Below are 136879 nucleotides of genomic sequence, written 5' to 3'. Positions count from 1 at the left end.
CAATCTCACTCAGTGAATGTGTGGTAAGTATTTAAATTTAATGTCAGATATTGAAATTCGTCTGGAAATATTTTATTTATGACTCATTGTGAGCACGTTCGTCAAATTTAAATGTGCATACTTAATGTTATTTTTATTTTATTTTTCACATAAAATCATTCATATTTCATATACCTAACAATCAATGTACAAACTTTACAATGTTTATATTGCAATGTATTTGAATATGTTGCAATACTAATTAAACATATTAATAAAGTTTGTGAATGTGATTAATATTTCATTGAAATTTAAACAGAGAAGAAAAATGTTATCCGGAAATTTAAACATTTAATCATCATTCAAAAGTGATTACTTAATCCATTATAAAAGACTTAGGTTACCCAAAACATATCTAGCCGACGCTCATCGAATAATTGTCGGAATATCGAATGATTCTGCTATCGAATTAGAGCGTATCACTAGAAACCATGGCCCTGTCATTGATAATTACACCGAAACAGATTTACGCCGGCCCGATATTGCGACCGTATCGATGTGAAAATCTGGTTATGCTCTTATTATAGTGATGTGCTTTGTCAGTCCCGCACTGTGTTTGTATTGCATGTTTTAGGGGGCTATCGATGAAATTATTCAATAATTTCATTGGAGACAGTATGAGATGATGACATGATGACATCAACTGCCTCTATTCTCAAAATTCGAGTTATATACATAGATCATCGTAATTTTTAATCAGCGTGTGAATTATTATCAAACTAACAATAGCCCACAAACTTGTCCCATATTTAATCTAAATTAATAAAAAATATAAATGTAACTTAACATTTGACGATAAGTACTCAAACACAACTACACTGTAAAACAAGATTTAGATTAGATTTCAGCCATGATCGTCCCATTGCAGGGCAAAGGCCCTGTAAAACAAGTTCAATCAAAAACCCACTAGCTATAGAACGTCGTGACTACTTTGAGAGCAGGAAAATATGCGGGCAACGAAGTCCCGTCCGTTTGTCCGTGAGTCCCCTCTCTATCGTTTAATAACAGAGGTGCGCTTTGACACGACATGGGGGATGCATCCCGCTGCAATCCAATCCATCTGCCACTTATTACCTCGATTGATACACGGCCAGACAAATGGCACACGTGTGACTCGATATGTCGGAGTAGAGGGACGGCAGCGAAGGTTTATCATGTTTATTTTGTTGGTGCTCAAAGTACGATAAATGGCAAAAAGGAGTCGACTAGTATTTGGAATTAGGTTCTAAAAGGTTATTTACCCACGTATGTATGGAGAACGCCACCGAAGTAATAATAAGTAAGCAGCACCATGAGCATTACACCATTAGCTCCATAAAAGGTACAATCTTATTTAACAATCAACATAAAATTCCGTCATCTCCTCAGCGTTTTATGTGGAAAGTACTAAAAGAAATCCCTTTGAAGTTACGTGAAGCAATTACTTTATTTTCACATCGTCGCTTATAAAAATTTATTACATTACCATTAAGACTCTAATGGACGTCAATGAATTTTTAATTACAATAAAAATATCTGGACCACGGGAAGGTAACGATCGTTGAAAAAATACTCGTCCAACTTACTTTTGATAATATTCCGAGTTAAGTAAGTTTGCCAAGTTAATAACAATTTGTGCGCGAGATGAGTTCGTTTTCATTAGCTCGAGGAACTCTTAAAATCTTTGCTCTGTCCGTCGGTCCTAAAGACCGAATAAATATCTAACCCATTTGCAGGCTGCAGTGTAGATACATAGAGGGTTAATATTCTCCATTGTTTAAATATTATATTAGCTTGATGAGGCATGAAAATAAAATGAAAAGCTTTACAAAATACATTCGTATGTAAATGTGTGACAGCACGCAGCAATAATGATCATTTGTTTTTATAACCGACACGGGGCATGTCCGTCTGTTTTAAAAATTGAAAATTACAAAAAACGAAGGCAATGTACAAAGCATATGAAACTTTCAACATTTCCGACCAATTCGATGCACGTGATTGTAAATTGGAGTTAAAACGATAATAACCGGGCCTCCGGTTAACAATTATCCGGCTTGTGCGTGCCTAACTATTGTAGCAGGGCTACCACGACGCAACTGGCATAGGATTTATGTTGATAACCTGACAGGTTTTGTTCGTGTGTTAACACCTAGTATTAACTGCACCATGTGGTAGGAAAAACTTAATCTAAAAGTAAGTAATATACACAGACTTAGTCAGACCAAACCTACTACTTTAAACGTGTGATTGAACATATTATAATTTTATTGTAACTTTCGTGAGACATACTAAATTAATTACAAATCAATTACAAAGTCAAACAATTACGTGAGTAAGCCGATAACATAATAATTAATTGAACATATTGAAAAAAAATTCAAAATTTGTTTTCAAGCTCTCCAATCTAACATTCGATTGATATTGGGATGATCAAGTGGAATCTAGTAGCAATTTGCGACTACTTGACCAACGATTACAATAGTTTTGACAACCCTAACCCATTGAGCATTTATCAATTTTTAGTTTGCAACCGGTGTAAAAATGATACAAACGAATGTATCGCAGTTTAGTTTTGAATATTTGTGAATTCATTACAATATTGTTTGTTCGGAAAAATTGGACTAGTTTGTAGTTTATAGTTGTAGTAGGCTTTAGTTAAAATTATTTGATTATGCCTGGGGGTCTACACGTATATACAATATACATACTTACATCTATACATATAATAAAATCGTAGAAAAGTGCTGTCTGTACATTGAAAATAAAAATAAAAAAAATAGCAGGGGTTATTGTTATGTCGATGTCGAACCCAAAAATGTAATTAACTTTTTTTTGTCTGTTTGTCTGTTTGTCTGTTTGTCTGTTTGTCTGTTTGTCTGTTTGTCTGTTTGTCTGTTTGTCTGTTTGTCTGTTTGTCTGTTCGTCTGTGCGCGCTAATCTCAGAAACGGCTGATCCGAGTTGGATGCGGTTTTCACGAATATATTGTGGGATGCTTAAATTCACATTTAGTGTTTGTTTCATGTCAATCGGTTCATAAATAAAAAAGTTATGTCAAATTAAAGAATCACGTCGAACATTCTATGCTTATACCATTAATCTCCGCAACTATTTGACGGATTTGATTGAAATTTGGTACAGATATAGTTTAGAACCTTAGAAAGGACATAGATATATTTTTATTTCAAAAATCAAAAAATAAAAATAAGAAATAAATTATTTATAAATAATTCTATGTCGATCGTTACACGACTTCGGTTCATGTTATTGTTTTAATTTATCGAAAAAAGTAAATAAATAGTAAAAAGGTATGAAAAAAATAATAATATCAATATAATAAAACATTTAGTACAAAGAAAATGCTCTAACGGAGTATAGATAATTCTATGTCGATCGTTACACGACTTCGGTTCATGTTATTGTTTTAATTCATCGAAAAAAGTAAATAAATAGTAAAAAGGTATGAAAAAAATAATATCAATATAATTAAACTTTTAGTACAAAGAAAATGCCCGAACGGAGTATAAATAAATAATCCAAGTTGTCTTTATCCTCGATAGATGGCGTTGGGATCGAAATAGATCGCGCTATGGTTTCGTTACATTCATTTGGTTGGGTATCGGCCGAGCGCTTCGGTACTATCGTAGAAAAAGTGTATTATCAGTCGTATGATTATTTGTCTGTAGTGGTCCTGCTGTTTCGTATATTCTAAATTGGTTTCGTTGTATTTGTCAATTAATAAGTTTATTTGTTGGGTTTTCTGGTTTTTTGGTTAAACTATTTAACGTAGGTTTAGTTTGATATCGATTATTAGTAGTTACTGTAGTTAGTTTTTTTAATAAAATTGTAAGTCTAATTTATAAATTAATTAGATTAGATTTAAGTCGTTTCTTTTAAATTATTTAGTTTAAGCTTGGTTATTATAGCATAGAGGATAGGTTGTAATATAGTTTCTTTTTTAATTGTTATAAATTCGTAATTCGTAGCTTTCTTTAGTTTTAAGTTAGTTTAAGTCCGTTTTTAAACTATTTTTTCAATGCCCTAAGTGAGTATACATCTATTAAATTCAAACGCAGAGCTCATTATGTTGATTTTTGAAGAGTTCCCTGGAATATCTTCCACATCTCATTTTTGAAGAGATCCCGCGAGATCGGGAACTATGTGGTTAAAACCAAAAATTTGCCGGAAGTCACTATTCCACGCGAACGAAGTCGCGGGCAAAAGCTAGTACTTAATATCTTTGTTTGACATTCATTTACAATAAGGTTGATTAAATCTAATTTCGATGGATATCGATGTTAAACTTTGTTTCAATCAGCAATTTTAAGAAACATTATAAAGTATCACGCAAATCATAAATATTAACATTATAATAAATTACAGTTTGTGGAAACGAGATGTGAGAATGAAATAGAAAATCACAAGAAATTGCGGCGCGAGTTATGTTTTTCAGAGAAAGGCAATTTGCATAACACTTTGCGCTGAAATTGAGTGAGATTGAGCACAAATTATATTTTACAAGTATTTATTACTGATCCCCGACACCAAGTAATGTGCACCAAATTATATTTATTTCCATTTACGTTAATGTACGTGTTGGCAGATTACCCCGCGACGGGGAAATAGGGGAGTGTTACCCCATTGTTATAAATTATTGGGGGCGTACGTTTAAAGAGCAATTTTCCCCAAAATATCAAACAACAGTTTAGAGGCAACAAGCCTCATATTTTGAACGAAGAGATTGTGTTTTAATTTTGATTTGTTATTTATTTACTTGCTAGTTAAGATAAGACGTAGAGTTAAATAACTTTAATATAAAATATATTAGCTTTGACTGCACGGTTGGTGCGGTAGCTGGACAACCGTGGTAGTGGGTCCCCGCATGGAGCAACTTTTTGTGTGATTCACAAATTATTGTTTCGGATCTGGATGTCATGTATGTATGTCATGAACTTGTATGTTTGTAAACGCACACAGCGACACAGGAGAAAATCCTAGCATAGTTAAGAAAATACTAGACTGTTTTTTAAGAAAATATATTTTTTTAAGTAATAATCGGAAAAAGTGGTCTTCTTTTACAGCCGTACAAAGCTATATCATTACTAAAGTTTAACATAATTTAGTTTTAAATTAAAACACAACAGCGTTTAAAGAGATACCATCTTGTTGTGAATGCAAGTACAAGTACAAGGGGGGAGTTATTCTACAAATTACCAGATCTTTGTGAATATCTTCGGAAGCATCGACTTTTAATTAGTTTCTTATCGTTCTGTTGAATCGTAATTTTCTGTTTGTATTATACAGCAGACTTTTGAAGGTTATCGTTAATTCTCGCAAATTGTTCTCCGGCGAGTTTTCATTTGTTCAGTAAAGAGAGACATTTGGCTATTGTGACGTCACAGTATTATTTATTATTCGCCTATCTTACTATTATAAATGCAAAAGTTTGTGAGTGTAATATGTGTTTATGTGTATTATTTTGCAAAAGCTAGCTTATTTTGCAAAAGCGAGCTATTCGAGCAATATATAACTTGCCCCGTCGCGAATCTTTGAGAGAACTATTTAAAACTATAAACATTCTTACAGTGCCTTCTCAATTCATTTACGAAAATATTATGTACGTGAGAAAAAATCAACAATTGTTTGAAAAAAGAAGCGACAGACACAATTTTAATACGAGAGGTAAAAATAAGTTAGCTATACCGCAATTCCGATTGTCCAAAGTGCAGAAATCCTTCATGGGATTTTGTGTTAAGTGTTACAATAAACTACCAACCACCATACTGAATCTGAACGAGAAAAAATTTAAATCTTGTATAAAGCGTGAACTGTGTAAACAGGCATATTATAAACTGTCAGATTATATTGAAGATAAAAATGTGTGGCAGCATGTTGGTCCGGCTCCACTGGACACTCGCTCACACTAGACAATGCTCTAATACGATCACTAGTTACACTAGTTACACGTTGAATTAAAGTACTAATTTATTCCAATGTAGTCTAGGGATCCTGTGGCATCAAGCAGTTATTCATTTTTTATTTTTTTTATTTGAAAAATTAAATTAAAGATTATTTTTTATTTGTATAGAAGCATTATTTCAAAATTGTAAGTGTACATATGTGGGCACTATGTTTGAAACAACCCGCTTTTTTAATTTATATTCTTTACAAATTGGTTTTATTGTCCCATAGTTTTGACGTCGTATTGTAGTTACATTGTTCCTACATATATATACAATAGATAAATGATCAAATAATGTATCAGAGATATTGTAAAAAACATTTTTTGAAAAGAGTAACGATGGAGTTTCTTGCTCGTTCTTCTCCATTCGAAGCAACACTTTGGAACGAGCGCCTAGCTTCACTGACAGACAGACTGACGGACAATTTAATTTAATTTGACGTTTCAAAAGTGCCTAATTTAGGATTAATTGAAATAAATGCTTTGACTTTGACTTTGACTTTGACTATGTTTGTTACTGAATCACGTCGAAACGGTTAAAGGAATCGGGATGCAATTTGGAAAAGCGTTAGATTATGGTCTGGAATAACACATAGGACTTTTTATACCACGGGAACGCTGGTGAAGCCGCTGGTAGAAGCTAGTTTAGCATTAAGTTTCAAGTAAAATTATAGAGACAGGTAATGAGCTTAACATTAATGAGGGAAATGTGTTTCCTATTAGGAACATATTCATTTACGATAAGGACACTTCAACTTGTAATCTTTGTGAAACTAGACTATGTTAGAATTTGATCTTGACTAGATTATTGTAATGAGGACGTAAGACGAAATCTCACAAAATTCAGTTGCTTCACATGTCCACATGTCATGTACATTACATTGAATTTTCAAAGAATTGTAACAAATTGTCGATTTTGGTAATTAGCTTCACAGACATCGGAGTGAGCGGTCAGTGTTTAATATTTAGGCTGGAACGTTTGGCCTGCGAGGCCGGGCCGGGGCGCCGGGCGAGGTGGCTCAATTCGTCCGATACGCAGTTACTACCAAATTGTATTTGCGAGTTTGTGCACCCATTTCACGGTACTGTCTGCTAACGCGCGGACTTACTGAATGGTTGCAGCATTAGATACCCTTTTTTTTTTGAGGGGTAAAATCATCCAATGACTTCTTTCGCCTTAGGTGAGGCGAAAGGGAGTGTCAGACTCTTACTGACTAAAAACCACCCCGTTCCTACTCCTGCTTTTCAAACCGGAGCTCCGGTAAACCCGCTAGGTAGTCCGCAACTCCGGAGCATTAAATACCCTATGGTTGAATATTTCATTCAAAAGGTATTGGACTGACAAGCTGATCTTGTATTGTCAGAATACGGATCATAGGGTCCATTATGTATCTTCAATAATAAATCTGCAATGAAAACATTTTACATTATTTGCGAATTCTACGTAATGTAAGTCTTAATTAAAAACTAAAGAGTAAATAAAAAATATCGATGGAGCAAAATTTCATTAGGCGAGCGGTGAAAGAAAATATCGTCGTCTAAAGAAGCAAGAATTTTATTTAAAACCCACACAATTTATTAATTATTTTGTTTAATATTTCTGAAACTGCTTACTACGATATATTTTAAGTACTTTTTAGTTAAAAATTAACGGTTCTTTCTCAGCTCCTATAAAACGAGCACAGCGTTAAATAATCTTTAGATAAAAAGGAATCTTAGAGGCAATAACTCAGGTATAAAAATACCGAGGCAATCTTTTATCAGATTAAAAGAATTTCATAAATCAGTTCTCAACCAAAATGAACGAGAATTTATGATCATATTCTTTTACAAAATTGTTTTCTGGTAACATGATGGTCTACATTATTGGTTTAGTGCGAGATATAGCAAGCTTTACACTTTGGCTTGTAACCTTTGCTAACAATATTGTTCGGTTCTAGGTATTAAGTGATTATACCTACGCTTGTTTATATTATAAAGAAATAATATTTGAGATAGTAGAAAGAATTTAATACAACTTTATTGCACGTTTTATTTATGCAGAATAAATATTTCACAAATAAAAACAGTTGTCTAATTATGAGGTGAAAAATATATTTATTAATCTACGAAGTTTTAACGTTTTGATACGTGTCCACGTATCCATCGAGGGGATAAAAACCCTTCTATGACGTTACGAAGTAAAGTAGCAATCAAGCTAACAACTGCCATGAAGTCTGCACTTCTATCCAATGGTCCATACAAAGAAAAGAATAGAAAGGGTCCTAATAGTACATTTCCTTTCTTTGCAACTAGAGTGGGGCACAATCCGGGAACATTGACGGGACAGCTCGCGTCACAGTTATTAGTGTGTCAGGTCACGTGTACTGCCAGTGTAGTGTCGCCTCGCAACTATCCCGCGCAACTATCCCGGGCAACTATCCCGGTCAACTTTATCTGCCAATACAACTTTAACACAACTTATTTATATCGGTTCGATGATTTGTGACTTTATTTCTGCGAGCATTAGTGTTATAGCTATAGCTAAATATTGTTTAATTTAAGAAAAAAGTAAGTAAGTAAAGAATATCTGCTTTTAAATCGTAAATGAACAATTTTCACGATATCATTCTTTATGGATTGACATAAATATCATTATCTAGTTATCGGGAACAGAGTGAAACAACAAGCAAACAGAAATGGATGATAAACTCCGTCCTCCGTCGTTTATTGTGAATGCGTGGGCGGACAGCAGATAAAACATTTTAGATACGTTTTTAAGAAATCCTGACATTTTCGATAATTCCTTACAAAAAAAGATGTCTGACATTTTCATGTACCTTAGTATAAATATAGTTTTTTCATTTAAAATATACGGTAGAGTAACTGTACTAAACTGCAGAAGTAATATAGGTCTTTCATTTAATAATACCAAAACCAGCTAGGTCTGGTTCACAGTAACGTAGGTAGTAATGGTAGGAGGTTATAATTAACCGAAGTATCGACGCTCGCTGAAGTTTGGGCGCGCATAGGAAACGAGACACGGTTCCCGTCTGCTAGAGATATGTACAGTTTAACCTCAGTTATCGTGGGCCTGATCCTAATGAACGTGGCTACTGGATATACGGGGAAATATCGGAGCAGGAATGTATTGAAAAATAATGTTTAAATGTTATGTCTGTCAAAAAGTTCTTGGCACTCAACGTCACGACTTTTATCCCCGAAGGGGTAGGCAGAGGTGCACATTACGGCAGTTACGGCCGCTATACAATGTATGTACATCCACTTTTCACCATGTGTGTTTTAAGTCCCATGTAATAGAGGGTGAGCCTATTGTTCTTGGTTAAGTTCTTAGTGGCATGATTAAAATAATATTATTAAAGGTTTATTTTGATTACGTGCTACCCCACGCTCGGAATGTCTCATATATCGTGGGTGTACCTACAAGCATAAATCATATAATTTTACAAACACATGGCAATGGTCGAATATTTTTTTATTTTATAAAGTCCTTTAAGTGTTCCGAAGAAAAAATCATATAATACGATTATGTAGGAAGCGGGCGACAGGAGACATCTTCCGGATTACATTATAATATAGGTCGCTAGCAAACAACGTTACACACTGTATGCCGCTGTATTAATATCATTGATCTCAAGAACTAACAGGAAATCCCTCGGACATAAATAGAATATACTTTTTCATTTTTCTCTAAAAAAAGTTACTATGATCTTTTTGTTACTCAGTTTTGGTACCCTTTTATATCTTCAAAAGACGTTTTCTGTAGACTTATAGTCCCCAACAGCGCAGACGTCGTAAAATGAACTCTATAAACAAAAAAAGTGTGTCGTGAATAGTGTGGCACTAAAACGCAAATGACGTTAAAAGCGGAGTACGGTCCAATGTGTCGTGGCCCGTGGCCCGCGCCACTCATCCACTAACCTTGTACGAACTAAGTTTTTATAGCTTCCTCGTACCATGATCGGGATAAACAAAGTAGTAGGTTATGTAACAGATGAGCTTTAGATAGACCCGCTATATCTATTATATTAACCGAAAAAATATTGAGAGTTGTTCCAAGTTGACCCAAGTCACAGAAAATCAACGTGGCGATTGCTTACCATCAGGTGACCCGTCGGCTCGTTTGTCGGTTTATACTATAAAAAAAAAAAAAATATAAATATTTTAACCAGTAAGTCATTTAAACCAAACTTAAAATTAAAAAGAAACATACATTTTTATTCGCTTGCTTTACTTACCTTACCTACAAAAGAGCGTCGACGTCCACAATTGCCTCCAGTATGTATCACAAGTGTGTGAGAGCCGGAGGTAGGTACTACACTACCACACAGAGAGATAAGCCTACACCACGCACAGACACGTTTTCTATTAATTCTCACTTACGTGGATATTTACAAATATACTATATAAATGAAGATACCAACTAATTACGAAAAATATTACGGAAAAAAGATTAAGACATTGTTTGTAAATTAAACCGTAGAGTCGTCGGTTACGTCTTGACAAATTCCGACGTATCGACTTCAGATTCAGATGACAGAATTAACACAATTTAACAGTTTAGAAATAATCTTAAAGTTTAACTTCTTAACTGTGTACTTACAGTAACTATGATGACGCTAACGAGCAATTAACATAATGAAAATTTATGAAAATCTAATGAAGTAATCACAGTAAGTACAATATTAGCCTTCAATACCTTTTTAGAGGGTTCCATTTGATATTGGCTCGAAAAAATCTGGGTCAAGACATTCTCAGATAAATACGTAATCGAGTCGAAAGCCTCTCGGAAATCCTCTCCATCATCCATTTTAATTTTTAGCAGGTTTGCTCAGCTTTGGGAAGTTAGGCAGCAAACATTAAAGGAAATCGATACAGCCTGATTCTCAACTACCTATGTACTGTATTATCTTTACAAGAACATCAGATCGTCTTTTACACATTTATTGGTTACAAATGATTCAAACCTATTACTTACATTCATTCTTCAAAACATCATAACGTAACATTACTCTTTATAATTCCCGAAAAGGTAGACAGAAGTGCACAATGAGTTACGTAACATCCACTTTTCACTAGTTATGCTATGTAGCAATAATGTACTCAGAGTGAAAAGTCAAAGTCAAAATCAAAAATTATACCAGGAAGGCACTTTTGAACATCAAACAAAAAAGGAAATTTAAAAGTGTCAGACGCTTTCTGTAAATCTTCTAGTGAAGCTATTTGAGCCTATTTTCATAAACAGGGCCCAAATCCACATTCAGTCCTACTGCTATAAATTAATAGATTACAAAATAATAATCAATAATGTTCAATACTGACGGATTAAGTTTATTACGACAAATAGTTTGCTTGAAGTAATAGCTTCAATAGTAATATTTGTCGGTGTGTACCTCGCTTCAGTAGCTGAATGGCCTGAATACCTGTCACTCGCGCTGATTGGTTGACGGCTCGTTAAAGACTGCGTGATGTGGGATATAAAAATATAATACGGTGCGGTTGACTCTCAATGTAGTTCGTATTACTTGGATGTATGTTGGTAAAGTTAAATGTATTTTTTCTTATCTCGTGATGTTGAACTTGATCTTGTTTTTATCTCATATTGGATTAGATTATATCGATAGAGCTGTTCTGCAAAAAAAACTTTTTCTTTTTATTTAAGTTTTTCTATTATTTACTATCTTAGAATGACTTTGAAAAAGATATTAACATTTATCACTAAAAAATCTAAATTTTAAACTATTATGAACCGAAAAAAATATCTAAATTAGAAATCTAAGCAGCCCTTTCGTAACTGCTATCCACAATCTTAATCCCTGTGACCAGATACACAAGTCTAGGATGGCTATTAGCCGGCAGTAGTCAGCGGGCATTAAGGCAACAAACGGCACAAGTTGGCCATGTCGCGGGCAACGGAGCAACACGATGCAGTTTGTGTGGAATTAATCCTTGTTACTATACTTTGAGGCTTGCTTGCGATGGGTGACCATTGTTGCTTAATATTGGGGATCATTCCTTTGATGAACAAAATTTTATAGATATAGGTCATGGGGAATCTTTAGTGGTTGGTATATCTTCAGACTAGAACTAGCTATTAATATTTAATCACTTGAAAATGTGACAAAATAAACGTGGGTTATTATGTCATGATATTAAAAGACAAACAATTGTTTAAAGTCTACAATAAATGTCAAATACTTCGATAGAATAAGTCAGTTCTTTGTGTAACAGACCCGATAACGACAGAAAGAAATAAATTCATCATGCTAAGATCTTTTCATCTTATTTTGTTTTTATAAAAAAGCTACCTTTAAATTTCAATGAACACGAAGAAAAAATGAAACAGAACTGAAATACAAAACTCATAGTCACAAGAGTCTCAAAAGTAGCCGACCAATGGAATTGCAGTAAACCATAGTTAAGTAGTAGAGAGTTATTGCGCTATCTCCACATAAAAACTTACTGCTATCTTAGCTTAAACTTGCTTAAGATATTATTATGACCGTCTCAAGTATATTGCTGAGTAACGTCTGCAGATCTGTATTATTCTCTTATACTGGCATTCTCTGGAACATTTGGTCTGTATGCCGCGGAGTGATGTTGGAATAAAATGGAGTAATTGCTGGGTAATGATGATTGCTGCTCAACGCTGGGTTTCCATATGTTAAGGAACACGGGAACAGTGGAATTGTTCTGTTCAAAGATATATTTTTTTATTTCGTATTCTCTGTACTTGTTCTTCACGTCACATACGCATGTAAAATGTAAATCCTATTGTAAAAGTTCAATTTGTATTGACGAATATATTGCACATGTATTGTTCGTTGCACAAGTTCCACGGTAACAAATATTTCCATTTTACGCAGAAAGCGAAAAATACGTAGATGGATACCTTTTACGAAGCGATTCACTTTGTTTTAAACATTTTTTGGAACAAAGTGCTGTGTACTCGCTGAAAGACCGGCAACAGCTTTGTATTTTCCAACGAATACGAGTATGTTCTACCGACTAACCTTTAGCATGGCTATATGTAGTACGATATGTTGAGGCAATACTTTTCAGCTACTGCAAAATACACATTTCGTAACTTAAATATATTGAATTCACATGTTTAAAAAGAACACATATACATAGAATATCACATACTCATCTGCTCCAGTAGTACGAGTGGTACCTAATCCTACAAAAACGCGTAACATAATCCTGATCCAATTGACACGAGTCGGCATCTCGTCGGCCGCCCACACTGTTGACACTCGGCTACACAACATATACCAACATATACTATGTAACACAATACTGCACATTACGCCACTCGAACACTCGCCGACATATTTGCACAATACATGTAACACATTCCTTGTTTACATACATTTAGGTCATGGAAATAGGTACCAGATGATTGTTGTCTGCTTCTATGAAGATTTTGTTTATGGTATAATCCGGTAAATGAGGAGTCGGATCACCTGATGGTAAGCAATCACCGCCGCCCATGGACATCTGGAACACCAGAGGTGTCACAATGGCATTGCCGGCCTTTTGGGGGTTAAGAATTTACGGGTTGGGAAGATTGGGAATTTAAGTTATGAGTTCGCTGTTAACGATGCTCCCGACTGTTTTTTAATAAGCTGCAGTATGGTACCCAAAGATGTTTAAAGTATTGGGTGTCGTAAATACTAGCGTTGCGAGTAATGCTCTGTAACAACGGTAAGACTATTGCCAGTATCAGTTTTAAACATATTTATATAAAACATATACACATTAGAAAATGATCCTTATGGAAAAATACACGTTTAGCAATTATTAACCTAGTTTATTTATTATACTGTATTGTACCCAAATTGTGTTAACAAAATCGACACACGAACACGACACGTTAAGTGCAGCAATGCAGACCAAATAGAATGCCTAAATGAATGTTATTGACCCCACCCAATCGCAGCACGTCAGATTGATCAATTAGCTCTGTAATAGTCGCAACTATCAATCTGATACACAAAGGTGTCCCCTACACAATGCACACACAATACATACTGTGTATACACATTGACATCTCTATGAAGATTACGAGAACACCATGTATTACGATAATATGTACATGTGACGGCCATTGTTTCATGGTTCTCTAATAATGGCTACTTGACGTGAATACTGACATCCAGATGTAACTTGAACGGTTTTATTTTGTGGTCTTATTTGTAGAAAATGTTGGATTTATTCATTAGGAATAAGTAATAACAAAAACAGTCTTTATCTACAGATAGAGTAAAAAAAATCGAACATGATGTTATGACATATTTTGAAACCTAAAACCACAAACTGAAAACCTATAATATCTGCGTATATTTTAAAGAGAAATAAGTAAATTAACTAGCATACATGTTAGTATATTTCTAAGAATCCATCTTCATAAAAATATTTAATTTTACATTTGTGCTCATTTCAAACATGGCACAAAATATACAAGTTCGTAATTAAATAAGTTGGAGATATCATAAATACGAGAAAGAGTCTAGTATTCTGTATGTTTCATTTAGATTTTTCTGATAAAATAACTTACTCGCAAACTCTCATTCTTTATATTTATTGAAATAACTTTGTAAGTGAATTAACATTTTAGTTATATTTAGGACGTAAGTTACGCATTTATACAAAAAAATCAAAAATAAATCTCAGGAAAGTAAAAAGATAAACATCGCAGTAGAACACAAAACTTATAACACTCCGTCGATATAATCCGGCAGACTTTCCTGCACTTTGTCTTGCCATGAGATATCGCCCGCCCGACTAATATATGGGCGGTATTGTCAAGCTCGTACAATATGAATAACAAATATATTGAAATTGTTCGGCTAACGAAACAATGCGTGTTGCAGAATTCGTTTAAATAATGCACTGATGTATGGGCTGTACGCCATTGATTGAATGGTGGAGAATTAAATGGCGTGAAATGTTACAATTCACTTGGTACATGTACTATCGGTTGCGTGCTTTGGTTTGTGGAAATGTTTTTTGTATTATTTGTTGGTTGGAAATAGAAAAACCGTTTTTTTTTTTGTGAAAATCGTAATTGAGATGTTTGTATCGTGTTTATAAGCAGAATTTGACGGTGAAGCTACATTTTTCTTATACGTATTATATTTTGTTAAGATTAGAGGATGCTTTTCCTAGAATCTGTTTTGTGATTGATGATTTTTTCACTGTATTATAAAACTTAGCTCTACCAACTACACAAAGACTGTCTGCTGTACATTTTCGACGAAGCAGCTTCAGCAATACATTATTAAGTAATCAAAAAGTAATTTGAATCCAGAAGCTAAGCTGTTAAACTTAACTATCTAATTTCATCTGTTAATACTAATTTAATAACAACAAACTTTGGGCAGGCACTTAAAACCCGCTCGAGTTATTTGGTCTCAAATAGCATCAGAGCGTTGGTTTACATTTACTAACATTTTAATGTTAAATTAATTACGATACCTAAAAGTACTGGGAAATTTACTGGATACCTGAAACCGACACTTCATACACTTTTCAGTGCGTATTACAATTTTGGTAAAATTTAAAATAACTGAAGTACACATTCTCTGCGTTGTGTTAATGAAGTTAATGAAACCAAAATATTTAAATTACACTCGCATTCCATAGTAAGGATATCGTAGGAATTTTAAACATTCTGAATAATACCCACTATGAAAGGTACAAAAGTATTAAACTACATAATAACCTGGAGTGCGGTGTCTTTTATAACTATTTAACGAATACATTACCTACAATATTGTTTTGTAAACCGTCACAGTAATATACGTTTAATAATGAATTATATGCTTGTATTATAATCAAATTGCCTGATATTACTATCCCGGTTTTTATATTAAAATTTAGAACTTAACTTATAGGTTAGTACAACAAAATGTGTGTGGACAAATAGTGTATGCAAGTAATAAAATGCTAGTAACTGTCCATTTGTTTGTGGTTATAAAGTAGACCAAATTGAAACGCGACAGGCATAGCCGGGCCGCATGAAATATTTAGCGCGGATGAGCGGCGGACGGGGATAAAACATTGTCTGCTCATGTCCGAGCTGCATTGTTATTGCATATGGTTTTACAGTTTTTTCGACTAATAAAACATGGTGGATTACTTTGTGCGGATATTTTTTTCATAAAGAGCAAACGCGCATTTGTGGCTCGTGGCTTTTAACGCGATGGTAATTTAATATGTGTTGTTAAAATATACTGATGTGAGAATATTTTAATATCACTATGCATGTATATAAAAAATATTTGCCTGATTACAATGATAATTAAACCAACACATGCTTCATACATTTCAATATAACATGGCCCCTATATAATGACTTAATACCGCAGCAAAACTGAATAAGTAAAGAAGACTGCAGCGCCGTATTATGATATTACGAGGAACAGTTCCTTGCTCCGTCAGTAATACCATTACGGCAGACACACAGCACTCCTCAAGACACACGGCAAGGTACGGAGTACGGAGTATTTGCTCACTCACTCTGCGACTGAGTACATTAAGTAACCCAGTTTCACTCGCTTCCACCAACTTGGGCCAGAAGTTGTTCGAGACAAGCTGATACACTCACTATTTTTATTTCTCCTAGAGATTAGAGTCGAATCTACTTTTTAAGAAACAAGATTCTGTTCAATTTAGTTTTGTTTGCCGAAGCAAACTGAGTAAAAACTTGTACTTTGTTTGTAAGTATACAAGTTCGTTTATTACGTGAGATTTACTGACGCAGTTGTAGCGAAGTGTTAGTTAAATCGCGAATATAGCACTATTTATTTGTTGATGACTTCATTCAATGCATCGCTGTTACGTTCTACTGCGTGGTGTTACATTAGCTTTTCTTGGCAGTGTCAGGCGCTTATTGACTAAAAACCACCTCGGTCCTATTCCTGATTATCAAGCCGGAGCCCCGGTAACCGGCTAGACAGACCGCAGCTCTGGGTTGGCATCAGCCCTACTGGGTCCCATCTGTGGTGATCTGATGGCTCGTTTAGTCACGCGCAGTACGCAACGCGCCGTAAATACATACTTAGTAGATTTTCATCTGGCGAAGGATAAAAAAATTTAAAATCCATCAATATTTTAACTGTATTAAAATTGTTAAGAAATTGGTACCACAAAAGAACTGAAAGAACGTTAATATTTATAAATGAGTTTTCCCTCAAAACGAAATATAAATTTTCCATCACAAACTCGAGTCTAATTTGTAAACAACTAATACGTTTAATTTGGAATGCTCACAGCAAACAGTCGGTGGGCAGTGAGCCACTGTAATTTACTATTCAGTTGCCGCAAATTTACGGTAATAGCCGACAAAAAGTTATGATTAACGTCAACCTTTGCTCACAACAGTGGGGGGGCAACAGGCTCTAATTTGTGATCTCGCTTTACTAAGAAAGAGGTAGGACTGGCCGCATAATTCACAATTTTCAATGTTTTTCCTAAACGATCCTGCAGGGACTGCAATGTTTTATTCAAATGTTTAGTCTTTGCTCTTTCGTTTTGTTTTTTGACTTGGAAATTAACGGGTTAAGAGAGAACGACTTGAGATGATGGAAACTTTATTTATCTGGATGTACTGTATTTAAAGTCTTATCTTACCTCAAATTACAATTTTGCAACCCTTCATTACTCTACACACGTTTATTCAATAATTTATTCCATTATGAATACGGAACAAACTAATAAACATTGCAGGAGATCTCACCCGCATAGCATTAAAGGAATGGTTTTGGATTGTGGGAGCCGGGCCGCGGCCGGGCCGGGACGGGCCAATATTGAAATTTCCAAGATATCGCATCGCTACGTTGCACGACTTTACCTCGAGCCTACAGACAGTTGGGAGAGAAGTCTCCTTCAAAATGTTTCATTAGCAACAATCCAAAATATTTCCTACTTTCGTAAAGCTTTGTTAATTGACCCTTGTAACAACAAAACAATGATTTCTAAGAAATACTTTGCTTAATAATCGTTTGATATTACTCAATGATCATATAATAAGGTGAAATCGTTATACTACGTAGCTACATATTTACGCATTATTATGAAATGAAAATATAATATTTAAATAAGATCTAGAATATTATAAGATCATAAATCTATTTTAGCTTAAGAATATTTGGTGAGACGCACTGCATACGTAAGCGTCTGGGATTAAAGTCTCAAGTCGAATATTCCATTTACAGTTACGAAGTTATTTTACATTTTCATTTAAATCCATCACTCAATCATAGGAAAATTCACTTAGCCTTAACAGTGGCAAAACAAACATGTGATCAAATGAGTTCAGATGTTGAACGTAGCCTCGTTTGCAGAGCCCCACGTTCCGTACTTGTGTAGTTAATTTGCGCAGTCGAGCGTCAATGATTCAATTCTCAGGAGAGCATTACTGCCTTCGACAAGAATTGGACACTTAACACTCACTCGTACACGTTTTTCAATAAAAATACTCGTTACACGTGTATGTGATTTACTAAGCTTTTTGGAATTTCTCAAATCTGATGAACCGATCACTTGATTCTAAGTATATCGATATATCTTTTCCTGTAGTTTATCCGGGAATCTCTCAAACGTCTTAGCGAAATAGAATACAATATTAGGTATCTGAAAAAGGAATCCGTTATGTCACAGGTTTATAAAAAAGTGTAAGTAATAATATCAGGCTGTGCAGTTGGATATTGCCACAAACGCAGGGAAACTGATGGCATCAGCAAACAAACCAAACTTGCCATGGCTAACACAAATTCATTCCGGCGCGCACACATCAAATGAATCCGACTGCAATTTACGTCGCAGTCGCGGGCTAAATTGTACATTTCGCCAAATGCCCGCACCATAATCTCAGTTAATCCTGGCGAATAAATAAAACGAACGATTGATTGGCTCTCGAACAATGGCTATAACACAAAGGACTGGATGTAAAGCAAACAGAAATCAGTCCGTTTCATCTTGTTCGAGTATATTCTCAGGTGGAAATTTGTCTATAAACAAACCACAATAGCTGGGAGCGCCGACCCGCATACTAATGTACGAGGGAGCGGCTCCACTGCTGAGACGAATTATGATTTTGTATGTCTGATCTATGCTAATACGAGGGTTAGGTCCGTAAACACAGGCTCTTGTCAGAAAAATACCTACGTACGTAGTTACAAAGTTATTTTAGTGCCGAGAACCAAGTAAACAATTTAATGTACTTCGTTTATTTTGCTGAATTATTCAGAATGGTAGGCGGACTTCCAGTGTTTATATATGACCTGGTTACTGAGTAAACTTAATCGTTTTTTTTTATTTGTTTTTGTGTTATAGTATTTGTAATACATGTAAATTATACCTAACAAGAAAGAATACATAAAGATTAAAGCCTTTTTAAAATGAATAATAACACAACAATAAAACGGGTAAAATCAATAAAAACTTTCATTAATTTTACTGCAGCAATAATTTTATAATATTGGAGATTATAAATGAAACAAAAGATCGTGTGACAATGGACCGCGGTGACGGCGGCCGGGGGCGCGGAAGGGCCTGCACACAAAAATCCGGAAGGCCGCGGACTTTTGATTCAATTACAATAAATACCGTAATGATGGGACGTCCCTCCTGCCTCGGATACCGACAGATTGATGTGGATTTTTATAATGGGGTATTCTTTTCCCTTTTTCTCCTTATTTGGGATTGAATCTAAACAATTTTGTTTTCAGTAGGTACCAGTATTTTGTGAGGAAATCGAGTTGGTCTTTCACTGATTTTTCAAATGGCTTTTTCACTGTATCATGTTAACTACAAACATTCAGTATATCCGACATCCGACAAAAAAGTATTAAACTAGACAGATTACTAAAAGACCAGTTTGCAGACAATACTACAACATACGTTTTATTTGGAGTCAAGCTCCGTGATACGCAGTTGATTGATGATGTTTAGAGAGCACACACCGTGAACCAGCTAATGTTACAGTAAACAGCATCCGATAGTTTTTACATCGGAATTGTGAAACAATTTACAACTTTAACATTGCTTTAAGGGTAGCATCGTGTTGGCAAATTAAACGGTTAAATTGATACATACATTTAATGATTTTGAAACATTATGATAAATAAACGATACATCGATATTTGTTTTGTTAAAAAAGTAATACATATTGTTATAAACTTTAGTATAAACTAAACATATTGCTTATATCTTCCAAGTAAAATTTTACATAATAATGTTTTAATTACTGACCAAATATAGACACAAGTTGCCTGATATTGTAAACAAAATATAATATGTAAAGTTATGTTTATAACTCAACGATATTTCATGTAGGAAATACATTCAGGCACCTATTTATATTTACACAAACGTAATCGATCAACCATACATGGCTTACCACAATATACCGCAGTACGCAATAGTTGCTATACAATACGCCGTAGATTGATAGTGTTTGTCTAGCAACAGTCGACGTTCACGTTTGACTGACGTTCAACAAACTCTGTATACAGCGTATCATGGAACAGACTCGTTCATTCATTACGATAATCTAGGCTAATGTATTATACTAGTCTAGACTATAATAAGTCTGGGTACTAAAAAAACGATTCACTTAAAACCCACATAGATGCGTAGTGCGTAGTGTAATACGCCATTGATTGATGATGTTTGTTTCGCCGCGAAGCAGCTAATGTTCAGCAAACGCCGCGATCCTAGTTCAGACGGATTCAATATACCTACTGTTATTGTGATTTATGGTAATGTGAGGGTTCGCGAGGGGGACCAATTGTACGTAGCTTTTACCAGTGAAATACCTACATTGCTAGTATTTTTATTTCTTCTTCGTCTTGAATTACATTTATTTTATATTGTTAGTACAGTATAATTTTATGTTACGCGCACAAGTTACCGAGAAACGTGTTCAAATGGATATATTAAGTATGTACTCATCGGGGAAATAAAAAGTACTCTATACGAAGAAGGAGTTATTAGTCGTATAAATGCAGATATTACCTTCAGTGAGTGAGGTGAAAGCTGGATCAAGTGGTTTGTCTGTTTGTTGAGGTATTCAATGCACAGAGCTCGGGTTAAGTGGGGACCTCGATTGTTAAAGTTGGCGTTGGATGCTCACTAGTCAATTAGACTCAAGACTTCTCTTGGGTGAGATTCAGTCTCTATGAACACAATCAAGTGCTAATTTGTCAAAGAAATAGCTTCCACCAATCACAGATGCGGTGTCCCATTGAAACACCAACAAGATGAAGTAAATTTATGTTCTGTTTTTAAAAAGAATATCATTAATATTGCTCTTTAAACAAAGAAGGATGTACTAGTGTACAATATTGACGTCGACAATGTCGCTAAGCGGAAATTAAGAATATCTACATAGAGATTTTACTTGTTCTTATTTTTATGAGAAATAGCCTGTGAGCGCGACAGCAGACAGCCGGCGACACAAACGATTCTCTTAAAAATATTACTAGAAGTCACTGAGGAAGCTATTAACGCTATGAAAGGTAAAATAAAATTATGTTTAAGAACATTTTCAGGTGTAAAATCACATTTTGTTTTATACAAGGTCAAGGTACAAGGTAATTTTCATTTCTCTTTGATCAGGATAAACTCACAAAGTAGTGGATGTTTTAATATTATTCTAAGTAAACTCTACATATTTTGTGAAGTATGCAGCGTACCGTGAGCAATCTTTCGGGCCGCAAGCTATGTACAATATATGTATATGCAGCAAGCAATTATTGTTTGCAAATACTTGGCACTTGCCTCAAAAATCGTCATATTAAAAGCAAAACCTAAAATGCTCACATAAAAAGAAAATTGAAGTTTATTCTATAAATAAAATAATCTGTAAATAAAAATGGTCCAAATTAAGTTGAGTCAGTGGCTACTAGAATCGGCGCCATTGTGCCTAATCTCTCCATTCATCTGCCGCCACTCTCGCGGCCAGAAGACACATGTCACGGTGACGTCACACGTTCATACAACTTCCCTGCCTAATCTTACGTACACATGTAGCCTTCGACTCTTTAGTACCAATTAGACCTAGTTATATGGATAACGAATAGTGTATGATTGTGACTGACCAAACTAAAACTTAATTTACTTTTATAATTGTTACGACACATAGAAATTACAAATTGATTAATCAATTTATTTTAATTTTTAAGTACCAAGTAGAAAATCGTTAGTTAGCATGTCTAGGTAAATAAAATACAACATGACTTTATCTCCAATACGACACATTTACGAAACTAGACAGATTGTGGTCTTGTTCGGTAAAAGCAAAAAGGACCCAGGACACGTCCCTGTGGAACACCGAAACCTTTTTTTTAACATTCCTCGAAACCACAGGCCTTTGGAGGAATGCACCAAGTCAAAGGCGCATCGAGCGTAACGTCAAAAGGAAATACAGTATAATTCAAACTAGAAACACCGCTTTCTGAAAAGTGAAGAAATGGTCGCGCATGCGCGCTGCCGTACCCACAGCCTCCGTCCGACCGGCCCCGACAGAACAGTTGCCCCTAGATCGCCGCACCGAATCAAACCCGAGTGAACGTTGTAACCGTCTTCGCTCCCGCGTTCGAATTACGAAAACTTTTTGAAAAATGCGTCGTTCCAGAATTTGGAACGTTTTTTGAATTTGTTATTTTTCCGTTGGTTTATAATCTGTGGAGATGAGTTGGTTAATGAACTTTGTGATGAAGTGGTCACTGTTGGTTGTACTCGGAGTTTCAGTGTTGTTTCGATGTACGGATTCTGTCGGTAAGTTTTAAAACATTAATCTACCTAACAAATCAGTAGTAATTAACTTTTAAATTTACTAGCTATATCTAAAAGATCTCTATCGAAGTGTTCTCTACTATATACTAAAAACACCAAGTTCTTGTGTATTTAATTAATAAACATCCGTTTGTTTCGCCGGCAGCATATTTTTCACCGCCGAGGCTAATTAATTGCGAAACTTAATTTAAAGTTAACTAACTTATTTAGTCAGCAGTTGCTTCGTCTTTGTAGTGAATAAATAGCTAACTGCTACTTAATGAAGTAGCGAGACAGTTACAAAGTTCACGGAATTTTATTAAGTTTAATTCTTAATACACGTATTTAAAAAATGTGTTTTAAAAATTAATCTTGGCAACTTAATTTTTTTTTATATATTATTACAGTGGTATTTATAAGTAAATACTGTAGGATTAATTATTATTAGTTACTAAACATTTAATGGCATTATAATGATTGGTTGATATGTCATCGTAGAGTATTTAATGACTACGGTTAGTGTAATTATTATGGTCGATATAACTCGGTTATCATATTATTTTGATTACTTATACGGCATATAACGAATAGGTAATTGATAAGTTTAGAATATATTGAGATTAATTCAATGGTAACACATTACATTCACGGTTATTATACTATTCTGCTCCACCTGGTATTTGTAATTTGGGATTCATTCACAATGCACGAGTTGCTATTGTTAACCCGAATGTTGATTTCATTCAATTGTAAAGTATTGATTATATTTTTTGCAGTGGACATAAAATACTTACGTTTCATGGTCGTTTTAATAATTTGTTTAATAATACTCTCCTTTCATAAAATACGTTGACGTAATGGACCCGTTAAAATTTACTGTACTGTACTGTAACGTAATTTTGCGAGAGAAATATTTGTACAATTCTATGTTTATTTTAGCACTTACAATTTTGTAACAACGTTAATAAATCGTGATTAGAATAAACAAATTTGACTACCAAACTGCGAGGTTATGGGATGAATCCACGGGTTTATGATGAGGTATGAGGTAATCTAATTTCGAAAAATCAATAGATACATCTCTAATTCTATAATCCTTCGGTCTAATCCTTCGGTAAATGTCATGCGGGATTTCATACACTGTTCTATAAAAATTGTCTACATTTAATCTACAAATTGCACCGTTTTAATTCGTTTATTTGGTTTCAATACTAATATTCAGGTTTACCAATTTCAAAGTTTGCAATGGTAATACGAGGTTTCGACATTTACCCTGTATTGGTAATAGACTTACCCACTAGTACATGAAACTAATAATATTACCAACTAAAATGTATAACATGTGTTATACTCAGCAGTTGGTAATTCAGGGTCAAAATGATGATGCTGACTCCTTCATTACTATTGCAGTTACTGATACTCCACGGCTGAACTCGTTCAAACAAAATGGTTTACCACAAGATTCACGCTAGGTTGGCGTCTGAATGATCAGAGGTTTTAAAGATTCGTTTATCAGAGAGCGCTTCTGCCCGGTCTCTGTCAAATCAATGCGACGTTCCCTAATCAGTGATTTTGATACACCCACAAGAATAATTGTAGTAGTGGCAAATATATTCTACGATATAAGACTATTCATCACTACATTGCTTGCTAGAGAAGCAAGTTACCTATTTGCATTTGGATTTTTTGCAACGTCATCCCGGAGGTCCCATTAAACTACCGGGAGGATCATAGAGTGTTATACGTCCCTTGTGCACCATATACGGCTACTCATGGGTCCTATGGGATACGCGTGAAACTGTTTGGGCTCAATATGTAGTGCAAGTATAGGTTTGGTTTATAAAGGGAAGGTTTATACGTATTTCTTGGTTCTATTTGTATGTGCGATATAATGATATCAGCCCGACATATCTCTCACAGCTGAGAAAAAGTTATTTACTTCTCATACAGGAAAGGAATGAGGATTAATACGCCTACTCAAAGCGACTTAGCAACTTAAACATAACATTCCATTATAACTTAAGCTTATCTGTGTCTAAATAAGCATGAAGAGTATGTATAACTTGGAAAAGAAACATTACCACTTAACAGGTTTCAAACCAAACCCCCACGCTTGAGAAACAGCTAAAAAACCTCCGGCTCGTTTTTATTAACACTAAAATTATAATGCTATTTCTGTATAAAATTTCGTGAATATTTTTCCAACATGACCCGTGACATAAATATTAAAATGGCCGCCAATTTAAATTCAGAACACACTATAGCAACCCTTTTAATAACAACAAGGTATCCCAAAGGTTGTGAAGGTCATCGAAGTAATTACGATATCTAAAGTTGCCGAACTTTGGAGTTACAAAGTGATAAAGTGGATCGTCCTAATAACGGTCATTAATAGACTAACCCGATCGCTGACGTCATCATTAAACTGGAACTATTGTCAGCCACACGCTTGCAGTTACTGCTTGACATATTAGTGACTTGTCAAACTTATTGCCCGCAGGGGGCGCTCGCGTCGATCATTAATTAAATGTTCTGCGCTCGTCTTGTCGGTATAGCGCACAGAAGACGCCCATCAAATTGATACGTTCGATGTTACTGTATAATGTTGATTATATTCATGTGTGTGCGTAGATTATGTGCATGGGTGTGAGATGGATTTTCTACCAGGTTCTTTTACATTAACAGCCTGATCCATATTTTTCTTAATAATATTGTAGACTCTTCGAACTCAAATTCATGTTATACGAATTTATATACACAACTACAAGAAACTTACATAATCAATGTTTTGCAAACATTATTCATCATTATTGACATGCTTAGGCCAATGAGGAATATTTTCTTCATAATATAACAACGAATAGCTCATGTCGTTGAAGTCTTTTATATGTGTATCTCGTAATCAAAAGATTGTATGACCAGAAAATTAAAAAGAAAGCAGTAACTATACGTAACGTATATACGTACGTAATATGGTAACAACAAGTATAAATGAACAGCACAACACGAGGGTATCATCGACTCACCACTTATTAGCTCCGACCACAAAGTTGCTGATACTCAAATAAATAACCATTTCCGTGCAGAGCTGTGGCTCGGCAGACATTCGAGTTAATACCAGTTCAATACTGCGGCGGAGTTCGGCGGTCGAGTTAATAAATTGTTAATATGTTGCTCCTGGGACGCGGCGTGCAAGAAGCCAAGCCTTGCAAGTTCTGCTCCGGAACATTCCTCCGCCGCCAACTTAGTGCTCGAGTCTCGTGTGGATTGCGGTACGTTTGGGTTCTAATTAATTGTTTTACTATTATATTAATCTTTTTGTTTGCAACTGGAAATTCTTATTCTTTAACACATTGAACGCCATGGTGGTCACCAGGTGACCGTTAGCAGAGGATTTGCCTTAAAATTTTTTATTGGCAGTTAAAGACAATTTGTAATTTGACCAGTGTTTGTGTAAATGTACAATTATGTCATAAACATAATCTTTGTTTTATGGAGTAACTGTTTTATTTTCATTGTATTGTTTGTACAAATACCAATGCTTAAAGATGAGCTTTATTATTTTACTAGCGACCCGCCCCAGCTTTGCATGGGTGCAAGGGTATATTATGCATCTATTATACATATAAATATTCCTCTTGAATCACTATATCTATTAAAAAACACCGCATCAAAATCCGTTGCATAGTTTTAAAGATTTAAGAATACGAAGGGAAATAGGGATAGAAAATGCGACTTTGTTTTATACTATGTAGTGATTAATAAGACAAAGAGAACAAGAAATTGAATATTGAGACTAGTTTCTTAAGCTGAAATCTGTACGTATAAACACTGGTACTCCTTCTGTTACTAGGCTAAGCTTACCCGTCTGTAAGCCATGTCACACATTGTGTACAGTACACGTAGCAGAGATGTTCCAGGAATAACACGTGTCGTGTGTGTTAAATGTATTATCCACGTGGTTATTCATGAAGACATACAAGGTTCACTATTAATTGTAAAGCCTATACACCGATACACGTGAGGCAGAGGTGGGTTTGTTTATCTAAATTATTTGTGTCAATAGGACCAGTGGCGGAGAATACTCTGTGGACTACTGTTTTATTGTATACAAACACGTGTGTATATGTATAGTGAATACGTAAGATAATAAGAAAACAATATTTTTATAATTTTCATAAATATAATTATGTCGTGATAGAAATGTAAACTTTGTTTCCGTGAAAGTAAAATAATTCCATAAGTAGCCCGACAGAGCGAAGTTCTCGTTTAGAATTAGGAAAACTAATGTAATCAGCTTCGTTTATTGTATTAGGGAACATTAACAAGCTTGCCTTGTTCCGCACACTTCACACTAACAAAATCAGGCTCCTCCAATACAGCGAATACTCGATTTAATCAAAGAAAAATACATTTTCGAATCTCCAGTTTCTTTTGAAAGTCCCCATCGGTGTGGATCCCGGGTATAATTGGGTTCCATTGAAGTCGGGTCGGTTCTCGAGTACTGAAGCAATTAGGTATTAATTTGTTTAGGAGTACCGTCCGAATGAACAATTGATGTGGTTACTGGGAGCGCAGCCATATTGGATCGGCCCGTGTTGTATTGGATTAGGCGTAAGTACCCGTTACGTCATCATGTTCTCCTGGTATTTGATTGGCGGTAATAAGGGTAGGATCCGCGATGTGTTTGGAAATATGAGCAGCAAATTGCCATGAAAAGGAAGTTTGTAGGGTCGTTATGGAGCTGTCTGTCTGTTTGTTGATCAATCAATGCGATGTTATTTACCCGTTTGTGATGTGCTCGCCGTTTTTTGTGTTGGAAATACGTACTTACACATATATTTTATTCAAATGCTATACATGACACGTTTCTTATTTCAGTTAATTTTATTTATTACGGCAACGCACGTGTAATGCCTCTGGTAATTCGGCTGTACATGGGCGGCGGCAATTGCTTACCTTAAGAAAGATATCAAATATTTTATGAAAAGAAAAGGTTCTTCTAGATAATCATGTAATTATTAAACACTTAAGTCAGCTTATCAATATCGTAAACCTACAAGCCACCACACGCGTGATATAAAACCCTTATCGGTGAAAGATAATTCGACGACAATTTTAAAGCCCCCCCTTTAAACTTGACACTTATAGCCTCGACAAGCCGTATGAGTGGGTGCTGGTATTACATAACACGGGAGATAACGACATCGATAACCGCAGACGGGACGATGATACCTCGCATGATGGCGACCGACAACACAACAGTCGATACTACCAGTCTTACAGGGGTGCACTTTATATTGGGGCGATGATCAATTGATCACAAATGTAAATAAAAATAATTGTGTGTTTTTGAAATGAAGATGTCGTACATACATGTATACAAGAACATACTAAACACGCTTAAGTAAGTTCCGTACTAAAATTAGATAGGTAAATCCATTATATTATAATAATGCAATTTGTCCTCCTCCAATAAAGACTTTTTCTTTGATATTTAAATTACATACTTACCCAAAAATATATTATTATGGAAACAATCGAACAAAAACTGGTTAGGGAATGGGTCCCGGGATCCGAAACCGCGACAACCCGGGACTTTTGGGACAAGTCAAATAAAATAAGGTTTTGGTATCGGTAAAAGTCACCGCAACCCCCGAACGGTGCGTAATATAGACCGCAGCGATGACAGGGGGTTAAAAAGGGACTTTTAAACCCTTTGGTTTCTCAGTACAAAAGTTAAGAAGTACAAAAAAGTTTTGTTTAACAACGACGTATTTTACTTAACTGAAATTCTAAAATAGAATTGATTACCACTTTTGCTCAAAGGGATATTTGCGATTGGCGATGTTTTCGTTGTCTGAGTAAATAAACTTTGAAAGTACATAAAACTAGTAAGAAGTCACATTGTTACTTGTCAAGTTTCAAACCCGCATCATCATGTTTGACCATTGAGTACCCGTTAAGTTAAGATGACCATAGAACTTAACTTTTGTCTTATGATTACCGAACAATTAAGTTATGGTTGCCCGAATGTTAAACCACGAGTCCATGCCGTACTCAAATATACTTAATGATTACTTAAACTGTTCTTGAGTAAAGATTTTGTTCCAAATACATGTTCTAAGGACAGGATTAAGAAGCCATTAAATGATTGAGGATGGCAGTTACAGTTTTAATTCATAATATATGAAATCATTAATCCCTGAGCAAATATGGTTATTAATTCTCATTCCTTCTCCATGTCAGAAGAAGCTCCTACTTAGCAATGGAACCGTTATAGGTTGATGATGATATTGAGTGAGAGTACGGAGTTTATACTATACAAGACCATTACAATCGCGCGCGCCTCAAGGAGGCATCAGACCACCACAGATTAACCACAGACCCATTAGGGCTGATGTTTGATCCAGAGCTGCGGACTACCTAGCGGATTTACCGAGGCTCCGACTCGAAAAGCAGGAGTAGGAACGGGGTGGCTTTTAGTCAGTAAGAGTCTGACACTCCCTCTCGCATCGCCCAAGGCGAGAGAAGTCATTGGATGAGTTTCCCCTTTAAAAAAAGGCATTACAATGACTGTATTTATTAATTGGAACCACCATACCTATTAAATCAGTAAATACTCTACAGACAGAATCCAACACCGCTCTATGACATTACATACATTCACAATTTACCTATTATTCCCAAAGTTTAGCGCTAGTAATTATATATGTCGCGAGTCGCGAGTCGGAAACTTCTATACATTACATTAGTATCGACGCCGACGCGATTACTCAGCCGTGTTACCTTGTAATTAGAGATGTGTATACTTGCTTGTTTAGTGGATACTCTATGAAATTATAGTGGTTATTAGGTGAGTGATAAATAGGTGATAATTAATGTGAAAATTATGTATCAGCTTTTTCAAAATTATTATACAAAAGTTTGAATTAACACTGTTTTTATGACGACAATTCGTGGTACTCTAATTCATCTAATCAGAATTATAGCATTCTTACTATTAAATATTTAGTCGCGTTTTGTATGTAGTTTGAGCTCTTGTGATGAAATTAATTTATGCAATTATCGACCATATAATGTAAATAATTATGACCATTATGAATTAAACATAATAACATTTAAAATTCCACGGAAAACAACAATTATTTTACAATATTCGCATACCAACAATATTCCCATATAGTGTGAGAGAACCATGCTTCAGCTCGACCGAAGGCCCAATGAATCCCCTTCCCAATATCCCTAATCTCCGATTCCCCGACAACCCTTAAATTCCTAAGGCAGGCAACGCACTTGTAACTCCTATAGCCTTTCGGGTCCATGGGCGACGGCGATTGCTTACTATCAGGTCATCCATCTGCTGGTTCAACAGCTTATATCATAAATAAAATATTTACAACCTCCATATTATTATATTTGTATAAGATAATAACGATATGTATTTTATTTACTACTGCTGAGTGTATTATAGTGATAGTCTTTGTATTCATGTATGATATGTATATTGCACTTAATGTACATATTATATTCGAGCTGTCATAGTGATGTATGGTATCTTATTTTAAGTTACTTTCAAATATTTTTCTATGAGTGAATGACTTAGACGTTTTTTTATTTGACTTTTTCTAAGAAAAATGCAAATTAAGTAGGTTTACTTTCGAAGAAGATCAATCATCGTTTTAATGCAAGTCAGCATACAATTTATAATTCGCGAAATAACACTTATTATACCAACTTACTTATTTATAAGTAGCTACTAACGTAGCTGCCAAAAAATAGATCGACTTAGGATTTTAACTCCCAATCACCCAAACTATATTTGTTCTCGTTATGTATAAGTATATTTATAGACTCAGCTTAAAATCTTCCACTAATATGATTATTATTGTACAATAATCAACATTACAGGGCGTTTAATCAACGTTTAATCAACTGTTCACTATATTACTTGGAAATCGATGAACATACATACACACGTATGTGGTTGTATACATTACACATGACCTTAGGGCTTGTGTACACGATACGGCCGTAGCGTCGACGCACCGCCATTGTGTCCGTGCCGTTTTATTTTAACATACCAGTAGATAGTTTGTTAATAGTAGGTAACTACATTGCTAGCTGCTAAGAAACGATGAAACAAAAAAAGAACGACGTGTAGTGAAATCAAGCGGCTCAGGGGGCCTACTCCGGTTCTTGAATCCGAAGTTTCGTTTAATTTTCATACATTTTCTTGATTTACTAATAGAATTACTTAAAATAACGTTTTATTTTTAATTTCATATCAAAATCTATTTATTTTTCTTCATTTCATTCGTCCATTTTTGTTCACGAAAGTTCGCAGTAAATAGAATTGTAGTATGCAATCTGCGAAGTCTTTTCGTTCGCTGAATTAGAGTAGGCCTGCGTTGTGCCACGGTGGCATTGTGGTGACAAACGTATACACAGCATAAAGGCAAGGTGACGACGGTGCGGTAACGGTGCAGCGACCGTGGTATCATGTACACGCTCCCTTAAAGTTCGTTGTCCTTGCAAGTAGGAGATAATCGGTATCTAAACAAAAGCCGAGTGGATCAGTGAGTCGCGCTACTCGATGATATAATTAACGGCAGGTAATCTTGACATGTTCGCTCATTGCTCAATGGGCCGCGCTCCCTTACCGACTCGATTACACATCGAATTTATTATGTGCTGCCAACTTACTGTACACTGAATAATTATTAGTATATGCTGAACAAGGTTAAGCAAATATCCTCTTTTTTATAATTCGTAAATTATATATAAATATATTAATGAATTAATAGCTCAGCGTGAAATGTGATTTTTCGTTTAATATGTAAATTACAGAATAATAAGGACTCATATCACATCATCATCAACAACCTATAAGTGGCCACTGCTGACCAAAAGCCTATTCTCGTTTGGAGAAGGCTTGCTTAAGGAATATGTTACTACTTGAAATGTAAAAAAAAACTCAGGCCCTTACTGATACTAGCTACTTTAATAACAGCAATTTTATTTAAATGTAAAAGTAATTAGTTTTCATATAAAAAGTGAATTAACTATGAAAACTTAATATTGCGTGAGTAAAAAAAAAAATACTTCAACAAAATTTCATATTTCCACGAAGAAGGTTCCCATAAAGGGGTAATAATATTGAGTCACTACGAGTCCTTATTATTCTGTAATTTACATATTAAACGAAAAATCACATTTATTTCGCCGTGACGCTGAGCTATGTGTATTAATTGAGTATGAATTTATTATGTGGTCACTGGCAAAAGCAATTTTGTCAATTGTCACATATTATAGCGCGAAATGACGAATGAATAGCGTGTGGAAATGCGTCGGAGCGTGAAATATCATGCTGGTGTGTTTTACAAATATTTGGCTTCGAGTATTAAATACTTTATTGGTGTAACTGCGGTGTTGCTGGCTGACAATCGAATAACTATTATGGCGGTGTTTGCAGTATTGTGTCCAGGGCCGATTCATAACGTGTTGATGAAATTGTTTGGCTGCTCGATTTGTTTAAATACAATAGTGTGTAATATTGGTGTTTATTTAATGTCGATCGGAATGAATAACTAGGGAAATTGAAGTTAGTTTTACGTAGTCGATTTCTATTTTTATGTTACTAAAAATATATAACTCGCCATTAAAAAAAAAACAATATTTCTTTAGAAAATTAATGCCCATTTTCTCCAACTTCTAAGCTAAGGCCTATATAGGTGATATTTAAAAAAAGGGGTTAGTTTAGGTGCTAAGTCACACTATGTAATTTTCAGTTAAGTAGATGGTTGAGTCATGGTTGGTACAACCAAACAGCCATTGATTGCTATCTAAGACGCACTCAACACATTATAATACTAATCCAATTCAAGTCAACTCAATTGTATCCAAAACATACACAGACTGAGTACGACGACACAGATTACTGTAATAACAAACGTAGACAAAAACTGGAGAGCAACGAGTGAAGGTGTGACGTCACCGCGTCACTTTGATTTATTGCCACAGATTATGTCAGCTCACGCTTGTAAATTAAACGCGCGTTTCTGAAATATGACGAGAGTACCTTCAGTTTAAAAAAAACGTTGTAATCTAAGACGTCACGTGTTTTATTAACATGCAGTTTTATAAATAGCACACGTAGTACGAGTTGTAAGCACGTTTACGTTCAAATAGTAACTATTTAATCCTCAGAGATCATACAATCGTAAAATTATTTTAATTTTTAACGTTATTTCGCGACGTGCACTGCAAGCAATATTTTTTAAATAAATAACTCCACTCTGTTTGTATTCAGAAACAAACAATAATATCTACCATTTTATTTCGACGTGATCGTATTTCACAAAAAACTCAGTACTTTCAATGTTACTATTTCGGATTTATGTTTTTGAAAGAAAATCTCCCAAAAATAAAATGGAAATCCTTTGTAAAATGCGCACGTTCGTCTCCTAAAACAACTCGTAATACATTTACAAAGACTAATAAAATAAAGTACAAACTAGGCATAAAACGTATCGGCCCCATAATTCTTTGATGCGATTGCTTTAAATTCTGTCTGTACACAGCGCGCTAGGTCCACAATCCGGGTAAAAAGGACTGGGCTGGTCCATTGTACGGCAGTCCATTATTACGGGGCCTTATTGTGGCCTCGCGAGCCACAATGCCGCGATTATTGCTAATAATAAGATTTACCGACGAGTGCCTCTCTGGCCAGCCGGATTTTTTATACACTTTAGGTGCTTGACATTGGTTTGTAAAGGTTTTTCTTTACATAGTAAATGGATTTTGCGGGCGAGGTAGTCCACGTTAATTTGAAAATCCACTAAAAGGTTTTTATGTGGAGTTTGGTTGCTCGGGCCGGGCTTGTAGGCTTGATTGACGGGTTGCTTCATCTCACATTTCATTATGAAGTACTAAATCGAGTGTCAGCCGGTATGATTAATTGGTGAGCGTTTGCTATTCCACTGTCTTGTCAGGTCTGCCTTTGAGGGCCTGACTGCGGTTTACATGATTGACTATAACAGTCTCCTCGTGACACCTATCTTTCTAAGTAATGTTACTAAAATCAAATCAAAGTCACATGTCGAATAAAAACGACGAATATTACTGCTTAGATTTAGAAAGTACTTAAGTAATGCAATTTTTGAAAGATTAGATCTCTACAAACTATTGCTATTCTTTCTACAGAAACTAAGACATTTAAGTTGACACGCTGTAATTATTAGGAAGCAATCCCCTCCCCGTGTGATTCCCACATTTACCCCATAGCCTTTAACAAATTACTTTCACCTGAACGGATCTTAACAATAACACGCGGAAACGAAATACTTGTGTTATTGAAACAACAATAGCGAGGAGGAACGTCAAAGATCTTTTGTTGCTCATAGAGACGAAGAAATACAGAAATATGGGGGAAAATGTCCTATTATTATTGTATATTATTCGGAAATACGAATTATTAAATATGATCGCTGCAAGTTGTTCGGCTGAACGAGGAGTGACGGCCCGCGGCGCCGAGTTTGACTGCGACACATGTGAAAAGGACAACTAAGGGAAATATCTTTCACGCACGTTAGGGGAAATTCGAAAAGATAATATATTGTTACCCGTGCGACACGGTACATTTTATGACACTTTCATTTTGACGAGTCAGTCGTCGCGTCGGGGGAGCGGCGGACTTTCGTTTATTTTGCGCGTCGAACTTTTACTGAGTCAGCTTGTTTCTGACAAATATGTATTCATGATGATAATATAGATATAGACACGGAGCATGAAGAACTATATAAGATTACTTTCTTATTACACAAATGCTGCGTGAATATCTCACACGTATTGTAAAGAAATAAGCCACTATTTTACTACCAAACCTTGAATATGTATGACAAATAATTCAAACTACCATACATTAACTTACATCATAAACTTGACATCTGTCTAATAAGTGGAAGTCGAACCCGCAGCTGAGTTATTGGCATGTCCCGGCGGCGCTAATTGAAGGCGAAATTACGGCAAGAATTAATGACAGGCCTCACACGAGCCGCGCAACAATCCGTTTAACTTATCATTGTGGTGCGCCACCAAGTTTCGTGTGTAGCTGCTATACAAGGGACAAACTGATGGCGAATTCATTCATACTACTAAATTCTAATTATAAATAATTATGAATAAGAGAACCACTTAAAATGTTAAAAACTTTATGGGAATATTTTATTGTGAGTTGGATATTATTTTAATCAATTTAAACGATTTGATTGGCCTACATCTTTTATAGTGATAATATATATATGTAAATATATTTATATTAATAATTTTACTTATTTATAGATAAAATATTACATATTTTAAAATATTTAGCACTGTAAAACTCTTACAAATTAGTGTTTGTCTGTCGCCGACCTCTTACTTCATACGGCTACTGCGGTTTGTTCCGGGATTATAGTAACCATATTACACAGAAACTTAACATACATATACTATTATGTATATGTACCTACTGTTGTATAGTAATTGTACTTAGTCATCATATTTCGTGTCCTACTTTATAAATTCAACCTATTGTAACTGCTACTACTTTCAAGCTCCTTCATTTATGTAACCTACCAGTACACTCAACATATTTATTCTTTATATCATAGATTATCAATCTGGCATCAATTGTCTCTGCATGATTGGTCATGGAAGAAAGGTATGAAAATATATGTGTATGTATGTATGTATGGAAGATAGGATTAGTTATAATATTTTACCTTTCTTGTATAGATTGGTTATTTACCCCTGCTTTGCCAGAATGCAGATCCACATAAGACACAATGAGTTTTCTATTGTGTCCTATATACTCGTACATATACAAAGGGCAAAAGAGGGGTTAAACGCACACAATACACAATACTTATTAGCCAAAAATCACACTCACAATTAAACAAAAAACACAATTATAATTGGCCCAATGATTGCCAAGTCCTAACACCTACACGTATAAATACACAGTATTATGTTATTTATAATATTTGGCTCCTGCGCCTCACTTCCTCATGAACACGTGTCAGTTAAGAACGATCACCTGCCAGAGGAGCTCGGTTTCCTACTGAGATGGATTGATACGACGATACTGTGTGTATAGTAAACAGAAGGGTACGAGTATATAATACTTTCTGTAAATGAAGCTGCTTTGGAATGTTAATAGGTTTTTACAAACTGCTATGATTATCTTACAGGACAATATATTTTTAGGAAGCTAAAGCTTTATTTTAAGGGGGGAAAATCATCCAGTGACTTCTCCCGCCTTGGGCGAGGCGAGAGGAAGTGTCAGACTCTTACTAACTAAAAACCACGCATTCCTACTAGTAAATTGAACTGAGCCGGAGCCTGCTTTTTGAGCCGGAGCCCCGGCAAACCCGCTACGTAGTTCGCAGCTCTGGGAAGCTAAAGCTTAAAGGACGTTTTAAAGCTAATTTTATTCTTGAGTAAGTGTTTTAATTTTCATTAAGAAAAAGGTTTAGAATTTGTTACTTAGGCGAAGTAAAACCATTTGAAATTTAGATTTTCTATAATATTTTCATTGTAGGATAAACTCTACTGATGAGAATAAGGTCACACTATGTACCATAAACATAGGCAACAAAATGTATTAATAGCAGTTCCGTCTCACGTTAATTTCCCAAGCTAGTATTCCATAAACATATTGTGTCGTGTGTCATGTAGGCCGGTGCTGGGCAAGGCCTATATGTTAGAGAAGCCGACGGCACTGTCCTCAAACAGATTGCTGCCATATGTTACTTCTCCTGGACGCCAGCCATGCTGCCTTCCGTCACATTCATTATATTCTGCTTTTGTCTTCGATTGTATGTCGTGTTAAAGTGTCAAGTGGTGTTGTTAGTTATGTATGTTGATGTTGATTTAAAAAATATTAATATAGAGGTAGATTTTATATCTTAATCTAATTTTTCTATAATAATATCAAGTTTTCAAAGATACGGTCGGAAAATAAAATCTTAATAGTTTAGAATTTTTTGCGACGTTGTCAAATTAAAGCACTCTTTTAATCAATTCACGAAGATTCTGATACGAAAAATAATATCAACTAACAATACACAGTATATTAGTCTGTATAGTAATTGGCGAGCCCAGTAACACCGCTACCATCTTATGCCTTGGTCGTTACAAGACCGATAGCCCGTCACTCCGACCGCCTGACGGACGCTCGTGTCAAATGGATCGCAGCCATTGCTTCCTACCACCAGTTTATCGCATCGCCTACACACGGACAGACACATTTATCGTCCTCACTAATTAGGCCTAGGCAATATCCTCCGTGAGGCTAACGATCCATGTTGTCCTATTTTTATCTATAAAGTCTGTCTTATATTATTAGGACATCTCAAATAACAATGCCTTAAGCTATGACATATAGTTCAATGTTCGTTTAGTTACCTTTGTTTCTGTATCATGTTTTGGGAAACAAGACCATGATGAACTCAGATTTCAAGAAAATATAGTCCCGACACAAAACACCAAATCCGTCATTCATATGAAAACCATGAACTAGCTTATTACTATTTTATTCCGTCTTATATTCTGTGCGGATCTTAACGTGGATACTGAGACAACACATGTCTTTCATAAATAACGCGCGTTACAGCGACATAAAAGCGAACTACACTAAGCGCAACCAACCTCGGCTTTCCTTATGGCAGTATTTTCATAAAAAATGTAAGCGACAGCAGCGATTTTTCCGCTTAGAGCCAACATTCGTCACGCGTCAGCAGCGTATGAAGTCGCCGACCAAATAAACACAACTATTATTTGTCAAAGACCTGCGCCCCGTGGCCGCGTGCCCGCCTCAATATGGCCAGAAATGAAATAGTAAGGATGAAATGTAATATACATGTTTTAGTGGTTCGCCTTTATTTGGGAGCAGAATATAGTGGGGGATTTAACCTAATATACGTGTTTAGATTACGTACTGTATATTTGCTATTAAACTTTACGCAATTTGCATTATAATACTCATATTACATGTATGAAAAATTGTTTTGTCATGACAGGTAATTTATTAATGTATGATATGCATGGTTAAGACCATAAAATATACTGTCAAGAAAACAATATATCAGCTGGAATAAAATACATTTTCTTTACGCAAAATTTATTGAAATGAGAATAAAAAATACAGCATTTTATAAAAGCAGCAAGTCGAGATAAAAAAACGTATTTATATGTGTCTTGCTTAAAAATTGTTTCAGTAACAATTTGAAAGAATGTGTGAGCTAGTAAATCAGGCGTGTGCGTCGGTGGTCTATCTAACGCGTTCCTCGGGCGTACATAAAAACCGCGTTTTATCAAATGGTCGGGTCCCACCCTTTCTGTGTCGCCCGAATTACCAGCTATTCTCTGTTTGCACATAGTACGGGCTAAAGGGCACTAGATACGATAGTTTGGATTTGTTGCCTCTAACAAAGTACTTGTACTTGGAAATGTCCCAGTTTTACGAGGCAGTTTGTTATGTTATTGCGGTTTGATGGCTCGCTAATGTTTGAGGCTTTGCATTTTAAAAGACGTTTGGTTATCTCTACGACTCGGTTTAAAAGTAAATCGACGGATAAGTGTAGTTCGTGTCTAGTTATCACAGATACAGCCATGTGCTAATATGTACAGAATACAGAACTGTTTTGCAGAATAGTAGCCAAAAGACAAGTTAACAAATAACTTAAATACGATATAACTTAGCAATAAAACTTGAAGCATCTCGAAGGTATAACTCAGAATGTCGTCAAATCGTCTCACAGAAAGCTTAATGGGACGTCAGTAATAGCGGTAGCGTAACACGAGTGGATGATAAAACAGATGTGATCCACATCGACCCAATTAATTACTCAGTGCACCCGACTGCCGGCATGTCGGATCACACATCACAAAGTGCCCTATTACGGAGGGACTGTACCATACTCAGCTATAAACGAACAATTAACCGAGTAAATGGCTTCCATGTTAATGCTGAGCTCTCAACAATAAGCCTAAGAGCAGTTTACATCGGAGTAGTGTTGGTTTAGTCCGTCAGTTGAACGGGACAATTGTTGATACGCTGTAAATGGTATGTACTAGACTAAGTAAGGCTAAGAAACTACTAACAAGGTATTCAATATTTGATGAGGAACATTTAAAGAAAACAAATGTTCACAGGTACCACCCGATCTCCTTGAAATATAACATAAGGTATTTCTGTCGGAATATCAAACGTCCCGTGACCAGTCAGCTGTAAACGTTTCATATTTTAAGACAAAGCATTTTATCGAAAACGTGGAAATATTGGAATGGATGTCAAAAATCAGCAATTTAATTTGGCACCGAGTTCATCCGTTAATCGGGCTCCTCCCACACTTAATGTAATTTTCTTAAAATAAAAAGTATAATTTTGTGCGAAAACGTTCACACCTCGGGTTCCCCTCTTGTTTTTTCAAGCAAATGGTCCAGAACAATGCGGGGCCGCATTTCGTGGCCATCTTTTAAAACTTAATCGCTTGTCTCAGGCGTCGGGCCGCGACGTTCATCGTTTTCCGATATTCCGATTCGGTACACTTCGGCCAACTCCGGATATCTTCGTGTCAAGTTCGTAAAACTTCGCGCACTGTACCGTATTTCTGAAACTTTGATATCTTAAGAATATTCAGAATTAATTTTCTCAGTTCCCATCGTGCAAAGTGCTAAGACCTTTGGCAAATTAATTAAAAATATTTCAAGCTTATTAAAGTAAATTAAGTACGGGGAATAATTTGGTACAAGTTGGGGCCAGATCGGTGAGTTTTATGTAAATTTTGTAACATTTTACATTAAAGTCACCGGGAAGTATTATTACGAAACAATTACTTTGTAACATTATCATAATATTCGCTGTATTACGTGATATTCTTATAGAGGCGTATTTTTCTTTTGTGATAGAAATTTATTAAGGTAGGTCAGGATATTTAAAAGTAAAAAACAGATTCGAAGAAAAATCCATTTCCATAAAGACATAGTTTATTGAATTCTCCGAAGATCCTGTAGCGAAGTAGATGTACGCAAGTATCCCTGAAGAGGGCGCCGTACAGCGACTCCCATGGGACACGCCGTTAAACACTCATCCATTCTACTTGAAAGTTTCGTCACATCTGAACGAAAATCCTCACTACTTAAGACTCCATATCATTATTCTCATCTAAACCTTCTAGTTTCAAAGAGCTTAGTTATAAATCCGAAAGTTTCCGAACAATCCCGAATATGGCGGCTTGCGATTAAGCATCTCACACAATTAAGCTGACAATAGCGGGGCTTGATTAAAAGGAGAGAGATTAAAATGGCTTGGAGTCGTTTGATTTCCAGATTATGTTGATGAGTGCCGTTTGTTTGTCTGTCTACATAATAGATGAATGCTTATTGTCCGGAGTCACCAAGTGAACAATAATGGATTGACAGCGGATCATCTTTTATTCATCTCGCCGCCGAGTTGAGCTCGTGCCTCTTACGCTGATTTTTTAGATCGTTAAGAGTTTGTTTGATTTAAGGCTTGTTAAAAATTTAGGTGAGAGGCCCCGTTGTGAATTTTGTTTTTAGTTCTTTTGTTACGATAATTGGGTACTAGACGACTTTTGTGTTTTAATAAAATTGTGGGGCGAATTATTTTGGTTATGGTAATTATTAAAGTTATAATTAAGGTTTTATTATACGGTTGTAAAAAACAGATTAAGTAGATTATAATATTAGTTTATTAAAAAAAGCAACCGTCACGCCTTTTAACCTCGAAGAGGTAGGTAGAGGCACATTACGGCACGTAATGCCGCTATACAATGTACACTCACCTTCCACTATTTGTGTTATAAGTCCCATTTAATAGGGGTTGGGCCTGTTGCCATTTACTGGGCACAATTCCAGACTCCGTGTTAATACTGAATTTTTGAAATTTGAAAACTGAAAATAATACTTTGCCCGAACCGGGAATCGAACCTGAAACCTCTTGTCCGGCAGTCGCACTTGCGACCACTCGACCAACAAGGCAGTCTTACTATATATTAGTTTATTCTTACTATATAAAAACCGTTTTACACTTTGTTACAAACGCCATCTTTAGAATGCCTTGAAAGAGGTTTGAATGGAAGAGGTATTCCTCTGCCACATAAAATATCACGAGTGACTTCCATTACAATGATGCATGCTCTATATCCTCGCTGCACGTGTGCTCGGTAGCTCATGTTCAGGCATGCTATCGCCTCACAGGATATTACACGTTCGAATACCAACCGGTGCAATGATAGCCTCCTTTGCTTCAACACGTTCATACGACATACCTCTATATTCTATTCTATTAGTAGATGTAATCGTGTAATGTGTTTCAAGGAAAAGTTCTTTATAATAGTGTCGGTGTATTGTGTCAGCTGTAAGTTGATTTTTATATCTATATTTAAAAAGTATTTGCACATTTCTGAGGTTTAAGGGTGTAGTTAATGGGGATAAATCATTTAAACATACACATGTCTATAAATGAGTTAAAGTAATGTTTGAAGTTATACCCCGAATAAACTTACCATTCATTATTATGTTTTCAGCTTACTCACGTAATTATTTGACAAGAAACTCGACTAATTACAAGCCATGATAGGGGTTCATAATAATATTGTGTCACGGAAAACTGCTTATGAACTTGAGCCACTGTCATGGCTTGTAATTAGTCGAGTTTCTTGTCAAATAATTACGTGAGTAAGCCAAAAAACATAAATCATTAATTTAGTATGTCTCACGAATATTATAATATAAATCACCTTACCATTATTTAAATTGGGCGTGAATTAGTTTAAAATACATTAACACACAGTCATTACACGTGACCTTCCCATTTAATAGTGACATTTAGCATAACACCCACTTTCACAGTATAATTGCTATATAGTTAGTTCCACTTAACATTATCTGTCATCTGGCTTTAACTAGAACAATTTCATTAAGAGCTACTTAAGTGCCAACTTACATTAATTAATAAATGATTGTATACTCTATAAATAGGAAGAAAACAGACAACTTGACATTTTCAAAGGAAATGTCATAATGTTATTGTAGACTGTGGGTACTCATTTGTTATTACTACCCGCAAAGCTCTTAGTGATGCTCATTCAACCTCCGACAGGAAATATTTTATAATTTAAAAATCGTTATTTACTTATTTAAAAAAATAACTTTTGCTTCACCGTAAGATTTTCTACTGTGCCAAGTAGTACACGTTCACATCCAGACCCGAAACAACATTTTGTACATCACAGAAAGAGTTATTCCGTGCGGAAATCGAACTCGTTATACGTTGCGTGGCCGGTTGCCCAGTCACCACGTCAATCGTGCAGTGCAGTAATTAAAATATTAATAAACACAGGATTGAATTACATATGTGATAAAATAATTCGGTGAAATTCGGCGTTAATGCTGTGTATTGATATCCACGTTTGGTAACCGACAGGTGAAGCCATACAAAAAACATTGAATAATTACGAGACAAATAACCAAACAAAATAGAACTCTAACCCAACGAGTCAAGAGCCAAAAAGAATTGGTTAACAAGTTTACCCTAAAAGCATTGGCTACACTTGTAACTTGTTTCAACATGTTCTCTCGGCTCTCAGTAACTTGATTTACTTGAGCTTAACTATTAAATCTGACATATAGCAGTCCTCACAGCACAGAGTTCAGCTACATCGGATTAGTTTTCCTACGAACTAACTCTTAGCATTATACTTAGTGTTGGGTAAATAGCCGGCTACTTTGAGTTATTAGCGATTATAATCCATTAATAGCCATTAATAGCCTAGCAATGGATGATAACCCTGCTATTAATGTATAGTTAGAAAAATAAATGCTTTTTTTGTTTTATTGTAAAATCTGTGGGTGTAAACATAAATTGGGTGCGTGTACGCAGTGTGATTCAACATATTGTTATTGTTTTTATTTATTTTCACTATTTGTATATGAAAAAGTGTTAATAATAAAATAAATAGGTACACATTTTTCGGGAAATTCAGTTTTGTTAATTTAGAGATCCAATACTATAAAAAAGATAATTACTATTGACACATCGCTTTGTGATTTAACCATCTACCTAATTAGTTACTTGACTTAATAAAGCGAGCTAAATAGGTAGGTGTATTTTTACCTATAAAATAATTTTAACCGATACGTAAAAATGTAAGGTACATTAAGTAAGTTAGTTATTAGCTATTTTGAGTCGATAGTAGGTAACATGCATGCGCACTTCCGACGTTTGGCTCCTAAGTTGGAACGGACGGGGGCTGCACTTAAGCGGCTCCAGCCCAACCGCTGGGGGCCAAACGCCTCCTTTGTACGCGGGGATCGTGCGGTCCATGGCTCTACGGCGCCCCTGTGTGGGCGCCGAACCTGATGCGGCGCTCAGCTCGGGCGCTGCTCACGTCCCAGAGGTTGGCCATCCGGGTGATCGTGGATATCGCTTCTCCGGGGAGGCGGCGAACCTCCTTGCCGGAAATTAGGCGAAGGTGCTTGCGCGCGTTTTCTGTTTGCGCGCCGACGAGCTCCGGCGCGATCTCATGGCGGAATGGCAGCAACGACTGTCGCAACCGAGGGCTGGGCTCGCTGTCATTGCAGCGATAAGTCTCCTCTTTGAGGAGTGGCTTGAGAGGCACCACGGCGTCCTCACCTACCGCCTGACGCAGGTGCTTACCGGACATGGGAGTTTCGGTAGGTTCCTGTTTCTGATTGGGCGGGAGGAAACGCCCGGGTGTCATCACTGCGAGGACCGCCCGGAGGACACGGTGGAGCATACGGTGGCGGTTTGCCCTGCGTGGGCTGAGCACCGCCGTGTCCTCAGGGATGTGGTCGGTGACGGTGACCTCAAGCGTCCGGCATTGGTTCAGACCATGGTGCGGAGCGAGGGGGACTGGGATGCCGTCTCCTCCTTCGTCGGCGAGCAAGGGTAGCTCGCCGCCCGACCAGAACCAGACCCGTGCGTGCGGCGCATCGCGTTCCGCGCGCGTCTCAAAGAGCCATCAGACCACCACAGATGGGGCCCAGTAGGGGTGATGCCTGATCCGGAGTTGCGGACTACCTAGCGGGTTTACCGGAGCTCCGGTTCGAAATGCAGGAGTAGGAACGGGGTGATTTTTTGTCAGTAAGAGTCTTAAACTCCCTCTCGCCTCGGACTCGCCCATGAAGGGTTCCGTAGCAGCAATTAGATGACATAATATCAAAGTTATAAAATAACTTGGTTTTGCATAGTGTTTGTATGAACGACAAAGTTATATTTGCGGTTTTTGAAAATGTTTTATTTCTTAAAAACTAATAATGATATCTCGTTCAAACCAATTTTCGTTGGTAGTTTCCATTGAAATCTACAGCATATATTTTTTTTAGATTCCTCACTCTCTTATTTTAAAAGTTAGAGGGGGGGGGGACACTTTTTCCACTTTGGAGGTGTCTAACTTTCAAACGATTGATTTTGACTAAAAACGGTTTTAGAAACTTTAATGTCTTTTTTAAAGACCTATCCATAGACACCCATCACGGATATGTTAGGTGAAAAAAATTTTTTTAATCAGTTCCATGTATGGAGTGGTGAAATTATTAATTTTTAAATTTAATAATTTTTATTCAAAATTCGAATAGCGGTTATCCAAATACATCAACCTACAAAGTTTCAACTATGTAGGCCCAACAGTTTCGGAAATAAATGGCTGTGACATACGGACGGACAGACGGACAGACAGACAGACATGACGAATCTATAAGGGTTCCGTTTTTTGCCATTTGGCTACGGAACCCTAAAAAAGAAGTAACATGCATCCCCGCACCCACGCACCGCAGGAAAAATAACGTAGGTATATATCACACAACTGGAATTTGGAAAACAGACCGTCAAGTATAGATACGGAAAGTGATTTCCACATGGATTCGGAACCTTTCTATCCAACATCAGAAATCGATGAAATATCCTGTGACTGTAATGAACCTGGGGGCCTACTCCGGTTCTCGAATCTGAAGTTTCGTTTAATCTTCGGCCGTAGTTTTTATTGGTTTACTGATAGAATTACTTGAAATAACGTTTTATTTTTAATTTCATATCAAAACCTATTATTTATTTTCATTTCATTCGTTCATTTTGGTTCCCGAAAGTTCGCAATAAATAGAATTGTAGGACGAAATCTGCGAAGTTGCGGACGAAACTTCGCTTTTCGTTGAATTAGAGTAGGCCTGCAATAACAGGCCTACTTTTAAATTGCACATTTATTTACTACTACATTACTAAAAGAAATTGATGAAAATTCAGTCTAATCTGACAGTCCTAAGCCTGAAAACCATGAAGGGAAATTTTCAATCACTAAAATAACATTAATAGCAGGGTTATCAGCCAAAATTGGCTATTAATGGCTATTAACTGCTTTTAATCGATTATTAGCCAAATGATATTAACCGGATTATTATCATTGCCCATCACTAATTATACTAAGTGATTGTGTAACTTTGTAAGTCGGATGTACAACGCGTTGGACGTCCGAGCCTGTTTGTGTAAACTGGGAGGGAGGGGGAGTAGCCATTTTTATACAGAGGGCATTTTTATACGGTGCTAGGTTGATGGATGTGTTATAAGGTGGGAAAAGTATAATAGCAGTTTATGCGGGGAAAAATACAATCCAAATGTAGAAGAAGAATAAAGAAAAAGATTTTGATTGGATTAAGATTCCATCAAATTTTTCATTTTAAATTCTGTGAAATACTTGGTTTTCCAGTAGTTACTGTTGTCCTTATGAGACTCCTGTAATCATTGTTTTAATGTTTGTAACACTTTAGACGTAGTTTCATCATGTTTCCAGTATATATAATGTACGTACAACATTCTATAAACAATAAACTCACATTTACCTCAGAAAGAGCACAGATTTCGTTGGCAAATAAAACAAGTAAAAAGCAACGAGTCAGAACGAAGATATACGACAAACTAAAGAGTGCCCGAACTCCCCGAAGTATCTGTGATAAGATAAATAACCGACAACTTTAATGACAGACGCTTTTTGTTTCTTTACTTCTTTTGTTTTATTCTTTTTTTTGCTTTGTCGTTATAAGTTAAAGAATTATTTACTAATCGGTTCATCTCGCAACCTTCATCTTTGATCAATTACTTATTGATTCCAAAGAATATCCAAGGTTGTCAATTTAATATGTACACCATGTTATTGACAAACATTGTGAATCTGTATTATCAAGAAACAATATCCATAAGACAGGATAAATCACATTTGTAACCAGAACATCGTTACAATGTTTTCATTATAAAATAATCTCTTGCTTCCCTCAGCAAAATAATACATCGGATCTCGGATCTTGAGAAAGTTAATCAAAAAACAAACATAATCAAAGGCGGCTCCACCGTCTTATCGCGAAATCGATTCGATACCGGATTATGTTCTCATTATTGTGATTTCGTGTAATACGCCCGACAAAAACAGCGGAGGTCGATTTTTTTTAATTTTCCAGATTTATAAAACAAACTTCAAAGACGTAGGTGTATGTCAACAGCTAGTTAGTCTAGCCTTGTTTTTAGATATTAATTGAAAAAGCTTTATAGATAGTTTGGGTTGGTAGAAATATTAAAATATTTTTATTTTTCGTTCACCAAAGCGAGCCTCTGAAACGGAGTCTTCAAACAGCTGTAAACAGTAAAAATTCCCACCAATAATTTTATCAGTGATTGTATATAGTATAACTGGAAATAAACAAGACAAAGTAAATAAATACGACATTGTACACAGCCAATTAAAACGAGTAAGTTTATTCGATCCGATCAAGTGATAATCCGAATCCGATCCGGAATAAATCGTGATTAAGCCGGGCTAGAACAAAATCTCTAACTAAGAAGCCTTAGTCTTTGTCATCAAAAAGTTTTTGATGAGGCTTCGTTCGGATTAAAATATTTCCCTCGCCGGTTCATTAACCCTGCAAGTGAGGTTGTTACGAGAACTAATAAAGAGAGCCTTATATTAATTTCCGTCGACAGCCGGTCGCCGAGATTATCAAACAAAAGTAGATGTATTACACAAAGGGATTTACCGACGATCCTTCGTTTTAATGAAGCTTAGAAACCAGAAAACGATAGATTATGGGGACGAGAACGTTCCCAGTATAATAAGATACTCGTTAAGTTTTTTTTGTTGAAGGGAATCGAGGGTTTAAGGAAGGAGGCTGTTAACATGAGACAGATCTGTGTTGTTCACTGCTCTTGACATAATTGATTCAGCATTCATGTATTTAAATGACATGGAAATATATGTATAGTCGTAAATTGACGTGAGTTGAAGATGTAAAGGGGAGTATTAGACGGGAATAGCTCGAGTTAACAAGTGTGTGGGATTTCACCGCCATAATGTTTTACGCTGTTCATGAAAAGGACGTGAAAAGTTGCGAGATTGTTGTTATAAATGTTGGGCTCATGCACGGCGCCGGGTACGTGAACTGAAGTGTACCTAAATAGAGGCCCCTTCTATTTATTATAGTGATTTAGTACCAGTAGTAGCATATATGAAGTGGATAGGATTGATCTATACTAGTTACTTATTTTAACTTAAATTGGCGACACGTACGAGTACAGCTGAAGCTTTTTTTCGTCAAGGCTTAGATATGGGAAAATCATCTAATGACCTTATCTGCCTTGGGGGAAGTGAGAGGGATTATCAGAGCCTTACTGACTAAAAATCACCCCGTTCCTACTCCTGCTTTTCTAGCCGGAGCCCCAGTAACCAGCTAGATAGTTTATTTAGCTAGCCTCGTTTGTTTGTTCGGGTCAAATTTAGTTAATGTAATTCCCCCCTTCCTGACGACAGTTCCAACTGATATTTGGCACAAACTCTTAATCTTGATGACCATACACATTAACCGTTAAACATAAAAAAATATATCTTATCGTTGAACCAATCCTATATTACAGGCTCTTTTTTCAGTTGATGATATGATAAATGAAACAAACTCTAACACATTTCATTACCTAAATAATATTGGTTTATCTAAAAATAAAAAAAAGAACGTGATAGTTCACAATATGTGTAGCGTGTCAACAGAAGCAAATTTCATTGATACAAACGAATGTTGAGCTGTAACTAACTATTTGTATGCCGTGCACACATTGTATGATACGTGTGGGAATCAAACTGTGATTCGCCGCGCGGCCAATCACTCAGCCAGTGAACCAATTGAGTTTCGATATTGATCTATTGCTGTGACATTCAACAAATGTGATTGTGATGTGTACCGAGTGACTAGTGTTTTAGAAAAATATTTGTACTGTGCCGGCGTATAGTTTTTTGTATTTTAAATTGTAAAATATGGAAAAGGGAGTAGTTTGCTTGTGTAATAATCTATTTATTTTATTGCCCCACATCGTGTCATGGGTGCATTTACAAACTAACGAGTTTATATACATATGACACCCAGACCCGAAATAGCAATTTGTGGATTACACAAATAGTTACTTTCTGCAGGAATTGAACACGCTACACCCTAAAAGTGCCAAACTGAGCTGAACAAAAAAAATGTAAAAGCTATCACACTTATTTATGCAGTAGTGCGCCGCCGCGGCCGCGAGCTACCCGACCGAGGCGAGGTTAGTGCTTTATGGGATATTTTACAAAGAAGACCTTTTGTAAGCAACAATGGAAAGATAATTCTCTTTCTTTCCTCATGGCTTCCATCGATAGGAACCACATATAGACCCCATAAGTGTCGATGTCATTACATAGAGCTCAGTTTATCTGATGAGAGCAAATTTTTTTATCACATCCCTAGAACGTTTTATGGCAGCCCTCGATATTATCGGAAGGGGCTGGTGTGGTATTGCAGGGCACACTGCATGAGATAAGGGCTGTCGATGTGATATTAAACATTGAGTCTATGAGGGGCTTGAGAAACGATTTGATCGAGTGTAACTTTGAAGAAATCTGTGGTAATAATCTAAAATATTATTATGACGATATACATCGTAATTTTATATAACACACATGAGATATAAAAAAGGCGATCGTGTTTAAAATTGGAATATACGAGTAGGACGAATGTAGGCGTTTGTGTCATGAAATAAAATAAAAAGACTATCTTGAATGAATCGAACGCAGCCTCAGGCGATGTGCTAGTATGACACAAAATTGAATTGTTAGTTATATGGAACTTGCAATTCGCACTATTGACAGTTCCAGCGATTTAGGACTATCTATTCATTTTAAACAGAAATGTTTCAATATCCCAGATTCGAAATATTTTTGTTATTTGTAGTTTGTGGAATCACCTAATTAAAGCTCTAAGTGACGGGTTAGCGAAGGCGTGAATAGATGAAATTAATGCATATTAATAAAAAAAAGTAATGATATTTTGACACACAAGGACAAAAATATGGTCATGACAGCGAATTTATTAACTGATCCATAGCTATTCCTCGTCATACTCTTGATTATAAAATGGTAAACTATATAAAATATTTAATGCATATTTGAAAGTACCTTAGCTACAGTGGCCAACACGTCAACCTACCCGAAACTATTAATTTTGCCCATTGGATTTTCGACTTTACATCAAAATAGTAAAGTTAAAAATGACTTGTTGACTCACTGGCCACTAAACTTTCTTTGTGCAGTATGAAATATATCTGAGAGCAAATATTTCTCAAAGGAAACATTAAAGTATTGAATGTTGCTGCACCGTTACACACAGGAACATTGCTTACTATTGCTCTATTTATTTTACTTACTTTGATATTTAGTTTCTACAGACGAATGGTTTCGTTTACTCGCGGTCTAAGTATGGACTGACCTAATACGATAATAGGGATGATGACGGGGTATGAAAATTTTAAATCTATTTAGTCCGTCTAATATTTTAAAATAATCTAGAAGACAGACATTTTCTAAGTTATACGTATTTTATAAGATTATTTAGACACCACTGACAAACGGTAACGAAAAACATCGTGAGGAAACCTGGGCTTATAATTCCTAATTATAATCAATCTAATTATAATAAATTAAAAAATCAGTCATGATATAGTATAATACCTATCAACCCATCACATACAGTTCTCCAGAAACAGTACGAACCCCAGACTAGTGACCAATATAAGGTCTAAAAATATCCCTAAAATTGTACCCCATTATTCAAATTTGTAAATTGAAGTCTAACCATTTGGATATAATGTATCGATTCAAATCAATTCTAATCGAATTGTAAGTTTATTCGAAGTAGGTCAAGGGGTGAATTTCATAAAACATCGTTCTGCACTCAATACTTCGTTTTTCATTGTGAGGAGCTTTTGTTTAGACCACAATCAATATTCTATCGGATTACGATTTATTACTTACTCTATTTATATTATTGTAGAGCTTAATTTTGATTGAACATGAAAAAAAAAACATATTATTTTATACAAGTAGCAAAAAAGTCATTATTTTTAGTAAAAAAAAATATAACTATTAATATAAAATTCATCGTCCATTTTAACAGTACGATCATAGTAATATGTTAAAAAATACATAGGTACATTTTGTAAACAAAAATTGTTATTTCAATATCAACTTAAAATCGATTAGCCTAAAATTTAAATTATAGTGTCACTAAACCAGCAACTAACCTCCCAATCATCAAACAAACATTAGCTTTATAAACTCACAAATAAAATGTAAAACGTTTTTATGGTATAAACCAGTAAACGAGTAGACGATGATCTTCTGATGGTAAGCAATCGTCGCCGTCGAGTGACACCTGAAACACCAGAAGCTTTACAAGTGCGTTGTCGGTCTTTTGAGGTAAGCAATTTAAGGGTTGTTGGGCAATCGGTGACTGGGAAGATTGAGAAGGGAGGGGGGGAGGTAATTGGGCCTCCGGTACCCTCACTTATACAACGCAAGCTTTATTTCACGTTGGTTTTCTGTGAGGCCGTGGTATTACTCCGGTTAAGCTGGCCCATTTGTGCCGAAGCATGGTAAGCTCTATTACACTTGAAATAAAACACAATTTTTATCCCGACGAAATATAATAAAAATATCTAGTAGATACAATATTATGTTTCCAAAAGTAACTCACCATTGTAAGGTAAGTCGAGTCTTTACTATATACGCCATTATGTGACCGTTAGATGTCTATAACAGGCAATTTGTAGATTGCTTACTTTGATAACTGATACTGAATCGTAACACTGAATAAATAAAAGCGATTTCAATTTGTACTAGAACTAATAACTCTATATTATAATGCCCAGTAATATTACTGACTGAGTTCTGCGTATGAGTTGTCTGTTTATTATTTATTTTTATTTCTATTGTTATTTGAATATAAACTTTTAAAATTGGTGTGTTGACTGAAGTTCTTTTTTATAAACCGTTTTTGCTTGGATACGTTTTTTTTATTTTTGTGTATTATTTATGTGCAACTTTTTTATAAAAAAATGGAGAGTGAGATGAAATGGCCCTAAATGGAATTCAATTAATATATCTACTTTAAGTAGTATACATAACTAGGGTTTCAGATATCACAAGATAAAATACAAAAGATATGATCTTTATTTTAGCCAACCTAATTTTAATTCCATATATAACTCATCTATTTAATATCTAAGATTTATTGTAGAAATACGTCACAAACAATAACTTACTACAAACACACAAAATGATTTCATTCTTGATCAAAGATACATTAATAGTTTGTTGTAGCCTCGAGCGGAACCTTAATAGTCTGGTCCCTTGTTTCTCAAGACCCACCAGTTTAAACAGACAAACGTGGGCGCTGTACCTTCCAGCCGACCCCTTTACAGAAAAGGGGCGTGACGTTATACGAAGATACAAGTACATTAATAAAATAATAACAGAGAGGGTTTATTCAGGATGTAATAACAGGTATAATAGTGCTGAGTAAACTCCAGTATATTATGAACATGTAAAAACAATATGGCCGACAATAATGTTCTAAGTATCATTGATATATTTGATATAATACTCGTTTGTGTGTATTTACTAACGTTCGTTAAATATTTGCACTCGTTCTCATTTTATTTGACAGCAGTATTAGCGATCGTTGTTTTAACAGGATGGTACTGTGTTTATTGTTTTACTAATATTACGAAGAAGAAAGATGTTTTTATTGTTTGTTTATTTTTATGGAGTCTGGTTTATATATTTGCGAAGCTGCTGGACCGATTTGATGATTAAAAAATATTATTCTTCAAGGACTAAATGAAAGGAGTTTTTTGATAGCAATTTTTTTAGTGAAATTGCTTATGTTTCTATTAAATAAATATACATTTTAAGCCACACAACATGCATTAGACAGATTATACTAAGAATCATTAAAATCAAAACAGTTTTAGAGTGCGTCAAAGTAATACATAATTACGTGTAATGTAACCAATCTGACTTTGTATCAATTAGCAAAATGTAATTAAATCATAATAACACGTATCAGTATATCAGGTTAAATAAATCCATCAAAACTTGTGTCGGCGGTAACCGCATTAACCGCTCATGGTGGTTTATTAAACATTCAAGCACTTTAATAAAACGCAGCGCAATGAAAGCAGGCGGGCAGCCGCGACTCGTAACCGACGCTTCACTTAATATACCGGGAAATATCAGCATACAAGTTTATTAACAAATAAAAATAATGAATTTGACATCTTTATAATTTTATCATAGAGTGCCCTCTAAGTATGGATTTTTTTTAAAAACGTATTTTTTTTCGATATTGCATATAGCAGGTATATTAATCTTATTTAAAAGAAAGTCAAATACAATTTGAACTATATTCCAAGATACGTAGTTACCATCACTATGTTTATTTTTTAGTCTCCAAAATTCGTCACTCAAAAATATTTCTTTACATTTAAAGTTTAGGTCCCGTATTATCAAAGAACGAACTAAACCATTTTACTCTAGATCATGCTCTTTATAACGTATTCGGATTACTTCTATAGACTACGGACGACTATCTGTGCTACGCCTGATCTACACACAAAGCCGGTATTTGCTACGAACCAAGTCTATTTGCTACGCCGCTACGCTGCTACGCGGTACATCACGTGCTACGGAGAATAGTTCGTGCTACACAAAGTGGACTGATATATCTACTGACACTATTCACCTAGATTTGTATCGAAAAGCTCTTATTGAGATCTTATCTACAATTAAGAACAAAAGCGACACAACAAATATTACGGGCATCTTAAATGATTCCAGCAAAATTTTGAATTCATTTGACGCAACTAAACCTTAGAAAATTATATTTTAAAGCTATAAAGTAAATACACAGTGAAAATCCCTATTACCCGCCTACTTTAACATGAATTAATTGAAAGACTTAATGATTTCAATGACAAATTGGCGGACTCAATTCATAGCAATTCAGTGGGGACTAATGAGTCATTGTGTACGGAATTAAAGTCAAATGTATTATACTCGTGTGGTGGGTGGATAATTGAATTGCTCCAATTGCCTCCACCTGCAGCCAGGGTTGGTGGTGGACGAGCTGATGTTCACAGAACTTATTTTGTATTTCTTGAAAGTTCTTCTTCTTCTTCTTGAAAGCGTAATCTTAGTTTAGACATTTATTAAGAGATCAAGACACAAGATTTTTTGAGATGGTTGTTTTTTTATTACTTAGTTGCTTCTGATATACATTAAATCTGTATACGGATTGTCGTTGAAATTGTAAAACTGTATTTTGTTAGTAACAGATCATGCGTAGGTCCTACAACTATATGTTTATTAGCTTGCTTAGGGTCATTTCGTTGCGTATAAGATTTCACCTGAAATAAAAATAAAAAAGTATCTTACTCTGGATTAAAAGTTCGAGGCAGCCCTAACAGCAGCGACCACGCTGCAGAGGTTTTAAACAAAAGGTAAATTATTTAAACGCCCGTGTAAATCACTATTAGTGGGTCTTGTGAGAGAATAGTCGGTTTCTTTACAATACTGAATAGAACCTCCCGCCCGGATAATTGTAAAAACCTTGCGTTTTTCACTGGATTGTAGCCAGGGATTTTTGAAAAGATTTTAGTGTAATTTTCGTACCTATGGATTTTATATTATTTCCGTATAATGCATACACAAATAAAAAATGCCTCTTGCAAAGGCCTTTTCTCTCATAGAGAAGGTTTGAGCATTAATCACCACGCTTGTTCAATGGTCGAGTAGGGATCACAGACCGAAACAGGAAGCAGGGCAGACCTACCGCTAGGTGGACCGACGACATCGCCAGAGTCGCGAAAATGCAGGTGGCGAACTGTTATTTGGCGTGGAGGACTATGGGGGAAGCCTTTGTATAGCAGTGGACGTCTTACGGCTGTTGGCTAATGATAGTTAATACTTATTTCTGTTTATGCGATCACAATGATATTGGTAGTTTTATGTTAAGTGAATAAAAATAATAATAATTTATTATTGAAAGCTATGCATCAAATAAAACGACTCTAGTTTATCTCCCCTCAGTTGGGTAACACGAATAAATATTTTCCTTGAAAAGGTCATCACAGTTTATTTACCCCTTTCAAGATATGAGCATGGAAGAATATTCAGAGTGGAAATAGCAAAGAAAAATCAGTTTTCATTCCACTGCAGCGCGTGGCTATATATAAGGAGTTGATGTGTTTCGGCGGCTGCCAAGTCTGCAGTCTTCCTCGCATACAGGGGGCATTAGCAAAGTATGTTATGAATGATTCGCAGTATGCTAGTGTGTGTGTGTGTGTTACTCGTATATAGGGTGAATTATTATGTGGAGGAAATATATTAAGCTACGCGTCGTTGTTTTTATTTGGATAGATAGTATTTTCCGTTTTGTATTTTTCTTAGGTTTGATTTATTTCGAGTAGTGTAATATAGCCGTCAGAGTTTATAGTAAAAAATACTATAAATTCTGACGGCTATATTAAACTCAAAATAAAATGTCTTCGTACGTAAATGGAAAGGTGTTGTTTTCCCTAATACGCTTTTCCGCAAACTTTTAATTAAACGATCCGAGATCACAACAATTACACTTGTAGATCAAGTAGGAGGATCTCATTACAAATTAAATAATAATATAGCGGGAAATTCAGATATCGTATTAAAGTTTTTAGTAGCTCAATTGAATAAATGAAATGATACGATAAAATGTGATACCGACACCTCTCGGAAATGTATATGAAAATGGTTTAAGAGGATTATCGTTAACAAACAGACCCAATTTATTTTATTACATTGCATAAAATACTTCAAATAATACGATATATAAATAAAGGCCTTTCTTACATTAAAACAGTAAAATTATAATTAACAAATTCATTTATGAAAATTTCTCATTCACCGAATTATTATTGGCCAACACTTCCCTATTTTCTTTCAAGTTTTACTATCGCACAGACAGTTATTCTGTGTTATAAAGGCTATTTTATGATACAATATAAATTGAGGCGTAAAAAATGGAAATAAATTTTACGTCACTATTTCTGCTTGTAAAGAATACCTAAATGTTGCTCCTTTTACCTACGGTGGTTTTCGTAGTGCTGGAAAAATGTTCTTCAATATACATGGTCCTGTATAATATACATATACGTTAGCTCGTGTTTACCATTTCGCTATCGGTTTCCAGGGAAAAGTTGGAGTGGGTTTCTACATTATATTAAAATAAAAGTTTTATTCCGATATCAACTTTTCATATTTCAAAAATTCAGTTTTATGAAACAACTTGGATTGTGTTCTAAACATCGAGCGTCGAGTTTCTGAAATATTTGTAGTGAAATATTTCTGCTCGTACTGTAAATAAATAAATACTGCGATGTAGTTTACATCTCCGCAGTAGCTATTTGATATTTATATCATGGCGTCTGCAGACGGCGTGAATGTTGACTCTATTGCGGCATTTGAACATACGACTTTTCCTTTATTGCGTAATCGCTGCGTGCGACGTATCAATAAACACTTCACAGTGGAACAGCAACTAGTCTCTCGGAATGCATTACAGTGTTTGAACATACCTACATCTTCAGAAATTAATATTTCAAACAGGTACAAAACGTCAAACTAGGAAGATATTAAAACGAATAATTTACACGCTAAAAAGCCTGGCAATTCAACATTGCAGAACCATCGTAAGCGACTTCATTAAAGGCCCCTAAAACTTTGTCAGGTACAAAGTCTACAACGAATCCACGTTTTATCCATGTACTGACAGTACACAAATCACGCCAGACACACGCACAGCGCAACCTCAATCATACGTATGTACGCAGCTATTTGACGGATGGCATAAATTAACCTTTGTCTGACTTTATGACAACCATATTTTTGTTTACGAATAATTTAGAAGGACCACTCGAATCTCTTTCCACGTAACCCCTGTACAATGTCAGTATTTGTACGTTTCAACTGAATATTTTCACGTGAAAAGGTCTGCGTTTGATTGCTGTTGAGATTAATATAAGAGTAGCTCTGATTTTTTGAATAACATTTTGTAAAAAAGTATCAGAAAGCTTGACGTTTGATGTTGGTACCCTATATCTATATTTTTAGCTATAACTTTGCTTTAAAATTGACATCGACGATTGATGTTTGTGAAAGCCTTTTGAATGTCTATTACATTTAGAATTCCCTGGAATCCCTGTGATATTCATTTGAATACATATTTTTCTTTGTTCGAGTATTTTGTTACACGAAGAAATATTTATGAGCCGGACCGAGGCGAGCTATTACTATACGGAGAATCCGTATATCAATGCAAAGCCACGAAGTAAGGAGAGAGAGAGAGATAGAGAATAAAATAGAAACAGAAAAAAAGAAGACCTATTTTACAGTTTACGATGTTAGTCTAGGACATTTTCAAACCTTCAGGCGTCAGTTAGTTATTTTACTATTATTTGAGAAAACTGCGTACCCCACTAAACAATACTCTTGAAACTTCTAAAAACCGGTTTATTACACAATGTACAAGGCATTAACAACAATTCATTCCGCAATTACTTAGAGCCGGTACATCTCCAATAAGTAAAGGTTCAGCCTCCACCCGTCCGTTGGCACTACAAACGATTGCTTGGCTCACTGACTCTTATTTATGTGCCAAGGACCTAGATTCGAATCAAGTTGATGAATACAATTATTCCTTGTTGCCAAGTATTTTAAAATTAAACTCGATTGTGCTGTGTTCTGTTTGAGAATAATACTTTGAATTGCTTTAACTAATTAAAATTGTAGTTTAGTGCCGCTGTGATTAAATAAAGGCGAGGGATTGGTTTTTTAATTTATTTACAACATTGTTACACGGCGTCTGGAGGAGATTGTTCTGTTTTAAACGGTTTTACTGAAGAAATCTTCATTATTGTTTGAACGTAAACAAACTTACGACTGATTTTCTTTTAGACTAATGGAAAAACAAAAAAATGTTTTTGATAAATATTTTGTATCAGTGTACGGTAGGTACTGTTTATATAAGGTTTTGTAACATATTCTAGGTGAGGTTATATTCGTAAATCTACATTATACGAAAGCTATTTGTAAATATGTCGTTATATTCATACTATTTATATTTCTTCGGAAAACTCTAAATATTTCTATACTTCATTGAATTTTCCTAAGCTTGACTTACGGCTATTTAAAACGTACATTTACGTTGTACGTTTTTAGCGTAACTTCATTATAAATGTAAGTACCATTAGCTTTGGGTTAAACAGATTTTAGAGGATAAACAGAAATATTTTTCAAGAAATGGATTATAAGTCTACGGTCGTAATATTTTAAAATAGCGAAGTAAAATTTTTACACGGAAAGTAGGTTTATGTTTTTAACTAATAAAAATATATGAAGATAATATATTATACGTATTAGTATAAAAAGACAAAGATCAAATTCCATAGAAATATCCAAAGCGAATAAATTGAATTCCATTTTGCATATCTAACAATTTTCAACAATTGAGGTCTTTGCAGAATGGTCCTTATGTCACTATCCGATGAATCAAATGTGATTTACTACGTGAAACATCTTGATTTAATAAAACTATGAACTTTGAAACTTGAATCTAGATTTGTATCGCTGTGCAATAAGAGTCGAGAATATATCGTAATCTAATTTTATTATAACTTTCGTGAGACATACTTAATTAATTATTATGTGATCGACTTACTCACGTAACTGTTTGACGAACTCGACCAGTTTCAAGCCATGATAGAGGCTCATATTCATGAGCTGAAACTAGTCGAGTTCCTCGTCAAACAATTGATTACGTGAGAAAGCCGATAACATAATAATTTTAACATCGTAATCTGTTTAATTAAAGATTAGTTACAAGAGTCGAGCAGTATTTAAAATTAAGCCACTGTAAATCATTGTAACAATTGGTCCGTCTGAATTGTAATAATGTATTTACTTAATTAGTCTCCCACAGTAACCTATATGTAAATATACTACAATACTGTTAAAATGAATCCTCTTACCAGCTCGTCATATCATAAGCGATCATTTAACAATTTCCGAATACCATCCGTCCATTTAATTTCACGCAAACAAATAAACAAGCCGAAAAATATTAACAAGCTTATCAATCAATTTGTAATGAAATTTCCTCTCGTCTGTCGGAAGAGGTAATATTCTTCATCAATTAATTTCCCTTTTAATATTGTGATGTGATGTGATGTGATGAGTCATGGAATAAAAGTCGACCCATGTCACATGAGTACTGTAAATGATGGTTTTACAATTTGACTGATGTTTTGCAACAAACATTTAGGTGAAATTGTATGTGTAACGTATGATGATGTGGATTTCTGAAGAATGATTGTGCCTTGTTTGTTGCAAGTCAAGAAATATGTGGATTTATTATTATTATACCTTCTTGGTATTGAATGCTGAATTGTCCAGGAAATGTAACATTCATTTGCATTGTTACTGGAACAGCTAACCCGAGATCACGTTACACATCAATGTTTACAATTTCGTACAAACACGAGCCCCGACCATTTCCCTAAATTAGCATCGGGTTAACATCCAAACTAATCCGAATACATCTTAAACAGTTTCACCTCGCTCTGTCATCTCTCGACACGATTTCCATAAAGCAGGTAAGACATCTCAGAAACTAATCTTGACCCGATTCTGCGAAGTTATTTCAAATTGTAACTAAGTAATTTCCATTTACGAGTCGTCCTAATTAAAACGGATAGCCTTTAGGGACACGCCAGCTAAAACTACGGAGTACGAAACCTTGAGGGTTACCTTCGAATCAATTCTAATAATCGTGCCTTGTTAGAAATTTCCTAATTGTAAGGGACGTTGGAAATTAATGCTGTTGTGGGCATTAAATGGCTGTTCTTTACTTCTTTGTTGGGGGTTTTTCTGTTCGGAATCTATTGGAGTTGTTGTGCTCAGCAGCTGAGGATGCGGTCGGTAATTTATTACTGCATTGCATTTGTTTTTGGAAGAATAGTCTCTGTGTACGGTAGTTGTTCTAATAATTTTTAATTTGATAATAAAATGTGCCTACTGATTTTGTAATATCATGGTCATGAACTTAACAAAATGTTAGACACCAACTAACATGCATAAATGTAGCTTAACATTTTTACTGTATGTAAATTCAAATTCAATTCATACATTTGGTAATATGAGAAAATTATTAAGTTATTTATTTAGTAATATTTATTCGTACCTAACATAAAAAATAACCTGTCTATCTTCATTCTTTAACTAAATGCAACGAGATGGTAATAATATTAAATGAACTACATTATTAGCTGGAAATGTACAGAAATAAACATAGTATTTGGGGCAGTGAGGCAGTGAGCCATGTTGATTCAGTTTGCAGTACAATGGCACGGTAAAGTTTAGCTTTCAATTGTTTACAGGTGTTATAAACACCTGTTTACGATAGAACACAACTTGTTGGACTCGCCCAGCGAGACGTAGGGTTAAGCCTGTTTAGCTCGCTCCCATTGTTAGCAATTTCAGATTTACAACTTTGTTTGAAAGCAATAGATGTTATTTAGATGGTTTGTTTTCAATGAGAAAGTGATTGAAGTAGTACTACATACATGTTGTTGTGATAGTATAACACTTTTTTGTTATTTGTAATGTGCAAAGATTTATATGGAAAAGTAGAAAAAAAAGTTGAGTAGGTTTGTTACAGTCGCATGAAAATGGTACATATTTATTTAACTTTTAAAAATGCACATATCAACTCATATTTAAACGACTGTTTCTAGTTTTAAAGCAAAACAAAAAAAACCTTCATAACAAAAAACTCTTAACAGTGACGATGTAAAAAACAAAATCACAACATTTATCTATATTTTCTTGAAAACTCAGAGAAAAACGCAACTCGGCTACATTCCCGCATCCCTTTCGACGCTGAGCGAAGCGATTACGCACTTTCATCCAAACAAGCTTACTCAGAGTTAAAAGCCAATTTATCAGCGCGTCTCAAATTGTGCATTATCATTTATACTCGTCCCGTGTACTAGTGTGCGTCGAACACTCTCATACGTACATGTAACATTCATGTCGGAATATGTATTCTACTTTTAAAATGTGCGTGTGAGTGAATGTGTGTGTGAGTGTCTGGATGTGTTGATGTATGAGTGTAGAATAATGTTAATGTTCGCGTCGTGTGATGTGGTCGGGTACATTACACGTGAAATGTATCGATGTTGTGTTCAGTAGGAGCGTTTGATGGCTTTTCATCAAATTAGAATATTGGAGCGATGCCTTTTAAGTTTTTCGAGATTTATTCATGTTCTAAGATTCACTAACATTTACTTACCAAGGTTGAGTGTTTCGTAGAAGTATTAATAATCATTATTTTATCTAAATACAGAATATGTTCTACTAGTTCTAATTAGGCTACATTTATGTTTGTTTTGGCAATGTTTACAATTACTTGAGAGTTGTACTAGCATCTCGATAACTGGAGCAGAGTAAGAGATGTATTGCGTAGGCCGTAACGATACATTTGTTTACATGTACCCTAAATAGACTAGACTGTAAGTAGCTACCAATATAGACAACTTTATATGTAAACTTACTTTGTAAATAATTACAAAGTTATATTAGGTTTCTATTTCTTGCAGGCGGCTATTCATAATTTAGAGGTTTATATTATCGGTGCCAAGTTTATAAGTAACGTCTTGAATTAATATCAACCGTCTTGTTTATAAATAGAACAACTCGTTATAGATTTAGTTTCTCGAATGGCCAGGAATGTGGTTAATATTGAGTCTTGGGTTTGGATTCCCTGTAATTAATACCAAAATTTAATGATCCTTGAAATTCTGTTATAGAATAATTGCGACGAGAACCAGAGAGAATCTGATTTGGTACTTAGATTTTTTTTTAAGAGTAGTAACGATAGAGTTTATTGCTCGTTTTTGTCTATTCGAAGCTATACTTTGAAAGAAGCACCTAGCTTCAGATCAGCTGCCAGATAGGATGACGGACAATTTGATATGACGTTTCAAAAGTGCCTAATTTAGGATTAATCGAAACATTGACATTGACTTTATCTGTACAAACTCTAAAAACTGCAAAATGGATTAAGATACAGAGAAAACTTCCTCCAAGTCACCACTAACACAACAAACCAAATAGCAAAAGATCAAGTAATCAATAAGAGTGGGAAAAGTGGAGGAAAAACAAACATGGTTGATATGAGAGCTACGTGCGTTGTTTGATCACGTCCCGATAAAACGCGAGCAACTTTCAAAAAGGAAGCAACATCAGTTTCAAGGACGCGAACCACTTGTCATCACACCCGCGGGGGATACAGAAATATTATTTGTCTTTGTAACGGCCGAACCGATCTATATCTTATCTATGTGATTTTTATCAAAATAGGGTTTTTGAGGGTCGGCCTTATTTTGATTGGGTCATATTTCATATTTGTGTACTAGGTTCTGTCTGTCACTTGACGCATGTGTTTGTTGGAAATTAGGTAGAATCGATGTCACAAAGAACAAATACATAACTTTGTCTATTTTCGTACAAAATTGAAGGTACAGTAGGATGCGCGACTACTCACGAGGAAGAGTCTCTGAGACTCGAAACTAGTAGAGCTATTTTCATTAAATTCACTTGAATAAACGATTCATTTTAATTAATAAAGAATGTCTCACGGTAGTTATTATAAAAAAATGTATTGAATGTATTATCCACCATCCGTTCTAAAGTTACATACAAATATACCTTTACTTTTAAATTAAGACTTATATGTGCAACAGTTGTGTGTAGTTGCTATATATATTATTCTACACTTCTTATATTAGATTAATCAGAAACTCATGAAGATAAAGATTGTCTTCATAAGCGCGATCCGTGGTTTTGTCTACATGCAAAGGATTTTCTTAGTAGTTGCATGCGCATAACTAATGCGGATTAGTTCAGCAGTATTACCAATCATGTCTAATAAGCTGTATCACATGAATACATAACGTAGACATAAAAAATAATATTACTTGGACACTTGGACGAAAAATTTATTTTAAATTCTTAATATATATATTTTCTGAAACAAGTATTATCCTAATTGGTAACGTGTGCCAGAAACACTAGTGGCTCCATTTCTTTGCTCACGCGTGATACAATCTAAAAATATTATTCAAAAATATTTTTAGGTGTTTTCTATTTTAAGTTAAAACACGCGTATAATGTTTTAATTCATCAAAATTGGTTGCTCTTCCATCTCAGTTTTAAGTTAAATACATCCAAATTAAGCGTGGGCGGTGCCTGCCTGTGTACCTGCACCCACGAGGGATACAGGGTGATATTATTTTAGGCTCCAGCATATTTTTGTTTGAATGAACCAAATCTGTTTAATGTGGAAATTCCCTGATTTAAGTACAAATCACAGACCCAACCTTCATTTAAATATTTTTTTAAATAGGAACATTTCTCGTTCCTCTTTCATGGGAAAGAAATTTGTTTTTACCTTTCTGTAAGGATACTAAGAAAGGGAACGGATTTATTTATTAAAGTCTATAATTAAAATAAGGTTTTAAAATAGATAATAGAGTTTCTAGGAAGGTCTTCTAAGTCCTGTGTATAGAATTAAATCCGTTTTCATTGAAAATATCCCTGTTTATACATTGGACAATTTTAAAATACTGAAGATTCCTGGTAAAATGCTAGTTTTACATTAACATTATATTCATAGAATTAACATCTAATGCCGATAAGTTTGTATAAGTACTGATTAGCAAAGATAGAATCTTTCCTCTCCCTTTTGTTCTCCTTTGATAAAAACGTGTCGTATAAAAGTCACGCAAGTAACTTAAGATTTCTTTTAGTAAATGTTCGAGGAAAGTTTTCTTAAAAATATATAGAGGAGTATTTTTGGCTCCCATCGGAGTTGGGTAAAAAGGGGTTAGCCATTTGTGCCGGGGTCATGATTGACTTGTAATAGTCTGAGAGGCTGACCCAAATAGTGATGTGACAGACAAGCTTATTCTTCCAATGTTATTATAGAGAGCAGGAAAACAGAACGTTATATTGCGGACGGAATGTGATTTCTTTGGACACACGTTGACATTTAAATTATCAAGTTGTATTGTTTTATAATACTTTGTAAAACATAAAATAGCAGAAATTTAAAAAAACGTAATATTAATTTTAGTTTGTCGATTTGTGCATTGAGTGCACCTATAGTCTTAAAATCAAACATCAAAATAGTACTCTATTAAATATTTTAAAAATTATACAACCAGGGTGAGGATGCTTACTCTTAAAACTAATCTCATTGTCACTGGAATTTTAATCCAATAAGGTATCAATAATTATTCAATGTCGATGTGTTTAAACATTTAATCAAAACTTCACCACAATTTAAAACAACACGCCGTATATAACAAAAGATCGTAACTCCATACAATCGCACCTAGAGCCGGCCTCTAAGTAAAGTCGAAAGTTTTCCTACACCCTGTGAATTAGTTCTGATTAAATTCGTTGGACCCTTGCTACGTGTATATAAGGGAATTACGAGTAGTTATGTATACTCCGGCCGGTATTAGGGAATAGGAATTGTAGCAAGTTAGGTTAGTTTGAAGGGTCGCGCCGCTAGTTTCGGGTTACCTGCCGTATTTTACTTATTTAACTGCTTAACTAAACGTGAAATTTATTTTAGTAATCAGTCTCTCTTATAATTCTGTTAAATCTATGTAACTGTAAAGGTTTATGATAGTGGGTATGTGCGAGTATTTGTGTGTAGGTTCAGTTTATTAATAGTTTCGTTTTCAGTCTGACGTGTTTTGGTTTTTATATACTCATTGATTATATTAATTTATTACAGATTTGCAAGATATATTCGTGATATTAATACGCACTTTCCATCCGAAGGTTCAACATATTTTTTAAAATTAAATCAGTCATAATTGCTCATACTTACTTTAAAAATTACGTGAATGAGATTAGTCAGAAACAGTTACATAAAAATATTCTATTTATAGACATTTAAAAGGTTGACTAACGCTCAAAATTGATGGAACCATTTACTCTAAATAAAACGCTAGTAAATAGACCATCACAAAACTGCCATTTATATGATAAACTAAAGCACCTGAATGTACACAAAGGGGTAGCGCCTAACTCGAGCCTACTCCAGCCTACTCCTAGCAAATCCCACTGCCGTTGAAAAATTACACGTACTTAGTGGACCCGTTCCTATTTTAGTAAAGTTGTTGCTACAGCAGTTTAGTAAGCCGGGATTACAGGTTGACTAATGTCCACGGATTTAATGTGAATAATGAAGTACTACGCTAGTAATAATTAAATTTCTTACTTAGACTAACTCTGTAATTACGTACAAGATGTGACGGGGCTACATTATTACATTTTGTTATAACTTTGTACAGTTTTTTAGTTGGACTACTTTTACTTTGAAATTTTGAAATGTTTTTGTGAAATTTCTAGGTAGTCGTGAATAGTATAGTGATCATTTTCATAACCAGTCAGACACTTCATTTAATAAGGTTTAGGGGTTTAATAATATTGGATATGAGGCCAAATAAAAGTCATCTAATCTAATCCGAATCAATTTTGAATCAAAGTTATTTTATTTGCTTAGAAACAGAGCAAAAAAGAGTAATACATACAAGAATTCAAATTGTAATAATCACTAAAAAAGACACAATATAAACATCAAATTAACCCAACAGTCAGTATACAAACATAAGATACAAAACCCACCAAAAATCGAATAGAAAATTTGTCCCGAGTGTACATCTCAACCAGTTACCTACGTTGTGAGTCTTCCGATATTTTGTACCTTTACTTTCGTTCCGTGGGACGGTCCCGGTGGACTGTCCCGGCGGACTGTCCCGGTGGGCTGCTTCCGTCATAACTGTATCTACAAGTTCCCTCCCACGAGACGCTTGCCAACCGACATTTTGTTTTTACTCTCCTGTCGAACTTATTATAAATTAATGTAGTGCCCCGATGTTTTGTTATAAAACAAGAAATAAAATATTGACAGTTGCTGGCAAGGGTTGTCTATTGTTGTGTGTATTTTTCTTTTTCGGTTTATTTTTGGGCGGACGATAACGGTACATTAACTTTTATAAATGTTTTATAGAAAAATGGAAATGTTGCTTAGAATTGTTATATCCGAGATAGTGTAAATTATTGAGAAACTGTCAATGTCTAAACCATTTTCCTTCAAACTATTACGGCTCATATGCTTTGGTGATGGTGAGAGGTAGTAACTACTCCTCCACAAGTAAAAGCTCTTAAATACCTATTTACTGCTATAGTTATTTTTTAATACTAACAATGTCAATGTTTCCTTGTTTCAGATCTGCCACGGTTCGTGGGGGCGGGCTCCAACGTCACCGTGGCAGTCGGCAGAGATGCAGCCCTCACATGTAGAGTTGATAATTTACAATCTTTTAAGGTAAGTTTTAAGATATAAATAGGCATCGACTGAAATGATACCACGGTCTTATTTATCTGTATTTCGTTGTCTGAGTGAGATTATCGTAGGCTTAATTACCCCAAGCTTCCCAATCCCCGATTTCCCAACAACTCTTAAGTTCCTAACACTCAAAAGGCAACGCATCTGTTACGCACTTGCAACGGCGGCAATCTAACCATCAGGTGATATCAGGTGTCCATGGTCGTTTACTAGCACTAATTTTCCTTCATACAAAAACCGTAACATTTACCACAGAATTAATCAGTTGACATCACACTGAATCAGAAAGAATCAGAAGCCTAAACAACGACAAACAAAGAAAATGATATAAGATACGGGACGAGTGGGTCCTCAGTAGCGTCCATTAGTTTCTCGCTCACTTACCTCCTTATCATTCGTCTGGTCGCAGAGATACGGCCCGGTGCTCACCGGAGCTTAGAAAAGTGTTCCGCGTTCCGCCTCGCAGGCCAGACTATTATAGGCGTAGGACAATTTCTGGGACCATGTGCTTCTCTGGAAATAGAAGTTAAGTCTAGGGTTTCTTGAGTATTTTATTTTCAGTGCTGAATGTGGTTTTTGGAATTAATTTCAACGGTGGTTGGATTTGGCTTGTAATTTTTGTGAGTCATTAATTGTGATTGTAATTTACGGTTTCTTTAGGTTTATTTCGTCATCATTTCATACGTAATGTTTCAATGTCATTGTATTTTTAACGTTGCCCCACGCTTGTTCTCCTGTGTCGTGGGTGCATTAACAAACATAATCGTATATGTTCACAAATACATCATACCAGTCATGTTGTGTCAAATTAAGTCAGTTGCTTCGTGCGGGAATCGAACCCGCTACACGTTACATAGTAACCGGTTGCCCAGCCATAAACCGTGCAGTCACGTGTCGTGCCAATTGCATAGAAAGTTTAAAGAACATCCATATAATAGCTTGCCGTGCTTATAAAATTAAATAGGATTATTTACTTCAATTACCAAAACCTATCTCCATATTTCTAATCAAATAACATCAACATTAAACCCATGATTTCATTTTCCTGTTTAGTCTACACACAAAAATTGTGCCAGTTATGTTGACTCAATGGTTTCTTTTAATTATATTTCCCCGTGCCTTCTTTATCAAGGGCTGTTCGTGTGAATAAGTCACCTTGCTGAATCAGTAAGGGTCGGCAGAACCCCACAATTAGTGGGACAAGCCTCTTCGCTATCTTAATTACTTCTCGTGTTTTTTCCACCATAATTATCTTGCTCGTATCTGCCCTATAATCGCAAAATTAGCCTGTTTTCTTTGGATTATATTTAATCACATTAATAATATATATGTCTTCTTTTATGTAATCTCATATTATAAATGTGAAAGTTCGTTTGGTTGTTTGTACTTCAATCATGTAGAAATGATTGAACGGATTTTTATGAAATTTGTATACAGATAGGGTATAAGCTGACTTATGTAACTTAGGATACCTTTTTATCTCACGGGAACGCAGGCAAAGCTGCTGGCAGAAATTAGTTTCTTATATAAGCTGGCTGGCTGGTTTTGCAAATGCGTCTATTGACTTAAAGTAAAGCAATTTCAGGTACAAAATCATAGCAAATGTTGGGAAGTTGTTAATTACTTATGTATTACTTGTCGTATATATTTAGTTACTCTCACCAAGTGATATAAATGTAATTTCTTTATGTATACTACTGTTAACCTACTATTTTGATACATGATGATAAGGTAAAAATATGTAGATACAAGTTATAAATGAGAAGTTACACGTGTTAGTTTGCTCTGTACGTAAAACATCATAAGGTCTAAATCTATTTGCCATTACATAGTAAATAGCATCTATATACAATACATAGTAATAAGTTCCCCACGAGTAATAATTACATTACGGTAAAACATCAAAACTTATCCAAACGCTCGTCTCTTTGTTTTGTTTCTTAATTACATTTTTTTTTTTAGTTCCAAACTTCAGTTACTTTTATATTTCACAGCCAAAGTTTCCCTGTTCGAGGTGTTGTAAAACTTTCTTTGAATCAACTAATTTTATTTTATTAATATTTAATTAGTGTCGGGAGATTTTCAAAAGACCTTGTTCACTTTCAATTTCGTATTGAGAAAATAATAATATTATTATTGTTCCATTTTTAGATTTGTCACAAGGAATGGGGAACTCTTCGTCCGTTGCGACATTTGACAGCCTTAACTTGATCAATTTCTTTAATGTTTCAGATAAAAACGTTTGCGACGTTTTTGTTATGATTCCTGTAAAGAATGTCTTTGAGGAAAATATGTATAAATGCCACGTTTCCTTTTCCCAGCATCTTTGATTCTTATATTTAATTTTATGTTTTGTATCGACTACGTTTTGCTTTGGTGACACAGAATTTATTCGTTCGTTCTTCGCTCACACGTTACTTCGTTGATTTATATCTTTCTGCTCTAGTGGTCATGATATTTATTTTGATTCGAATCTAATTACTCATGTGAACAAATTAACGAGAATAGAGTATCTACTACGAAAAATACTTTCAAAGAAAAAAAATCTCTGATAACCAATGCTGTCGTCAGGCAGTGTCTTGCATTCATCTCATTCTTCATGAATACTAACAGATTTGCTCGACCAGGTGGCGTGGCTCCGAGTAGACACGCAGACAATCCTCACAATAGCTGCTCACGTCATCACCAAGAACCACCGTGTCAGTGTCAGCCACGGAGACGGTGCCTGGACCCTCACTCTCAAAGAGATCGGGCCATCTGATGGAGGCAGATACATGTGCCAGGTCAACACGGAGCCTATGATGAGCCAGACACATCAACTACAGGTTGTAGGTAAGATAGTAAATGATGTATCAATAACCATTACTGTTATGTACCGAGAGAAACTGAGCAAACAACTAAAATTGGATGTTCTGATACACAGCACGTAAAGTTACCTAGCATCTTTAAGCGATTTTCGACTTTACTACTTAAAAAATAGAGTTAAGAATCTGTTAAATCAGTTTGCCTAATTGGCATACCTAGATATGCTGCTACCAAATCAAAGCAAACATATAGTACAACTATTATTAACTGTTCAAACACATTCATCAAGTACCTGTTTGAATGTGTGTAGTTTGAGAGAAATCAATTAAGGTCACGACGCATAACTTAAGGGCTTTCAAAAGCAATCTTAGTAAGTATTCAAATATTTACTATCTTCAGTTTATCTCTCGGCAGCACAGATCAATTAAGTAGTAAACATTAATCGCAGCCTGCTACAATATTTAGAGGCTGTGGGCTTTGTATAATGATATATTATTATTGGGTTATAAGAGGGGATGCTGTCCCTAATTCAATATTAATTCCGGAGAAACAATATTATTATAAACGCGTTAGTATTACTGCTAATGCTTCTATTGTATGAATCTTTTATCGAGTAATAGTTATGTGTGCCTAATGGACCATTAACAGAGGAGACAGATAATAAGTACCTACGTACTTTGTATAAAACAAATGAAGATTTCATTTCTACAATATTGACATAGAATTTTAAACTCTATTTCCACATGTGTAAATAACATTTTTCTTGTCTAACAGTGCCACCAGACATCGACGATGACGCGAGTAGTAGCGAGGTGCTGGTGAAAGAAGGTGACAACGCGGCCCTGAGGTGTGTTGCTTCGGGCGTCCCGCCGCCAAACATTGCCTGGAGGAGAGAAGACTCCAGGCACTTCAAGATCAACAACCAAACTCTAGGTAAGCAAAGGAAAAGAAAGATTTTACTTTAGGGGGACTGTGAGAGTTTTTTTATTTTACAGAAATCATAGAAATGAGTCCGAGAATACAGATTCATTATACAGGTCATTAAAGACCATTTTTACTACCCTTTGTATTCCACTATCAACTCTTCTGGGAAATAACAAGCGTGACGTTATGCCGTCAAAATAAACACGACATTTCTCCTCCCAACTAACAATTTGAATAAAAGTCTCGTTAAAGGACAATTTTGACGCGGAATTTAAAATGTGCTCTGTAATTTCGGGTGAAAATAAAAGCGAACAAAACTAATTTTAGTTTTCTACTTCGCCTTCCGTCGGAGTTACGTTTTTCAATTACCACATCGTTACGCCCCCGCGTCGTCGTCAGAAACAACTGTTGACCGTAAAAATAATTGGGGGAGCGGCAATTCCGAAGAAAACATCCCAACAATGTGCAGATTTTAGAAAACAGGTACAATACAAACAACATCGTATGCATAAACGGAGCAGTAAAAGCAAATTTTGCAGATCCCTTAATGCCGTTCCCACAACGAGTACAAACAATTGTTTTATATCAAGTTGAAGCCAGAAATAACCTTTATCTGTTATTCACACTACCGCACAGAGGACCGCAAGCATTATATAGCGGCAGTGTGCAAAAACTGTCACAGTATGCACACAGCCAGTCACCACCAGAACTAACTGTTATACAAAGGGAAAGTTTCGCGTCCGCGGGCCGCGGCTATAAATTCAATGTAAGCGCGCTTATTTGCATTGTGTGCTCAAACGAACGTTGTTATAAAATTGTGCTGAGTATCGCTCGGCCTGTGGCAACCCCAACTTTACTAAGTTCCAAATGAATTCCTAACTCATTACTGTCCCGAGTTAAATTTTGTGTCTATGCTCAATAAGTGCTAATTTACTTTCTTGTTCAAAGTTCTAAACATTTGAATTTCGTTCGTCAACAACTTGTTATTAATAGTGAGGGGCTTTAGAGTTCAAAATAGCTTGAAACGTTGAAATACCTTTCCTTTGTAACTGTCATGTCAAATAACAAAGTACACAAAAGGAAGGGAAGTATATCAGATATACCTTGTGCTAATACTGATGTATTTACCAGGAAATTACTTTCTCCAAATAAGATAGACAATGGTCCCATATCGGCAGATCAGTGATCGCATCGCGAGGATAGAAGGAAGATGAAGTACCACTGAGCTCACGGGGCTTAGGGGCTCACCCTTTGATGTAACTCGTAGACAAAGTACAAATAACTATTTGAGGAAACATTTACAATTGAATTTACAAATATTATACAACTTTTTGAACAACTAAATAGACTGACCCAAAGACCTTTAAACAACTTAGTCTTTGTGAATTAAGCAATATTTTCTTCACAATCGAAGCTTCAATTTTCTTCAATCTTATTTAGGTACAAGTAGATAAAAGTTTAACAAAGCAATTTTTCAACCATTAAATTCCACTTAGTATTAATATAATACAATTTTAAATTGAAAGGTAGATTTTATCATCGACTTATTTGAATAATAGTGAGTTAGGTACCAACCTATATTTTCTTGGAATTTTTACTCAGATAATTTTGTATTCAATAGTTATTCATTCTACAGACAGGCATAGGATTATTGGCTCTAGTGATACATATCGATATCATACACACATGTTCGACAAACAAACAAACATCGTGCTACTATTGAGATATCGAAATTGAAATGTAGTAACGTAATCAGAATCACGAAACCAAACGTATACCCGAGAATATCCAATCTTGCATTGGTAAGATTGCATTGCAAGTTAGTAGGCTGAGGCTCACTATTCAATCCGCCTTGAGCAAGCGACTGGTGATCAATGCTGATTCCTTATCCGCTGAAAATCTCTTACTTCAATTACTTTTATGTGATATGGAACCATTAGGTCTACTGTCCATAACGAGTCATTTGACCATTACATGCGCCGTGCAAAAAACGATAGGTGGATGATGAGTGAATGATGCTATTGTTTCTTAGTAAGATGCAAGTATTTGTCATTTATAGATCATATTAATAATATTGGTAAAGGATGCATGCATTCTTAAAATAGCGCGTCGTGCACAATAAGCTTAACTTGTCCAACCAACGTGTCCAACGAGTCCGGTAGCACTTTCTAACAGACAATTTTGTTCACAGTGTCAAAATGGACAGGCCAGTGGTTGAACCTAACTGGCGTGGAACGTGTGCTGTCAGGAGCGTACCTGTGCATCGCCACAAATGGAGTGCCTCCTTCAGTCAGCAAGAGGATCCTGATTAATGTGATATGTGAGTCTCCACGAAAATTAATTACATCATTTATAACCGCCGCAATTAAGAGTAGCCCTGAGGCTGTCACTGCGAGCCCTGTAAGATGACGCGCTCCATCGTGCCTCGGATTATGTTGAATAATGAGTTTTTATTCGCTGCGTAGGAAGGTCTTTTCAATTCGGAACAATCATTGAGCTTTTGCTTGGTAATCGGTAGTTGATAAATTAATCAAAACAGTAAACTGAAGAAGAATATGTCTTCAATACTTCCTCAAAAACTGTGACGATTTATCAAGATTTCGATACATCATTAAGTACATATATCACAGTATACCTATATTACATTTTACCCATTAAACTCGATCGTAACTTTAAACTTTGTTGGTCAAAATTCCCGACCGCGGTTCAATGTTCATTAATAACGCAAACTTTTAAGATAGGTACCTAAGAAGTAGTGGTTACTCCTTACAAACGAATTCCAAGAGAGATTGAGTTTAAAATTATTTTACCAATTTAGCATAATAGTTCCCCCATTAACTCAACACGGTGCTTAATTAATATTACCGAAAATTAACAAAATTACTACAGTTTTACAAACTAGATAATTTTGTGGTTTAGTCCATAAAAACAAAGGGTTTCTTCTTAAATATTTTTCTAAAAATCTTGTAGTTAGTTTTAGTAATTAGATTACAACCATTTAATATTTTTTTAGGGACGGGAGCTTAATTGGAGGATTTCTTGGAAGGGTTCATTGCACCATTTTGTACATGGATTAGAATATTCCGGGACATTTTTTTATCAACTCTTTCTGTTTGTAGTTGCTCCGTCGGTATGGGCGGGAAGGGTAGCGATACGAGCGCCCTCTGGCGGCTCCGTCACTCTCCAGTGCACTGCTGAAGCGTACCCGGTGCCTCAGGTCCACTGGACTCTGAATGGAGAACAGCGGCTTGTGAATGGTAAGTCTTGAGAAAATGCTTAATTTGAATCATGTTAGTTTTATGTTAGCTTTACTGTTTTATTCTTATTTGACTGCAAGAAGATATGCAATTTAAACTTTTCGAAAACAAGCTAAATGTTAAATAAAATAATTGGTCAGCGTATGATTAAAAAAAATATAGGGTCACTCACTAATCTTTTCGTTTATACTACAAAAACTATGTGTGAGCTGTAGTGGTGGGTGTGAACAGTGGTGAGCTGTAACATAATTTACAATATTGTGTACCAGGTAAAGTATTGCTGGGCCATTTTCGATTTTTCGAAAATTTCTCAGTAGTAGCACGGAGTTTAAAATTGTGTTCAGTATATTGCGATAGGCTTACCCTTATTACATGAGACTTATTACACAAATGATATGACGAATAGTGGGTGAATATCGTGCAGTGCACCTCGGCTACCTAGCGGGTTTACCGGGGCTCAACCCTTTCGGGGATAAAAGGCATGACCTATCACAATATAATTCAAGATTTAAAATGTCCACTCCCTTTTTAAACTGCAGAAATAATTTACTACTATTAGCAAAACCTCTTTTACTTCACACAAGATATCCGCTAACCTTTTCCTTCGCCTCAGGGAAAACTTTATTCCCACACAATAATATGAAAGTTAAAACAAATTGCTAAGCTGAAAGCATTAAAAAAGTAAGAAAGAAAGAAAATAAATAAAAAGTTTAATAAAAAACAATAGAAAGTGACTTTCTATATAATTACTGTGTTTTGTTCTAGTTCACGGTTTGCTGAGAAAGGATACATAATTACGTATTGTTAATTAGATCGTTACAGTAAAACTTGGCAACGAATTACTAGCTTATGAAGCTGCTGGTTGGTTGAACGAAACTAAACCTAATTTTATGGTACAATGGCCTCTATAAAATATTACTATCTAACTCTAAAGTACTTGTAATTAAGAGAGCTTTATTATAATAATCTTAATTAAGAATAATATTTCGAATTCTTCTGTTATCTATTGATAATGAATAGTATATAAAGCAAGTAATTGTGTTATCTCTAAGTAACGTCTATAAATCTCGACGCTGGCAACTTAATTCTCATCCCAATCTCATTAAGTTCGGGACAATGTGAATAATATTATACAAACACAATATAAATCCAAGCAGCCGTCACTACAAAGGGAAAATCGGCAAAGAAACTAACAAAAATAACTAGGCACAAAGTGAAATAGATTGCCGTACATAGTTAAAGGAACATTCAATTAGGGTTCATGAAACTTCAAAGCAAATACAAAAGAGCTATTCTATCTTTATGTAGTTGTTCAAAGCCAACAAATAAACGAAATATCCGTCAAGGATAATAAACGACAGTCTTCTAAGTAATCATGCCTTCACAAAACATCGCACAAAGTTTTTAATTACAATTATTATTTAAGATTCCAGTTTATTACTCTTTGATGTATCACTTAATGAGAGCTCCAGAGTTTTGGAAGTTTGCCACTGAAGAATTATGACTCGACTGTAATTATTTTTCTTATGAAGGCGCTTTATTGTGTAAACTTTTATATGGTACTTCGTTAAAGTGAAGTGATAATCGCGAAATTGAACGTAATTGTACTTTAAAAACATTATTACCTACGTTTTGTTTTTAATATTTGTGTAACGTAAAGACGTGTGCACAATAACTGAACTTAACTTCTTCTTTTTATAAAATAAAAGAGAAATATAATAATATAATTTTACAAAATGGATTAGGAACCGCAAACCGAGTTTGCAAACAAAGAAATAAAAACAAAATGCGAGACAACCGCAGAATACCAACAATAGCACAAACTTTGCCGCAGACAATAAATTATTTTAAGTTTGTTCTCAATTATTTTATCAATGGAAATATTTTATTATTGAAATCGCACTGTAGTTAAAAATAAATGTTCTGGAAATATATTTTTATTGTTGTGTATTTATTTTAACCTGAATGATTTTAATTCAATATTTTTATGTGAAAACATTTCTTCTGAAGGTCATTACAAAAAAAAGGGTATAGGGAAACCTAACTTGGGAAATTGAACTTTATAGAACAAAACAATAAAGTTCAAAATCATTTAAGCAAACACAGATTGGAGTACATAATATTATAGTAATGAGAACTAGAATAATTAAAGTACGTACTAATGTTCTTGTAATTTCCTTAGGTACAAAACACAGGCTGAGTATGACGACCAGAGGGTACCGCCACACTGTGAGCCTGATGGTGATGGAGATGTCCAGGGAAGACGCGGGGGCGTACCGGTGTCATGTGGAGAACAGCCAGGGCAGAGCACAGGCTGAACTGTTCTTACATAGTAAGTATTTGTGAATTGTTTAAACTTGAAATTAATAAACATCTTACAAGTGACGTAAAATGTATCAAGTTAGTAGTATTATTCCGCCAAATATAATTATGTAATATCGAGAGATATAATTATATTTTGCTTGTAATTAATATCTGTGTATTTTTTAAAAAAACAATGTTATTCTATAGATATGTTTATTGTAGCAAATTTCAACTCTTAGTGAAGAATTTTGAATATTATATACAATTTCTAAAGTAAATTTTGCAAGACTTATAATTTTTCAGATTGATTTCGCATTGATTGACCAAAAGTAATATATTTTTATTAAAATTTTCTATTGCAAAGATATTTTCATACAATTACATTCACTCTACACGCAACGCACTCAATCATTACGTGAACGTCTACACACTTAAATTTCATTTCAGAAAAACATATTTAAAATCTATTGAAAAGATGATCTCTGCTATTTCTATTACTTAACCAGAACAATATTAAGATATTTTCCCAAATCTACGTTATTCAGTAGCGCATTCAAAAGTGCAGACAGAGGTAAGACGTTGCGTCCTAACGGGCTTTCAGTCTACTTCACTTAGTCGGAATTTTGTGCATCGTAAGCGGTCGGATTGAATTTAAACTTGCTTGGCTCTCGTTTCGGATTTAAGAACATTCTTACTTGTTTCTGTGTTAAGCTTCTTATGTTTCCAAGACACTGTTTGTAGACAAGATCAGAATGGAATTATCATGGACTGGATTGCATTTTTATTGGTGGAATATTCGATCGTTAGTCGAGACATCTTAAGAGTCTAACCAAAGTCTAAGTCAAAATTATTTATTTCAAATAGACCGCGACGGCACTTTTGAACGTCAAAACAAATATTACAATATAAAAGAAAGCTAAATGTCTGTCTGTCGGTCAGTCCTTTAGTGAAGCTATTTGCTCGTTACAAAGTGTAGATTCTTATAGAGAAGAATGAGTAAGAAACTCCATAGGTTACGTCCACCCAAGGCGGGAGAAGTCACCAGATGATTTACCCCACACAAAAAAATAATTAAAATAAGTTACGGCCAAGAATGTCCATAGGCTACGTCCAATGGATCGTCATGCTATTTCAGATAATTAATAGTTTAGATTCTAGATCGTACCCGATGTTAGTCAGTACGGGTTTGTGTAAAGTATACTATGAAATGAATGTTTGTGCAGTGTTGACGACAACGACGACGACCACGACGACAACCACGACCACTACAACAACTACCACCACCACCACGTTACCGCCGCCGACAACAACGCTGCTACCATGTGAGTATGGTTTAACAACGGATATATACCAATATTACTCTTAGCAAGTTCTAGAAGTTAGACGGCAATCGCTGTATTAAGCTTCTGTAAACTTAGTACGAGTTCACATTACGTTTAATGAAATCAAACGAAACCGCGCTCGGCACTCTGATTGGCCGGCGCGAATGAACCAATCAATCAAAGCACCGAAATGACGCACTAAGTGTACTGAGCTCTATACCACAGTGTAGCGTTCGTTTGTGTCTGGTGGTACCAAGGCCCCAATATATTTTCTTCGTATTATTGATATAACTTTATTGTTAAGTTTTCAGTTTTTATAATTTTTTCCAAGTAAATAATTATTGAGTTCTCTAGGTTGATGTTCACAAATGTTAACATAATGATAGCCACTTAGATAATGATGTATAAGTCAACATTTGTTAGCACAGTGCTCGTAAAATCAACTACGTTGAATAAAATATCACCAAGTTGAAAAATATTGATTTAGTCCCCAAGAGCAATTACCAAATTGGCGAGGCAGCGCTAAAACCTTAAAAGCTAGTATTCGCAGTTGAATCTAAATCAATTTATCATCATTCAGCATAATTGATACAAATTACTGCAATACTAATAACAGTTATTCTAATTTAAACTCTTTTATGAATAAAATATAACTCAAAGTCACTTTAATTGTTTACAAATTGAGATATTATGAAGCTATGTTAAGTATTTCGAAGTTGGAGTACTTAGAGGCTCGACAGATAGTACCTTAGACAAAAGCCGAAAATAATAACTTTTCGTGGAAGTTTGGCAGTTCGTTATAGTTTCCATCCATTTTTAAGGACGGAAGATGAAATATTTTAAATGCTTGAAGTATCAAGTTTCCCAATTAACTATGGACTATGGAAAAATATAAAGAAGGATTTCGGTTTAACAAAGGAATCTGAAAATAAGTGGGTATTATTGTCAAAATACTTAATGTTCTTGCTGTTGATTGGAATCGTTTGTTATGTAGATGACACAGAAAGACATTTGGAGCAGCTACATCGCGGAGTGCTGGAAGATCCAGGTCTCGACAACCCGTACATTGTTCTCAGCCAACACCAAATGCAGAACCTTGGTAAATATATTACATACACCTCAAGTCTATCTACCATGCATATCTATCTTAATATTTCTATTATATCAATCATTTAGCTCATTATGATTATCTTTGTCATGTTCGAAATAAATAAAGCGAAATTTACATACAAAAGCAAAAGGAAAACTATGTAACATTTAAATATTATAATTGTTACCAAAATATTTCTTTTCTAAATCAAAGTCCCATTTTTACTGTAGGCCTCAAAAGTTTTAAAAGCATAATCGGATAACACGAAACTTTCAATGTTAATTTAAGTGAACGATTTTCAAACAATGTTTTTCCCAAGTGTGATAATTTTGTGCCTACTTATCGGCTTTTCGTCCTGGCTGTCCTTCAGCCAGTAGTAAATACGTACTTCGTATGCGAGCCTTGTGTCTACATTGTGTCAACTAATTTGGTTTTCTCTATCAATATTGTCTATCGCCTATATATTTGGTTGGGAGAATAATGGGATGGTACTGACAGGGTTTGTGTCCTCAGAAATGGTGACGACGATGTGACCTCCGGCGGGGGCGCGCGGCCAGTGGCGCGACGGCTGGCCGCCGCTGCACGACCGTGCGGGCCCCTGCACAGCGAGCGGGACCTTCCTCGCCCTCGCCCTCGCCATAGTGCTCCAAGCGTGACATTGAACAAACCAGTGATAAAACAAAAGGTTGTTGAAACGGCTTTCACCATTCAATATCGTTTGTGACGTAACGTTACCCAGTATGACTACTACCCACGAAACTATGACTTTGTACATTGTAATTGTAATATTTAATTAAACAACGACTGCTGATCACAATTTTGTATTGTTTACTGTATATATTTTAGGGTCGATTATTATAGACGTGGCTGTAAATAATTTTGCACGAAGATAGTCATATCAATTTATAGGACACGATTATAAATAAAGTATTGTTAGAAGCGTCAGATGTTATCAGTATCAAGATGTCTGACTTGTGCAGATGTTACTGGTTCCTTTCCAAGTTTATGTAGAATTCTTAAAGTTTATTTTGTAAGTGAAGATTATGAGTGATGTAATGTATATGTGGCTCCATTTATAAAGTTGTGAACTGGAAGCAATCCGCTTAGCAACAAAATATTTCAAGTGGGTTTGACATTTTTAAATAATAATATTAATTTGCACAGTCTAGAGTTTGAAACCATTTACTTAAGAGTGCTTTCGTTTCTTTTATTGTGACAGCGATAGCCAATCTACATTTACACGCAGAAATGTCAAGGTTCACCGTTTAAGTTTCACCCACTTTCCTAGGCACGTCCCTCACAGCGCCCTCGGCAACCAACTAGAAATATTCTTTTAAAGGACCGTTTTCATTTTCACCAAAATGATTATCTTATTTTTACGTCACTCTGTAATATCTCCAGACGTGATTTGGCATGTTGCGTGATGGATGGTCCCAAACCCTTTCTAAGTTCAGAATAACATCTTTCGTTTCCTTATTTTAAGGAAATTACAGTGTCCAAGAATAATACATCCATCTTTTGGGAAAAAAGGAAGATTTTCTCTTTTTATAAATAACCCCTGAGATTGGTGTACACACCTATTTGTAAATTCCTATGTAAGTATAATGTAAAGAATTAAATTGTATTGAAATGTTCCGTTGTAAAATATAAAAGTTTGGGAATTGTGAGGCTGTTTTATTTGCTTAAGAGCGCAAAAAGTATCTCATGTGTTATTATAGAATATAATCTACCCCTATTCCAAACCTCATCTCGATCACTTCAGCCGTTTTGACGTGATTGAGTAACCAACATACACAACAACACAAAAACAAACAAACTTTTGCTTTAATATTATTAGTAATTTACTCATTCCATAAATCACTTTTACGAACATAATCTCCACTAAATAAAACGAATTGGATTGTTTAAAACAGCCCACGAATCCGCCATTTTGATTACACAGTCATGAGGTCGAACTTACGTGTGCCAATTTGAATGAGAAGTGGAGTCTCAACAAGTGCATTCACGGTAATAGGCTCGCTCCGATCGGATGAAGGATTTCCTTTATACGGAATCTGAAATGGAGAAAGGAACTCAAAGCTCAGAGGAAATAAAATTACCATATTATAATATTTATAATAATTATACCATTTAATCTAAATCCTTTTTAGTCAAGTGGCTGCAAGTGTAACTGATGAGCAAGGAGTCTGGATTTGGTAAAGTAACATGAGTCGTGTAAATATTTTTTTAAATATACAAGTTCACATACACGTGACGCCCAGACCCGAAACAACAATCTGGATCATACAAAGAGTTGCTCCGTGCGGGAATCGAACGCGCTACACGTTGCGCGGCAACCGGTTGCCTAGCCACCACACCAACCGTGCAGTCACATTGTAATATGTGCTACAACTTTAAGAAGTAATATAACCACAACATTATGCATGTAAAGTATTTCTACGAACATAATTTATACTTGTACTTATTTCATAACACATACTACAGTTCGTTTTGCACCTTTCACAAAATAATTGTATAAAGTAATAAGTTGTTCTTGTCCCCGGCAACCTGCTGTGAAACGAAACCACTGGAAAACCGGAATCGCAAACATGGCGGCAGCTGAGTAAATACTACTTACACTACGAAAACGTTAAAATATTTTCATGAAAAGCTTTCATTTTATTTTCATTCGTACGGAGTCTTATGTTAATTGGTTATTGTTCTCATTCCGTTCGTCCAATGAATTATTATTCAGTTGTTATTCTATTAAAAGACCACAAAGTATTCCTTTATTCATTATTTTGATTGTCATCTGTACATTAAAGGTACGCGTCCACAGGCCCGCATCGTATGTAACGGATTTTAGTTTCTCTTGTATGGAAGCTCATACAACTGCGTCCATCGTACGCACCGCATCATCGGCAATGCCTACATGCGATGCGTACCGATGACGTCATACGGAATGCGTGCGATGCGTACGACGCGGGCCTGTGGACGCTTACCTTAAATGTTTAAAATGTATTGTATCTTATAAATTAAATGCATATTTTATATAACTCGCATTTACGCAATACTCAATTATCCGCCCCACTCTTAGGTAAGCACGGCCCCCCAATAAAGAACTTCCACCAGTACAAATTACATCTACTCGGACGTGATTCATAGAGCAGATTGGGAGGCTCCCTATTTCCCTAATCTCCATCTTTTACTTAGCCTACTCCAGCCTCGTTTCGAATTACAATACTAGAATTAACAGTTTATAAATCTGCAAAGCTTGCGATGATTGCTTTTGTATTACGTTTTAGCTGGCTTTGTGATTCATTGTCTCTGTTCAAATCTGCGGAATCGGAGCTAATTTTGTTCCTCGGATTGGAGTAGTATAAAGTTTCGGTTTCAGGGAGAATTGTTATATTCCGTCTGGGTTTTAAATGGTAATGAACATTTTTTGGAGTATTCTTTACTTTAGACTTTTCGCTTTTGTTTTTATGAGTCCCAACTTACGTGCTTGTAATAAAGTACCCAATGTTGTGACACAAGAAATATTAAGTATGTAAATTCATCTAATTTGTTGTCTGTTATCTCGGCAACACCAACATGATTACGTTACTTCTCATCGTACTTTTTCCTCCACAATCTCCCGAGATGCTCACGGAAACCATTTGATCCGCAAATCTGTGACTTTAAATCTAAACTTCCAACTGTGCTATTGCCTGTCCCATAACCGAATAAACGTCCCGCGCGCGTCTCCTAATTAATCTCCTGGGTGGTTTGCATTTTGTACGAAACTCTAGGTGGTAACATCGCGCATAAAATTACAATAAAACAGAGTTATCTGGCGTAATGGCCGCCGCTCTTATTTATAGCACCTGCGTCGATAAATTCAAAGATGTTGGATTCATGGATGTGTTGCTTTTATAGCTTTATTTTCATGCTTGACTTGGTGAAGTGGAAGTAATGGCGGCGTGCGTATGGGCTTGAATGTTTAAGTGAAAACAGTACGTGTGTCAACATCAAGAGGATTTATTGTCGGGACTCTGTCATATACCGGCGGGTGACTGCGTCTTTATGTTCGAACCACTGATTACATCAGCGAAAAGAGGAATGGATATACACTTTATATCTGACACACTTAACATTATATCCTATCAGACACACAATATCATTGTTTTAGTTATTCAAATCCATATTTATTTTTACCTCTCATATCTATCTTTCGCAATCAATAAGTTTCAACATGACATGTAATATATGACGCTTCTACCGCCCGAGTGCACCGAAAACACGAAGTTTCTATTTAGCCGTGTCAACAAAATGAATAATTAAGCGGCTCCCGTTCAAAGTTCAGCGCCAAGTCGTGAATGCAATTAGTAGATGAGTGTTGACACAGGTAATATATCATGGAGAACCGTTCACACTGTACACGTGAAGTATAATTGTGTAGGTTTACGAAGATCTCACAGGTATATATAGGGCACATTTTTGCTTGTACTTTAGCTGTTTATAAATACGAAGAATGAAAGAATTTACGTTAATAAATAAATAATTTACCTTAATCAAAAATAGGCATTAAAGCTAAAAAAATATTTTGACCTAGTTGATTTTTCTTTTTAAACAAGTCCAAAGGTTCGAGTTATATTTTTATACTCCTTTGTCATATATTTCTAAAGAACAAATGAAGTGATGTTTTTAAACAATTGACTTTTTGGACTGCGACCCTTGTGACGCAGGCACACTAAAGAGAAACATTCTTTAAAAAAGAAAAAAAAGTAAGTTGGACAGGTGTCCCGCATTTAAATTCGGTCAGCTGAATATTTTTACATAATGCATGAGAAAACACGTCAAATGGTTTCTGCTTCAGACGTGATTCAAAGAAACATTTTAATGTTTTACTAAAAATGAAAGCAATATTACGAGATTTTTTAGTTTCGAAACGATTACATGAGAGCAGACGAATAGTAATAACATGTTTTGTGTAATAACAAATTGAGATTGAACAAAAATAAGGGTCGAGTTACTGTTTTTCATTTATTAATATCGGCTGATAGAGGATCAATATATTATTATAAGTACAAGGTACTTCGGAAGGTTGTACTAATATAAATTGTCAAGGAGACGTTCTTATGGGAGTAAGGTGACGTAAAGTGTAAGAAATTAAACAATATTTACTTTAATAAGTAATATATGTTCTATTGTGACAGTTCTAAATGACATTTGAGTATGTGCGTGTTTCTGTGTGTGTGTTTGTACAAAACAGTTATTCGAAACGAAAAGCGTTGTCAACTAAAATGTTAGCGTGACCAAACAAAGCTTTAGTAGTGCCCCATTGCTTTTACCTGAATTACGTGCAAAATAAATTACATTTAGCTAAGTATAAAACGTCTGATAAAAGATAACATTGTTACAGCGTCCATTATCTCGTCTTTGTCTCTGAGTAAGTACTACAGTAATTACTTGTTATAGCCACTAAATAAAATATTACTCACAATGTACCTTGTCTTGGTAAGTAGGCACAGTCGCACATCAACCTACTCCATTTGGTCACAGTTGTCAATTTACAACTCTATTGCAAAAGGATAAGGTTGATAATTTAAATAGGATAGAGCTTCATGTTCTTCTGCGCCTACTTATATCAACTTTTTAATTTAAAAAATGATTTTATATTAGAAATGTAGAAAGCAAAACATAATGAAAGTATCTTGAAGTAATTTAAAACCACTAAATACGATATAAGGCCTGCGAATGGAAACTCGAATCGATATTCAATATAATGCTTTTGAAATTGAATACAATTGAATCGATAAGTATCCCGGGCGGTATCATTACACTGAATGCTCATTATTTTATATTTTACCGTTTCATTGAACATGGAAATTGCTTGGGACAATTACTTATTATGTACAGTAGAACGAATAAAGGCTCATATCATTATAATATTTCCACGGTATTTATTATTACTATTTTTAATGTATTTGTTTCATTATAGTTAAAAATATGGTAGTGCAAAAAAATTGAACATCAACAATATCTTTTCAATACCTATGTTAAGTGTAATATCATAGTATACAAACGTGTGATTTGAGAAAAAAACAACACAGCTGATTAATTTTTGTTTAGAAGGAATTCCAATGGAGACTAACCAGGCTCTTTTATTATACGGAGCTGCAGAATACCTAGCGGGCTCACAGGGGCTCCGGCTCGAAAAGCAGAAGTAGGAACGGGGTGGTTTTTAGTCAGTAAGAGTCTGACACTCTCTCCCGCCTCGCCCAAGGCGGGAGAAGTCATTGGATGATTTACCCCCTCAAGTCAGTCTCTTTTACTGCCTGTAGCTAGTCTAGTGTATAACAAAATAGCTTAGTGATCGAGGACAACATATATACGTGACATAAAGTATAATCTCAGTTCATAGTCCTCACACATAACATGTCATGTCCTTCCTAGAAATGTCTTACTCAAGTGATCCAAAAGAGGTTTTATGTTCCAAATACAACGTTCAATTGACTTCTCTCTTTACTCGTGTACATGAAGTAGAGTGTAACTATGACCGGGATATTCAACCCGGATAAACGCTACTTTATGTCCGGGTACTCGCTTTTTTTCTTTTTCTTACACCAGATCCGCTTTTTCTTTATAAGGTTTGCAACATTGCTGTTTTATGCTGTAGGCCGCCGGTTAAGTCTTTTTCCAGTTAAAGTATAGAACCTTAAGTTATGATAACTTTTAAAAAAAGTGATAGAACAAATGACGCAATGGGTAAAGTATTGGTAATTTATATATGAAGTATATTTTTTTTTCGATTGGGTGTATTGTATATTTGTTCTGATAAGGTGAACTTTTTCCGAACTTCGAGTTGGTCACTATTCTATATTACAAGTGTTTTACCAAGTATTTCTACAATCTTGAGGCAGTGGTCAGGCAATGGCTCTTGAGTCCATTAGGTAGTTATTCATAAATGACTTTGTTTTCACTGTCGACACTATGGTAGAAATTCCCAAACAAAAATATATTTCTTAGGTAATTGTACTAATTTGTTGACCAACATAAATCCTACTTACATTAGTAGTGTTAGCAAAAACCTAGTTGTTATCCTGAGAGTAACAGAATAATACGACGTTTGAAATACTTGGAGCCTTTGTTTAACATGAACATGTACTGCGGCTGTGTACTCTAGATTACCGAGAGCCTCAGTACTTGGCCGACCTTTTATTTATCCGATTAGTATTTTGCTTTCCAGGTATTTCTGTATTTGTCCTTTACGAATATATTTCCCAGTAAACAAAGCAAGTGCGGTTTCGACGTTTTTCAATGGCCGTATTTTTTTTCAACCCTTCAATCTATTCAAAGTTGCTGATAGGATCCCAAATTGGATCAACGTTTTCTATGGCTATGTTTGCAGAGCTATTGGTTTTTGCACTGGGAAATCGGGGTAAAATAATCGCTGCACACATTCAATGCTTTATTTTGACCAGTACGTGTGTGGCTCCATTAATTGGACGGGGGCGAAAGTTTCGACTTTTATAAACACAAATTGCTTTAAAATATATTGGTTCTACAAATATCCGGCTAAAAGTAATAACTTATACATATGTTTTGATGTTTTATTTAAAGTAATACATAATACGATTCGTTTTAAAATAGTATATCAATTTTTAGTAGCAGCATATAAAATGTAGGTTTTCACAGATCTTCCAAAACAAAACAGAAATTATGAAACAGCTCAACGCAGTGTTTTTAATAAAACGCCAAATTCTGTTCAGAAGGGAATACAGGCGTCCCACAGAAGTAATATCGATTTACATGTAGATACTGCAGAGTAAGTCCCAAGTGAGGCAAAAAGTCGGAGAACACCTACGTAGGTAGTGGCCGGCGAGGTAATCAAACGGTGCCCTAATTAAGGGCCATGTAGCGTCGCCCGCGGCCATGTCGTGTTTAGCCAGATGGACAATGTGACAATTTTATCAAATGCCCTTTTAACGTGAGCGGAGCACCTATCTAAATACATTACCAACAGTTCTGTACGTGCTAATGAAATGGTGATGTCCCAAAAAGTTTTACAGATAGATGTTATACTGTTTTTGCGAGGGTTTGAAACGAAATTGAAATGAGAGAAGGTTTTTTGATTATATTTTTTACTTGAACAATTTTATGTTCTTTAAAAAAGAAAGTAGAAACACCGAGGTTTGAAAGCGTATCGATTACTTACTTAAGTAATTAGAGGATTACCTACTTTACTGCTAAAGGATTCGCTAGTATAATCTACAAAAGTTAGTATTTTAAGAAGGGTTTTTTAATCACACTACGAGGGATGCCTGCGGGCTGCGGTTTGCTTCAGATTTTAAAGCTCGCCATAATCTTAGTGGAAAATTACTCAGCAAACAGGAATTAGGTTAAGTAATTAACACCGTGTCTGTAATGCCCGCTAATGTACACTACACAGCATTATCTAGTATCTACTGGTTTCGTAATTACAATCCAGCCGAGTGTAATGGATATTCGAATGAATTTCTTTCCAGGAACATGGATGACGTTTGAGATTTTTAATTAAAACAATTAAGCACTCTTTTTCCTTAGGGACCGTAAATACGTCAGAAGCCTAGCAATAGTGCCACTGGCTTACAATAGAGAATATCATAGACAAAGAATAACAACATCCTTAAGAACGTTGATTAGATTTTCGTAGAAATCTCCTTTGAGTGCCTCTCACAAATCCCTGCTATACTCGTATATCATACAGTCCGTTCTCCTATTGCGTCCCTTGTCAATTCGATAGAGATTACCGAATTAAATTAAAAAAAGATTCCCTTTTTAATGTTCGACACGCAAAAAGATAAATCAATATACACAAAAAAATAACCTAACAAACGGAATCAAAGCTCATTTTTACAAAGCAATTATGAAAAACAAGCGAACGAGTCGATTGACGACAAAGGGCAAATTAAATCGACATTCTGTCGAATTCAACTCTTGGACGGAATTCTGATGCCTCACCTATGACCTTTTCATGGAATTTGAGGGTTGAGTTGACCCTCTTTGTGACGCTTTAGTTAACTTTTGTTATTGAAATTGACATTTCCATATTGATCCTGCCTCGAACGATGGCTACTTGGATTTTTAAAGTGACGGAGTTGACTGAAAAAGGAGAGACCGATTTCAATTGATTATTTATTTTCTAAAGGTAAAGTATAAATATCTTCGTTTTAGTAAAATGTATTTGCATTTTAAGATGTCAATTAGCTACGTGTTTGTTCATATATTTAAAGTACGTACTCTATTTACGAGTAATGAGATCAGTGTTGCGGCACACATTATGTCACAGCAAGATAAAAATAATGTATGAAGGTTTTCTTGCGAAAAAATGTATTTCATGTGTAAAATCTCATTTTTATAAAAGAGTAAATTTTGTTTCAATCTTTTTTTAAGACATTGGAAACTTATTTGCATTATAAATCTTGTTTGAAGACGAAAATAACTACCTACGCACACCAAACTAATTGAATGGCTATAAAAAAAACACTAAACAATAAAGCCAATCACTTTTATTGAAAAGACTAATCAAGCACAAATACAAAAATAGCAAGTACACGAGAAATCCTTTAGAGCCCCACTTTCAACGATCAAAGAAATAATTAAATCAAAAACAGTCCTTCACGAATCTCAAATAATCAGGACAGTGATCCAAGCTCCGAACTTCTAGGTATACCCGGCTACACATCACGCTAATCAAAACCAGTATAAACCGACCGTTGAGTCTGTAGACAGATCAAATCAAGAGAGGCCATGATAAAGTGGATTTTTATAGTTTGCTGTATACCTTTATATACTTATATATATCACAACAATGATGTCGATACCGGGGTCCAAGGTTCGCCGAGGCGTTGTGAAAAGGTGTCTTTGATCTTACTATTAGTTTAGGATCACCCAATTACCGATCACAGTGCAGGTAATGTAAGTGATCTGTTTCCAGAATTAATAATGGACAGTGAGAAGGCTAGCTTAAGTTGTTGACTGAGAGAATCGTTTTGTTTTCATTGGCTAATTCGTTAATGGCGCGTCGAATATATTTAAGCGGCCATTTTGTTTCTAATTACCGTGACCGTTTTTATTTTGATATCTTTATTATTTTATACATCGTCACGCCTTCTATCCCCGAAGGGGTAGGCAGAGGTATACACCCACTTTTCACAATTTATACTGCAAGTCTCATGTAATAGGGGGTGAGCCTATTGCCATATACTGGGTTCATTTCCAGACTCTGAGCTACTACTGAGAAATTTTCGAACCCGACCAGAGCCGAGACCTCTTGCCCGGTAGTTGCACTTACGATCGCTCGGCCAATGAGGCAGTCAGTTATTTTGACTTAAAAATATTAAAATATGAAACAAATCAAAGGTATAAATTCAATCATTAATGTGGCAAGTAGCAATTACTGGCGATTTTGTAGATAATGTTGTCAAAATAAAAATGGACACGGTAATTAGAAACGTCAAAACAAGAAACGTTAAACCGGAGAATTGCCGTAAGATGGTAAAATGAGGCTGTGATCTTTTGTAAAGATAAAAACGGGACACGTTTCCAGCCATTTCGTGGAATACTTAACAAAACCAAAAAATAGATGAAGGAATATTTAAACAGTTTTGGGAAATTAATACCAAATTGTTAACGTTACATTAGTTTCCTATCCAGTGAAACAATATTGGTTAGAAAAAACCGCGCAATTTTCATGGAAACACCTAAAAAGAGAAAATTCTGCGTATCTATTATAGTTGGAGTGTAAGCCTGTGCTATACGATATGAAAATATTGTCACTGTTGCCAAACATATTTTCCTTCAATGTTCTGCGCGATAAAATATAAAAACCGAGTTTAGGATTATTTTATTCACTTTGGTATCGTAAAAAGGCTCGAAATAATAAAATTTGTAATAAACTTGCAATGATAAGTTTATTTCTTCGGTATGTAATGTGGAACATAAACTATTTTACATATAATCAGCTGAAGTACGTGTCTCCAATCTCTTCGATATCCAAATTGGGAATATATTGAATATAGTAAAACAATAAATAATCGTCTTAGTAGAAAATCGAATAGTAAATTGTATTACGTCTGTGTGAAGATTAGAATCGAATAGACTATAATGCATCTAGAAATATGCCATATGTAATTGCCAATATTATTCATAGCTCCATGTAGATATTATATTCTCTACATATAGTCTTCTTTTTGAAGAATGAAGAACGCCTAATACTAGTTCTCTCCCATTGATTTCACACCTTATTTTATCTTATACGACTATTTCATCTTTACATAAAACATAACATAATTTCCAAGCAATTACCAAATTGTGTATCCATTAAGAATTTATGTAGGTATGTCGGAGGGTTGACGTTCATATGTCTATGAGTAAAGGGTGCTATCAATATTCAGTGAGGCATAACAAATCAAACAGCTGTAGTACCTGCGTGTGACGGTACGCGAGTGTTTAAAGCAAACAAATCTTCACTTAATGACGTGACGGCGACGGCGACGGTGAACAATGTGTGCCACATAAACGTACGCCGTTTGTTTTAAAGCACCGTTTTAGTTTTGTCTTCGTAGGCGCGTCATGTAATGCGTGAGGTAAACAGAAGATCAAGTTAGATTTTTTTTTTAAGTACCTATTGATTTTCATTTTTTGTGCAGGTTACTGAAAAGTTATTAGTAGGTATTCAAGTGGGGTTTTGAAGATGAATAAATAACCGTATTGAATACAAAACTTCAAACCCAAATTACTCATAAAGTGTGGTTTCACAGCACAGTTCATATAAATTTAAGTGGCAAGGTCAAAATGTCAGAGGCCCCTATAATTTAACAGACCGAATAAATTCTCATAACTATCAACAAACTTAAAACATAATTTTCAAACCTTAATTACTTGACTCTCTGTAACCCTGGGACTACATCCTCAAATTTAATGTCACCAATCCGCATGAGCTACGGGTCCCTAAAAAGGGACCGAAATATGTCGTTTGCGTTTATGTGGAGAATTTTGCGAGAGGATTTTAAAGACCCTTTAATATGTAGCCCAGGTGATAGTGGTTGTATCGGCGCTAATTTATAGGTGCGCCCATTAATTTTGAACGCATGAATATTTCAAATTTACGCCTGTTACACCGGGTAGCGGTTAATGCGTTTTACGTCCTGTTAATTTGGTCGAGGGATTTTGTTGGAATTTTCTTTGGTGAGCACAATGTTTGTTGGGGCACCAAACTGTATTATGTGTGTCCAATAAATCAGTAAAATTAATACGCCAACGATATTAATATTGATCAACTCATAAGAAGTCCACTCATTATACCTTATACCCATCGAACTATTATCTGTTATTTCGTGTAAACTAACATAATATTATGAAAATCAATGTAGAACAAAAATAAACAGAATGGACAGTCTGAATAGTAAAGCTACTCACTAAAGTCAATCACGAGAGTCCAAAATTAATTAAACTAACGAGAAGCGACTGAGTACTAATTCGGGTGAAATTGATTTTCGAGAACTAAAATTCAACGTGAAATTGTATGAAACAACAATGTGCAGTGACGAGCCTGATGCCAGCTGAGAATGAAACAACATAATGGAAACGTGCATCAAATGTACGGATCACTCTGATTAACAGCTTATCGTAATCTATAGTGGTGTGATCTGGAGCCCTAGTACGAGTTTACTTTACGTTTAACAAGATCGAAACGAGAGCGCGTTCGACGCTGTAATTGGTGGGTTTATTGGAGCCGGTCAATCAATCGGCGCCGAAAGCGCGAAAGTAAACTCATACTAAGGCTGATCGTTAAGTCTAGCCGTTTATTTTAGATAAAGTATTGGTATGGGTTTATTTAAGACAAAAAGGTGGTGATGCAGGTACAAGCAGGCATCTCATGCGGATTTGGTAGGTATCCAATCACCACCAATGCGGCTTGGCGATTTCAAATTTATTATTAGAAATTGTAATCTCAGGTTTCCTCACGATGTTTCTCAGGTGTCTAAATAATCTTAGAAAGAACAAGTCATGGTATATTTCTAACCCGCACCCTCATGCATAAGAAACGGGCGTTTTAAACCACCGGGCCACCAAGACATTATGTTTCATATCTCAACGAATTTTCACACAAATCTGTGATTCCAGACAGATCTAATTGAGAAAAGTGTATCACCGTGAAACTACGCATTGGAAGTAAAATAAATACGTAAGTGAGATTTAGAAGAGATTCAGGAGCACACATCAACACGCTCTACATATTTAATCACGCAGCGCCCTCACCGAGTACTTAGCACTAGACCTGCTTGTTAGTTTGTCTTGTATGTTTACCTAGCTGTTTCTTGTGTCTGTTATAATGATTCAAGATAGATGCTATTAATACGAGAGATAACAAGACAACAACGTTTTTGAAACAAAAAATGGTTTACTCTCGTAAATTAATGGAGAAAGATCTATTAGTTTCAAGTTACAGAGGTACTCTTTATCATGAGCATCAAGTGCAGACACGGCGACTTTGCGTAGCCTTTTGGTAAGACGATGCGTTGGCGATGGTGGCGTTGCGCGCCCGTCGCGCCCTCTGCCGGCAAATACGTGTTCATCATGACTCAACAAATAGTAAACGTTAAAAAATATGTATTTCTGTGAGATAAAATCTCAACCAGAGAAATATATTTTAAAGCAAATGAACAAACATGAGTCACACAATCAGATTAATAACGATTACAGTAACAAACATACATACAAACAATAAATTACACTTAAACAGATAAAACAGCAACTCAAAACTAGTAAGCGCTAGCACACACGTTGCTACTAATCCAATACATTAAACGTCGCAGGTAGCGTCTAAACACGAAGCGCGAACCGATACGTTCTCGGACATTAATTCTGAACGTGACTCGAATGCCGACTCGATTTAATTGCTCCAGGATAACAAGTTGCCAAGTCGCGCTGTGTGCGCTCGATTGTACGAATTTGACGTGTTTCGACTGTGTGCAAAGTGTCGATGAATGAACCGAATGGAAAGTCAAACTGCACAATTTTTTGGTTAGAACTAAAATGAACGCGAATAGCTGTGCGATGAATATTATGGTTACTGAAACGAATGTTCCATCATAAAAGGAAGGTTTCAATTCTTCATAACGAACACATGAAAGAAGTAACGTTTCATCCAATCGATTCATTTAACTTCAATAGTATTAAATACCTTGTTTTTTCCTTAAACAACCCTTTTGGGAAAAATCCCATGTTACCACACGTACCGGAGCGAAACACGTCCAACTATCCAAATAACATGGCCGGCGGCGCTCGGCGTGACAATTCGTTTCTTACGAAACTTTCTACGTGGGAACTTCACAGCAATTTTCATTTAATGTCAGCTGCTATTTGGGACCTCACAATAGCGGTGGTGGTGCTTCCGGTACGTTTTTTGTTATAGCCTGAAATACACGCTACTTCCGGCCGGACATGACGCAAGGTTTTGTCTCTGGAACAATTCCACCCTTAATGACAATATTAGCTGCGTCCAGGGGAGGTTTCGGGGGACACAACATGTTAATCATATTATTTTGTTTTCAGCTCCGTACACATTTTGTACAAATTTTGAACGTGAACAAATAAAACGCTGATGGTAATATTCAGAGCATTCTGTGTGCGGCAAACAACATAAAGGTGTTATGGGATGGCGCTTACCATTACAAGAGGGGATAAAATATTAGCAATTCATATTTGTAATTAAAACGAATTCTTCTTTTGCTGTTGATTTTGGCAATAAAACTGAAAAATCATTCTTAAAAACACATTTCACTCTCAAATATCAGAAATAATCCTCTAAACCTATTCACACAAAATCCTCAATCAACTAAAACGCTATTACGTAATAGATATTTGGTTGGCGTCACATGAAATCAAAATCCCGCAGCGGAATAATTAGCGAGGCTGCAATTAATTTCAGTGAAATAACTCGCGATGGCCGTATATTAATGCGTGGTCACTTAAAGCTATCGGTGGTCGGTTGCGATTCGAATCGAGCGAATTATGTTCGGGTTTAGCGATTAGCAATAAATTGTGGGTAATGTGGTTCGTAGTTATCTCGTGTTTGTTTTATATTTGTATTATTTTGTGTTCTAGGAAAGATTGGATAACCTCAACGGTCTAGCGGTCGGGTTTCTAGGTCTTTATGTAAGAAATAGTTTACGGCTGATCTATTTTTAAATTCACTCAAACTAGGTTTAAAAATTTGCTAGATAGGAATATTGTGACTAATAAAAAGCCCGAAAAAAGTGGGCGAATTATCTGTCAGTAAGTAAGTATCTGATTACCCTTTCATGGAATTATTTTATCCGTGGAAAAATATTATACTAGAAATAAATACTATATTATAATGTACACTGTACTGCTACCAAAACGAACGTACAGTTTTATTATAAGTTACAATCCACGCTGTAGTGAGTAAGTGTGTCAACTCCATGGGATACCATTAGGCCTCTATAAATCCCAAGTACCAAACTCGAGGACTACTTACAAAAACTTTGCCCTCATTCAAAACTAGCGAAGTTCCCGCTGTTAGGTGTCCCACAAAGAAATATTTCCCCCAGCAAACAGATTCCATTCATGTCATTCTATTTGTCTTTTTTTCCATCATTCCAAAGTTTTCTCATCAAAAAAAGTTATTTGGTTACCAGTCGCTTCATGAATATAGAATTACTATTATAATTACTTCAGTCGCCTTTAGATTTCTTCAAGTGGAAAATAAAAAATGTGTTTTTATGTCGAGCTGACGTGCAAACAAAAGTACTTGGACATCGTTATTTATCTTCGGTGACATTCGTTCCAATACGCGCCGATACACGTCACCGTGTGCTTACATTTGGTTTTGTTTCTTTTTCTGTATCAATATCTTTTCAAGTATTTAAAATAAAGTCACACCTGCCATACCCCAGTAGTAGATTTAGGAATTCAAAAGAAGGTTATGGATACTTTAGTAATCTTTGTTATTTCATTGAAACACTACATTCTGAATAATATTTCGAAGAGGACGTCTCGTGTAAACATAAATGTAATAAACCTAACATTACTACCACATCCATAAAGCAATAAGATCAAAAGCAAGTCGATTAATAATGAAGCAAGAGATTATGACTACTACTTATTGAAACGATACAGAATAAAGAAAGTGAGGCGACATTAAATATTAATACACGAACGCCACTCAAATCCTATAACGGTATTACCGACATTAATACAAAATTAATCTCCTGTTGATATAGCTTTGAGCTCTTCTAATCCTCAAGGGGAGAACATTAGCGATAGAAAACCGAGATATTTATTGGATCATTATTACGTGGCTGATGTGCCGCGTCTTGGGAGCGCTTAGTTTGTAGCCAGGAAGCCGATGACACGTCCACACAAAAATAATATCTGATACAATTTCAGTGTCAAAGGAAACGACTTGATAGTTCCACGATATTGAGCTAACATCTAAAGCATTCACTAGTCATTTAGGTTCAAAATCCAATGGTCACACGACGTTGTTTACACTTCGTAAAAAGAAATATGTAAATTCTTAACTCATAAATAAAACTTTGTCTAGAGGTAATTTATCCATCAAAATTTCTTTTGACCTCAGAAATTAATAAACCAACCCAGTCATCTACTTGGGAAACAATTTTATTTTTTACTTTTACTTATAATGACTTGGAATGGAAAACATGGGAGTGACCCACTTCGTTACTGGCGGATCGTTGGTTCGAAGTAACGAGGTGTCGGGAATGTGTGGGCCTTCCGTCCTCGCATGTTTGTTCATCAACGTTTAATAGTTCCAGTTTATAAATATAAGCTTTTCACTCGGGTATTCCATTGTGAAACGGACTGTGTAAGCTGCGAGTACGGACAGAACAGCTTTATTTCTGCCATGTATAGCGCGACGGATAAAATAGTATGATTTCATCGTGGAAGGGACGTTTTTGTCAGGTAACGTTTTCATTGTGTTTTGTGTCGAATAATAATATGGTTTATTTGGCAAGAACAGTATTTCAGTACAATATTGTCTATTTATGTTTAAGTATAAGTTAGTACATGATGTACCAAACTAGTTGCTCATATGGGTAAGGTTATTGATATTCGTGAGTTTCGTATTTCTTTCTTGTTTTTAATATGACTCGGTTGTATGCCAACTGGCAAAAGGCAGTGTTTATTGTGAAACAGGGACTTTGTATGAAACATTTTTTCAATGTTATTTTTGTATCAAAATAGTTCACATCCAATTACTTCCCTATATTTACTGAGCTCCACGTAAACAGGAGCTGGCTCGCTCAACACAAAAAAGGTAATTAAGCTTCGACCAATTAAACCAACGAATTCAGTTGCATCAAGTTTAAATAGTGCAACATAAACTATACATACTATATAATAGAGTTTATTTTTAAATGATAAACGTTTGAAGGATCGCCAGTAGTCTGAATCTCGGTAATGAAGTTTTCCAAAGTGGTTTGAAAGTTTTTTAATTTCCCGGTGAGTGAGATTTGAAATCCGCGGAAAACGGTTTTTCCTATTTGGATGTAGATTGTAGATGGCCAGGAATTCAAACTAATTTCGCTTTTCTATTTAGATATTTCTTCGGTTAATTGGAATAGTTTCAATGATTAGCGAAGTTTCTCGAGTCTTAGAGAGTTTGAAGTCTGATTTGAAAGTTTTTAATGAATAGGTAATATTGAAATGTTACTTTAAGCTATTTTTAACACGGGCTAGTTTATTGGCTTTATTATCAATATCTAAAGAATAAAAAGAGCCTGATTGAGTAATAAACTCATATTTTATTTTATAACTGTTAAAATTTTCAATAAAAATTTATTTTTCCTTCCCACGCATTGGACTGAAATAAATAAAAAAATCTATTGAATTTAACATAAAGAACCACAAGATTCAAGAGTGATCAGAAATTGTACCTTTTTTTGAGGGGGAAATCATCCATTGACTTCTTAGACGAAGCGAGAGTCAGTGTCAGACTCTTACTGACTAAAAACCACCCCTCCCTACCCCTGTTTTTGGGCCGGAGCCCCGGTAAACCCGCTAGATAATCCACAGCTCCTAAAAATATGGTGCAAATCGTACCTATGACTATCATTCGTCCCCTGTATTCGTCCCCTGTCTGACTATCATTAGCCCAAAGACAAACAATACTTAATATTTTATTGATGGAAAATACTTATTGAATAGGTACTACAAGATTTTTTTGTAGCAACCCATCGTTGTTAGTTGAACACGAAGAATGGCGACTGTGAAAGAGATTCTCGAAGTATTGTTACATTGTGCAGCATCATCAGCGTTATTAATGATAACCATGACCTTGCTACATGAAATGTCTCTTTGATTCTAGATTTCATGTTATTCCTTAAGCTGAATTCAGTACATACGAATATACCTACTCACTTTCTTAGCTGTTTTTGTGACAAAGCAAACAAAGCAATAAAAAAATAACTGTATTGGCTTTTAAATATTGGTCAGCTAGTTATTTGTAACAAGAAAAAAATATCAGTAAAAATGAAATCACGCAAATTAGGTGTCGATTTATTTAATTTATACCGCCGAGAGTTCTACACACTCTAACATGGCCGAATAAACTCATTAACACTTTGGAGCCTAAAGCTGTGAATAACATAAAAATAAATATGTATCGTGTGCTCATAAAATCCTTTGTAAAAATACGTCGGTTTGTAATAACAGAACGTTTCTATACATAAAAGTTAAAATAACAAAGGGAGGGGCCGACACAACACTGTATTTGTTCTCGCCCTGGGCGCCCGGCGCGTGGAGCGAGGCCGCTGTGCGCGCGATAAGCGAATGTATTAACAAACGATTAACATGGAAAATTGCAAAACATATTTTATACTAGGTTACTGTACTCGTCGTTTTTGTGAAGGCCTCGGTAACATTAATAGTGTCTAGATAGTGTTGTAGGCAATATTAGGCTCTACGTCTCTAGATTACCATTTAAATGTTTGCTGAACGATAGTCTGGAAAACTCGATGCAGGATCGATCAACTAGTGCTTCAGCACGATTTCTTTATAAAGACTATTCAGATTATATGAAGAATGGTGCCATATTTGTATAATGAAATGTCAAATAAATGATTGATTAGACCAAGTGGAGATTATTTCAATCAAATGTGAATACTAACACATGACGTAAGAATTACTTTATTAATAAAACATTATATTTTCTTTCTTAACATAATATTTAAGCCCTTTTAATCCAAACAGGTAAGGAAAGGTGTACTTACAGAGTACTAAAGTGTACCTATTTTTCGCCAGTTACATTATTAGTCCCATGTAATAAGGGATGAACCTTTTTCCATAAACCGGGCACGTAACGTCTCCGCGTGACTTAGAATTTGTAATCGAAAAACCTAATAACATTTTGACCTACTTAGACTTAACTTGCTTTTGCTAAACTAGTGAAAGTATCAAAATCTAAGGATTTATTTTCCAAGGGCAGTAAAAATTACGTTCGACAGACACTAATGACAAATAGTGCAGTGCTTACGTAAGCCAACTATCATTATTCATATCATTAATTAAGATTCACTCTATAATATTTAAGAAACTCCATCAACTTGTAATTAATAAAAATATTATAATAAATTCGTGTTACTCCGCGAACACAAAGACCAAGTTCCAAAATAATTATTATGATGGACTTAGGCCAAGATAAATGCACGCAGCTTTGGCTTCGTCACGGGCGCACATTTGCCAAAACGATGCTTTCAAACGGGACATTGTTACCCGAGCGGCGTCACATTATGTTACGATAAACCCGTAGAATATTTACTAAAGCCATCATTTTCCAACGATGGTGAGCTTATTGTTAAAATTATAATTATGTAAATTAATTCTAAGTGTGTAAAATTGCATTAATAAATTGGTTTTTAAATCAGTATGTTTGTATTCGTAAAATCATTAGGCAAGAGACAGATACCGCAGACGATCATAGATGTTAAAAATCATCATTATTAACCAGATTGAAAAGATTCTTAAATTGGTGTGGGAGAGCCATGCTTTGGCATGATAGGCCAGCTCAACAGGAGCGATACTCCGGCCCCACAGAAAACCAACGTGAAACAACGCTTGCGTTATGTGAATGAGGTTACCGGAGGCCCAATAAATACTATTTATCAATTCTCTCATTAGGTATTGCCATAATATGAATCAGTTTCAGACACTTCTGCAAGATACACAAAAACTAAAAAAAAGAAAACACAAACCGTTTATATACCAAATTAAATGCAATACTACCTAAAGTTGTACTTTAAAATAAAATAAACTGAAAAACGACCTTTGATATGTTACTACACGTCGAGAGCACAACAGTGCAAGTATGTAGTAAAGATAAATCCAATACAGTCTGTAAAGGCACGTCAGCCGCACGTACTCACGCGTGCCGCTGAAATGACTGGAACACGTAAATGAGGGAAGTTTTGACACATTCGCCGCCGTCCGTGTTCCCATACTAACTTGGAAACAGTCACGTCGAGCCGTAAAATTATTTTCCTGCATATTAATTGCGAAAAATAGATGGATGTTATTTTCTGTGCTGTCTATAAATAAGTAAATGCTGTTTACCTTTTTTCTACAATAAGATTTTCTCCTGTGTCGTGGGTGTTTTTACAACAAGTTCACATACACATGAAACCCAGACCCAAAACCACAATTTTCGGATTATACACAAATAGTTGCTCCATGTGGGAACCGAATCCAATACACGTTACGTGGCTGTTATTTTTCCAGCCACCGCGCCAACCGTGCAGTCGACCGTTTTGTGTCTAAAACGTTCTGGAAAATAGACTATACTCACTTATATTGAATTATAATTACAATATAAATAAAAAGATACTTCCAAGCTAAAAAATCTTTATCGTAAAATTTTACAATTAACATAGCATAAACAAGACTAACCTACAGTACTTACTGTCGTAGTAAGATACATTCAATGATTACTTAATTTATTCCTTAGTAACGATTTTCTTTGGAAAACAATTGCTAAGGACTGGGTTAACTAACCATTAGAGTGTGACAATTACAAGTAAAGCACGATGCTTAAGCTAATATGAAAATACAAACTTAAATAAAATGTCTATAAATAGCGCAGAGCAACACGTGTGGACTCAAAAGGATTCATATTTAATTCACAATGTCAAAGTTTAATGCTTTATAACAGAGGTCGAAATATTAATTGGTAATTAAGATGAATTTGTTTCACATTCTGAATTGAACGGCTTATTATAAAGAGTAAAGAGTAGCTCTTTTAAAAAATAACCGTTGAACATTCATGACTCTCGGGAACGCATGACGGGTGAAAAACTTTTTGAATAATTATTCATTTTATACTTTATTATAAGGTACTGTAAGGTGAATTTAAATAATATGCATGAGTTTATTTAGTTTATTAGTAATGTGGCTAAACGTAGCTAGAGGGTTAGTTTGTAAAACGTAATAAAAACGTAAGGTTTTGGTATTGATAGCCCTCTGTTAATTTATAAAAACAATTTCAAAACCTTATTAAAGTCTACGTCTAGGGTTATCTAGTTCTTTTTTTTTATTAATTTTTTTTATCATGATATTCATTACAGGGACAAAAAGGGTAAAATATTTTTCAAAAACACGCAACCATGGGCCAGAAAATATCTGAAAAAATATGTTTTAACTTAATATCGTTGCAATAATGTCGTAACAAAGAGGAACAATATCGTTCTGTTTGGCAACACACAGGATAAGAAGCTCAGTCAACATATTAGAACAAGAAATCACTCAACAGTCAGCCGGTGACAAATGACTCGCAGCAACATGTTTACGACGCACAATACATCGAAACTTTTACAACACTCCAAGTAATATTTATTTTCCATTCTCGACATTCCAAAAAAGGTAATCTGTCGTTGTAAAAGATCTGAAGAAAGGAACTTTAATCTGGCCGAAGGCGGCGGGCGCACGTCCCACTGTCAAATAAATAAGATTCCGCGCCGGTAATTTAACGTGCTCTAACGTCAAACGTGAACGATTACGTTTCGGTTTTTGTTTGCAGATGGCGCGAGTTGGGAGTTTTGAGAGGGTGATTGATAAGTAACCTTTCTTTGAACGAGCAATATCAATGAAATGTACTTTGAAACTATTCCATATAAATGATAGATATCATTTGATTTTTTATCGGTTTTAAGATGATCTTAATAATTTTCACTATCACATTAATTTCAGAATGAATAAGTATAAAAGTAATAAATCTCCGTACATTAAATACCATCTCTTACACATCTTCTTCACTACTATCATTTTAATGGTGTTAACTACCAACAACTACGTACCCCCATCATCCCCTTTAACTTGCACCACGTACACCCATGTCTTGAAACGGAAACCGTTGTCATTATTCTCAATCCGTCGTGACCCACGTACATCAATCGCCACTGTTGAGACTAGACGATAATAAGTAGCCGCTAACCAGCCCAACCAGATCCTTACTAACCTTCACAGACTGTTTATTTTTGTACTTGAATGGGGCCAAGCTTGTAATGATAATAAGGCTCCATTATAATAAGACACGTGTACCATATTAGGTGATGGTAGTAAAGGAGAGCCTAGCTACTATACCCAGTTTGAATGGAGCGATTCGAGAGGATTATTCTGTTATAGGATATATTATTGAATACCAATGGGGATAAGTGACGTCATATTGCTATATTTTGTCATTTAAATGAGGATTTGTCATTAATTAATGACGTCATAATTTTAAGGAAGCCTCAAAACGCTACTTGCTTAGAAAGCTGAGGTAATTATTGACTAAGCTTGTTTGCTACTGATAGTCGTATAAAAAGTATTCGCGTTATAAAAATAGATGTACAAAATACCTCATTTCATCAGCCCTTTGCTAAATTGTACCTTAGTTTAATATAACTGCAATTTAAAGAGCCACTTTCATTTACGCACATCTGAATCCTAAAACGGTTTGGGCCCAAGCAATACGAAGTTTGTGGCGGGACCCTTTGTCAAAGTTTAGGGGATCTCATTGTGTCTGTCAAACGTGTGCGTTTGAGAGGCGTGACATAATATCATTCAAACTGTTACCTTCTCAACGTATTTTGATGTTAATAAGGTATTTACGAGATAACTAACGGTCGAGGAATTTTATTGTAAAGATTTGAAAATAGGAATTGCTATTTGAGAAGATTTAAATTTCGATTAATACCAGGTTACACAAAGTATGTTTGACGGTGTTCTATTTTTGAAACAGTCATATGTACCATTTTTTTTTTTGTAATGAATGAGGCCTCATTGATTGTTTTATTTCACGTATTATGTATTCCTTTTAATCTTTAAAGAATGATAATGAAAGAACACTAAAGTACCTAATTACTTCAAGCAAAATTCTTAGAAAGTGTTCCAGAATCTGTCTAAACAATCAGATTAACATTTAGTTCTTCAAAGTTACGTCTGCAAATTGTGTGGAGGCAAGCTGACGGAATATTAACGGGGAACGGCTACGGTTATGGGTTGGCAACCTGACAATCTGGGCACTGTATGAACCATAAACCCAACGAATTAATGTGTCTGGTAGCTACGTGAAAGAAACATCATTGTAGTATACGAAGACATTGAATGCTGGCTGGTAATTTAGATGTAACATTTAATGAATTTCGAAATTCTGAATTGCACAATACCAGTCTGATTAAATTATATTGGCTCAATTACTAGCACAATGGGACTGTGATATACCTCTGACAATTCTTTTGCAGGCGTTTTTAAACTTTTTATGGAATAGAATGCAAACGAGCAGACGGATCACCTGATTGTAAGCGATCAGCGCCACTCATGAACAACCGCAAGACCAGAGGAGTCACATGCACATGTGAAATTGCCCGCATTTGAAAAAGAAATACGCTCTTTTCTTACAGGTACACGGAACCGATACACGGTTCGGAAATACCACCGATGACAGCAGAGAAACGCACGTTTGTGGCCTGCTTGCCATCTATATGACGTTTTGTATTGTATATTTTATATATTTATAAAAAATAACTTAAAAATACACAAAAAATTGTAGAATGTATTTTTTCTACAAATAATTTGCATTATCTTTTAATACAAGAAAATATTCACGTGTAAAAGAGCTATAAAGTTATTTACAACTTCAACATTTTAACATTCTACTAAAATACAATGTTTCCGTACCAACTTGTACAAAGTAGCTTCAGCTTTATTATTCGTGGTGCTGCTTATTAACTATTTTATTTTGACAGGGATTTAACGAATCAAAAATAATAATTATACAGATTTATAGTCTAACCAAAGCCTTTAACTGCCATCAGAAAACTGTTGAAGGCAAATCCTCCACTAACGTAGGTCACCGGTGACCTAAGTGACAGTTAATGTGTTAAAGAAAAAAAATATATTTATGATTACTTTTCTCAGTGTGGTGAGTACAGGCCCCAATGACTTGAAAATCGGCCAGGAAAAAAATATTTATTAATTCCGTTATGATTTATTAAAAAATTGAGTAGATCTATACTTTATGTAGCTTTGAGTCACCCAGTGTCAGCACTCTCGCATAATCAACGGAAAATAAAAAGATTCCGAACCCTTCGTAAATTAATTATGCGACGGTACTCCGATTTGTCCCTTCCATTTTAAGGGCTGCCATGATTTTATAAAAATGGACCAAAAAGAATTTTGTATCGTATGAAAAACGTGATATCGAAAATTTGACAGACTGCCAGTGGTTTGGTACAAAGGAATTTTTAATTCAACGTTTTTTTTACAGTTAGTTACATAGCGTAGCACGAAATAGAATTTTGGTTCAGGTTTTTATTGAATTTCGTATGAAAATAGCTAGTGACGAGGAAACTACACGGGCTTACCTGAAATATTGACACAATCCCAGTCATATAAATATTACATATACAAGCATATATACACAGAACTACCAAATTATTGGCAAATACAACTTAAAATCCTAGATGGGGCAGAGGGCGTCCACAGAGGTCCTTCATTCCGAGCGGTCTTGTTGAGCTTCTCGCTTCAACTCGCTCTACGTCATTTCGAAGCCCGCCGCTTCTGCTACCATTGGCAAATATAATGTACAATTAATATTATGCGTTATATAATTGTATCTCTAATAATCTGGAGAAATTAAAGTCAGATGTATAATTGTACTTCTAAAGTTTCTAACACTTGTATATGACATACTCATAAACAAAGTCCGAAGATTCGCAGACATAGAAGATGATGCAATCAATATTTCTGTAAGTATATTCTTCTGAACACTCTTCCTTCAATAGTCGCAGTATGGCGACTTTTCACGCACACAATAACTCAGTACTACCGACTACGAACATTTCGATAGCACTCAGCTAGAGAAAATGGTTATAAAAGAAAATATAAGTGTGTGTAACGCGAGGTTGTCCTTAGCCAAACGTATCACGAAGTGGTTAGGGGTTGGTTCTGATAATATATGCTTCCATCATTCAAAATTGATCCTAGATAAAGTTTGCTGTGATTTATGTCAACGAACTTAAATTGTTTGAGCTTGATTCGATAATTATTTTTCAGCGAAATATTTAGTTGTTTTGAAAAATCTACGAATTGGCAATCGGACGCATCACACTCACACACATCCAATCGAAGCCAGGCCCAGGATTAACAGCTTTATGTGAATTTTATATGGCACTGGCTGGCTCTAGATAGAAATAGACAGAATTTTCGCTGTCATGATCAATATATTTGCAACAAAACAATTAAATCCCCTAAATTCACACACGTAATAGCTTATGACACAAGATTTAAGTCCGAGAATAAAAAAAAACAAGTTCAATGAACTAGTCGGTACATTTTTCCCAAGTTGTAGTAGTGAGACGGTACCTTAGCATTCCGCGGCGCAGCTCGTGATTGCCAAGATCAAGGGAATTGCTTAGTAATTCCCTTGCAATATTCTGCTCTAATACCGTACTGTGAGGAACATAAGGATTCGGTCTAATGTAAAGATATTTTTCCCCGTTGAACATAAAATTGTAACAGTAAATGGGAATGTTTTTAGTTTTCATTTGAGATATATTGCACTTGGTATTAAGATTTTGTTTTTGTTACGTAAAATTAATCTTTATATATAAGTAAGTGTGTACATGAACTTCTCTTAAACGAGTGGACCGATTTTGATGAATTTTTTTGTGTTTGTTCACAGGGGATCTGAGAATGGTTTAGATTCACAATTTTGTCCGCTGGACAATATTTTTTTAATTAGTTTTTAATTATTAGTAGTTGTTGATTTTGGAATGTTTTACATTGGATCCGACAGACGACGCTACCATCGCAGTGTCAAATATTAATGACGTTAGATATTGTCATAACATTTGAATAACAATTTTCATCAAAAAGGTCCAGAATGTTTTAGCTTATTAAAAAAAGTTTAAAATTTTCAAATTAAAGACGTGTAGACAGGACAACGTCTGTCGGGTCCGCTAGTTTTATATAAAATATATACTTTGCTGTTGAAGTAATGAGCATAACGAGCATGTTTTAGATTGAGAAAATATAGTTAATTTATTTAAAAGTTCACATTAATTACGTAGCATCTTTATTTTGAAACAAAAAAAAAAGTGTAATAATAGCTTTCCGCCTTCGCACCACGTCAATAATTTTTCTCACCTTTAAATCTTCACTTCCAAAATTAGCCAAATCGCTGCAGCCTTTTTCGAGTTTTAGCAAGACTAATGAACAGCAATTAATTTTTATATGCAAGAGAAGATAAAACTAAATCTGACTAGCTATCAGGGGACAAAAAGCCAGATTTCATGCAAAAGTTAAATTAAATATTATCATTAAAATGAATGCCTTTAGTTTTTAAGAGACAAAGTAAGCAAATAACGTACCTATACATTTTAGTTAGTAAGGCCAACTTTTCGTATAGATAATATGTTGTACCTTTGGGCTTATGATGACGCTAAAGCCTTTCACACCTTGGAAATTTTCTGTTCGGTTTGGCCTAATAGTCTATAGGGAATATTCGCGAAAGAGTGTTAGCTCTTCTGCTAAGATAGCGGAGATCGCGTAGGTGGGTACATAGCAAATAGTAAGTGTATTTGGAAACAAAGCAACCTTTTTATAATAATACTGAAATACTTTATATTGCTCTTGTAAATAGAGTCGATAATACAACCGTTTTTAAGTAACATTACCTATGTCAAGTGTAATTCCCTAGTGATTTGGGTAAAGGTGTGTAAATTACGAGAATTATTTAGAAAAGAAATGCTACGTAGTAGAAGTATATTTTTAAGAATATAAAGGTTAAAAGGAGCCAAGGTAAACTTTATATTTCATACTCACGTTTGCAATCAATGTAGGAGTAAAATTAAATAACACAACCAGACAACCGGCCGCCGTGCTACGTGTAGCGGGTTCGATTTCTGCACGGAGCAACTATTTTTTTTATACGCCAAATTTGTTTTGGGTCTGGGTGTCATGTGTATGTGAACATGTATGTAAACGTACCCAAGTCACAGGAGAAAATAATATAGAGAAGCAACGTTTAAAAAAAATAGTACATTATATTATACCAAATTCTATTTTGGTCTCTCTACTTTGATAAGATATGTGTGTATCGTTCTCACCTTGTGACTAATACGTTAATGTCGTACTAAAATTATTTTACAAAGTCAGTAAGCAGATATACATAAATAAAGTTTTACAATAAACCTACTGTCCCAGTTCATATATTTTGTAGAATTTCCCACGGGATCTCTTAGCCTTTGAACCGTCGTCAAAGAGTTCAGTTTGTTACCAGTTAATGTTCTGTTAACGACTTAACAACAAAGTAACTATTAGTTAAAGTTAACTGGCAATTCTTGCGAAACTTTAAATTAATAGTCAAGTATTTAGTGGAAGAGATTTGGGTAAGCGAAGGTGATAAGTGAATATTTAGTTAGCTGATTAATTGAGTGCTTTAGTTTATTGATACACGCTCTACTTGATCAATAAACTAAAGTTTTACTCTAGATTTTATTGGCAGTGAATATATGGAAATATATTAGGTATAGATTAAAGTAATAATCTTTTGGTACAGATTAGGCCGGCTAGACTGGAGTGATACCACAGTCTTCCAGAAAACCGACGTGAAATAACGTGAGTGATGAGTGTATGAGTGAAGTGAGGTTGTCCGAGGCCCAATTATTCCCCTTCCCAATCCTCCCAATTCTCCTCAACAATCTTTAAATTCCCAAAAGGTCAGCGACGCACTTGTTATGCCTCTGGCTTTTCGGGTGTCCATGGGCGACGGCTATTGGCTACTAGGTGATCCGTGCGGTGGTTAACCGGCTATCAGGTGATCCATGCGCTCCCGCTCGTTTACCGGCTTACAACATAATAAAACATACAGATAATTCAAACACTATAATATTTTCTGAGTACTTGGCTAGTCTAAAAAAGACTTATCACTTTAATTGACCTCAATCTTAATACTAATCATTGTTATTTCTTGGGTACAAAATGCAACTTAATCATGTTTATTGATATTGATTGTCGGAAAATTGCCAGCTTCTATCGAGACTTTGTCCAATTAACAACAATGTAATTGTTTTGTGCCAATACAAATAAATTGACCTTTGGAACAAAGTGGAAGCGACCTAAATACTCTAATATTTACAATTGTGTACAAAGTTTGGACTAATTCTGTCTGGAATTACTGCGAAGGTTTAATTATGTAGTACATTTTCTTGTGTTCGCTTGAAACGTATCAATATCAATGCAATAAAGCCAATTTTACTCTAGGGTAAATATCCTGCAACTCTTATCGCCAGCGACGTTGAGTTAAGTAGCGAGATGTTGCCGGACTGTGGTCGACGTGCCTGGCAACATCAACGTTGCTGTAGCCACATGTCGCGCGGTGTTGCCATATACAAATGTCACGCGAAATCAGCCGGCTTTGCTTGATATGACGCCCATGCGACATTTATCCCTTAGTGTATCCTTGGCCTTAATTGTCTATATAATATAAACATGTGGTTGATAGTAGGATATCCTATTGACAACACAAAGCCAAGCTATTTGTCAACTAATTAGAATCAATTACTCATAACACATAGTTCCACTAATTACATGTTATTTGTTCCTCGTGTGAAACAATATTAGATGTGGTGAAGTAGTCTGATTGCTACAATCATGGTAGATAGGCGGTAGTATATCATAGATCATTACGGTCGGATATTACAAATATTTTTATTTACTTTAAATTGACCAGCAATGAGTAAAAAAAACGTCTGAGGTCATAATCTCTAACTATGAAATGTTTCATATATCAACACCATTTGCTTTTCATGGAACACAATGTAACATCTTCTGTTTCCCGAATACTTAACAAACAATGTAACACCAACCTTGTAGGAGTAAAGCCGTGTGCTACATCGACAGTTTTATAAAAATGACTGACAGTTTTTCGCCTGGCCAATCCTTAAATCGCACTGGCAACCCGATGCTCGGCAAGAGCAGCTACTACTACTCTTTTGTATATTTAGAAAGAAGGAAATATAAAATAACCGAAATTCACTCAACATTTTTAAGATTATAATAAAACCCCAGTGGTCTATTTCCGCGGTAGTTTTTGTACTTTTAATAGTAAATCCTCGTAGCTTCCACACATTTTTCACGAGTGTGTGTCGTCGCTTTTCATTCGAGATTATGAAATTCTGGAGTGCTTATGAAACTTGTTTTGCAGTATGCGTCTCTTGAGGGCTTTACGTTTGAGTCTACGTGAAGATGTCGACTGCGTACAATTTAATTAATGTGCTGCGCTGATATCTAGTTGGGTTTTAAGGAAAATATTTTTGTTTTGATATTTAAGATTATTTTGTATGTTATAATGAGAACGTTGTGGCTTTACTTTAAATGTGAGTATTATGTACATCACGATAAGTAAATTTATAGTTCAAAAAGTAAACATACTTTTTTTTTTTTTTTTTTTTTAGGGTGGAAAATCATCCAATGACTTCTCCCGCCTTGGGCGAGGCGAGAGGGAGTGTCAGACTCTTACTGACTAAAAACCACCCCGTTCCTACTCCTGCCCGTCGAGCCGGAGCCCCGGTAAACCCGCTAGGTTGTCCGCAGCTCCGGATTAGGCATCAGCCCTACTGGGCCCCATCTGTGGTGGTCTGATGGCTCTTTGAGGCGCGCGCAGAACGCGACGCGCCACACGCACGGGTCTGGTTCTGGTCGGGCGGCGAGCTACCCTTGCTCGTCGTCCGCAGACCCGCACTTACGGTGGCCGGAGATCGTCGCGCGATCCCCGACGCCCGGAGTGTCTCTCGCGACGGCTGGGGCGTGAAGAGGTTCGTTCTCTCACGCGCCCCGCCTCCTCCTTAGCTAGCATGACTGCTTCGCAGAAGGAGGAGACGGCATCCCAGTCCCCCTCGCTCCGCACCATGGCTTGTATCAGTGCCGGACGCGAGAGGGTGCCGTCGCCGACCACATCCCTGAGGACTTGGCGGTGCTCAGCCCACGCAGGGCACACCGCCACTGTATGTTCTACGTGTCCTCCGGGCGGTCCTCGCAGTGATGACACCCGGGCGTTTCCTCCCGCCCAATAAGGAACAGGAACCTACCGAAACTCCCATGTCCGGTAAGCACCTGCGTCAGGCGGTAGGTGAGGACGCCGTGGCGCCTCTCTAGCCACTCCTCAAAGAAAAGTAAACATACTGGATACGGGATACAGACTTCGGGCTACGGGCTACGGGCTACGGGCTACGGGCTACGGGCTACGGGCTACGGGCTACGGGCTACGGGCTACGGGCTACGGGCTACGGGCTACGGGCTACGGGCTACGGGCTACGAGCTACTGGCTATGGGCTACGAGCTTCCATCTAGGGACTAAGAGCTACGAGTTTCGAGCGACAGACTACGAACCTCAAATTATGGACATTACATTATTGAAAAGATTCCTAACTTAATACTTCGTGTCATTATTATCACAACGTAGTCAATTTCAGACAGCAGCATTAAGGAACCCGCGTCTGCTGCACCTTCACCGCATTATGCAATAAATCCACTAACTTCCTGAACTAACTCGCGGCTGAATATTCAGAATTCAGTGTTATAGAAGAAAACTCCAACTCTACAGCAAAGTTCCAGCTCTTTGTAATGAAAACTTAATTTGTTAGGTGACTAAGTGCGGACTTAATGTTCATAGTGAAAAATGTTGGTCTTGCTCGTGTCGCAGTATCACAGACTTTGGTGAACTTTGTACATTGAGTTTAATTTATTATTTATAACAATAGCTAATTAAATATTAACCAATTTCGAGAGTTTATTCTAAAAAAATAAGTATTCATCATTGTAGCAGTAATAGAATAGAAGCAACTAAATTAAATACGTCTAGTACTTAATATCACGGAGAACTTTTATGAGCCCTAACTGTAATAAAGCATCGCACACACTCTAGACACGAGACAGTAATATTTGTGTCACACTCACAAACACTAGAACACAACTCATGTCATATCTCCTCACATACGAGCTGCGTATGACTTCTTGTATTGCCGACGAGTATATTAGAAAATAAAAGTAATTTATCTAGATACGAATGTTGGCACTAAAAGTCAAAACGATGAAATAGAATTTACTCGTATAAAAGTAGGTTTTAAATACCAATGTACATAATACCCCTTTAATTAGGTAAATATTGCTTTCAACGATATGGCCGCTCTTGTACCCTTTTTATTCTTTGTGAATTGTGTAAATATAAAACTGCTAACTTGCTTGATGTACAATAAAGTTTATATCTATCTACTTATTTGTCTGTCTGTCTGTCGTGGTGGTTCGGAGGTTTAAGACGCCCGATTCTCATACATGAGATTGCAGATTCGAAACTTATTATTCATCATTTATCATTTATGATAAACTACTAATTAGTCTCTCCTTCCTCTGTCACTTTATAAGAGTAACAAACGCCAAGGCACAAAATGCATCATTTATTTGTTAAACAGCTTCAAACTTTTAGGAATTGGATTCTAACATAAGCTTACAAAAAGATAACAGCCTTGTGGGGTTTATTTACTGACTTATAACTTTCGACGATACAGAGCGATCAACGTGGAACAATATTGATATTGCCCACGGATATGTACCTACTGCGAACCATACATTTATCTAAGTGAAATGTCTAGGTAATTGTTTTCGAGACAAAGCTAAAGAAAATACATACCTTATATTGAAATAGGAGATATTCAAAGACAATTGTGTCCTTTTAGCTAGTAATTTGCTAATTAACAATCAGAAGCCTCTAGACTAAAATTGTTCAAATATAATTCAGACACACTATAAGTAACTAACGCTCTAATTAGTAAATAGCTCCTAGCTACAAGTAATTACTGATATTCGATTCTTCAACCTTTAGCTAAACAATCAAGACAAACTTGTCCGTTCCTAGCCTAGCCAGATAATAATAATCGTCTGCCGTGGTCTTATTAAAAATCTCCAGTTTCTAATTATACCTCAATTTAAATGTTAATAAGACTTAATTACCAAAGTAAATGGTGGTATCGTTGTACATACAATTTTGTATAATTTAGGGAAATACTATATTTTAATTGCCGTTATACTAACCTAGAAGGGAAAATTGTTACTTGACAGTAATAGCAACTGAAAACGTTAGGCCATACATACAAAATGTTTTAGGCAATTTATTCAGTCCGTATATCGGGGTTTAGCATCTTAAACACAATTCACACACATAACGATAAAGTAAAACATTCGCGTGTACGTGACTAGAGACAAGTTCTCCATATCTCGAAACTTCAAAGCAATACGCAGGTTTATATCTTTACATAGCTCCCTCGGAGATTCAACTCCAACTTTCATTTACTTCTCAAGCGTCAGTGTAAAACTTATCCAGGGCTCGAAGACTTGCAAAGCATAACTCGTGCAAGTATGCGACTGTGACACCTTCTCTAACTCCTCATATTGAGCGCCGGCTGAAGAATTGGCGGAATTTCATTTGTTAGTTTTCCTGTAACTGAAATAGTTTTCAAGTGCTCAGATTGGATTTCGCTGAGTTTTGTAACTGAATTGCAGCTGAAAGCGAAGATTTGTTTTTACGGAAAAGATTTAATGGAAAGAGTTTATTGTGTGTATTTTATTCATTTGAATGGTTGCCTTATAGCAAGCGTGGTCCAATGTTAGTTACATCGTCACTTCAGAGTCATTTAAGTTAAGATACTATCAAATATTACTTTCATGAATTAATTATTGTAATTAGTTTGTTTTAATTTATAGCAGATTTGAAAACTTATTTACCAGAAGTGTTTTATTTTCACAAAATACTAAACATCACGTGCTGAATGGAAAATAGCACGTAATACAGTTCCTAAGCACTGTCACCCGCTGGGAAATCTTTTGTTCGGCCACAGGTTGGGAACAAAGAATTTTCACTAAATATCACATCAGCAAGAAACAGGTAAATAAAAAAGTGAATATGAAGTTTTATAAACCCTAATATCAATAAAGTATAACGAACTAAATTTCAACTATTACTTATTTTTTAATAATGCTAACAATAAGTTAGCGTAGTAATAAGAGTTTAATACAAGTACACTAATATAATTCTCAGTAATTTATGAATGTAACCGAGACTCCAATAAGGCATGAATAAAGAAATACACACACAGACAGAAATCAGTGAATTAAAATGCGCACACATTGGAACGCCGGCCATTGTTAAAACAATTTGTGTGGGTAGTGGCGGAGTGGAAAGAAAATACAAGGCATGTTAATGTTAAGTGAGTGTATTCAGAGTTAGCCCTTGTATATGTTTGGGTAGGCTTTTCAGCATATTCGTTCACTGAGTGAAATATCACTACAACGTTAGTGACAGAGGTTAGCAATATTTTTCGCTCGTCGCCCGTGTGTCTGCGTCGCCTATAAACTTTACTTATCTCTGGTGTCGCATGTGAACAATTTTATTACATATTTTGCTACGTACAAGTTTGCTTGTGATTTATAACGACAAATCTTTCAGATTCAGCCAAATTGCGGCACTGATCGGTACGTTGACTCGTTGTAACTGGTTGAGACAACTCTGCAAGTGATGAATGGCAGGACTTAATGTCGTAGTTTTATATTCCTTTGTGATATTTGCAAAATATGCGAGGATTAGTTTTTTATGAATAAAAACTACACAATATTTTTATTATGTAAATTCCAGATAGGTATTTTTAGTCTACCAATTTTCGGTACAAATTATTATTCATTAAACTTTTACTTTATTAATATTTTGTTTGGCGAACTAGGTCGAAACTACATTTGCATATTTTTCATATATTTATTATAAACAAGCCTCAGTGACGTTTTCGCAGAAACTATCAATATTCAATCCTGTTACAGATAGGAGCTAGTCTGCTATGTATATCTTATCACACCGCAGCTGAACAAACTGTTCGTCTAGAATTGAATCCACAACAAGAAACTATGCTCTGTGTATGAGACTTTGAGTCACATAGCAAAAAGATTCAGTATTCCCACTGTTACTGATATCAATATTATCACGTTCAAAGGCGATTTTGCTTTCCTAAATACTGCATGACAAAAAAAAGAAACAATTAAATAACGTTATATTACAATATCAAAATGGTTATTGAACTTGTCAAGACTACTGCATCTTTATACAACTCAAATTCATTAAACCTTCTGAGATATTATGTGACGTAGTCGGGCTGAGGATCCAATCTCGTGGCGGATTTCCATCGTTGTTCCGTACATCCGCGCTCATTCGCGGATCTATCGCGGCTCTAACACGATTACTTGTGCGTACAATATGGCCGGTGCTTAACGAACTTTGAAACATGTACGATGTGCATACAACTCACTTATCGAACTAATTCCAGAATAAACCTTTAACGTACAAAGCTCCACAGTTTAAATTAACATCGAGTTTGTTTGCACCGAGTTTTTAACCCTGTTGACGTGACTTTATAACTTTAAATTAACAAAACGTTGCCATTTTCTATTTTGTATGAATCGCAGTTGATTACTTCGGGCACAACATCTGAGTTTAATGTAATATGTTCGCTTGAATACAAATTTTGTTAATGCATATAATCTGCATTATAAAGTGGCATGAAAAACATTATGTTTTAAATTCATACTCTGTTTATTTATAAACTTAATAACTTTAAAATTACTAAAGCTACAGGACCGGCTTGTTAGTTGAGTGGCAAACAAAGAGGTCTCGGGTTCACTTCCTAGGCAAATTATTATCTATTGGATATTTTCCTCATATTTTTACTTGTATTTTTTACGTTTTGTTACCTTTGTCCGACGATATATTTACATCTAAACCAAGAAGGAAAAACTAACTAATATAATAAAAGAAAAAGCTTACTATTTACAAAGCATTGTTAAAATCCGCCCAAATTGACATCAATATGGAATCAATGTGCCAGCCTTCTGGATACTGGCTTATATACGTTCATTGCCACGTTATATGGCAATACTAAGCTCTGACCGAAGAACAGACCAGCGCAGCCCTCTGGTGACTTTCAATTGACAAATAAAACTAAATGAAATAATCTAGTAAAGGTATTAAAACTAAACAGATTATTCGCTTAAGTTATGATAGAATAAAAACTATGACTAGTAACTTTAATTCTGAAATAGATTAACTTAGATTGAAAGTTCTGGTTACTGTTTGTTTGGTTTAAGTTTTCGTTTATATAATAACTTAGAACTGTATTTATTGTTTGAATGGAATTGAGATATACACGTGCCGCCACTATTAATCAGATTCGAAATAGTTATATATCACCTGCAACCAGGGAGCAACCTGGTTTGATTTAAAGTCCAGAAGATTTACTGCCGTACTCAGAGACATTTAAAATTACTTAAACTATTTCTTTGTAACGATTCTGTTCTGAAAATAATTGTTAAGGACTGGGTTAAGTAACCATTGAATACCTGTGTCTCCTCTGGTGTTGCGGGTGTCCATTGGCGGCGCTGGTCGCTTACCATCACGTGAACAGTATGCTTGTTTGTCACATATTCGACATAAAAAATACTCTGAGTGTGGCGGTAAATTTAATAATGACCTACATGGAGATACAACTGTGTTTAGCTAAAAATTTAATTTAAAAAAGTCCGCCCAAATTCCATTTAGCACGAATTTCGTTTTGAACCTGTGGTTAGGGATTCCTAACCGCTTATCCATCAAAATGTGTAGGTCGGCACTTAATTGGTCTTAAAAATAATTTTAAGTGAATTACTCAGTTTGTTTGATTCGACCCCTAAACTGACCTTAGAACAAAGTTCGCGAAAAACCGATAAGCATTTAATTCCCCTCATTTAAATTCGTTTGTTTTCTTGTGGTTATTGGAAACTCTCAAGTTTTACAAAGTAAACGGACAACGAATAGATCTTTACTCTTTAGCATAAAACAATCAAAGCTATTGTATTTATATTCCATTTTATTTGCCACGAATCAAAGTATTGATTTCATTGGAAATTTATTTCTGTCTTTAGTATTGTTCACTTTGCTCTTTGAAAATTTGAATGGTTAATAAGATTTGTGGTTTAACCCAAAGTTACTTAATATATAATAATATATTTTTTATTCATTATCTTTTACTAAAAATATATTTATGTAGGTGTACTCAATTATCTGTCTATCACGTAATTGTACTTCAGTAGATCCTATTGTTTGATATTTGCCTCAGATCATAACATGGACGATAGGACTATGAACTGCGACAAGTGGGTGTAAAGAGTAAAAGGAGTTACGGGTATAATAAGTTTATTCCTTAGGGTATCGTGGGCGTAACGTACATACATAACGATTTTACTTATAATTATGTACATATGTTTTTACTTTTAAAAACATAAAACCTCTAAAAACTGCATTGAAAACATTATCTTGGAATCATGCGGCTTCAGTATAAAACTACAAACATTACCACAAAAGAATATTTACACAAAAATAACGAAAATCTCTTCATTAAACCCTAAGCTCTTTTAGCAACAATGTAAGGCTTTCACGGAGAACAAAGGGTATCAGAATGTTATCAGTAATTGATCGTCACACGTCTCTACTAATGCAACACTGACATTTTTATCTCAAGCTAATGGATCGAACCTTTTTCCAACTTTTCTTCGGAACTTAACCTTGGGAATAAAGTCCTCAGTACTTTTGGGACAAAAAATAAGTCAATTGTGACAGTAAGCAGAAAATTGGGCAGAAGGTTTAATTGGTTTTTCATTATACTTGGTTAAAAGACATGGAGCAAATATTGGCATACTATTTTTTATTTGTAAGAGGTATATAATATTTGTAGTAATTGACGTTTTATAGTTTCTGCCTACCCCTATGAGGGACGGGTGTGAGGTTGTGTATGTTTTATTTAAATTCAATGTCGAATGTTCTGGCTTTGTAAACACTTTTCCATCAAGGAACCAGTCATAAAAAATCATGGTTATTAATTAGGTATTTTATTTTTGAATTTATTAAATAGTTTCAAAAGATTAACTACTTGGAAGTTTCGTGTTTTGTTACGTGTTAATTACATTGTTACAACTTTAACATATTTCACAACAGCCCTTGGAATCAAATTTTCACGCAAAGTTATAGAGTAAATCCAATATATTCTAGTCCCATGTGATTTGAAGCAATGTAATTACATCAAATTCAAATCTGATTAGTTTGATATTATTCAATTATAAATGGATCATCTTTAAAGAGTTAAGCTGTTTAAGCTTTTATTGAACTTCGTGTAGCTTCGACTTTCTGTAAATTATTATTTTGTATGAGTATTTTTGGAAGACTCTTTTTCCTAGGTAAAGTGGTCACGAATATTTGATTAAGGGTTTGATTTCCAGGTCAAACAAAGTTGAATCAGGCCTCATTACATAATAATATGTAACTGATTAAAAGCTGGAGTTCGTTTAGGGCTGATTTTTTCAACACTAGAAAATTTTAATTAGAGCTCTACTTGTAAATGTTTCCATGCTAAAAAACTGTCAAATAAAAAATGTATTGTATACATAAGAATAATAATTATCTGTTTATTGAAAAATTAACCTTTAATAAGAGTTGCATCAGTGCACCTCGAACTACCCCTTTGGTGACTCAAAGGATTGACATTTATTTTGAAATGTGGTTGGTTTCACTATATTCTGCTATTATTATTCCAAGTCATGTTCTGTAGATAAAGCAAAAACTGTATCAAAAATACATATTCTTGTATGTGAAGTGGTGTGATGTTTGTATAATATCAACGCTTCGAGCTTTGCCTTGAATATTGTAGTGGGTATACTTTTTTCAGCTATTTTTGTATTTTAACACTAGTTTTTACCAACGACTTCATTCACGTTATGGGGACAAAATGTACTCGTATTGTTCTAGGTAAAACAATGTATCTATGTTTCTGTTCAGAATTTTTAGTTAGATTTTTTTATATTTGTTGTGAGTGGCACTTCTGTACATTTTATTTCACACTGTCATTTCATTTCATTGATTAAGTTCTGGACTTTGATGAAATTTTTTGGTGAATAAATACATAATGACCACTCTTACGATTACGATTAATAATTGATATATAAAATGATTACGATTATAAGATGATTACGATTATAATTAATAATTCACATAAAAAATAGATATCACATACTGCTATAATAAAGGTATAAATTAGAGTTTGGACATAATATTTGTATTTTCTTCTTTCTCTAGTTCTTTCTATTCTTTTGTTCTTTTAAGGATACAATGGAATTAAATAGTTTTTCTATTTAATCTCGTATCAGTAACTTACATAATTATTATCTTCGAATCTTCATACATGCCAATATGATCAATGTATGACCCTACTCCCTCGGGCCCAATGATGTATTCATTTACAATTTATCATTTATTTCGTCTAATTAGGGCCGCCGCGGGCTACTCTCACTAATTAGAGCTTGTAGGTTTGTTTGTACTGAGGAATGGAAGCTAGTCAACGTAATTACTATTTCCAGTAGTTTTGTCTAAGGACTATTGCTGTTGTTTACTGAGAAAACAATGTAACATCATATTTATAGATTTTCCTAAAACCGAAATATAAAACAATCATATTATTGGTACAATAACTTTCGTAAGACATACTAAATTGATTATTATGTTTTTCGGCTAACTATTTGACGAGGAACTTCGACTAGTTTCAAACCGTTCCAGAGAGTCGTTATCATGAGCAACACATGATGTGGCGACTATCGTGCTGTTCCTTGTCAAATATGTATGTACGTGAGTAAGCCGATAAATTATATAAATTAATCCATTTTCTTATTAGTAAAAATCATTACATTCCTATCCGTCAATTTTTGTATGAAAATCAAGTGCCTATATTATGATACGCATCTGAAAAATGAAACAAAGACCTCGTACCCAACTACATAAACATTTATTACAAAACTTTATAACAACATTACAGTACCGTTCACCTTGTGACCCCGAACTCATTTATTTTACTTATTCCACAGAAACAAACGTCGTGTTTCAAGATAAAAAATGCATACAATTTTTAACTGTGCCACACTGAAACAATTCTTTCCTCTATTCCAAGTACAAACCATTAAAAAGATTATTTTCCTACAAGTACACAGTTTTATGTCCAATGGAACGGCGCTCTAATGGAAATTAGAAAGCATCATCTTCAAATTACTCAGAGTAATTGGACCAGCGTAAAATAATTTGAACACAAATTAGGTGTACCGCCTTTATAAGTAAATAACTCGTGTTTTATGAGCCGCCAGTCCTGTTGTATATAAATAAATGATTAGCTCATGAATTAGGGAAATAGAGAAATTATTTTGTGGATCTGCTAATCGTTTTCGGTTTTGAATTCATTTTGATAATGCTGTGGAGGCCATGTTGAATTTAATAACAGCTTTAGTCAGAATATCTTTGAGCAAAATACATCTATCACAGTCAAAAATTATAATAATATTAATGTCATGTTGGTGTGGACCAATAAATTTTATATTACTTATTACTTTATTATTACTTTCAACTATCACAGGTGTACCTTACCTTACCACTACCAATATTAATAAATCGATTTTGATAGAAAAATTATTCGCATAACATTTTTACATTGTTCGTCAAAATTTACGAATTATGCTAATCGTTCAATTTCCATAATATTTATTTTATGAGATTGGGTACCTGTTCCATATTTTCCTTGAGGTAACTAGGTTAGTAGGAACCACCACGTGAAAGTATATAGGTTACAATAAGTTACCGCGTATATAAATATCACGGGCACAGCGCTATCGTCCACAAAAAACGGTGAGAACTATTATATTCCCAGTTGGAAATATAATTATTATATTCTTAGTTGGGAATCAAATAGTTATTATAGTCTTAGTTGGGAATATAATAATTAAGAATAAAATGGCAATTGTTTAAATCGCTTTAATATTATCACAAATAAAACTAGCCATAACCATTTTTACACAAAATTAATTATTGCGACTACATCCCTGTGTCCCAGAGAGCACATTCTTACTTAAACATCTGATTACATTTCAACGTGTAAAAGGTTCAAGCAGATAACATCTTGTACTTTTTTCGTCGTAACTTTAAAACTGCTGCAAATTCACGTGAAAGCCCTAGCGACTTGTATCTTAAGAAATATCTTAATTAAGTAGGACAGAAGTTAACTTAATTTGGCCCGACTTCGTCCCAAAAAATCACATTATTAATGAATACCTCGTTAATTCTGTGCAGATACATTATACTTTTTAATACGCTTTAAAGCCAGTTTGTAAAAATAAACTTTGTATTCTGTTTAACGTCAGCAACACACTTGTAACTCATCGGTTGTTGTGGGTGTCCAGTCCATGAGCGGTACCGTGCTTTTTTATGAGATAAATCGGTTAACGAACAGACTGATCACCTGATGATTAGCAATACGTGCTGCCCTAGACACCCGAAACATCAGAGGCGTTACAAGTGCGTTACCGGACCGGCCAACGAGACACAACGCAAGCGTGGTTTCACGTCGGTTTTCTGTGGTTTACCATCAACTGCAATCACCGATTGTTTATCCCATAAGAATGATAAAGCAAATTCGTAGTGAGAGTTAAAATTTATAACGTAAATATAAATTGTAAAGAAATCTTCATCAGCTTTTCACCTAAGCTAGAGAATCCAGAGCTAACAATAGCGATCTATCAAAATTGACACAGAATTAATGTAGAATGTTCACAAAACGTTTGTCAATTATCTTTGTAATCGCGTTCATTTGAGTTGATGACGTCACGCGTAATTATGTCGCCCCAATTATATGAGCCGCGCTTCAATTATAGTATTACGTTTTCAAATGGCGTAATTTATTATTATAAGCATTTAATTAGGCGAGATAAGCGAATCCATTTATATGCACGACGATAAATATGTTAATTATTAAAGAATGCTTTCATGTGACAAAATTATTTAATTTTGCTAACCTATTTTTTGTGTGGGATAAGTCGCAGATGATAAATAATAATGGCATAATAATTTGGTAAAATGAAAATTAAAGCTATCTAAAGAAAAGCCGCGTATAATTTTTCACCACTTTTATAAAAGACACCAAGTTTTTCTTCAGTGTGACTGAAACAAATTAGTTCTCACTATAAATCAGATTTAAAGTCGATCCAATAATTTCTCAAAGACCGTGAACTACAAAAACTTATCTTGATCTTAATAGAAGTCAAGTCAAAATTAATAAATGAAGTTGTAGGTCAAATGTACAAGAATATTTGATTAATGCGAGAGTCGTTGCGTGCACATGACTGCGTCATTACTGGGCATGATCACCGATACATTGAACAACTTGTTCTAACTTTAATTAGCTTTTCTTTGTAAAGGTGAGTACAGAGTATCATGTATAAACTAGCTGATGCCCGCAGCTTCGCTCGCATGGACTATGGATTTTATGACTTTATTTTCTAAAATTCATGTAGCCTAAGTAATTCAGCTACCTGCCAATAAAAGTCCGGTCAAAATCGGTGCAGCCATCGAGTGATCCGTCTCCTTGCTAGTCATCCTATATAATAAAAAGCATATATGTGGATGTGTTAAAACACAAGTTGTATAACTCATTACTTAATCTGTACGCACCTTAATAAAGTAATATTCAAAGGTCTAGTGCACATAGTTTAGGTTCGCAGCTTGATAACCTTTTGATGCTCCACTGACGGAGCCAATCTCTCGGAATGACTTTATGGAATTTACCATTTTCTTATTTCCAGTAATTTTAGTTTCTAGATTAATATTGCTAAGAGTTAATTTGTTGCTTAGTTTCGTAAGTCAGATGAATTTCATTTTGATTGAATTAAAAGATAAGAAAGACAAAGAATTTTATTGTTGTAGTGGACAAAAGTTTCTAATATTAAAGATTCATAATTTTAGTAGTACTTGTTGGCAAAATAAAATGCCATCTAACTTTCCAACCAGTTAAAATAGTGGTAACAAAAGTGACGACTTAAATGATAATATATGTTGTCAAATAAAACAAATTAGCAGGTACTAAATAAGTCACAATGTTACCCTTTACATTGTATACTTTAATATTATACCCGTGCATGTAATTGCAATAAAACACAAGAACAATAACGACCAATTTTCTCTGACAACTCTTTCACAACCCAGTTCCAACCACTTTACCATTTTCCTGTACAAAATATTTTACCTGCACACGATTCTGGTATCTGCAGCGGCCCAATATATCTCCTTCGTAACCGGCTAGGTACAGTATCATTTAATTCGGGACTACTAATACATATTCAGTGCGGAAACCGTGGAAGCACCGACTAACGCTAATTTATCACCAGGGAACAAAATAAGTGTGAAAAGAAGAAATTGCTACTAGTTCTCTTAAATCACATTGCTTTTCATACTATGGTACAGAGTAGAGGTACTGTGAGACTTTCTAATTAAGCATTTTTTTGAGTTATTGATGTTTGTAAATTGTTTGCATGGTCATCTGTTATGGGTATAGTTTTATTTGTCTCATTTTTTCAATTTTATTAGAGTTGGCTCTAAGTCTTAACAATATTCGACTGAATGTTACTATTATATAAAATAAAATATTTTGTACTACGTTCAACGTTTTTAACCGATTTAAACCTCTTAACCTGTAGTAAGTCACCTGGCGAAACAGTGACCTATTAAAAAGTAACAATATAAAGTCTTATTCAAATTATTCCTAGACATAGTCAAAGCTTTATTTTGTCTACACAACATTTTGTAATATTGTTTCCTTACACAATTTACTTTAGCTCAAGATTGCAAATGAAGATGATGACAGATTTACCGGCCAGTACAAAAACAACGCTTGAGGCGAACTAATTTAAGTTGGGAAGGTCAATTCTCACAAATATATTTATTATACGAAGCCAAGGTGAAACAATTGTGAACAACAGAAGACCTAAAACATAAGTTCTGTGGCAAACGATTTATTACAAAACTAATTTACAATTTTTCCTTGGACCTAAACAATTATATTATTGAAGTTTTGAAGTCTAGACTCGGATAATTACACCTCAGTCACAATTTTGTACTTTATTCCTTTGTTATAAATTTGTTTTCAGGTAAACAAATACAATTTTTGTTTCAACTATTAACTTGTTATTGTTTGAAAGTGTTTCGTAAACTTTATTTTAGAAGATTGTTTACATTAATTTATTTTTAAAGAAATCTTGATTTACTTGGTATTACTTACAACGTATAAAGTGTTCACAGTCAGCAAAGGATTCGTACAATCTAGCTAGAGTTTAAAGACTCGGGTCTTTGACTGCTGTAGAAAGCATTGTTGGTTATTTCTACAAAATCTACGTTTCTCGAGAACTTGTACTGTTAACTCAGATTACTAACGTGAATTTCGTTTCAACATGAAATGATTTAAAGTCAATCCGAGCAACGAAAGTAATTGGAAACCGAGTGAACGTAATAAGATTTTAAAATGAAAACATTTTGTATTTCAACAAATGATCCGGTTGCCAATTACAATATCCGTCACATTAACCATAATTGCAATTAAGATCCCCAATCAGCCGACTGACACCTGCCATTCCAAAAGTTCCGCAACTGGGGCCCCAAAAATGCCCCAAAAAATGCGCCAGTATTTTTCATTTAATGGAATTACACCTGTAATCTTGCTGCCGATGTCGGCCCAAGTTACGCCAACTAATTTAGCAACTTTTATTTACCTGGCCGGCTGTCTGTTGTTACCAACATAACGGGTGAAATAACAACGCCAAAAAGTTTGTTCTGGTGCCAAAACATGGATAACTTGATGAAGCCTCGTTTTGTGGCAACGCAGTACATTAGTTAATTAATCGAAGTTTAGATCGGTTCATTTGCCGGCTTGTCGGCTGCGGATGGAAATTTTTTGGTTGAATTAAATGTAAGCAGATGAAATTGGATTATGTTTTTAGACGGAAGTTGAGGAAATTAAGGGCGAGGAAGGATTTATGTTGCAATTTTGAAACTTTGCTTTCTTTATGCAATGATGTTTTGTGGAATAACTTAAGAGAATAAGGAAAGAGTTAAAAACGTGTACGTGAGCAACAGGAGTAGTTTCTTACACAGCAAGAATTGAATTACAATTCACTAGTAATAGTATGGGTATCGTAAATCTCCGTTACAAACCCAAACACGGCCTCTCATCTCTACATCTGAATTGACCACACTTACCTAAATAGTCGAGCCTCCGTCCATAAAATAATGAATCGCGTCGTTCGTCGTGATAGAGCAGGGTCGCCGCCTGTTAATCTTCTTAACGCCTACCCGTATCCTGCAGCAGTGTTCATCTAATACACATTGCTAATATAGTTCGGTAGGCACCCTTATCGAGTGAAATAATTAAACAGTCTGTTATTTGCATTTAACCATTTTTGTGTGTTCCAAAAAATTTTGTTCTTCGGCGTTTAATTAATTACATTAGTAAAATGCTGTTTGCAATACAAATAATACAGGCACTTATAAAAAATGCATAAATAAATATTTAAGCCTAAACATAAGATTACCTATATACTTTGGAGCGCCAATTCAAAAAATTGGGTGCAAAAAAATTTCAATACAATTTATTTCTCTTCTCTCTTTTGTAGTTAAGTTATTTCGCTATATTTCAACCCAAACTATTTTCTTTCGCAGTAAAAAACCAGCATAATAAGTTTAAAAGATGGCAGCCCTTCATAATCTCAAATACTATTTTAAATGCAAAGGAAAAATAAATTAGTGGCAGTTATTTAAAGCTGAGACTAAGAGGATTATTTCATAAATCATTAAACTAATAGAGCTGCGATAGCCATCGGCTGATTCAGATCTTATAAGTCTGCAGTATAAATCAATACACAGGGCATTTTATGAATACAATTTAAAACTTTAATAAACCTGGCAACGTCAAATGATAACATTCCAATATGGCGGTACTGGAACCCAGTGGTTATTCCCTTAATATTACGGTTAAATAAAATTTTCTTCGCGTCACGTTTGGGATTTATAGCCTTTTCTGTGAAATGATTTATTTTTTGACCTTACATTGTAAGGTAAGTTGGTATCTCGTTCAATTAAGCCGCGTATTGTTAGGCGACAGTGATAGACTGCGCGGCAGCGATGCAGTAATTGTTATGATGTCCTCCCCACACGTGATCATAGATGGAAGTGGGCACAATGGACCGATATAACAGATGCTCAAGACATAAATTGTTCATCGTGCGTAGCATATTAACAATGCTATACATTGTTATTTTAAAGTAACAATACTGAAATGACAGTAACATAAAGGAGTCAATAGAAGACACACTCAAAAATACAATACATAATACCTACATACACGTACAGCAAAAATGACAAATAATTTTATAAAAGAAAAACAACAGAAATAAATCAACATCACGCAAATTAAAATATAACCGAGACACGCACAACAAACTGGGAGATTTATACAAACTAAAGCAACTTCAGAGTAAGCTGTAGCAAAAATATGAAACTGGACATTCATGAGGTGAAATAAGAATTTATGGCGGCCAGCGAAGTCTGCGCAGCTATGTTTATTTGCACAGTTCAACCTGCCCGCGGTAATATTCTTATCCTTTTTATTTGAACTAAAAACTAGTATTAAAGTAGAACTTGTAGTTTTTTATCTTTAAAGGCTTTGCGTTTTTCTCGCCTCCGCTTTTATGGATTTGATTTCGCGCCGATAAATAAAGTGGTGGCTTAACTGTATATATCTTATATCTGGGGCTGTCTCTTTCTTCTGAGTTTTGTATTCTCGGTTTGAATTTTAAAAAGTTTTGCGTGTGAAATGAAAAATGAATTCATTGCTCTTTCCTTTTGAAACTTATATTTTTCAAAAGGTTTTGTTTGTTTTTCAGTTAAGATAGCTATAAAGTCCTAAATATTTATTTCCTTTGTTTCATCCACTTCATACATCGTATACAAATTGAAAATAAATAATATTTGAATAATGCCCTTGTGTACAGTTTAGGTCTTACATAAAGTGATACCAGACGCGATATATAACGCAGAACTAAGAACTGAACTGTGAAACAATAGTATTTTATAGGCCATAAATTTATTTTTCTTTGTGTAGGCTCGCTCGACTAAATATTGGATTTAACTTTTTGGCACAAAGCCAGCGTTATCTAACGCCCATCTAAATATTGGGAGTAATAATATTAACGTCTTGTCGTGAGGAAACCACAAAATTAGAGATTAAGGTAAGCCCACTGAGATATTACGAAGCTCTTACTCAATTATGATTACGTTTGTGCCTAGTCTTACAAAGAAATTGGAATTACTATTAGTATAATATTGTTACCTGCTTATTACCTAGTTCTACTTAATCCTCTTCGCCGACATTTCCAATCATTGAATTGTTGCTACTTAGTATTAGAACGTAATTACAATAAAGCTTGTGATCAAAGGAAAATATTGCTGTAAAGAATTATGAGAGGCGTCTCGTATTTCAAGGAGACAAACGTAATGGAATAACAAAAGATTATAATGCGTATATCTTAGACATTATTTAAAGATAATTTTACCTGGATGGAGATAACATTACATCACGGAAACATACGCTTATAACACAAGAACACGTGTAACCGCGCAGAAAAAGTCAACCGACAAAAACAATACTTAATTCAATTCACGTGGGAGTATCTGTACCTACATAGAAATCCCTTGTCCGTCATGTCTAAACAAATAGCTCCCGATAATTCCGACAAAACATTTTCTTTTCGCTTTTCATGTTTCAGGACAAAAGCCAATCGTTCTGCCACTTAGTTCATCGAAATATCTAAATTTAGCTTCTAGTTGAGAATCTCTGAGAACCTCTTAAGAATGATAGATGGATTTTTGTTCAACTTAACGTTACTTAAGTAAAATCTCAGTGTTGCGTAAGAAATATTTATTCCTCTATGTATCTTATGTCTAAGGCTAAGTGAATGAAATGATTTTTATCGTATAAATTGCTAAGAATTTGATTTAAAATCCATTATGGTTCAACAAGATTATTTGACTTTATGGTGTAAAGTATTCAGAAAAATAGAAATGTTTCAGCTATTTTTTATAGTGTAAGCCGGTAAACGAACATACGGATCACCTGATGGTAAGCAATCGGTGCCGACCGTGGACACCCGAAACATAAAGCATCTGTTGTTTCACTTCTGTTTTCTGTGCGGCCGTGTTATCACTCCGGTCGAGAATGTATGTCCGTTGCACGTGTATTTTTTATTAATTAAAGTATCGTATTAATACATTCCACGTACCAAATATAATAATGATTTATTGTACAGCATACAATAGCTGCGCTTCTTAGTAAACCATTAAAACATTTATTTATGTGCTACAGATTCAAGTTACATTCTCACAATCCAATTGTTATTACAATAAAAACTATTGAAACCATTCAATTCGGATTTACGCCGAAAAAACAGCAATCGAAAGCAAGAAAATCCACATATGCTAATACAACGTATATAACCGTATATTCCGATAATGTATATCCGTCTAATGTATTCGTATAATCGGATCGGTTCCCATTCTCTCTTCACTGGGAATCGATAAGATTAGTCCGGGACAGGAAGAAAACAAAGGGAAGGTAAAAGTATTTTGTCTACACGTACATACATACAGCGTGACGAGCCTACTTATATACGTGATGGCTGCCTGAGACACTGAAGGGTAGAGATTATTGTAATTCATGGCACATACATACATATCGATTCATTTGTTTTTCCGATTTCATACCGATATTGTTCACTGTTTTATTTTGCTTTCAATACGTACGGTACCGAAATTGTGATGCGTAAGAATGGGATGATTTATAGAAACTGACAGGATCACTTACGTTGTAGTTACATAGTATATTAAATTGATGGTATAACAGTTTACAATTTATTTGACTGCACGGTTAGTGCGGGGGCTGTACAATCGGCTGCCGTAAAATGGGTAGCGACTTCAATCCCGGCAAAGAGCAAACCTTCTTGTCATATGCTAATTACAATATAATTATATGTTTGTAAATGTACCCTGGAGTCTGGATATCTGGAGCAACGTTATACAATAAAAAAACGCAATCGTTTAAGATAACAAAGTTACAAGTAATTTCTATTCTTTTCATTGTCATTTTCAATTTACAAATGACACAATAAAACATATGTAACTACCCCGAACCTAAAACGCCTAAAACACCCCATTATCTAAATATTGTCCAAAACTATTTGAAGCACAAATCTTGATAACAAAACCTTCGCAAATAATTTGAATCGGCCATTCGGCATTAACTCTATTCAAATAACCCGAGCTATCTGATCTTTTAACTAATTAACTATTTATTTTAACTCTCAATCTGTACTAGCGAAGGTGACACTATAGTAATTAAGTTACTATTAATTACTTTCAGCTGAAACTGTAAATATTTGGCTCTAGCTTAAGATAGCACTTGATTTAGTTACATTACTTTATCTTAATGATGCTTTTAATTGGATCTGCGGAATTTAAGAGACTGATTTAAAAGTTGTTGAATAAAATGGGCAGGGTGTGATAATTACGTAACGATGACCTTGACATGTGAAATTATGTGGTGCACAAACTATTTATATTAACTTTTTTATTTTATCATAATATTTATTATCTAGATTATTGAGACACCACTGACAAACGGTGAATGAACAAATCATGAGGAAACCTGGGATTATAATTTCTAATAACTATAAGTTTGAAATCGCTAATCCACATTGAGCAAGCGTGGTGATTAATGCTCAAACCATCTTCGTGAGAGGCTTTTGGTTGGTAGTGGCCACTTATACATATAGGCTGTTGATGATGATGATGACTTTCTAATGGCTATTTCATTGATGATTTCAATGACCAAGAATTCGCTGCAAAGGTATCTTACTTCTTTTAATAATTCATCAAAAATAGTGTTACTGACGACATAATAGTTTTTGTCAATAAGGAACAAATTAAATCCCAAAGTAAATATTTTTAGTGCCTACATCTGAGCAGTAGTTTAGAAGAATTTAATATAAAACGCCCGTAAAAGCTTTCCTAACAGTTTTATTTCATTTTTGTCTCAGTTTTATAACGTCTTTATAAAATAAACGTAGTAATGAAAAATGTTCCTGGCGGACGCTTATAATAATATCTTTGAATGCGAGATTTTGTACTAAGCGAAGTAAAAATTACGTCAGCGCTTATTAAAGTAAAAATTACAGTTTTACGGTAACTCTTTTTAGTATTAAGACTTTAAAATAAATATACCAATAATTATAATGATATTAAATAAAGTGATAACTACGATGCAGAACGTAAACATCAAACATCATTAAGTTACAAACTGAAACCGTTGTAAAATTGTTTTTCAAATAAACTTGCACTAACTTAGATTCATAAATCATATCAAGTTGACGAACATAAGTAATTTAGCACATGGAGGCACCATATCCAGTAGAAATGATTGGAATAAACACAACGTAACGTGGAGGGCGAGGCGACAATAGAGCTGGCAACAAAGCAGCCTTTGTTCCCTCCCATTGTCGCGTCAATGGAAACATGTTGCGAGCGTGTTTTCAACGTAACACGACTAACTTTTTTAAAAGGTAGAAAATTGGACGCGGTCATCTGACGGCTATTGTTAGAGCTATTTTATTATCTAATAACACTCGCTGTTTGCTGTTTGCCTCCATTCGAACATAATCTGTTGGATTTTTAGGAACTGCTGCGTTAATAGACTTCGTATTAGAATTTGTTTTTATATTTGTTTTTCATTTATATACAACTCGCATGGGTACAATGGTGATATATTACGCATGTATTATACATATTAAACTCTCTCTTGAATCATTTTATCTATTAAAAAAACTGCATAAAATCCGTTGCGTAGTTTTAAAGATTTAAGTATACAAAGTACATAGGAACAGAGAAAGCGACTTTGTTTTATACTATGCAGAGATGTATTTAAAAGGACTACTCACTAACTTAGCAACACTAAATGAGTCTAAGCACTTTCACTATTTCCTTGATATTCTTATTACGGTTGACCATTTCATATTCTTTAAAAAATCATCGCGACCACAAACAGTTTGTCTTTAGATAGAAAACAAAAGGCAAACTATTCAGTATTGAATGAAGTTGGTAAAGACATGGTCGACACTGCTAATGGCGGAAGGTACTTAGAGTTTTTGCTAAACCCGAGCGAAGCACTGCTATTAGTTAGTTCATTAATCTTTCCTTACATATTAATGAGGGTATTTTAATTTTAATTCCGTTAATGGAATTTGTGTTGAAAGTTTTCGAAGAGAGAAAAGGTTTTCTCCATAGCTCCGTCATGGGACAAGCTAGTTTGAACTTTAATAGTTTCATGTAAGTTTAACTTTTGTGTAACGAAAGTTTTCCTCTATGATCCACTGGGTAGAACTTTTTTAATAACTGAGTATTAATTCGACATCTTTTTGGACATACATAATTATTATAATTAGCTCCATAATAAATAAGATTTCAAAGTCATATACCAGGTTACGGCCAAACAGAAAAAAAAGAGAACTTTGGAAACAGAAACTACGATGGTACTTTACCTGAAAGCGGAATTAAAGCTGAATCACCATGTCCTTACGATTACTCAACCAACGAATTATCTAGCCTGTTCAAGAATTTTCATTAAAGTATTTAATAAAAGTTTCTATTTTAAAAAAGCGTCTCACCCTTAAATCCACCCTTATCCTAAAAAGGGATACTTTGTTAGACCTTTTTAATCTAGACCCACAGACGATTTATATCACTGATACTAAGGTTTAAGTGTGAACAAACATTCTATACTTAGTGGTAGGAGAATGAATTGGATTGAGTATTAAAGGCTAACCTTGAAATCGAAGATTACCCTACTTTTCCTTTTGAAGCAATATTTAAATTCTATTACAATAATAATATTTTTACAGAATGATAGCTGTGTTTCATTCATTTTATAGTATAATAACGTAGGTATATCAATAACTGTAAGTAAAAATGCTACGGCGTAGCGGTCGTAGCACATGTTAGTGCTACGCTTGCTACGATTTCGTAGCAGCTAACTACGACGCAAAATTTTCATTACAATCGTTATTTTTAATTTAAATTCTGTGTTAATTTAACAATGATTACTTTATTTTAATAATGTTTTGTAATTACAAACGCTAATTAAATAATTTCAAGTTATAATTCTATTTACTTTAGTTTACTTGTTTATATTGCTTTTCTATTCTATGCATACCAAAACAAATGCGTAGGTTTATTTTAATTTCATGAATATTCTAGGATTTTAAACTATGTCTCTGCTCTCTAGTGTCTGAAGGCAACTGAAATTAATCAAAGATCGCTAATGACTGCTCTAACTGAAAACTGTTTACATTTGAAACAATTGATTTTAATTAAATTGTGATCTTCAATTTATAGACGTTGCAGTTACAATGTTTTATTGAAAATGGAATAAAATAATAGTTTGTACGACAATAGCTAGAGAGATAGAATTGTGTTTTGTTGATATTCTTGTTGATAAATAGTCAACGATCCTTGATTATTTATTTGAAAAATAAATGATAATTTAATTTACGAATGCTAGTCAACGAAATGGTAGAAAACGTTACCGAAACCAAAATGCTAAATTGTTTCATATAACAGTAAGTAACATAAAACATCAATTTTAATTAAATTTTAAATATTTAAATACCCATAATCCTACCACATTCAGTATATCAAGATTTTATGTGTTTAAATCCTCAAAATTACCTCTTAAAGTAATAAAATTAACACCATGGACACCATGGTGATAATTTCGCTCTCTCCCAAGGCTATGTATCTCCATGAAACGTTGTCAGCAGACATATCGTCGTGTACTCGTAACCTCGTATCCTCGGCGTAATAACTCCACGTATCTGATCAGTTAATCTAATATATAGGCCCCTTCGACCTCCACACTCTTTAATTTTTATTGCCCTGATAATTTTTACTGGTTACAAAATAAATTGGCCAGGAATTGATGATGTTTTTTTTCTGGTATGTTTCTTTGTTTATTGCTGCATGTTTGATAATAAAAACAAACCATTAAATGAATATACAATTTTTAATACTTTAATTATTTTTAAGGGATTTTTATCCACAGGGGTCAACCCTATCGAAGTTTATTCAAATTCAAAACGTTTGAGGGTTTGGCAAGTTTTGAATTTGGTAAATACTTCGTTTCTTTTTTTTTCATTTGACCTGCATTTTCCCCAATTTTCAAAGACATTACCTCCCCAACGATGCCACAATATTACCGCAATAAATACTCCTTGCCTATCGCCGTGCGGTGAAAAAATCCTATTATTTTTTACGTAAAGACAGAAACTTTTAAATTTCTCCAACTTCCTGCACAGCTCAGAATGATTCCGCAATTTTTCCCTCAATGTTGCCTGACGAACTTTCCTAGTATATGAACTCATTTTAACGCTGGCAATTCCAGCGGTTTCAAAACTGCCGTGTAGTTCTTTCCACAAAGAAAGTAATATAGTTGTTTAATTTTCTGTTTTATTGAATGTCGGACTTTCTGAAATACTTATTACTTGCCAACTTTAATGAGATGGACGTAAAATATTAACTGTCGAGCTTTTTAGTGGCAGACCCTTTTGTTATTCTTCGTTGGAGTTAAATAAAAAGGTTAGTTTAAATTATGAATATCATAAAGATGTCCCATTTTCGTTGCCTTAATTTCACGTTGTAATTTTATTATTAAAGCCTTGAATTTATTGCTACATTGTCTTTTAATAAAACGTGTCTATTATTTGAGTAAAGATATTTCCAACGCTATTAAATGTAAAGGCTTTTGGAGCCTAGTAAAAGAAAAAGGATATCTTTTCTTTCTTACCAAAGAGTAGGATATTAATTCTTATTCTCCCTTCATGTATTTGAGATGATCCTTCTGAAAAGTGAATGACCTCTGAAAGCTACTTATTTTGGGGGAGCTTTGATCTGCAACATTAATAGCATAATGTAGCAACATCGCGGTTTTTTCCTTCTAAGAGGGTGGTCAGAAGTGCGTACTTCATAAACGTAAAAAAAAACATTGTGGGTTTAACATATCAAATAAAAGTCTAATAAAACCGATAATAATTTAGTACTTAAAGTTCGAAATGAAACTGTTCGTGTGCACACACAGTTGTGCACTCATTACACATTCGACCGATGAAATGCCGCAGAACTCGTAGAATTAGTGCGGAACCTGAGCACAAACGAACAAACTACGAAATTATTTCTCATCAGTATCGGAATACGGTTGCGAATATACGACTGTTTTGCAGCACTCCTATTATTAATTCGGACTAAAGTTTGGAATTATTTCGAGTTTTAAATATACGATAGGAGTACAGCGATAGTTTGTGTAAGTTGCTGCTGTCATTTCGGAGTTTCCAGTCGTGGTTACGTGTTCCCGATAAATAAATGTTTCGGGATTTAAATTCGTATGCTCGTTGTATGTGTGTGTGGTATCTACCTAGACACGTGTGCTCAATAAAGTAGTTACTTTGTGTTCATTTGTTCTGTCGGTATAGTGGTAGGACGAGGTTGGCATTAAATCGTTTATTCAATGAGCGTCGAACATTAGTTATCTTACATTGTAGTCATTAATTTTATTGTATGATTATTTTGTAATGGAACATCAAGAAAAAGTAATACAGTTCCTGCTAAAACCACATTTCCCGAATTACAAAGCAACTGTACACAGAAAGAAAGAAAACTTCAGACAGATACATTTAATCTGATAATACGAAAATACCTAGTTTCCAGCTATTTTTAGAGAGAACGGTGTTCGCTAGTATACCGTACCAAATAATTATATGTAAAGTATATGTAAATCTGTGAACTCGTAGACTGAAATGTAGGCAGGCATCAAATTGAATGTGAAAACCGCCCCGAAGTACCTGCAGCCAATTTGAATTTTAAAATAACCACCACTTTAGGTATTATAATTATATAACTTCTGTATATAGCGATAATCCACTAGTGTTTCATTGCAGCATTATGTTAATCTTGACTGTAATGGGAATATGTTTTGGGATAAGGGGAAATGAAAGTTGAATTAAAGATAGATACGAATATTAAACAAAAAACATATTATGTGTATGCTGAGAACCTGTATAACCAATGTTGGTGACAAATATGTCAAATGTGTTATGTAGGAAACGAATGTGGGAGAGTCAATGGGCCGGCTATGGAATAGCGTTTGCGATGTGTTTCGTCATATGAGTGAGGTTACCCTCCTCAATCTTCCCAATCTTCGATTCTGCAACACTCCTCAATTTCGTAGTCCCCGTAGTATTTTGGGTGTCCGTGAGCGTTGTAGATTGCTTACCATCAGGTGATTCTTATACTCGTTTACCGGCTAATATCAGAAAAAATAAATAAACCGAAACTACTAAAATCACACGAAAAGGATAAAATATTAATAAATAAAACATTTTCTGCTTAACTAATGTTACGATAGTTAGGCAAAAACAAAATTAATTTATCATTAATCTTCTACATTTTAGTCAAAATGTTAGTTTAAAAAGTAAAAATAATAATCCAACATAATAGAGCAACAAACACATTGAGCATCGTAATGAATGTAACTGGTACACCACTACACATGACTGAATAGATCCCGTTAATTAATCATATCTGTTTCAAATGAAGCTTATTGTAAACTAGTGATTATGATTTAGTATATTCGGTGGGAACTATAATAATATTGGTCACAATTTATTGAGTGTTATCTATTAACTATTAAGTTTATTACGTAATACACATTTTCTTAGGTAACTGTTACGATTAGCTTATATTGATCATGAAAGATGCACTACGGTTTTAAATACTTATTAAGGTGACAATAGCCCTTAAAATATTCTCGAGATAAATCTGTTTCCTCGCGCAGTCGGATTTCAATAACCTCTAACTTCGTATTTTAAGAACACAATCTTTATTCAATCAATCCCTTGAACCTTTCACCCACCTTAAGGAGTTTCCTTATATTTTCTTTCTTCAATCCTTTCAACAGTTTCCTGGTTTCATTCATCATAATCCTCACAATACAAAATCTGGACCAATCCTTTTATGGGATCAAATACTTTTATAAAGTTACCTTTAAAAATATTTAACGTTTTTATTTGATGTTGAATTTCATTTTATCTTCATCAAAGAAGTATTTAAAAGCTATTATACTGATCCTTTTTAAGTAGGCATCGTAGATCTCAGTGATTTACATATAAAAAAAAAACTTTTTAATAGTATTGGCATGGAATTACGGTCGGCTAACCCTCTAAAACCATTTCGGTACAAAGTTTTGCATTGCTGCGTTTTAAGTACCTACTACATTTTGTCATTGCATAGTTCATTTTGAGTGGCTCTTTCATTAATGAAGGGTTTCAAGTGGACAACATTTCGAGTGCTGTATTCATTATCTGGCCAAATAATGACATCATCAATATAATGCTCGGGACCGCAGCGCACAGAGTACAGATTGTTCGCGTTATTGATGAACAATAAATTCAAGTACCTTCAATAATGATTGACAGTAGCGCCACGGTTCGCAATCATGTACTGGATTAAGTTAAAAGAGATCAGAGATGGTACGAGATATTTAAACACAAGCGAAAACAGACTAAAATAATAAAAAAGGTAATTTAAAATACCAAAAAACCCGACTGCGTTTCTTTATACCCATTCTAAACATTTAGTGAGGGCACATACAGCTGGCTTTCTAGACTGGGTCCCGACTGCTTAAATTTTACGATGACTTTCTTGTTTTAGGGTTTTTTCATTTTCATGTTATAAAGAAACGCAGTCGGGTTTTTTAGTTTTTTAAATTACCTTTTTTATTATTTCATTTTCTTTTAGTTTTATTATTTTTACAGTCACTCTCACAGTAAATACGAATCAAACGACAAATCCATTGAGTTGTTCAGGCTGAGAGTGAGCAATATTCGAATTTGGCGCCAAAAATCCGCCATTTTGTTTTTTTTTATTATTTTGATGTATCCAGTGTCACTCTCACAGTTAATACGAATCTAACGACACCTCTCAAACCAAAATCCATCAAGCGATTTAGGCTGCAGAGCGTGCCAAACAATTATACATACATACATACATACTCGTACATACTCTGGAAAAACATAACCCTCCTTCTGGCGCAGTCGGGTAAAAATATGTGTTGAGTTTTAACAGAACTTTTAGGTCATTCATAAGTTTTTATTGGGAGTTCAAATTAGTATCAGATATACGAGTCTATAATAAACTTTACTAAAATTTTGTTTCGTATATAAATGACGTCTGTCGACGCCTATGAGGTGAAAAGGTTCTATAAATATATGTGAACCTAATTACAGTTATTTACGAGTCACTGTTTTGAGACATTGTTTAGTCTATAGTTAACTGTTCTTGATATAACCTTTGTATAAAATTAGAACTATTTACTGTAATGTAATGTAGGAGGACGATATTTGACTAAAGGAGATTCTTTGAAGAAGTACAAGTTCTTATGGTTTGCGCCGTGTCACAAGCAAGCCCGGTAATCACATGGATCATTGCGTAGCTAACTCATCAGCCACGAATGACGAACGGGGGATCACGCCGCGTCATCTACCAGATACAAACCCTACATGCTTTTGTTTTGGAAAATCCTTTTTTTTCTATTTCTTGTATAGAAGTTTCGTAGTTGGCCAATTTGTTGAATTGACTCCTGAAGTTCGGGAAACTGCTTTGTTTTTCGGATGAAAGGATTTGGTATTATTTACTTATTATTTTGGGCAATACTTAGCTCTCAGCGAATTTATATTTGTTCCTACAAAATAATATTACGTGTACTATATTTAATTTACACTCTGTAACATACCTTGCACTACAATGTAAAGTCACAAAAAAGCGTTTATCTTAAATTACGTAACTCAAAGGCTAGTAGCAACAAAGACAAACACTAGGAATTTAATTTAAATGCTAGATTAAATAGTGTGCGTCAAACAAAGTAGTAGACAAATAAAAACAAAGATGGAGGTACATTCACAAGTCACAAGTGAGAAACGTAACAGCATAACGTACCTGTGACTGTTGCTAACAAAGGCAAAAGTGCATATCCTGGAAGATTCCTTTGTCTCAAAACAGACAGACAACGGGACTACAAACTATCAGACTAGTTTGGAATCTTTTAAAGAGAATGTTCCGAAATGGGTCGGAGATGTGAAGTGTTTGGATGAAGTGAGTGTAGTATTCTATTATTATTATAACGTCACGCCTTTAATCCCCGAAGGTAGGCCGAGGTACCATTATGGCACGTTATGCCACTGTAAAATGTACACCTACATTTCACAATATATGTTGTAAGTCCCATGTAGTATTCTAATATAGTACTAAATGGAAAGTTCTTTTCTCCTTTAGTGTTGATTAAGCCTATTTAAACCCAACAATTAAAATACTAAATCAAAATGTTTACTATGATTAACAAGTAATCTACTGTGTAAAAATATATTTTAAAATTAATCTCGTGTTATTATTTTTTCAAAGAAATAACAATATCAAAAAGCTTGGTTTTTTCCTCAAATAATTTCGCAGACAAAATAAATCACCGAAAGCCTTAGACAGAAAACAAAGAACCGACTCCTTGCAGAATCCCCTTGTTAATCCAATTAAAATGTTTTGGATTTTCGAGATTAAAATAAAAATTGTTTTTAAAGCGAGACCTCTAATCTTCTGATACTTTTGCCTTTCTACGTAAATTGATTTGAGTAAATTGTCAGCGTATACATTAAATTTATCTTGAGAAGCTTCAAATATAGTTTCATTTTAAACTACGACTGACGTCATTAGCTTTACAGCACTTACCTTAAATTAGATTAGTCAATAAAACTCAAACAATATACTCATCATCTACATCAACATCATTATTATCTTCCATCCCAACGAAAAACACTCAAAAAAATTAAAACATCAGAATAATAGCTAAAAGACATATTAGAATCAAATTCCTTGACAAGAGAACGAAGCACACTTGAGTATAAAACAGGCCCTTAAAACATTACCTTAATACAAGAACAATTAGACAAGAAGATCGCTCCATCGCATCTAAACAATTCTTTTTATATTGTAAAGGGTCCTTCAGACCCGTACGTCGCCGTCGTCACAAAGAGTACGTCTCCCCTTTGTTGCGCTCGTGTGACGCGGCTTTTGACTGACATAGCTCAGTGGAGTGGCGCGTTATGTCTTCATATAAAATATTCGGAACAATGCACTCTGTGTTCTGTTTTGTTTTGACTTGAGCGTTTGTGTTTGTACGTGTTAAAGATGGGTGGAGATGGCGTTGGCTTTAAATATTTTATTTTATTTTGTAGTTGGATTTGATTCAGTTGTAAATGTGTCTGGTCTACTCAAAAATGTTACATAAGAAGGTGTAATCACACCAAGCAAATTGTTTACTCCAACTAGATATTTTAATTGAATAAAAATATGAAAACAGATCATTATAGGGTATCATTTAAGCTTGCTTTTTTGTTATAAAAATCATATAATGAAATAACCAGCTTTCATTGTTTTTATGTGGTCAAATTTTGTTTACTTACTCTATTTAAGTCACATTACTAAAGACACCAGCTTGAACAGACACCAGACCGTAACACTCCTTGGGAACCCAACAAACATTAACAGAAGGATGTCGATATAATAATGCGAGGACATAAAACTGTCCAACTTATTGTTCACGAACCAATCGTCCCAGTTTCCGAGGAGAATATAAAGGAACTGTTTGAACTCCAATTAACAAGAAGCTCCACCATTTAATCGTAATCCAGAACCAATAGAACAATAAAAGACAAAGCACTTATGTAATTATTAGTCTTAAGCTGCTTTCAATACGTCAAATAGTCTGTCTTATTGGTCGAGCTGTCGCAAATGAGAGTCGATTTCTAAAGGTCTCGATT

General features: G+C 35.0%; 1 protein-coding gene across 1 annotated transcript; it reads left to right on the top strand.

Annotated features, from left to right (window-relative positions):
• Positions 1–22513: 22513 nt before the first annotated feature.
• On the top strand, positions 22514–79075 carry LOC118268645 (protein amalgam). Its single transcript, XM_035583210.2, has 10 exons — positions 22514–22769; positions 65590–65687; positions 68336–68540; positions 69288–69446; positions 71629–71757; positions 72557–72694; positions 74877–75026; positions 76222–76320; positions 77315–77419; positions 77924–79075. Exons 1-10 carry the CDS (start codon positions 22682–22684, stop codon positions 77941–77943), a joined length of 1191 nt encoding a protein of 396 aa, XP_035439103.2. The 5' UTR covers positions 22514–22681; the 3' UTR covers positions 77944–79075.
• Positions 79076–136879: the final 57804 nt, after the last annotated feature.

The sequence above is a fragment of the Spodoptera frugiperda genome, chromosome 29 (assembly GCF_023101765.2).
Source record: "Spodoptera frugiperda isolate SF20-4 chromosome 29, AGI-APGP_CSIRO_Sfru_2.0, whole genome shotgun sequence".
NCBI lineage: Eukaryota > Metazoa > Arthropoda > Insecta > Lepidoptera > Noctuidae > Spodoptera > Spodoptera frugiperda.
Note: the sequence above shows the minus strand (reverse complement) of the source record. Positions and strands in the feature narration are given on the sequence as shown.

Coding starts and splice junctions, on each gene's coding strand:
- LOC118268645 (XM_035583210.2), top strand. CDS start 22,682: ATGAGTTGGTTAATGAACTTTGTGATGAAGTGGTCACTGTTGGTTGTA. Junction 65,688..68,335: donor ATAATTTACAATCTTTTAAG/GTAAGTTTTAAG, acceptor TTGCTCGACCAG/GTGGCGTGGCTCCGAGTAGA. Junction 72,695..74,876: donor AGAACAGCGGCTTGTGAATG/GTAAGTCTTGAG, acceptor TAATTTCCTTAG/GTACAAAACACAGGCTGAGT.